General features: G+C 40.0%; 1 protein-coding gene across 2 annotated transcripts; it reads right to left on the reverse strand.

The window, feature by feature from the left end:
- Positions 1–207: 207 nt before the first annotated feature.
- Positions 208–111689, reverse strand: galnt18a (UDP-N-acetyl-alpha-D-galactosamine:polypeptide N-acetylgalactosaminyltransferase 18a). Of its 2 annotated transcripts, none has more exons than XM_028407785.1 (11): positions 111181–111689; positions 55747–55951; positions 55487–55653; positions 50980–51166; positions 41856–42053; positions 39098–39212; positions 34244–34429; positions 32142–32279; positions 21919–22014; positions 10421–10585; positions 208–3198 (listed from the first exon to the last, which is right to left on the reverse strand). In XM_028407785.1, exons 1-11 carry the CDS (start codon positions 111443–111445, stop codon positions 3052–3054), a joined length of 1869 nt encoding a protein of 622 aa, XP_028263586.1. In that variant the 5' UTR covers positions 111446–111689; the 3' UTR covers positions 208–3051. The 2 variants fall into 2 exon arrangements, with proteins under 2 accessions (XP_028263586.1, XP_028263585.1); XM_028407784.1 differs by having other exon boundaries at positions 10421–10588.
- Between the last annotated feature and the right edge of the window lie 32490 nt (positions 111690–144179).

A 144179-nucleotide genomic window follows, 5' to 3' on the forward strand; every position in this document is an offset into this window, starting at 1 on the left:
TTCTGTGAGTGTGTGTCTGGTAGAATGTCAAACATAAGCAGTACAAAGCACAAAGTTAATACTAAATAATAATCAGCAGGAGGCAACTCCAGTGAAAAGAAGTCACACAAAACAAGTTTTCTGTAGTTTTATTTATTCATTTATTTTTTACTGTGGGTACTTACAGTATAAATATCTGGTTTAAATACACTAATAAAATAGCTCGGACATTTTCATGAATCGTTATAGTAACAGCTTCCCAAAAATTGAGATACTTTTAAAAATTCAGGATGTACAAACCTGAGCCACAAAAAAGAAGATCAACAGAAAATTTGGAAATAGATGCTACACAGTAGCCGATAGAACACATACAGTTCCAGTCCTTTACACTGATTCCTCACCAGGTTAGAGGTGCTTCAGTGGGTTCTGACTGGAAATTCTCTGAATACAATAATCAGATTAATAATTAAAGCTCTTTTTTGTATTAAATTAAGAAGCTGGGGGCTTTGATTAACAGAGATTTATAAGAAAGCTTTCAATTTTTTATGACTATTATTATTATGTGTAACTTTCAGAGATCTGTAATTGTAGAGCAAATGATTTAGCAGTATTATAGGCAGGTTTCCAACCAGTCAACGCTAAATTTACTCTTAAATTAAGCACACATCCTGTGCAGATAGCACATTATAAAATGTATATATACATTTTTTTCTTTTCCCAAATGTCATGCTCAGAACTGAGTCACAATAAAAACCCATTGCTTCCACTTTGCTGAATCTACACAATCATTCTGCGCAATGAAGTAGTCACATACTACATTTCCCAGAACACCTTTCACAGGTACCCCACACAGAGATGGGTCTGATCTCCTTGGAGAGGGAGAACAGAATGTCTGACTGCTAAAAAAGATGAATCCTACAACCCAGACACCTCCTCTCACAGTGAGACTCATCATAGTGTCAATGAGAGGCATATATAGTAGAATCACTTAAAGAGAGGAAAAATAAAATAAAAAACTAAAATGACTAAACATGGAAAACTGACCTGTCCAGGGTGTTCCCCGCCTCCCACCCATAGACAGCTGGGATAGGCTCCAGCCCCCTGTGACCCTGCACTACAGGATAGAGCGGGTTCAGATGATGGATGGATGGAAAACTGAATAAAAGATCAAAGCTGGACCATGAATTGTTGCCACTTTCCATTAAGGTTACTTGATTTCATTTCAGAAGAATGATTTTTATGTTTTAACACTTTTTACATCTCTGATGTAAGATCAAATGAATGGAAATTCATATGCATTCATATCATTTATATTCCTTCTTTACACTGTAGGAGATGATGGTTCCATTCATATTTGGTGATGAACAACATGTTCAAACATCTGACAAGGACACAGCACTCAGCATTCTCATACATTTACTTTTTGCCAATGAAGTTTAAAAACTGAAAAAGAATTTGCATTTTAAAGGAGAACATCTGAGATTCTGTGTATTCATTCTACCCGACACAGCCATTGCGACATTTTAATTTATTTTGCCTGATTAGACATCCTCCACAGGAGAGCGCGGGAGCACTCCGTGGACATATATATATTGCACTGAAGTGACACCTTCCTCTGTCACTTTTTCTTATACCTCCTTTGATTATTGAGTGCTGGGTTTGGTCCCCTCTACAGATTCTTTCTCAGCTTCGCTCTGATTTAAAGACTGTATTTATCATATCAGATGTTCACGAAGGTGAGATATGAGGCTCTCACATTGCCATTCGTCTGCTTTGAGCTCAGCTCTCTGTGCGCTGAGAAGACTCTTTCCCACCTTTTCTTGTCATTTATATTCACATACATCCTGTATTGATTATTAGACTTAAAAAGAAAATAGTGTGGTGGAGATTTAATACAACATTTTGGGACATAAAGTGTACACTAAATATATTTGGACAGTTAAATTAATACTTTTTAGACAAGACGAAAATGGCAACCATACAGCAGGAGTGTTTTTCCTATGCCAAGTATAAAAACAAAAACTTAACCACGGGCAAAAACAAAACAGCTCATGGTGTCAGAGGGCTCGATCCTTGTACTCCTTAACATGACTTTTGTGGCTGTATCCATCCCATGATTGGATGATACCATGATCATATGTTCATATGATTGAGCAATACATAAATACTGCCATCACTATAAACATGTGTCATATCTGAAGGATGTATTTTTGACTAAAGGCCAAAGGTCAAAGGAGGACAAGGAGGTTAGTATTTATACTTTGGAAACCTATGACCTCTGTATTCCTCCCGCTCTTGGTGAACTTATTGATCCGATCTTTGAGGTGCATTCCATCCTCTCCAACAGATTTCGCATCACCTTCACTTTTCTGCCCAGGTGTTACAGGAGATTGCAGGAAGTGTGAACAAAAAGCTTCTTTTCTGGATGAATCTCCCGCGCTCCTGCCAACATGATCGACAGCTCTGCACCTGATCCAATTAATTCCTATATGCAGACTCTGAAACCTCCCAGGGTTAGAGTTTCTATTACAATGGCAGTTTAAATCACTCCATTACACTCTCTTCCTTTCTTGTGATACTGAGGACATCTCAAAAGGAATAATTTAAAACCTGTCTTGCCTGGCCGATAATCTGTGTGACATCAGCCACTGCATTTTGACATTGCTAGTTTTTTTCCCCCTGTCCATCTGCACTCACACACTCACACACACAATTTGTTACTGTATGATGAGAGTCGGACTGCAGGCCTGCTCCTGCAATCAGCAAGCCTACTTACATGAATTCATGAGCCTGTCCCCTGGAACACTATTTCTCATATCCATGGCAGCAGAGTATGCGATTCCATCTGTAAGTGTCTCTCCTCTCAGGTCATTTGTGTAAAATTAGGTTACTGATGGTCTGTGCCTGATTGAAGCACTTTTTTTCCTCTGTGCAAAATCTTGTTAAAAATATATCTAAACTTTGACAAGTTGGGTTTGCTGCTTAGATCAGCACGTTTCTCCATTTCTAACTTGGACTCTTTTTTTTTACCTTACACAAGAGCTTTATCTGGACTGAGAACTCATGTGAACTTTACTGTGGCAGCACAGTCAGTATGTTAGTGATGGTCCATTTCTGACCGGTGCAGTCCTGAATGGCCAGCTGGAAACTGAACTCTGACTGTCTGCTTTCCACCAGCTCCAGACAGCGCTGAGACTCAGTGTTCTGGATGGATCCACCCTGAAGAACGAAAGAGAGAGAGAGAGAGTGATAATGAAAATGACCTCATATTAGTCCATGCATTCTGTGACAATCAATGCAGGATGAATACATGCACTGATAGAATCCTAGTAGGGTAGTAGGAGATATTATAAAGCAAGAGAAATGTGTTATATGACATATATATATATATAGGCTGCAGTTCAAGGAGGAGACATAGGTGGATTTTAATTGTACCTTGTAGTGGTTTATGCATATGATTTACCTTTAACCCACCAACACCTCAAGAAGGGCACAAGGTTAACAAACCACTAACAGGAGTTCTCTTTGGTCTTTGCTAAGATCCCATACAGGCAATAGGTTTGCAGCATAAACACAATGTTTCTGATGTAAACATGATAATAAGATAAGATAAGATAAGATAAAACTTTATTAATCCCGAAGGAAATTCTTGTGCCAGAGGTATCAAGTTACAGTCAGATTGCATTTTATCACCCAACACATATTAAGTGCACCCAACTCAAAAGCACATGTCAGATTTTCATGCTAACAGGGCATCATACCCTTTTAAATCCAAAGTCAGGGTTTGTGGATCGGCCTTCAGCTGCTGGATGTGTGCAGTTAAAAATTATGAGGCAGATTACAGCAGAGCTGTCAGGCTGTGCCTGTGTGTATTTGACCTTGTATTTTGAATTTCACAGCCTGTAATCACAAATTAGATCCAGTTTAATATCACAGACATGATATTAAGCTGCTGCAAGTCCAAAGGTTCAAACCTGTACATTCACAGCATGATAAATTATATAAATGATAACTGTGCTAGCAGACCTGAATCCTATTCCATTTTTAGTACTGGTACATACAGCAGAATGCTGCTGGAGGATGTATTTTGTGTAACCTGGAAGTCCCTAAACAACCTTTGTAGTCTCATTTAGCTACTTGTTAGCATAAAAAAATCATAGCTGTTGTATTTTGCATATTTCAGGCATCAAACCAAGGACATTTTTGAACAAAGCCATCAACAGAATGAAGCTTTTATGTAATTCTCAACTAATGCCGAATGCAGAATATGCTTGTTCATATTTGACGACATCTACTATATATCAACACACTGTTCCAAACAATGTCACTGTGAATAAGAGCCTTCCTTTACTATGAGATAATACTGCTCTGTGTGTATGTGTGTGTGTGTATCTTGATTCTAGAACAAAGTGGGCCTTTGCTTATATGGCAAGAATAGTAATATGTTTTAATGAGTCTGGGCCCCATGAGAGAGGCGACTAAACCCATTTGTGTCAAACTGTGTGCACTTTAGGAAAGGCTACTTTGCTTTAAAATCAATGTGCTTTGCATCTCTGTCAGACACACACACACACACACAGGAATGATGATCAGAGGCCTGAGAGGAGTGCTGTAGCATTTTTGAACACAATAAATCTTGCTTCTAACCCTGCACTCTGTTCTCAAGTGCAAATGCAACACAAATACAAAAAAGTGAACATGTGTACAACAGTAACACAGTCACAGTGTCCTTCTCTGAAAAGATATTGATTCTCTCAGCCTGCTGCTCTGTGTGCACAGCTGCCTCTGCACAGCCCACATATCAGCTGTGGATGTGTGGGCAAACTGCTGATATGTAGGAGTGATCACAGATGTGTGTACATTTGGTGCCATACTCGCACATGTATGATCTGATATAAAAGCCTTACTTGGAGAGGGAGAAAGGAAGATAGGGAATTTACCATCTCTGAGGCTCCCATCGTGGATTTGCAACAGTTAACCTCAGCTTACATTGATCGCAGGCTAATCGCTGTAACACCAGACGACGCTGTGAGAGTTCAATCCTTTTTGATTTCTAATGACGGACATGTTAAACCTGTTTTATGTGAAACAGGGAGAATATGATGTTTTTAAAAGCCAATGATTACTTTCTTTTTAAAAGGAATGAAGTCAATGGGGAAATGTCCCAAGCTGCAGTTCTTTTAACGTCCACAAGAGGCTGGCTCTGAAAATGAACACTCACAGACCTTCACGTCTGTGGATGCTCTCATTCATCCAGGTCATAGCCATTTCCAAGGGACTGACTCAAGGTCTGTTTTCATAAACAATCCTTGAGTCCAGTTGCATCGATTCAATCTCTTGGACATAGACCTGCATCTTAAAATGACCAACAGAAACAAATATGTTTCAGCCTTCATGACAACGAGGGGTGCCATCATTCCTCTACAGGTTAAATTACTTCAGCTCTGTACAGCAATGTAAACATAACACAGCTACAAATGGGTTCATTAGGAAAGGCATGCTCTGCTACCAAAGGGAAAGCAGTCAATTTACCTGGACTGTAAAAAAGGCTAATTGAATTTAGTGAAGGAAAAGCAACATTCACATTACAAGCCACATTGTTCAATTCACATTATTTGCACAGATTATGTGTCTGTCTTCATGCCTTACATTTATAGCAGCAACTGCATTACAAAGGAACATGACAGTCAATGTCCTATAAAACACATGCACATTAATCAAGCGTCACCATATTTGTGAGACCACGCTGCTGCTACTGGTTGATGTACAGTACAGTGTTCAGTGCATGTGTATAGGCAAAATACTGCATCCGATCATGTGGCCATGTGAACCACATATATATCTGATTTAGGCCAAACCCTAAAGTAACTCAAGTCTGATACAACAATCAGGATTGACAATTGGATTTGTGTGACCTTACAGACCTGAAAGTCAGCCTGATAGTCTGAAAGAACCACTGTTTAGCATACATGTCTGCAACAGAGCTACAGGAAGATCCAGTACATAAGTACAGTAATGTGGCCTTCTATCTGTCTTTCTCTAACAACACTGGTAATGCTTTAAGACAGACTATGGACCAGACTGCACAAACTACACTGACACTCTGCAGTTCCCAGTTTTGACTTTTTCAACTTTTACACTTCCTGCTGGAGTGGGTCGCTAATGGGACATTACAGCAGGAAAAAGCAATCATAGTGGTCCTCACTTGATGACTCTTTCTGTATTATGGTAGTGTAGAGGCAGAGCTGAGATCCATTAAAGTAATCACAGTGATCTTTCTTGCCTTGGCTAAAAACCAGTCAATTGGCTTCCTGCGACCTCCTGAGTGACTTCCAACAAATGTGCTTAAAAGTCTGTGCTCCCTCTAGGCTCCCCCTGAGGAACTCAGACTGAGTGCACAGAGGCTGACTTAGTACAATCACAGACACACACACACGCACATATTTGGCATTTATCCAGCACCTTGTCCTCAAGTCTGCACTGAGCCCGCCTGCCATTCTGCACAGTGCAGTGAGTTTGGCCGCACTATTGATTCCCTACTATTAAGGCGGGAACACTAGTTAATCAGCCAGTCGGACAGCCAGTCAGCCAGAGAAGCCATCAGGCAGCCAGTCAGGTGCGAGTGGGCCGGCAAGTCAGGCAATCTGTCAGCCAGATGCTCAGTCATAAAGTCATTGGGCTCAAAAAGGATGTGATGAGTAAGAGCAAAGTGGCACCAAGCGTGACGCGCTTCATTTTAAAAGGCATCTTTTCTTGCTTAAAATTAGAGCTGCTGTACGCCCTCCTGTGGTTGTGTGAGTAAGTGCATTAAAGGTGGGACTCACAGTGAAGCATCTGATTTTAACTGAATGAAAATGAAAAATAGCTGACACCTGAAATATATAGTGTGAGTTTTTTTTTGAAATTCAAACTTCCATTCATAAGAGACGACACAAGCAGAAAGTGTTATGTGCAGCTTGAAATACATCAATACCTGCTGACTCAGTCACCTAATTAAAAAGTCTGAGATGTGATTGATTCAAACTGCGGCTAATAATAATAATCATAAACAGAACATGATCTGACGTCAGTGAAGCTTCACCGAGGTCTAGTATGACATAAAAAGCCTGAGCTCTGCACTAGAAATGAAGATTATCTAAAGGAGGGATGTAAAACAAGTGTATGATGCCACAGCTACATGTATCAAATAAGGCCGCACTGAGCTCACATGGGTTTTTTCTCAGTAAATTCTGATCAGTCTCAGAAGTGTCGTTTCTCTTCATGTCTCTCGGCTTTGATCGCATCTAAAAGCAAACAATTCTTTGCTCAGGAAGTGCTCTGCCTGATGATGCTCTCTGCCTCCGCTCATCCATTGTGCAGTGAATGTAATGATGTGCTCACCATTTACAAAAATGATACCCATAAAAGGGACACATAAAAGCAGAACAACAAAATAAAAAGGTGGATTTTTTTCTGGGGTTTCACCTTTTACTTTTTTGCTTTTTAAACACACACACACTTTCGCCTTATTGGTGGCTTTTCCCTCAGGGTCAGTTCAATATTGTAAAAGATCTACTTATCAATAATTCACGAATACCGACTGCCTGCCTCACTTAAAAGGCTGCTTCCCTCTGTCTCTCCTTTGCTTTGCTTCACTGCCAAACACTTCTTTTCCTTTATTCTCTCATCCCGTCTTTCTCCGGCGCTCCTCTCTTTCTTCCTCTCCTGCCTGTATTCCTTCAAAGTGTCTTCTTTATGCCTCCTTCTGCTGCCTCTCTGTATATGTTTGAGACCTTTGACATAAAAAAAAAAACCCCAAAAAACTCAAGAGCTGCTGTGAGCCAGCTTTTTTAACAGCAGCTTTTTCTTTATGGTCCATTTCAATGTCAATAATTATCGTTTATATTATACATATAACTTTGATTCGTTGTTTTTTTTTCTATGTAAGAATTTCTTGCTGTGAGTGTTACTTTTACTGATTCGCATAATTTATTTTGTATTTGGACAATTTCAGCTGGCTGTAACTGGTTGGCAAACCATCAGTGTTCTGTGGAACAGTGTCAACACCCTCTGGGTACAATCTATTTCTGCTGCTACAGCTGGCTCAAGTGCAGTTATTACTTTGGCATTAAATAAGATTGTGAAATCACAGGAAAAGTAGCCACACACTAATTGTTAGGTCAATGGGAAAGCTAATGTGCATTAGCACCCAGCCTGAGACGAGCATACTGTAGCATGTTTATTACACATAGGACATCACATGCTATGCTGCATGTGGTTTGTTCTCACTGGTGTTGATATATGTGTACCTTATATATGAAGGTAATGTTTGATTTATTTAGTTACATCTCTCCTATTTATATCATTTATTTGAAGTATAAACACTAAAGACTCAGTGGAAGCATCTTTTTCTGTTTTATCTTTCAGTTTTGGTTTAGCTAAGCTTTAAGTAGATATTTGTTTGTAACTAAATTGTATTTTTAAATGTTACATGTCATAAATTAGATATGAAGTTTGTTTTGTTGTTGGTTTAGTTCATCCCTTTAGCTTTATGCCAAATTTGAAGAAATTCAAACTAGGCTGCAGGCTTGTTTGTAACCAAACAAAAGTGGTTTAGATTAATCAGCAATCTGTGAGGGAGTCCAGGAGGAGGATTGGACGAGGAAGGACGACAAAACATAAGTGATCTGATTAGCTAGCTTGTGCTAAACAGGTGGTCTATTTAGTGACATTGCAGTTTTTACAGTGTCTTTACTCTTTTGTGCTTAGTTTACCCAACACATCCTCACACACTGACAGCAACATTCAGCATGCTCCAGAGAGCACAAACGGTCATGTCAATTCTCTTCATGTTTTCACTCATTTGTAGGAATGAGTATGATGTAGGAAGAGAAATGAAAAGAAAATGTCCTTCTGATATTTTTTACCACAATGATTCCCACGCTTAACAACCTGTTCTTACAAGTACTACAATGATACAAAACTACTGATGGGCACCAGGTATGAACACTTGGATCTGAAAAACCTGATAATATGAAGCTCTCTTTTCCATTTCCTGAGGGTGGACTGCATTTATGTATAAAGAGCAAAGAGGAGAGTGAGCCTTGGATTTAAATTCATCAATGATCTACAACTATTTACACTGGATGTATAGTTAGTGTGTGCTAGTGAATGGGCTACTGAGATTTTGGCTTGAATTCTCAAAAAATCACTAAAGCAAAGTAGTTTTTAAGGAACAGTTTTGCCTCATTACTGCTCAAGAACCTGTTTTATATTAGGCATAAACCTAATCAATTTTGAAATATTACACATGATTACACTGAATGAAAAGCACAAAAATATATTTGTAATATTTCACCCACAGAAATTGGATGGAATCATCTCTCTCTGGAACATTTAGGGGAAGAAGAAGAAAAAAGGAGCCATCCATAAACCAACAATATGGAAGTATTTATAAGATCCAATAATTTAACTGACAGAGAGAAACAGCGTTTGATGGTGAGCAGACACATCTGGCAAATATATTATCCGCTCTTAATGGAGTCATTACCGGAGTGCAACGTCGTTGATTCATGGAGCGTTTTAATTCAACTTGAACTTTCAATCCTTTTTCAATGACAGAAAAACATATTTGACCTTAACTTAACCCTGTTTCCGTTCCCTTTAAACATCTAAAAAAATCCATCTGCTCTTTTAAAAAACTCAGACTAGTTTAATCTCATGGCCTTATTTAACTTCTCCACCAAAGTTTTTTTTTTTTAAACCAAGAAAACGCAGTTCTTGTCTGAGAAGCCCACAGGAATGTGCCTAATGGGTTTCATCTCTTTGACTTCTGACATAAGCTGGAGTGAGATTTCTGAAGATGGCCAATGCTAATTAGAGTCAGTGTGCCCAGAAGCTGCACGTACGGGGGGAGTTAAAGAACAGCGAGGTGGTACATAGGACGACCACTGAGAAGACTTGAGTGAAGGTCAAGGGTCTTATTTAGTCTGATAATCAGTATGCACATAGAAAAAGCTTACAAATGTACACATAGACCAGAGACGCCTATAGGGCATAAATACAATGGGGTGTTCTTTCTACTAATTATCCAGCTCCTTCCACTTATCTGCCACATTTTAAGACAACACTGAAAGTGTGAAGATTAAAAATGAGGGAGGGTGGTTAAAAAGATGTGGATGTGTGAAAGCTCATTATCCTCCTGAAGTGGATGTGCTTTTAAAATGCCTATCACATAAAACAGTGAAAGAATGATCTATGCTCTGACAAAACCAGTAGAGGTGCCTCTTAAGAGCCAGAATCAAAGTGGAGGAAAAGAAGGCACCAAGCCCACTCAATTATTAAAAATAGCACATTAAAACCACAGATCTGGTCCAGCAGACAGAAACAGCGGAATGTTACAGCTGCACACAGAATAAGTAAAGACATGAGTGAGACACAGTGGGAGTGTGTGTTTGCTCACCTGAGCGAACGTCCAGGTGAGCTTCATGTGCTTGTTAGCTGCGTAGCTGCACTCCAGCAGCCTGGGTCTGCTGTTCACATCCACCAGACACTTGTTGTCGTCGTCGTCGATCGTCGGGCTCAGAACGCCCAGGTGAAGCTGCTGGGAGCTGGTGTAGTACACGTTCTGCTGGGTAACAGAGACAGAAGGGGGAAAATGTTTGACCTTCAAGAACTAGCACTGACCCTTATGCACCTTTACAACTTTTCCATTATTGATAACAGTACCGCCCACCTGGGCTTTGTGTATCGATTGATTGCTCATTGCAACATCTCACCCTGTGCAGATGTTGCTAGTATCCATCAAACTTGTTGGTGTAGCAAGCATGAAATGCCTGCAATACAATAACACCCTTGGATTCATTCCATGTTGCTGCTCTGTGTGTTTGTTGTGAGTCAAGTCTACCAGAAATCATGACATAGCACCAGTTACAAATGTACAATTGAAAGGAATATAGTATCCGGGTCATGGCACCAAGTGTAACCTGTGGATCTCTGCGTTGTGTTTAAGATATGTTAGGACCTGGTTACATAGATCACCCCATTATCTCATTTTCAGTTTAGGTCTTTAGCCAGTTATGATGATATATTGGTTAATGCATTTTAGTTTTAATAATAAAAAAATATCAATAACTTTCTCTTTTCTGTATAGATTTTCCCACCTTTATAGATGTAGGTATATCATGCTGAGTACCTGTACATTGCTGGTGTAATTGTAGGTTTAATAGTGGAATACTTTTTAAAATATTTAAAACAATATAATATAAATACATGAATAATATATAATGATTTTATATATATAATGATTAATATATATAAAATAACACTTCTGATGGATGATACACAAAACATACAAAATACACAAACTAATACAAAGCCAGTCATGTACTTCGCTATCGAATAATGCAGCTTTCTCAAGTCTATATTCACAGAGGGTTTAAGTCATTATCAAGGGGGAGATGTAAGTAGGCTAATTTTTGAATGCTAAGTGTATTTTATGTTTATTTCACCTGCAAAAAATCAGTCTCTAGGTATCTAAACAACATTTTAATGTTGCGAGGAATAAACAGACCACCTGTAACCGATCCAATTAAAAAGAAAAACAGGAAGGAAATAAAAAAGAAAGAACAAATATTCAATTTTAAAAGATGAAGGAGGTAGAAGAGAGGTCAGGGTAAACAAAAAAACAGCTAAACAGGAGGAGGAAGTTTTACATACCTGAAAAAGAAAGAAAAAAAACATATAACTACATGGTAATGAATGCAAATGTTGGCCCACTTTTGAAGCCTGTAAGAACCTACTGGTGGTGAATCAGGTATGCACCTTTAGACAGAACGGGAAGACGTGACGGAGAATCACAGACACGAGTGAAGCAAATGGGAAGGATCAAGGTCGACATGAAATCCAAACAAGCAGAAAATGTCGAGATCAAGGAGCGATGGAAGAGTAAGCAGAGACGACTCAGAACAAACAGAAACACCGGCTGTGTGCTCTGACTCTGAGCGTGATGTGTGTGTGTGTTTCTTAAAAGTGTGTGAATGCTCAGAGGAGGTAATTGATAAGAATGATGACTGTCTCTGCAGGAACAGGACATTTCTAGATAGGAGCCATTAGCAGCCAGAGAGCTTTTAAGCTGCTCTTTAAAAAAACTCTGAGACAGACAGACAGCAGGACACGTGGACGGGCAGGAGTGAGGATGCTCGTTTGTTTCTCTGTGTATGTATGTATGCACATGTATGCTAATAACAGTGATTAAACTTGCATGTGTCAATAGAATGATGACCAGCTTCCAACAGTGGGCTTAATGCTATCTCTTCTCCTGTCACGGCTACTTAATAGTGTTAATAGAAGGATTAGCACATGTGCTGTGTTAGACAGATTGCAATCTCTCCTGACAGATGTCCTAGTTAATAAGTGTGGACATAGGAAAGCCTGTGTGTTTAATATATGATGATTCAATGCAAGAAAAATCTGAGTAGTAATGTGTACTTACAGTGGTTCACTGGCAATGTACAGTACAGCGTGAATTATGTTTGAGAGGGGTGTTTTATCGGGGGGCCATGGAGACAGCAGCGGCTTTTATGTGAAAACTCAAAGAGTTTTTTCAGTGTTCAAAGACACCCTACAGTCATCCATCACATCCTAAGAACAACCACTGACGTGTTAGTTATTCATGAAGGACGTGCACCAGAGAATGTTAGGTTTTAATATTTATTCTGCACCAATGGAGAAATCGTCATCCAGTGAAAAATGACAATTGTCTAAAAAATTATGTTTATTTTCAAGGATAGTGGTTAGGAACTACAAGTGATGGATGGTGTGACAGCATGGTACCGTGTCGGTGTCTCACTGAGTTTAGCAGAGGCTGCCTACTTGTTGGTAAGGTCACCCTTTCTGTGCTTTTGCTGCTGTGGTTGCTCTACTTGACTTTGCTGTGCAGTGCAGTGATGCTCTCAGACAAACTGTGGGTTATATTCTTGGCATGCCAAGGATGGCACCAGAGACGATAACAAACAGGGCTTTGCTGACCAGTCATTTCCTGTATCTGTGTCACATGGCTCGTCTCAGCTCCACCACTTTTGGACACTAGCTGTGAGTCTATTGATTCCACCAACTGTACATGAATACACGCCATATATGTCATCTACAGGTTTACTGAAAAGCTGTTTTGAGACCCTTACCGTCGCCATGTTGGAAGCGTCACATTCTGCCTAAACACCTGGTTTATCCAAATGTAGATTAAAAAAAAGTGCAGGTAGAGCCAAGAAGGGCAGAAAGTCATGTAAACCTGAGATCTGTATTGGCACTGCCTGTCACTAAAGACAATCACATAATTATGTAAAACTGTAAAAATTACAGTTATTATATATTATATATACAGTTATTTATATTATTATATAAATATCGATCCCTATACAGTTGTCACAAAAGGGAACCTTATCAATAGAGATCAGAAAGTTTGCTTTAATATGGAGGTCTATGGGGATTAACTCACTTTTGGAGACATGTCCCTAAAGGCCACAAAGGGAACAACAATTGTTCACACTTCTGCATGGGCTTTACTTTACAGAAGTTGATTTCAATTGGATAAATGAACATTTTTTTGTCATAACATAATCAGATATTGGTTATAATGTTTTAGCAAGACATAGTCTGGGCCTCATCAGCATGAGATTTGGCATAGTTTCCTACTGTCTTCTGTACATACAGTGGGTACAGAAAGTATTCAGACCTTTAAGTAAAGTTTTTTTCTCATTAATGTAAACACAGCACAGCAAAAAAGAAAAAGTGAAATATCACATGGTCCTAAGTATTCAGAGCCTTTGCTCAGTATTTAGTAGAAGCACCCTTTGATCTAATACAGCCATGAGTCTTTTTTGGGAAAGAGGCAGCAAGTTTTGCACACCTGGATTTGGGGATCCTCTGCCATTCCTCCTTGCAGATTCTCTCCAGTTCTGTCAGGTTGGATGGTAAACGTTGGTGGACAGCCATTTTTAGGTCTCTCCAGAGATGCTCAATTGTTTTTTTTTTTTAGCAAACTTCATGTGGGCTTTCATGTGTCTTGCACTGAGGAGAGGCTTCCGACGGGTCACTCTGCCATAAAGCCCCGACTGCTGGAGGGCTGCAGTTATGGTTGACTTTCTACAACTTTCTCCCATCTCCCGACTGCATCTCTGGAGCTCAGCCACAGTGATCTTTGGGTTCTTCTTTACCTCTGAATACTTAGGACCATGTAATATTTCACCTTTTCTTTTTTCATAAAAATGCAAAAATGTCAAATTTCTGTGTTTTTCTGTCAGTATGGGGTGCTGTGTGTACATTAATGAGGGAAAAATGTACTTAAATGATTTTAGCAAATAGCTGCAATAAAGCAAAGAGTGAAACATTTAAGGAGGTCTGAATACTTTTTGTACCCACTGTAGATACTTTTTGTAGTGTCATCTGAATGCATGGTGAGATTTATTAAACCCCATATAATGTATCCAACAATGCATCACAAAAAGTAGTGAACAATACATGGGCATTATGTACAATAGTGCATTTATCTCAATATTTATTTAGCCGGCAGCGGTGCAGCATGTTTTAATTGTACGACAACAACAATGACGCAATTATGAGAAAGTGATGCAAGGAGTGTCGAAAAGTGTTCTTTATCTTTGCTGATAAACCCACCATGTAGTTGTCTACAACAAAGTAAGTAGGCAGAAGGAGTGAGTGGGCGATGTGTGCACTCTGTAGTCTCTGTGTTGGTTGAATTCCCATAAAGCAGAGCTTTTTCACCTATATCTGACCTATTTAAGCCTTTAGTTATATTTCCAGGCTTACAACAAGAGAAGAAACTGTAGAGAAAAAAAGACACTAGCAAAACCTTGTGAACTCTCTTTTCTGTCTATCCGTTAATTGGTCCTCCAAAGATAATGACACTGTTGACCCTCAGTGACACCGAGCTGACCCGTGTGTTTGCTAACAGGACATCTTCTCTCGGTGTAAAAGTGGCTCTGCTCTCTCAGGGGCTCCTGCAGTGAGCTTATTACTGACAGCTAGGGATGTAGTCAGACAGACTAATCACTGGTGTTTCCCTCAGCCATCTGCTTTGGTGGCTAAAAGACAACAGAAACACGCACACACACACACACACACACACACACACACAACAGCTGCAAAGTTGTCTCAGAATGTAATGAAGAGGTTTACGTAAACGAGTGGAGCAGGGAGAGGAAGAGGAGGGGAGCAGACAATGAGTGGAACTCTATTTATGGAGACAGATAAAAAAACACTTTTTGTTTTTACTACTATACAGCACACACACACACACACACACAGCTCATTACAGTATCGTACACCGATCAGATTGGTCCCAGTTTTAATAGGCTTACAGTCATTTTGAAAATGGATTACTTCAGTGCAACGGCAACCATTACTATATCTCCATTTTATAATGCCTGTTTATAATCGCTTTTTAATGACCTGAAAAAATAACTGCAGAGCTTTTCTGCTTGTGACACCTTTCCATTTACAATTTAAAAAAAAGAAAAAGAAAAAATCTTGTTATTCCACCTTGGATTAAGATTCTGTACAAATGAAGGTGGTGTCATATCCCGTTGGGAGAATGAGAACAATTTTTTCTGGCACTGATGAAAAGAAACAGACAAACACTTACTCACGTATTCATTTTGGCAAAGGTTAAAGTATAGAAAGTCCTGTAATTAGGTTTTTACACACACACACACGGTTTGTCAAAAGTTTGGTAATTAGTTTGAGTTTTCTTTGTATTAAACGGACTCCCTGGAGATAAATCCATCTTAAATCACAACCAACTTCCCTCAAAATGATAAATCCGTGTATTTAAAGTAATAAACATCGCTGTCTCCTCTCCCTCCCTGATAGAAAGTCTTTGTTTCAAAGTATAAACTTTGATTAAACATGTTCAGCAACTTATTTTCTCTTTTATCAATGCCTGTTTTTTTTAACAAACATCACATTCTGCTGCACAATTTCCTGCAGCGTGCTCAACTCTGCCTACACGTACAGCTTCAATATCCTTCTAATTTCCACAGTGTATTGCCCACATACACACATGGTACACACTTTCACATCGTTATACTTGAGGGTACCCATCTTCACAACATTTAATCGATAGCTGTGACATCACCAGTGTGGCTTGTCTTAACGACACAGTCAAGTCCTACAATAAGCTCATCAACAACGAGACCAGCTTAGTGTTCTCGCTTTGCACAAAAAAAAGTTACACTGGCCCTCACAAAGAAAGAAATTCAAAATTCACACACACAATCATGGCTGGCGCCCTGGTAAATAGCCTCAAAGGTCTAATTTTCAGACTTTATTGATCCAGCCACAAACCAATCTTCTTAGCAAGGCTACACCAATATTGAGGCATAGATCAGATTTCTATTACCTGCTTAATTTCCGCAGCGATTTCTCACCATTCTGTTGAATGAATATTGTCATCCGCTCTCTCACTGCTCTGACCTGGAATTAGCTCTGAATTCAACAGCTACATTTAGTTCACCAAAAGTAATAGAGAGATGGGTTTCCTGTTTATGAATGGTTATGGATGAGTCACAGTCAAGACAAGAAAAAAAGAAAAACATGCACACACACACAAACACACTCTACTTTTTAGAAGCAACACAATTTCCAAACTTGAATATGTGTGGGTTTTTCAGCAACTTGTTTATGATGTGCTGTGTGTGGAGCAGCAGCTGGTGTGTGGTAACAATAATGCAAAATTAAAGTCTCTGTAAGTTTTACCTTGACACAAGGTGTTTACCCCATTGCTGCAACATAAACTGTATGTACAAAAGTATGTGGACAGCCAGCCATCACATGTGTTTCATGGCTGCCATGTTTCCAATTATCTTTGTTTGAGCTTTTTCAACAAAAACACAAGTTGTCATCTAAACACTTATAATGCTCTAAAGCTGCAACAATTTGAAAAAAAAGAAAAAAAAGAATAGGCCTTGTCTTGTTTTGTTTTTGCACAGTGGGGTATAACAAAATTATTGGGTGTGCTGCCCAACAACAATGCACTTAGAAAGAAGTAATAAAAACAATTGTGGTGGAGGATAAGTCTTTCAAAAAAGGTCTGTTAAAAACATCTTAAAACTGTTCAAAAGTGCACAGTGGGACAGTGAGGTAGCAGCTCTGAGTACTGAGTGTGTGGTTGTTTGCTGTGTTGGTCAGTATGAAGGTGTAAGATTTGATTGACATGTAGCATGTCAATGAGTCAAGATAGCGTGACTTTCTCCATACATCAATTAATCATTCATTCATTAATACAATCAATCATCAGCTGCTTATATAGCAGACTGCAGCATTACAGCATTTATTGTACAATTACAGAACACATTGTGCCATACTGCAGCAGTGTTTGTGTTCTGTTTGTGTTGGTTTTCCTGTAACACTGTAAAGGTTTATGTCCAAAAGAAATTGGCCTTGTCTTCTGCTTGTACTCAACTCTTTGGGATCGAACACTGTGTTTGTATCTGTCACCTGCACATCATTCTTCCTTGGTTGGGTGTGTTACTATGTCTGTGGATGCTCGCATTCTTCCAGGTTATAGTCATGTCCAGGAGTTTAAATCGAGGTAACTGGACTCAAGGATTTGGAACCCCGAACTGAAGGACGCGGCAGAACTGAAGAAGCCTCTTGGAGGAGGAGGCAAAAAAAAGCAACAGTGCCATAAAGGAAATGCAAACCTAGGTGTCCCCAGTTTACATCCACCATCCCTCCTGTGTCCTAAGGTGGGCTTTTACAAATTTATATGTGGACTAAATGATTTATGTCAGTGTGCATTAATTTAAACAATAGATTAAATTACATAAGTATTCCACATAATAGCATGAGAACATGAAAGGGAAAAGGGAAATTGAGGAGTGGTATGCATCACTGACACTCAGCCATTCATCAGGTATTCAAGGCCGTATCCATCCATCCATCCATTTGGACAGACACACACACACAGACACACACACAGAGAGAGAGAAATGCAGCGATTCTGTTCAGACAGAAGAGGACTCAGAGGTAATCTAAAGGATTGGACGAATCAGGATAAAAGGTCTGAACGGGGGGAATAAGAGGGACTGGGGGGAATAACATTACAAAAGATACTCCACATGAATAAAGAATAGAGATGAGAAGTGTTGAAGGCACGATAGAAGAGCAGAGGAATATCAGAGTCTTTGATGTTGGCTATGAAACGCTTCCTGCCGCTTTTCTTTCTGCATCCTCGGGCTTCAGTATCACTGATGTCTCTTAAACGTGGCATCTTTTTGGCATTAACCATTGAGCCTTAGATCAATATACACATATCTGAGTCAGAGTGGGGTTGGTATTGTTTTACAACGTATCATGCTAAGGATGGTAGTCACTGAGGCCTGAAATTCCATTAGGCTAATGCCAGTAAGTGGTAGTGTGTATGAAAATATCCATTAACAAGAGAGATTATAGATGTATCTATTATATACTCAGATTTTTTAATCCCTCTATGATTACCATAGCAGGTACAAGATGGATAATAACTTCTTTCTCATTTTATGTGCAGGGTAATGTATGCATATGCACCTCAGATTTAAAAAAGCCAAAATATGTGCAGCCTATAAAGTGATTAGTTCCCCTTGCTGATTCTGTACTGTGTATAATGATATTCTGCTGCTATCTTGACTTATCCTAGCAAAGCCCCTAAATATCCCAGTTATCTGAAGACATGCTACAGTGCTGTGGGTAAATTATTCTTTCATTTGCCTCAAACACCTAAAACAAACAAACTCAAGCACAACTTTCAAACTTAGCAGGGTGGCGTCACTCCAACCATATCACATACTGTATATGAAGCCAAAGGTAGCACTTTTTTTCATCGTGATTTACGGAAAGACAGACCTACCAAAAGTGTAGTTGTAGGAATAGAATAAGAGACCAGTCAGCCATTGTTGTTACCGTGGTGAGTACCTGACTATAATGTTGTTCTTTCCTTTTTTTAAAGTTCTTTCCAGTCATGGTATAAACTAAATTACAGGTTTAAAATGAGGTAAAAACAACCTCAGATGAACAACGAAACAAAATCAAATATTATATGGTTCTAATACTTATTTAACAAAGATGAAGTCAATATCAAGAGTGCATGAGAGTTGAAAGTAGCAGCCAGCCATGTACTGCTAATCAAAAGCTCTCAATTATTGAATCATTAGCAAATGTGTGCACCTGTATAAAAGCACGTTTTAGAAGTTTGCAAGGCTGGAAACATTTTTTTGTGTTAATATAATGTGTGATCTTAATGCTTCCCATCAATCTAGGAAAGCTATTTTCTAACAATCTGAAGTCCATCATTCTACAGTAAAGCTGAACATAGTGCTTGTTTTCTACCGCCTCAAAGGTAATTGAGGTGCTTGTACCTAAAGCTACTTAGGGTTAAGTCTCGTGCAGGGACACATCACCAGCATGCAGCCAGTTGGACGTCCCAGCAAATTCACCTTGAAGTCAAATGGTGCAATGCTACATGTTAGACTCTACAGGAAAAAGTACAGTTGATTTGGGAAGGTTACCAGGAGAAAGACTCTTCCCTAAACAAAAAAACAGGGCAGCGCAAGTCTAGCTTAGCAAAGTTGCAACTGACTTCTGTAACAATGTCCTTTGGACAGACGAGACCAAAGAAGAGATGTTTCCCATCATGCACAGCACTGTCACAATGTGACAGACTGATAAAGTCATGCAGAAAACAGTGTATCATATGTCTAATGTTGTATATCATTTGACACCTGCTAAGGACCAGATTATTTTTATTATTATGTCCTGATATGTTAAACCTCTGCCGAGAACAAGAGCTGGTGGTGTCGACGAAAGCCCAACATGTGACAATATGGGCTCTTTTTAGTGTCCAATCATAGAGGCAAATGAATAATGCTAAATAGTTCCCTCCCCCTGGGGCGCATCATTCTGCATCCCAGAAGAAGGGAATAAAATTGGCCCACGGGCCTCAGTTTGGGGCAGTCAGTTCTGCCAGCGGCTGAATACATTTACCTGTTATCTGTCTGTGCTGTCCCCCAATTTGTTTGAAGCAGATTCATGTTGTGAATTTGGAAACTTCACTCAAAAGTATGAAACTGCCAAGCCTAATTTAAGCAGAGCTGGCATGCTCAGAATTAAGCTGTTTTATTGTGAAGAGAATAAACTTAAGACCCTGCAAGGCATCTCTATGACTTATATTTAAATAAATAAAGACAGTAAGGAAGATAAAAATAGACTAATACAACTTTATTTCTTTATCAGCACCTGCTGATGGTGCTGTCTGCAGAGAGAGAGAGAGAGAGAGAGTATGGAAGGCAAAAAGACAGGAGTGACTGGAGAACTGCAAACACAGCTGTTTGAGCAGCAGATGCTGTATTACCGAGCGCGACCCAGAAAGAAAGTTGGATGTTTTTCGACGTCAAGGCGCCGGTCAAAGCTATTAACATTACTGACAATGGAGGCGAGGCTTGAAGTGTCTTCGGAAAGCTTCCAGATGCCTTGCCGGTGCACAGAAAAGTCTGGTTCAGATTATAGCGAGCCTCTTTATATAGTGCTGACAGTTAAATATGAATTTTTAATTCTGTCAAGCTACACAGCATTTCAAAGTGGAAATACACAGTCACACTCTCTCGGTTTTTAAATTGTTTTCCTCCAGTCTCCATTAAGAGGGCAATAAGCGCAGCATTTACTGCCCTGTAGAGTTAAATGAGCTTAAATCTGCAGAGAGCTGATAGAGTTGTTGATTGGCCTCACTGACTCCAACATAACTTCCCAGATATTTCAGCTGCAAATGCTAAAAAAAGTTTTTTTTTACTCTGCAAACGACAAAGCAGCCTTATTATACTGTGGTGATGTATTAGCCTTTTTGCTCACACTCCATTCAAGATATATGCTCTAATTAGCCAGCCTCCTCATTATGGAAACACAGACCTCCATCACTCAACATTACTGATGATCCAATCTACACATCCAACTTTTCTACGTTATTAAGCTATTATTATAGCTAAAGCCCTACATTACCTCAGCTATTTAAGAAAACAGTTACCAAAGATCCATTTCCTTGAAGCAACACTATGGAAGGTCTGGAGGAATTGCTCACAGGGTCCCCCTACAGTCTGATGACTGCTATTGTCTGCTACAACTGTTTTTTTTTCTACATGCACGTTGGTTGACTAGCAGCCGAGGACACTGGCAAACTTTTTCGAATCTGAAGCTGTGTGCTCAAGCATGTCATCAGAACTATCTAGCATATTAGCCTCCAGCTAGCAATCAACTTTACTTACTGGTCCAACATTAACAGCTAAAGGTCAGCATCAGTCCCTCCTCGTCTTTCAGCTCTTACCAGTGAGTGAAAGCTGGGCTGATATTAACCCTTGTTCGAGCTCTGTTCTTCGTCTCCTCAGACATCACTTTCACCTTCTCTTTGCACTCTGTGTGGGCAACAGACACCGTACCTATAGGATGTGCTCATGCTCAGTAGTCTGTCATTCTGTTGTGTATGTCTCCCGCACAGCTTCTTTGCTTTGCTCTATGACTGTGCATTCAGTATGATTGTGGAGTGGATTTAAAGTATGGACTCACTTATTTCAACACTCTCTTCTGTTTATTTGTTACTTCAGCCATGACTTTGAACTTGGCTGCTGACTCTATTTGCAGATGTGATGTATGCTGTGAAGTAGCATCATTTTAGAATTTTTTTTGGAGGCTGAAAAACCTTGATAGTGTTTTTTCAAGTTCCACATAGCTCTAATCCTATACAGCATTTACTCTTTGTTTTGGTTTTGTGACACACATCCAGCTAAAAGAAACACAATACTGATGACATATCAGGTTCTATCATTTGGTTCTGCTGCACACAAATAGTAAATACATCAATGTGCTTAAATATTGGTGCTCATAATTTCAAAAGAGAAGATATAATGAGAAGCCACTGACCTGAGGTGTCATTCCATGGCAGAGGTACATGATGGGGATATTGTCTGTGTCAGGTCCCTGGTCCAGGCACAGATCGTCTCTCAGACTGTTCTTTAACTGGAAAAATGAAGGAGGGAGAGGGAGAGAAAGAGAGAGAATAGAATGGAAGTGGAAAAAGTGATTCAATATAATACAAATTTTAAGACACCTGTAAACCACTGAGACAGACAAATCTGGGGCCGTATTTTACAAAGATTCTTAGCACTAAGAGTTTGCCTCAGTGGTGAAATTCTGTGAAAATTCTCAGAACTATGACCTTTTTTAAGAACTTCCCCTTTAAGACTAAATCTTAGCAGTCTGTGGTCAGCACCTGCAGAACCTCTCCTTTACAGGGCTTGTCTTGATAATTGCCTCTCATTTCCACCTGTTGTCTGTTCCATTTGCACAACAGCAGTTACAATTGATTCACAATCAGTGTTGCTTCCTAACTGGACAGGCTGATTTCACAGAAGTGTGACTGACTTGGAGTTACATTGTGTTCTTTAAGTGTTCCCTTTATATTTTTTGAACAGTGTAATTTTATATATACATTTTCTTGGTACTTCTGATGACTTCAGTCAGCTGTTTTTCTGTGTCACAGCCCCACTTCTCCTTTATTGCCTCACAAATGTTGTGAGTTTATTAAACACCTGCAGCTATCAGAGCAGGCAGCAGCAGAAACCCCTTTGTGTCCCTCCAGAGTGAGTTTAATCGTGAGAAACAACAGTAGCAACTTCATCCATTATTTCATTATGTCTGACGCAGGGGGTCAGGGTATGCTCATCTGTTAGCCAATCACCTCACGGTGAAGCTTTACCACTATCATAGCTGTCAGGACACTGTGATTTGAACCGGTAGCTGTATTTTTCTACACTTTGCACACAAAACTCCCTGTCTTCCTCTCTGCATTATTAATGACACCCTTATGACAGAGTGGTGCACTACACGCCTCTACTTGTGTGGCTAAAATGAAGACAAACAGTTCCACTGTGGGCTAATTACTGCTTGCCAAGAAGAAAGTCATGCAAACACTTCAGACTAACCTTCACCTCTTATTTTGGCAGCTACAGAGTCATAATTAAAAAAAAAAAGCATCTCAGTTTGCAAGTTGCTCTTTCAGTTTGGCTCCTTTCCACTGAGAATTATAAACTAATTTTACAATATACACAAATGGATGGTGCACAATCAATACTTCAGGTTGTCCTTGTAGCTTCAGCATGTAAAAAGGGAGGGCCATTAGTGATTTGAGAGCTATTGCAAAAACCGAATCAGCCATACTACTGGTGTTTGTATAATAAATGATATAAATGAAATATAATAAATACAGACAACACCCATCTATCCATTCTTAACTTAACAAAAGTGTACTAAGAAGTAAAAGCTACCGCAGCTTGGGGAATCTTTATAATAACTCATAATTTATATGAAAAGCAGACGGAGGAGACTTCCGGGTTGGTAGGCTAGAAGATGGCAGCATAGAGAACGAGCTCCCGACATTTGAGTTAAAAATAGCCCATAATGACCCGAATTTGTAAAATAAAAACCTGAAAGAGCATGAAGGACGTTTAGGGCGTTAAGATGCCAAGAGGAAAATACAGCAAGAAGTCCAACATTGTACAGCACGAGTTACATGAGGGAGACCGAGCTGAACAGGCTTCGCCGGTTAGCAGCACCATGGAGGATAACGATGGGCTAACTGATGAAGGGGAACGCAATAATGACGCAAGCCTGGACCTTATACTCAGAGAACTAAGGGAATTCAGAAAAGACAATGGCACACAGCTGAAGGGAATCAGAGAGGAAATACTCAAAACAAACAAGAGAGTGGAAGAGGTGGAAGAACGGATAATGGAGGCTGAAACGCAGATACAAGCTAATGAGGGAGCCATGAGGGAGATGTTTAAACTGCAAACCGAAATGGAGACCAGGCTAGCGGACCTGGAGGGACGGTCAAGAAGGGAAAATATTAGAATACATGGTGTCAAAGAGGGATCGGAAGACGAAGCTCCGTCAATGGTTTGCTTTGTGGAACGCTTATTGAGAGAAAACTTAGACCTGCCCGACTCAGCTGAGCTGCGAGTTGAGAGAGCGCATCAGGCCCTTGTGCCAAGGCCACCACCAGATGCGCCGCCGCGATCCATTGTTGCCAAAATAGCCAGCTACAGAACAAAAATTAGAAGAAATACTAAAACTGACCTGGCAGAAACGTGGGTTTAAATACCTGGGAAACAAGATTAACCTAGACCACGACTACGCGCCCATGGTTCTAAAGCAATGAAGGGAATACGCAGAAGTGAAATCTGTGCTAAAAGAGAGGAAGATCAGGTTTCAGACCCCGTTCCCGGCAAAGAGGAGGGTTTTTTATTCGGAGGGGACGGTGCTGTACGGTTCGGTGGCGACAGGGGACATGGCGAGGAGGGGATTCCCGGTGACCGTCATTAAACGGCCAGAGACCCTTCTGGAGCAGATCCAACGCTTATCGTGGTGCACAGAGAAGCGGACCAGAGGACAGAGGAATAAGGATCGGACCGGGAACTACAAGGAAAGTCTTCAAGCATTCAGATGCCAAGAGCAGGAATAACTGCAGGACACTGGGAGACAGATAAGTGAAGGGGCTTGATAGAGAGACATAGATGCCACGAAATAAACTGATTAGGCTTGGCACGGGTATAATACACTTGTTGAGATATTTTTATTTTGAAAAGGTATAAGTGGCGATGAGAATAAAAAAAATATATGGTCGGGTGCGTTACCTATGTTGCCAAAAGAAGTGACATTGGCCGGTGGCAAAGGAAGGCCCTTTTTCACCCACAGGTGGGAGAGGCCCCCCCTCGAAGCCTCCTTTTCACGGGCGTTTATTTAGGGTCAGATTGGAGACCCCACAGTTGGAAGTCAATATATTTGTTCTATATAGTTCTAGGGTTCATGTGATGTTCATTTATGTATGTTCAGGGAGTGTTTTGAATACATTTAGTTATGCTGTTTTAAAAGCTTTCAAGCAATCCAAATATGGTTAGAGACAAGGTAAAAGTCTGTTCCTATAATGTGAATGGTCTGTTAAATCCAATTAAACGAAATAAGATTTTAGCTAAAATGAAGAGAGAACAAGCACAAATAGTGTACTTACAAGAAACCCATTTATACTGTAAAGAACATGAGAAATTAAAAAGAATGGGTTTCACAGATGTGTTCTTCTCTACATATAAATCTGGACGAAGGAGGGGAGTCACCATCCTTGATATGATGATATCAGAGACAGCAGGTCTTCTAATTTGTGGAGGGGATCTAAATGTACATTTACAGCCAAAACTAGACACATCTAATGGAAAAGCACAGGATGCAACGTCATTAGTTAAGAAAGTTAATATGTTACTTACGGAGGTTGGTTTAGTTGATCTATGGAGAGACTTCCATCCAAATCAAAGAGATTACACTCACTACTCTTCCCCACACGCAATATACACGAGAATAGACTATTTAATAACCTTTGGAAAAGACAAAGATAAAATAAGCTCCTGCGAAATAGGCATGATAGACTTAAGTGTCCACGCACCTGTATACCTGTCTGTCGATTTGAACCTGCAGCCAAAAACCAATAATTGGAAATTAAATTCGAGCCTACTTAATGATCCTCAATTTAAAAAAACAGATGAAAAGGGAGATTCACTTATACTTGGAATTGAATGATAAGGATGATGTGTCTCCTCCCATTTTGTGGGATGCTTTAAAAGCTGTTATAAGAGGGAAAATAATAGCAATATCCTGTTATAAAAAAAGATGAGAAACAAGAAATTAGAGGAATTACAAAATAAACTTAAAGAATTAGAGAAAAAACATAAGACGAAAATGGAACAGAAAATATTGGGGGAAATCAAAATAACAAGGAATGAGATTAATGAATTGGCTACACATGAAATTAAGAAAAATCTAATGTTCCTTAAACAGAGATACTATGAGGGCGGATCTAAATCAATGAAGGTTTTGGCCTGGAAACTAAAGAAGAAAATAGCACAAAACACAGTCCACAAAATTAAAGACCCAATGACAAAAATAATAAAAACTAAGCCAAATAAAATTCAGGAAGCCTTCGAAACATTTTCTAAGGCCCTCTACTCTAAAAAAGAGGGGGGCAACATAGCTGAAATAGACTCCTTTCTTGGCTCCTTAGAGCTACCAACATTAAATGAAGACCAGAATAGGACAATGATTAAGGACATAACAGAAAAAGAATTAAAATTGGCGATAAGTAAACTCAAATTAAACAAATCACCAGGATCAGATGGCCATACGGCAGAATGGTATAAGGAATTGAAAGAAGAATTAATACCAGTGATGCTTCCTACGATGAATTGGGTTTTAAAGAACGCACAAACACCTCCTAGTTGGAAGGAAGCAATAATCTCTGCCATTCCAAAAGAAAATAAAGATAGAGTGTGGATCATACAGGCCAATATCAGTTCTTAATATAGATTACAGGTTATTCACCTCCATCATAGCTAGACGATTGGAAAAGTTTCTGCCTAATTTAATACATAGTGATCAGACGGGTTTTATCCGAGAACGTCAAACACAAGACAATATACGACGAACATTACAAATTATTAATCACATTCAAACAAATACAGTAACAGCAATGCTAATAAGTGTTGATGCCGAAAAGGCATTTGATTCTGTGAATTGGAATTTTTTATATCAAGTTCTACATAGATTTGGCCTACACGAAACATTAATTAAAACAATTCAGGCATTATATAATCAACCCACGGCAAGAGTTAAAGTTAATGGAAGCTTATCGAATAGTTTTAATTTGGAAAGAGGTACGAGGCAGGGATGTGCGTGCTCACCACTACTATTTGCTTTATATTTAGAGCCATTTGCTCAACATATAAGACAAAATAAAGAAATAGAAGGTATAAATATCCATGGGAATGAGAATAAAATAGCATGTTATGCAGATGATATTTTGATCTTTCTTGGCCTACCAACAAAATCCCTGTCCACACTAATGCAATCATTTGAATACTATGGCAAACTATCAGGATACAGAATCAATATAAATAAAACACAACTTCTTACATACAATTATAATCCACCAGAAGAAATTAGAAGCAAATACCATCTGATGTGGCATATGGAGTGTCTTAAATATTTGGGAATAATAATACCAAAGGTACTCACTGAAATATTAGAATGCAATTACACACCAATAAAAAAGAAAATTAAAGACGATATAACAAGGTGGAACTTGATTCCATATCTCAGTTTTAGCTCAAGAATAGACTCAATTAAAATGACTATTCTACCCAAATTGTTATATTTGTTTCAAACTTTGCCAATAGAAATAAACCAAAAGGAATTCAATGAGTGGAATAAAATTCTGTCTAGATACATATGGCAGGGTAAAAGGCCTAGAATTCAAACTTTACACTTACCCAAAGAAAAGGGAGGATGGGGCCTTCCCTCCCTCAGAGACTACTATTGGGCAGCACAACTAAAGGCTGCAATATGTTGGTGTAATCCCTCATATGAAGCTCAGTGGAAAAGTATGGAAGAGAAACTGACCTCCATCCCCATACAAGCGATTTTGGCAGATAGTAACTTACAAGATTTCATTAGAAAGATAGAAAACCCATGGATCAAATTAACTCTGACAAGTTGGAAAACCGTAATTACAGAATATAAATTAGAAGAGTCCATAATAACTCTGAAGTGGTGTGCTTATGATACTTTGCTCCAAACAAATTAGATACTAGATTCAAGGATTGGACATATAAAGGTATAACGGATTTATGTAATATAATGAAGGAAGATACTTTGTTTAGTTTCGAAAAGATTAAAGAGAAATATTCACTAGAAGCACAGGATTTTTATCGCTACTTACAGATGAGACATTTTGTTAGTGATAAGATCAAAGGTGTTTCAGAATCAAGCAAACAGCTGTTAGACTTATTTAAAAGAGCATATGGTTCAAATAAAGATAGGGGTATCATTTCAGGGCTGTACAAAGGACTTACAAGCATGAAAACACACACTACCATTTATGTTAAAACAAAGTGGGAACTGGAGGGAGGAATCAATATAACAGCAGAAGAATGGAAGACAATATGGGCATATCAGTGGAAATGTAGTAGCTCACAGAGTTGGAAGGAATTTGGCTGAAAGAGCCTGATAAGATATTTTATTACACCTTGCCAAAAATCTCACTATGAAGGTAACCTCCCAACTTGAGAAATTGTGGAAATGTAAAAGCGAATCATTATCATGTTTTTTGGGATTGTGCGGTTATTAGAACGTACTGGAAGGGAATACATAAGGCAATACAGGAAATATTTGGATGCCACCTGCCTCTCGAAAGTAAAACGTTTTTATTTGGACTTGTGCCTGAAGACTGGCCGAAGAGAGACAAGTATCTGTTTAATATTCTGTTGGTGGCAGGAAAAAAAGCCCTCACAAGAAGATGGCTTTCACAAGATAGCCCAACTTTGGATCTGTGGATGGACATCAAAATAGACATATGAAGGATGGAGAAACTGACGGCAGATGTGAATTATAAGACGGACCTGTTTCAATCACATTGGAAGAAATGGATGGATTATATAAAACAACACAGACCAGATTTTGATTTTGTTCATTTCAGACTCTACAATATGTAATTACAGCAAAGAACTCAACTCACTCCCTATTTTGTTTTTATTTGTATTTGTAAATGTTTTGTTTCTCTTTTTTTGTGTGTTTTTTTGGTTTTTATTTGTTCTAAAAAAGAATATTCAGGCTCGGTGTCAATGATCAACAACAGTGATAATGTATATTGAACTTGTTCTGAATGTTAATAAGACGTTCATTATAAAAAAAAGAAAAAGAAAAGCAGACGGAGGAGGCAGGAGAAGGGTGCACACAAATATCTTTTATCTGTCTTGCCCATCTATGTTACTGTTTACAGGGTATGTTATATATGAGAAGGTCAGATGTCACAAGAGCTGCATAAGCTGATCTTTGGTAAATCAACATACAATATAAAACAAGAATTGTTCATGGAGACTTTAGGCTATTGATTCAGATTCTCAGTGACACAGGATTATGATTTCCATCCAACCCCACCAGTTAGTGTGTATCAGGTGCCCACCTGTGTTTAACTGTATAGTGCATATGAAAAATATGAAAAATATTAGCATGCTTAACATTGGAAAAGGACAGTTGTAACCAAACCGCCAACCTTTTTCTAAACCTGAGCAAATAGTTGTATTGTTGACACCTAACTGTGAGTGTAAAGCGACTAGTGTAAATGTGACCATCTGTTGTTTCTGGACTAGATGGATACTTTAACACAAACATATGGTGAGTCATCATATGTTCTGTCACAAACAAGAAAGAGGAAGACGAGCTCGTACAAACAGTCCTGACATACTGCTAGCACTGTAACCACGTATTGTAACTAAAGTTAAGTCACTGTAACCTTTAATGGTGTTTTAGCTTTGTTTTGGTCTCCACTAGCTCCTGATTAGCTGATTGGGTGAGGTGCTGACAGTTTTCTATGGCATTGACTCTCTCTCTCTCTCTCTCATAGGCAGTAAGCCATATTGTTATTCAGCATATGCTTTTTTCTGTAACCCTATGGGCACCTTTTGAGTGTTCTATACTGATCTTTCCCACATTACAGCAGTTTATTTTAATCAGTTATAAAGCAACATAAAGTCGTTTTGTTTAAAGTTAACTTAATACCAGATAGTAGTGATGTTTTTAAAGGTTGTGGTAAACATTCAAACAGTTTTTCTTCCACAACATTGTCAACAGTTGCTCAAATCTTAAGACTGTCATCCAAGTGACCTTTAAAAAGAGGCAATTTGAATAGAAACGCCTGTTTATCTATATTCTGAGCTTTGTTCTGTTTATTCCTCATAAATATAAACACAAATACATTTTTACTACAGGCCCCTTCAGGGATCTGATCTGATCTGATCTGATCTGATCTGATCTCACTCAGAGTTTATGTTCAGTAAACAAGAGCAAAGACCTTAACGAGACTGGTTGGTGTCATCCATCCCACTTGATGTTCAGAGTTCACTTACTGCCTGCCTCATCTCTTTGCTCCTCTGCAGTCACACCGCTGGGGTTTCCACATAGTTCTTTATCCACTACAAAAGGGCCGAGCCAAGCTTTCTTTTTTTATAGTATTTTAATCGGTTTTTCATTAGAGTAATTCATCTAAAACTGAATTTCTTTTTACTCTTACTCAATTTCACTGAGAGGTCAGAGGTCAGGATCAACTATTCCTGCACAGGAGCACATCAGCAGGACTTGCACATGGAGTTAAAAATAATAATATTTAACATCTCTGCTTTGTTTCATGCTAAATAAAAGATGAGTTCATAACCAGGAACCAGAGAAAAGAACACTTGTTGTACTCTCTCACAGCGCTGTCTCCTGTGAGGCGGTGTTTCTGTCAAACATACGTAAACTTCATATCTACATCTCTCGGATGTCACTTCGGCAATGCTTTCATCTCACACACTCAATCCGAGCCCCAGCACATGCTCACTGGTGTCAACAAATAACTCCCATTGTGATTGAAGTGTTTATTGAACTACAAACACAAGAGAAGACACGGAGGCCGATGTTTTAGAGCTCACTGCTGACAATACCTGCCCGTTTCACACCTACATGTTTTTTTTTCTCTGCTTGCAGTGCTGTGGTCAAGCAGAGAGTCAATAAAGCTTGAAAGAAGACCTTTTAGAGCGGAAGAGGAACAAGCTGCATTAAAACAGAATGCAGAGAAGTTAAGAGGTTAAAAAGGATAATAGGCAACACTAAAAAATATCAAAAATGAAATTAAATTGTTAGCAAGGAGAGTTGGAGCCAGAGGTAGTCATTTTTCATCCTCTATCAGCAGAAGCAGTCAGAGCGGCAGGATAATTCTGCTCTGCTTTCAACAGATTAATGTCATTTTTCAATTATGCAAAATCCTCCCACAGCCGTTAGCTGAAGAGACGAATAGCCACAGAGAAATTAAGTGGCATAAAAAGGTCCACCCTTTCAATACCTCACTCCAGTGAAGAGAAGCATGCAGTATATCACATATAGTGTGCAATTAGACTCGGCGTTAATGGAAAAGTTAACATTTTACAGCAGGAAAGTTACGTTTGTTATTCATGAGGAGGATTTTATGTATTTGTAATGCTTCTGAAATGATGATAACAAAGCCTTTTATGAATGGTTAAATATACAATGCAGTTTTTTTTGGTGAAGATATTCAGGAACCACCACAAAATAGACTCTTAGTAAAAACTCTAGACCTGGTTCTTTGGAGTTCTTGTGAGGAAAATTGCTACAGAGGAGACCTTAGTAGTAAGCAGTAAGCAGTAAAAGAGCAGAATATTCAACCTGTGGAAAACATAGACTAACATATCTCAATGTTTGTGGATGAGAAAAGGACCCAACTAAAAACTAATCATAATAAATAATAAACTAATCATCAGGTATGTTCATATATAACTAGTATTGTTGGCTAAAAAAGGAGGAAGTAATGAGCAGCCAATGGAGGAGATACACTACGCAAACTAGGAAGTGTGTTCTATGTGGAGGTGGGTGATCCAGCTTCACCCTCTAATGCACAGATACTGGGACCAAGATGCCCAAGATTCAAACATGGCTGCGCCTCTATATGAGATATTTAGGCCAAACTATGTATTTTTACATACAGTTTATGGTAAACACACAATTGCAACAAAGGTGTACATAGACATCTGTTTGCCAACAGCTTTGCTGTTGATCATGACATATTAGTTTTACCAGCTTGTTCTTCTGCAGTTAATGCAAATTTAAACAATAAGGAATATAAGGGAAAATATTTAAAGTTAGAAATATAAGTGCAAGCCACACAAATTTTGATTTTGGTAAAGAACTTTTAAGTCAAACTTTTGAAAATGTGTGCGTTTGTCTCAAAGGGAGAGAAGAGAAGAGACATTACAATAAGTTAACACATTGTTAAAAAACTCTTTGCTGCCACAACAAAGGCACATTCATTTTTGATAAAGTTAAAGAAATTTCACTGTTTCACAAGGAAATCAAAAACTTCTGAATACTTCATATTCTGTTTTGAGGAGGCTAAGGAGGAGGAGGTGCGTGCTGTGCGCTCCACACTTGTTCCAGTGAACAGCCAGATACTTCTAACAAATTTGACATGACAAAGACAGATGATGGGAACTCACCACTCCATAAGCCACTGTGTCGCTGTAGGATCGCAGCTCGGGGTAGATGTTAGAGAGGAACCAGCTGAACGGACGACACTGCAGCCTGGAGCGCAGGGCCTTCCTCTCAGAGATGTCCCCGATGTCTATTCCTGAGTTCTATTACAGGAGGTAAGCACAAACATATATGAGTTTACCTGACAACATGAGCACAATAGGCTTACAGTTTCTTATGTCTGATGTTACAATTAATAAGCGCAGAGCATTAGGATGATTTCAGAATCCAACTGCAACCTAAGAGGAATAATAAAGAAGGAGAAAAGAGAGACCCTGGACTGGCAGACCTTATTTTAAAGTAGAAAATACATCTACACAGAACCTGCATAATATACATGTACTATGTGCATATAAAATGTCTTATTTTGAAATTCAGTCAAGACAAACAGCCAGAGAAACTATGAAATCTTGAACCCTCAAGTAAAGTAATAAATATTTCAGTCAAAACCGTCCAGTTACTCTTACTGAAATTCAAGAATCGGCCTCTTTTCTCTGTGGTTTACCACCGTCTGCATACAACAAACAACAATAGACAACATATCACCTTGGGCTCATGGAAATTGTGAAGGGTATTTTCTACTGTTTGCAGAAGAAAAATAATCACCAGACTCATAAATAATGACAATATTTGTGAGCTGAAGCCCCATTTTAGGCAACAGCAGATGTGAGCAGGGTTAGAGCTAAAGAGACATCGTAGAGGAGAAAAAAGGTGGAGTTGCTCTAAGTTATTAAATTGTACATAATGACATGGCCGTGGCAATTTAAGGTACAATATACAAATCTTTATATATGTCCAGTAAGATAATGTCTCCTTGCTCCATAGAACTATGGAGGAACACTCAGGTATAGGATTCTGAATAGTCATTTTGAGTCTCTGTGGGAGGCTTCAGCTGTCACCATGCTTGTCAGTTTTATTATCCACCTGAACTCCAATACAGGCAAAGAGTTGGAGCACAAGTAGAGCTGAGGCCAGCAGGCAGACACAGAAGCTTGCAGACTGAGTTGATGACACCCACGATAATGTAAAATGTTTCTTAATAGTTTTAATATAACTGTAATGAATGAGTTCTATACAAATTTATTAGGGCTGATGATTTAACATGGAGGTCTATGGTGATAGATTCACTATTGACAGGCAGCCTCTAGTGGTCATGAGGGGACCTGCAATTTTCGACACTTTCACATGCACTTCATTTTTTAACCCTGGAGGCTGCAGCTTGATAAAAAAAAAATATGTATTTTAAAACTAATAAAAAATTGTTTTTAAAAGCACCCAACCTGAATGGTACAACAGCAGACAGACTAAAGGTGCAGACACCAGCAGATATGAGAGAAAGAGGGAGGGTCATGGCTCATCATGTGACTTGGGAAACTTTACTGCCTTTATTGATTATTGGGGGGTCCTTCAGCCTCAGACAGATCCATGGGCCAGGCATGGGGACCAGTTCCTGTGTGCAGTATTTTGCCCAGGTCTGATGTTATACTGCAGATGACCCGTCAGTATATGCTGACACACACATAAAAAGGTGGAGTTTTAAAAGGACAATAAAACTGGAAAAAAGAACCTGACCATGTTAATCTATAGTGTGGTATTACTAAAACATTTAGAATGAGAGAAATCATTAGTTTTGCACTGGGGGGCATATTACAACCTACCTCTGAGAGAAACCGCTGTTATATAAAGGAGAGAAATCTCAGACATGCCTTCACATATATGAAGTCGAAGGTAATGCTTTTCAACTACAATAGAAGTTCAATTAACTTCCATTAAAGCGCTTTAGTGGCAAGAGTAGACCCATAAGCCAGTCACATGCTGGCACAGAAGAGTTACATAATACCACGGCATGTTTTCATCATTTTAAAATCTTGTATTGCTGCTAAATCTGGAAATCCTGTTTAAAAGCACAGCATCATGGTAATTAAAATGTTACAGTCTGATCTACCTGCTGCATTCAGAGGTAGCTGACCTTCCATGACTGCACTGGTTGCTAGGAGATTTTTAAAGCATGTACACAATTACACCAACACACACCCTCCCACACACAAGCAAAAACAAAATCTCTTACCTGCAGGGGAACATTCCAGGCCATGTAGACGTGACTCTTGTACTGGTCCATCCAAACTTCGGCCACTCTCAGGGCGTTACGACGCACGTGTGCCGTCAGGTTCTCTGTGTAGGGTTTGTGGGCGCGCTCGATGTGGGCGATCCTTGAACAGGGCAGGACCTCCACGCTGCCACCACACTGCCACACCTTGGACACACACACACACACACGTTAGTGACTGCTGGGACTTTCACAATAATAGTATAAATATAGCCTATTTAAGTACATGCCAGTTAAACCTGCATCCTCTCAATAGGAGATTAAAGCTTTGCTGTGACTGAGCCTGGCTTCACAGAATTAGTATGAATAGAAGTGCAGATGCCTTCCCAGGTGCTTTCTTTTTTCCCAACTTTCACTATTCAGCACTAAGCTGTCCAATATTTCTACAGAGTTATAGCCAGCTTAATGACAGCTCATAAAACATGAAACACATGTTCCTGTTTCACCATGAATGCATCATGAGAGTGAGGCCTCACACTTTGCCAGTCGTATCTATATTAAAAATTCATTTTAGTTGCACTATATTGTACTATAGGTAGCATAGAATACATGTAACTGAGTCAGAATACAAAAACTTGAATTACTGTAAGTAAAATAGCATTAAATGTAGGACTTTTGTATGGAAACCAATGTTAATAATTACTTTGGTTGTTTAGCTGACATGAACAGGAGGCCAGATTGCTCTCATAATAGGGTTCTGCTTGAGATCTACTGGGTACACCTTGGACAGTTCTATCACAGAAAGACACCTATGATCAATAAAGTTAACATGCAGGTCTTTGGTATGTGGGAGGAGTACCCAGAGATAACCCACACACAAAGGCACTAGTTGGACTCAACCTTCTTGCTGTCATGTGACGTGCTAACTACTGAACTGTTGTTATAACCCATTAAAACATGATTAAAAAACTCTAATATTGTCACGTCATCATCTTTACGTGTTAGGGCTACAGCGCTATCAAACCCCCAATTATTCCCTCTGAACAGTGCCCCCTAATGACAGATTTAGGCAGTGTGACTTTCCACTATTTTGGACTCCTCTGGTTTTGTTCCTGTAACATTTTTCAGTGGTGGTACCCTCTGCCCCACATTTACCTTAACTGAATATTTACACACTTTTTAGTGCTTAAAATCAAAATATTCAGCTTCACTCAGCACTTAGACTCGATTTAACCTCTGCAGTGTTTTCCACCTGTTTTGTCTGCTACTATAATTTCAAAAAGTTAAAAAAGCAGTTTTTCTATCTCAATTTTAAGTCAAAACTTGAAGTCAACCTATGCTAATTTTCATGATATCAGTGCTGAAAATACCGCAGCCCAACCAAACTAACAATATACAGACTAAAGATTTGAATAGAAACCTCTGTTCTGGGTGCACTTTGTGTTTGTATTCTAATCCCTCCTGCCGGCCCAGCCTCCTCCCCTGTATCCATCCAAAGCAAAAGAGACTTACAGAACAACAACAGTGAAACTGAAGCACTGGCCTGACGCCCAGGCAGGAGCACAAACTGGAGCCAAATTCAGAGATAATACATGCTTTTTTTCCGAAATACCTCAACACTCTCTATACAGGATTTACAAGGGTTAGAGTATGAGGAGCCATTCTTCAAGTATAACAATCTACGTCTGAGCATGTGGGTGTGCAGAGTGAGATAGAGACGGAAACAAAAAACATAGAGGAGGTGAAAGGATGAAAGCGAAGAGATAAAGTGGGAAGTACAGAGAGGAGATAAAGACAGTGAAATAGAGGGGGAAGAAGAACAGCTTGTCTTCCTGAGTCATCATTTCCAAAAACCTCTCCTCTTTTTTTTTGTTTTATCTCCTCACTTGTCTTCTCCCTTGGGATAAAACAGGGTCATGCGCCAACTGTTACCCATCAGAACATCATTATGATGCTGAAGAAGTTGCAGTTTATGCGCATCCAGTGTCTGCCATGGTTTGTATGTGTGTCAGGCAAACACACACACACAAAAACAGCACATTTGCATCCCTAATTGTCTCTCAGTCACCGTCTACTTGGGTTTAAGGCGGAACAAATCTCGCTGTCGGACTTGTGCTTTTAAAAGTTTTTAATGAGAAAATGAGAGGACAAAGGCAACAACAAATGAAGTTGTGAATTATAAATCATTTTGAGGACGACCGCCTGTTGTGATAAAAAAAAAGACGCCATGAGACAATGAGTATTAAATATGCACAATATTATGCCGCTGCGCAGATGAAGCTTCATGAAAGCAATCTTTATCACAATAGGGGTGTGTGCGGGCCAGAGATACAGAGCTCTACTGCAGTAATGAGAGGAAAATATATCCCATGGCTGATAAGAATAGATGGCAGTGTTTGGAGACAGAACAAATGGGACTGGTTTTTTGACTTAAACTTTGTGTTGAACTCCACACAAGATAAGTTCAGTCAGAGCAATGCCCTTGAGATGATTCTGTCAAAACATCACAGCAGATTTACATGATGACTGATCTACTGTGCAGTTTGCTACTTACGAAAAGAAACATTCCAAAATATTGACTTTTCTTGTCATTCCTGACGAATTTAACAGCCAACTCTGCAGTCCTGTGGTGTGTTTGTGACGCCACGCAGGCTTGTCTGGGCTCCATCTGACTAACCCCGCGGCACTGGAAGCATTTGCTTAAGAAATGAAATGTCAATACTCTGGCTGATGTTTCATTGCTAACCTTTTGTTGCCTTTTAACCATTCCAAAAGGATCTGCATATAGGCCAAGAGGGAAATGAGGCAGGCTGTCCAGATCCAGTCTGCCCTAAAACCCTGAAGTGTGAACGAGCACACAACTTTGAAGCACCTCTCTGTATTTGTTAGCGTTTGCTGGGTCACGCCAGCAACAGTGAGCCCCCCCCATTGGCAGATGAGACCAGCTGTTCCCTGCCTCACTGTTGAATAAGCCATCCAAGTCTCCTCTGTGGTGATGTCAACATGTGGTGAAGCAATTTGTCCATACAGAAGGGGCTTATGCCAGACCAATTATATGCCAAAAGAGCTTTATAATAGAGAATAACCTCTCTTTTTTGAAGAGGCACTCATGGTCCCTGCTCTCAAGGAGCTATAGGAGAAAGACATTATCAGTTTGAGTGTAGAGGTGTGACATTCAAGCCTCACATGGAGAAAGTCAAATTCCTGCACAAAGAGAAAGCACATCACAGTCTGTGATCCAAACTGAGCCGAAAAAAACAGGAACATCTCAAGCCTTTCGGCAACTTTACTCATTTATATTCATGACATCATATAACGTTTACGATAGGTCATCAATATTTAAATAGAATATTTAGTGGGACATAATTCATATTATGAGAGGTATTTCCAACAGCTCTGACAGAAACACTGCTGACTCAAGCAGTGACAGTGGTGGAGGGCAAACATTCACCTTTTCCAGTACAGGAAGATACATCTGTCACCTTGGATACTGAGAGATGTTCTGCTTGTTCAGCTGTTTAGTTAAAAGGTTGTTACTTTTATAAATGACATGGAGGCGCCCCTATAAGTTGTAATTTTTCAAACAGCTGTTCATTCATTAATACGAATCATTTTATTTTTAATTCGCACAAGTTGCTGTAAAAAAAACAAATACTGCACTCCTCAATGGCAGACTGATGTCTGACCAGCAGAAAATGGATTTATTAACCTCACTTTTTCTACAGCTGAAATGCAGAGAAGAGTGAAAGCCTGGTTTGTAAATGTTGCAAGAATAAAAAAAAAAGTTTCTTCTTTTTTAATAGATTGGTAGTACACTTGAAAAAAATGTTGTACAGACTGATTAGGGTTCATTTTTTTAATTAAAAATAAGATGTTTGACTTCTCTCCTTTTAGCCACATGCAGGACTTTATATTGAGAAAATTAACCCCATCTAACGATGTGACAGCACGGCAGTACACTTTCCTGTTCATTCCACCTCTGCTCCCTTTTATGTTTGTATTCTTCATTAGAATGCAGCAGGTGTTGTGTGGCAGAGCCATCTATCACCACCTCACAACTGGACACGATAAGAGAAAAGTTAAGGACAGTGGTGCTGCATTGCAGTGTGTTCTCCTTTTCATGGACAGGGGGACACAGTATCAATATGACCTATCTATATTGCTTCATGCTTCATGTTCAGACCTGAGAGAAATACACACTTTTTAAGATCGTGATGTGTTCTTAACACAGCGGCTCGTATTAGCCGAACTTGGACTGATAATCAAACCTGCACTCCACTGACACTGTAACTCATTCAACACTGAGTCACAGCTTCTCTTTACATCCGTTCCGAACGGTGGTGTCCTCTCAGGACTGGTCTGCAGCCCCTGAGAGGACTGTGCTTTAGCAGAGCTCTGGGGATCTGATTAGAGATGAAATGACTGTTATAATGTAGTTAAGCTCCCTATAAAACCTGTTACTGCTGGGATCTGCCAGTAACAGCAGAGAAATTGAAATAATATGGAAACTATTGTCACCGAAATGTAATCATGTCAAGCAATATATAGAGAAAATAATCAAATTATATTAGGATGTTGTTTGGCAGTTGCTGATCATTGGTAATCAGCTCAGTTTGCTTGAGTCAGAATAATGTGAATGACTGATAAAGCCCCTTGTTCTGTCAAAGGGAAAGGTCAGTTTTCTTTCTCTGCTTGCTATGCAGGATATTTCAATGTACAGAGTGACACCAGCTGAAGCCTCCCTGGTATACAGGGACCCACATTACACAGATATTTTTAGTATGAAGTCCCTGTATACTGGGCTGCTGTATAGCATTGGCGTGTAGTGTCGTTGCGATGGATGTGCGAATAAGACAGGTTCTGAAAGAGTCTCACCCTGATGCCGAGCTCCACATTTTCTCCGCCATAAATTTCCATGCCTTCATCCAGCAAGCCAATCTCCTCAAAGTATTTCCTGTCCACCACGAAGCAGCCAATCAGAGCAGGGCTCCTGAAATGGAAGGTGAAAGGAGGTACAAGAGGAGATCAGGGGGGAAAAAGGGGAAGGTCAAAAACAAAAACAGAATCATACACAAACACACACACGCTCCATCCTAAACCCTCAATTAGCCCCATACTGAGCATCAAGACTCCAAACTTCTATTTCTCAAGTACGCTGCATATTTGATGCTCTAAACATAGGCTTTATCCCAACATGATAAACCTGCAGTGCATTATACTTACAAATGATCCCACTGTCAAAACGATGCCTTCGCCTCACACAACAAATTCAGGACATTTTGAGGAAATACGGGGGAAAGAGCGCACAGATCTTTCATCAACATCAAACTGAATCAACAGGAGTGAAAAATAACTCCTATTAGTATTCATGCTGTCAGTCCCACACATCTCCTCTTATCAATATGAAATACAGCAGTGCTGCAGAAACAGCTTGTTTGGGTGAATTTCTCCTCCCCGCAGATACACAGATTGGCAAACCGCCAGGAACTCTGAAACCCAAAAATGCTAATAATAAAAAAAAAACCCAGCATCCTCCCACAGCCGGTTTTCTGTACAGCCTCCAGATAACAGTACCATGAAACAGTACCATGTATACTGTAGGGACATAAATGCAGTATTTCCATAACATTTGAGGTTTGACTGTTTCTTGTTGTGGCTCAATGATTTTGTGATAGCAAGCATTATTTCTCACTGTCTCCTTCCAGGTTTTATTGTGCTCTACATTCAGGAAGGAAAGAACATTGTTAGAGATGAATATATAAGTATATACACTGCCTCAACAGTTCACATTATGTTGAGGCAGGGTGGGGGGTAAATGCTACATGTCAGATTTTCACTCAGGAGTCAGAGGTTCAAATCCCCCTGACACTGTGAGCTGTTTTGTTTTCACCTGTGGTAAAGTTTCGTTTTTGATTGTGGAGCTACATCTCAGTCCACTATGGTAGGCAGGTACCCTTTTCCCCTGTGGTCCTTCCAGGCTCTGTATGTTATAAATCATATTCCGCTTCCAAATGGCAAAAAATGTTCATGTTAAGACCTTTCTCCCTGCCCCTTAGCAAACTGCATATTCCTGAGCTTGCAGGTGGTTGGCGCAGTAGGAGTCAGGTCTACCTGCAGGCCTAACTTCAGATGTAGGTCCTGGTTTCCCTATTCTTTGACAAATGATACAATTTTGTTTTTTCACATAGGGTGTTTCCATCTCTTTGGTGTGGTGTTGCCTTAAGAGTCCCAGCTATCACTTTCCAACAACACACCTAAGGATCACAAGACCGACAAAGGCTGAATAAGCCCCCAACACAGATGGGTAAAACTAATTAAATACTTATGAAATGTTACTCGTTCTGTTTTTAGAGTTCATGCTTACAATGCATGAAAACAGCATCAGCACAGCAGCAGAGTCAAGGAACCGGGAGTTCTTTTTCAGTGGTATATTCTGTGTAGTTTAAATGAAACTAAAATGTTATAACAACCAAAATGTTTGGACCAGATTATACTATGTTTTGGACATCTAATGTAGGCCTGATAGAGGGGGTTGGTGGACTTTCTATCTCATGACTATATCAAGTGCTACTAAGTAAAATCAGTCAACAGCCTAAAATGCTGTTCCTACAGCAACTACAATATTTTGTCCATTCTTTAATATTCATTAAAAAAATAAAAACATCTTTGTGGGATGGAGTCTCTTTATGTTTTCCTTTACATTGCACGTTTTTAACATTGAAGTCTATGAGGACTGACTTTTGGTTCGAGGCTAAGAGGCCATTTGAGAAACTGCAGTTTTATTGGATCATCTGTGCTGCAGTGGTGTCTAAACATATTGAGACCGTACAGACCTGTTGAAGAGACATTGCGACAACACACAGGTTGTGTCTGTGAAAAAATGTTTACGACTTTACATTTTTTCCTTGAATATGAATGTAGTTTCTGTTTAGACTGTGTTCCTTAGTTAGTTAAAGATAAATTAAAAGTAAATACAATTGACATATTTACTTAAAAAATAAAAAATAAATCACTAACTCTCAAGAGCCTGATCAAACACAGCTGTGAATTGTACTTGAGAAAAAGTATTTAAGAAATGAACAGTTGGTGCTATTCATCTTCCTCTGTTACAGTATTGAACAGGATACATCCTCTTGTCTTTGTCCAGATCTATAAACACTGCATCATTGATTTGTTTGCCATAAAGCACAACAACAAATATATTATCCTGGTGCTGATATTAATGAGTAGGCAATTTTTGCCCTTGTTGCTGGGCTGTATTTGCAGCAGCCTCTGCAGTGAGCAATCTGTATGTGTCATATTGGCTTTATTTTTTCTGCCCACTGGTGAATATCTGAATCATTATTTCCACTCATCATCCTGTGTATCATGACATGCTCTGATGAGACATGTGATCTGCAGTTGCTCCCCTCAGGTTTATACAAGTTAGAACACTGACACTTCATTTACCAGCATTAACATGCACAATTATCCACAGGGATTAGTGTTTTAAGACATTATTATTTAAAAATAACAAGCTTAAGAGGTGATCTTATCAAACCTTCTTCAACATGCCTCAAGTCAAACATGTTAATAATTAATGCAGCACCAGCATCCTGTAACGATACTGAGATGCTACAGATCCTCTGTTTACCTGATCGGAGCTGTGTGGTTGCGTTGCGTCCACCAGGACTTTGGTGGGTTGAGGTATCGGCACCACAGCTCCCAGTCAAAGCCCTGAGCTGACAGAGGGTACTCCTCAATCTCAAAGGTGTCGTACTTGATGTTATCAAAAGAGGGAGACACCACGCGGGTCCGGTCCTCCTTTATTCGCTGCAGAATAGGCTCCGCCCTGAGGGATGACAAAGCACAGGTAGAGCGAGTAAATCCTTAAGTTATTTTATGTTAAAAATCAAGTGGCAATATGTGAATTTAATGTAATAAAGCCCATGCAGAAGTGTCTATAACTGCAGTTCCCCCCACAGCCTCTGGGGGCTGGCTCTAAAAGTGAGTCTATCCTCATTAGCCTCCATTAAAAATAAATATATTTACAGCCTGGTACAAAAACCCTTTAGGTGTCTTTTGATCAGTTTCCTGTGAGGCAGGTGAATTTTTAATGGTATTCGGACTTTAGCTCCATTCATGCACCACTTCTTTTCCTGTATTTGTATTGGCCAGGAGTTAAGGTGGACACGACACTTCCAACATGGCAATGGTCAGAGCTTCCTACAGGGACTTAAAACAGCTCCTCAAAAACCTTCAGAAAGGGTGATGTAATGAACATTTTGTCCATACTTGGCCTATGACTATATAATGACTGGTGGTAACCATGGAGTGGATTCAGGACATACAAAGTGCTTCAATGTCTTAATCAAAGATCAGGGTTTACATCTTGATCAAAGTGAGGATGTAATAGAAGACCAAGCCAGGCCACCATCTTACTATCATCACAATCATCCATCACCATCCTGACCTTACTGTAACCATACAAATGTTAACAAATCTGATACTGGTTTGTAACTAACGAACAACTTATCGACTGTTTGACCTTTTTAGTTGATTGTTTTGTTTTTTGGCACTTTAACCCTCCAACCCACAATGTTTCTGTTTTTGTTTTGTTTTTGGAAGGAAAAAAATAATAAAAAAAGACAAAGTTTGTGGTTGTAGTTAAAACTGAGAGTAATAAAAGCAAAAATAAGTTAACACTTTTTCCAAGCCGAAGAGCTGGTATCATGGTGGTGTTTATTACCTTGTTTTGATGATTGTTAACAGCAGAGAAAGTGTTCATTCCCTCTTTAGAATTACAAGGCAAACAACCGCCTGAGCATCTGAGGAGGGAATGAAATAAAAATGTGCAAAGAATTGAAAGTCCATAATGGACCCTGGGGAGCGCGTCTGCAGTCCTGACTGGATTAGGAAGGTCAATCCACCGGTGAGCAGTGAGGATGGAGCTGAAGTGAGGAGGCGAGAAAAAGGCAGAGCTGATACAGCGAGGGCAGAAAGTCCAGGAGAGTCCATCCAGCTTAAGCTTGTAAGCCTTTCCCAGGTCTCTGAATTGAATCAGGACAAGAACTGCAGAAAGTGGCTGGAAAAGTCGGTGTTGCTGAGAGCACGGTCGGCTGGCCAACAGAGAGTCCGAGGAGGAAACAACCAGAGGACTACAGAATGAACAGAGGACTTGATATGGTAATATGAGATTCAGTTGATGTTGAATACAAAGAGTGATGATGATGATGGCCCCTTGCAAGTCTGATGCCTCTTAAGATTTAAACAGTAGTGATCACCTACAGACGTGCACCCTGAAGATAAGGGAAACTGTGGTAGAAAAAAGCTGGGCAGGTGGGGAAGTATTATTCACTGTGTTCATTATCCTCAAAATATGAACTTCAAAAATTCTGAGTCATCTGCCATCTTGCTTTTTACTTCATGAGCTACACTCAGAGAAGATTTAATTAAACAACACACTATAGCAAAATAATTGTGGTTGCATTCAGAGTAAACCTTTTCTCCAAAACCCTGAATGAAAGCATCTTCATTTTCTTGGTTACCATGGTGACAAATCTCAATGGACACCCCAAGAACCTCCATCCACCTTATCTATATCAGAAAATAATGTGACAATACAGCTTCTTGTCTACTAGTAGCTGATTCATTTTATGATCTTTGTGACACATGGCTACAACTTACTTGGTCGTGGAAGAAGGTTAATACATTTTCTTATAGGGCCATTAATAAGTAAAAGTCACAATTAAATCTACATAAGAAGTTGGGTTGTAAAAAGAAAAAAAAAAGATTTATTTTTCTTTTTGAGTTTTGAATTCAATATGCAAAACAATTGTGAAGGTAATGCTCAGTGTTCTCTTTTATAATTTGTCAGTCTGAAAATGAATGAAGTTTAAGGTCAAGCCAGGGAAATGTCACTTTACTTTCCCTTTTCCTCTCTGACAGAAAATAATTTGATGTCTGTGCATGAAAATGGAATGATTCCACACTGATATTGCTATTGATGTGAAAAGGCACCACATGAAGAAATTAAACACTTTACATTCATCTGAACTGCCAAAGTCTGATGGCTCTCTTTTGACTGTCCCACAAGAGAGAAAGCAGACATGAGTGCCTCATTCATGTTGCATCAGTACAGATGGTAATAACACCTGCTTATGAAGTGTCCCATTAGAGGTGAACCTTTACTTTTCTCAGATCCACTTACACAAACATTGAAACATACTAATACAGAGAGCCCACCTAGAAGATCCTGAAATATAGCTATAGAAGGGGAAAAAAGGAAAATCAGGTATCTACCCAATTAGTGGGAGCTCCACACCAAAGAGATGGAAAAGGCTGCAGTATTCACAGAGGCTCTGTGTCAACTCAGAAGAGATTATTTTCTCACAGCTGAATACTAAAATGGGAGGGAGAGCTCAGATTAGATTAGTCCAGCTTCACTCAGTGCCAATTAATTAATACAGCTACCAACTATGGCAAAGAAATTAAATTAGTATTTTGGTATGTATTATATAGGAAGGTTTAAATAAGCAGCATATGAACTCATTGTGTTTGCTTTCTGGTTAATCTTTTTTTCAGTAGGTGATAATGAGGCAGCGAATGGCATTTATATTTACATTTTTTTCCTTCATGCTATAAGCGGAAATATCTATATCTTTAAATATTAGTTGATATTAGTGTTATTAGTGTTAATTAGTGCAGTGTTAAATACTGATTTCAGATTTGTCAATCACAGCACTGTCTCTATATAGGTGCTGTTCTGATCACCCCACCCATTACAAAGGTCTGTTTCACTTTAAATAAACATGTAGTCGGACATCATCACTTCCATAGATATAGCCAGTATACCCTCCTCTTCCTCAAGAGGCCATTCTTCTTCTGTTCTTTAACTATTCACTTGCTGTTGACTGTTTTGGCATGCTTTCCATGTTTGCTTTGGACAGATGTATCTATGTTATTTATAGGTCTGTTTGCAAAACCATCATCAAATAATATTCTCTGTAACCACGGCAACAACTCACAGCTCTTCACAAAGAGAATGTTAAAAGAGCATCACCACCAAAGAAAAATACCATGAGGTATATGTTTCCAGGTTTTTCTAGAGATGACCACCTTGTATGACCACCTTGTAGGCCCGCGCAGATGTCATGTGTTGTTGGAGACGCAACTTGTCACCATGGGAGCCGCAAAACAATTTTCAATGTAAAATGTGTTTAATTTTATGAATATGTGTTCTTTACCTAAACCTAACCCCGTTTTTTAATGCCTAACCATAGCCAGTAGTTTACCACAATCGTGAATGAAAATGAAACCAGAACTGATGTTTTTGGTGAGTGCCAGTGAGGGACACAAACCTCAGCCTCCAAGGTGAATGTCTGCTGCCAGGTTAGTGCCACCAACCCACCCTCTGCAGACTTTGCAGCTATTTCAGTGCTGTAATCAGATGACGTTGGGCCCAGCATATCTGAAAACTAGTTTGTCAATGTAGTTGTGTAATTACAATTCTTAATATTTTTCTCTCATATATTTATTTTTGTTAATTTTGCCTACTTCCTCTAAACCACATGTCATACGTGGAGGATGTAGTTATTGACTGTATGCCATATTTATTCTTAAGATATATTTGGAACACTTAAAGAACAAGTGTGCATATATGTAGCCCATGAGAGGCAGCCAGAAACAGAGCTGGAGAGAAATGAGAATTTTAAATCTGGTTCACTAAGGTCATGACCATTTTTCTAAACCTATACTTCTAATGTCCAGTGTCAGTCTGTTGTTACATTTCAGCTGCTTGACTAAGATCCTCTAGAATAATTTTTTTCTATTGTATATATAAAGTTGTCTCCTTTGTGTTCAGATCCCACACACTGACATATAGTAGCACCAATTATGTTATTTTCCACATATGAGGAGCATGCATGTATGAAATGATGGAGGATTATAGTTATAACCACCAGACATTGTCTGCAACACAAAACACCTTATAATTACTCACATTTCACCCAAAAGCAGCATTGCAGATAATTGCAATGAACAGTGAAGACAATTACATAGATCGTGCAGTCAGTGCTTTGCAGGTAATTATACAGCAATTTCTCAATTTCTATGAAAAGAAATATATAATCTGAGAGAGGGTGGGTGAGGTTCAGGGCACAGGAAAGAGAACAAGGAAGGAGGATTTGGAGGAAGGTGTTAGCAGAGGAAGACCGAGAAGAGGGATGTTAGTTCAACACTATGCGTGGAATCAGATGTGCTAACAACACAAACACAACAGCACAGAATCGTTTAAACACAGATTTCAAAAGTGTTTAAAGAGAGGAAAACAGTCGATTAAAACAGAAATAGTGCTGCTCTCTGGTGAAGCTCTTTTGTATCTTTGCCAAGAACTGTTTCATTAGTCATAGACCAATACGCTCTCTGTGGCAATATGTAGGAGGCCTGTGTGGGTGCAGCATGTGTGTGTGTGCAAAGAGAGAGGGATAGAGGAGTGGAGTGGGTAGAGGGGTTGGGAACCTTGTAAGTGTCTCTTGTTTGAACTGGAACACAGCAGCAACAAATGTTATTTTAGATCCAGCTAGACATTATAATGAAGTGTGTGTGTGTGTGTGTGTATGTGTGTGCAGTGTGAGAAAGTACACACTAATGTATCACCTGCTTGATTGTGTTGATTGATTGTGTGTGTGTGTGAAATATTTTTTCCCCGGCTGTCACAATGATAAACACGTACAAAGCACAGCGTCTGTACTCCGGTGTTTTTAAAGTGTAGACCCTGAGGTGATGAAGTGTCCACGACTTCAACAGATTGACATTAAATTTGTGCTCAAAAAGCAAACAGCACTTTCTGTCAGAAAAGCTGAAGTGTTGTGAAGGATAGTGTGTTAGAAACCTCAGCCGCCTCATCACTTTGACTGATTAAACAGTAGCTGCTATGCTAATGGGGTCGGTAATTAACTGCTGCTCCCATTACTAACAGTGCTTAATGGATTCATTAGAAAATATTTTTAATGTATGTCAACACACTTGTCTTGACATGTTTGGTATTATTGGAACTGCATCTTCTGAAAGGTTAAGTGAGAATTACTTTAAGTTAACTGAACATTTCTTCATTAAAATGCAAATGAATACAATAAGTTCAATACTGCTATCAGACTAGCAGCTGCAAACAGGTCTGGATAGAAAACATGATGTATACATGCAGCCGTACAGTCATGGTGAATGATGTAGGTGATCATTTAAACCCACAATAACAACTATATTGCTGTTCATTAAGCCCTTATCACACAATTACTTATTAATTAAAGAAACCAATAATGATACATTATTATTATTTTTTTAAAGGGCTTCTTTAGCAAATTAGATGTAATCCTTCCTGGTGGGTGATCAGGACCAAACCCATAGCAACTGTCTTCTGATTTGGAATTGACCAATCAGAATATTCGACACAGCAATGTAATAAGGAGAAATGATGTATAACAGCAGTATATGTGTGGTATACTTCATAAATTCTACTTAATTCTTTTGCCTAACAATAATAGTTAATAGTAGATATAATAATAGTTAATAATACATATCTCTAACTAACTAGGACTAGGACGGTTTCTTGCCACAATTCTGTTTCTCTCACTCTTCAGGCAGTTCCTTTGACCTCATGATCCTCATGTGCTCTAACATGCACTGTGAGCTGTAAGGTCTTATATAGACAGGTGTGTGTCTTTCCTAATCAAGTCCAATCAGTATCATCAAACACAGCTGGACTCAAATGAAGGTGTAGAACCATCTGAAGGATGATCAGAAGAAATGGACGCACCGGAGTTCAATATATGAGCGTCACAGCAAAGGCTCTGAATACTTAGGACCATGTCATATTTCACTTTTTCTTTATTAATACATCTGCACAAATGTCAACAATTCTGTGTTTTTCTGTCAATATGGGATGCTGTGTGTATATTAATGAGAAAAAAAGGACTTGATTTTAGCAAATGGCTGCAATATGAAAAAGAGTGAAACAATTAGGGAGGTCTGAATACTTTTTTGTACCCGTTGTATTAACAGCTTGTTTGAGATCTTGTGGGATCTTGTGTGTTACCATTACTGCAAACAGCAGGTTTGTGGTCACAGAATCCTCCAGTGCAGTGTTACTGAAATGAACGTTTGTGCTGCGGCACACTAGTTGGTAATGTAGCGTGGTAATTATTTAAATGTAAAATATGTGCTGAGGTTTAATACAGGTGGGGAATCACTGACCTAGTGTGTGCGTATGAATTGTTAAAAAAATGTCTGTGCTCTCCCACTATTTTAATCCCCTAGTGTGTCAGCCAGCTTTAAAGACACCACCCTTGACTCGCTCATGGACTTGCCTCTTCTGTCAAGTTGTGACATTTATACTGTAAGCATCCAGGGTTTTTAGTTAAACAGGTTAACATGTTTACATCAGATTCCTACATGAGAAGGGGATTTGTTGTTTTTAAAAAGCCCCCAAAGCTTTAAAACTTTTCTTACAGGGACTGAAGCATGATGTTTTGCAGCAGATTGAACTGTCCGGTCTCGTCTTTAAACAGCGATCGCTCCTCAGAGTGCAGTGAATTCATTAATGATGCAGGCAGCCTGTCCTGTCGGTGTTTAACACAACGTCAAGCACAGTGCAAGTTAAGGAAGCACAACACATTCCATTATGTTGAGGTAATTGGCTTTGAATGACCCATGTCATCATATTTGTAGTTCTTTCAATCACTGCATGTGAATCAAATCATTTTAATCTGTTCCTCCATGCCTGCCATAGAAATCACACAAAAACATTTCCTGCATCCAACGTGTGAGCTATTCTTCACAAATTCTAACACTGGCTATAGCAAGATCATTTAAAGTTTGGCCACTAGAAAGATAAACTTTATAATACATTTACAAGCTTCATAATGTTTACACAACACAAGGCGCTGTATGGTTCTCTCATGCTAAAGAAGTAGTCATACAAGAAGCATTAGAAAGAGATTCAACTCTGATAACAACATCAATGTGTAATATATGTTTTCACATGGTAATGTTACTGCCCAAAAAACTGCACATGTGAAATTGACTTTTGGTTTAAGCTTCCCAAGTAGCATTGTGTATAACTTTAATTGGGGTTCTGTTTACTGTCCCTTAGAGGGCACATGTTTCTCCACCTCAAGGTGCATTAGTGATAATTAGTCGATAATTATTGTGTTGAAAAAGGTTAAAAGAGTTTAGAGTAATCTTTACTCTGGGACGTTCTATAGCAAGACCTAAAGAAATCACCACACCAATTAGCAAGGTATGAGCTAAGAAAAGTCTTTTGGAGGAATGTACACTTCTAGTGCTGAGGTGCACCAGACACCAGGTAAGTTCAGTGAAAAGCTGCTTGTTTGTATTCATCACAATCATGTAACACCTCTTGATCTGATGTGAAGCATCTAAATTCCAGTGAGATCACACAACAATTCCTTACTCCAGGTTTCAAGCTACAATATGTGCTAATGCACAAAAATGCAGACCAAGTGCAACAAGTGAAACATCTAATTTTCTAAGCCTAATGACTAACCAGATCTCCATTAATGTCTTTATGTCCAGCCATCAATGAAGGTGAAAGCAGAGGACGGCAAAACGCTGTCCTACTTAACAACGCCACAGCCACTCTATAGTTTTATACACTAAGGAGACTGGAATTAAACCACTCCATTGCCAGCTGTTCACACAATCAACATCATGACCTAAAATAGTGATAAATATGTCACAGCTGCTTCTGTGGCTCAGCGGAGCAGGATGTGTACACCTGGCTGTGTGATGAATCTTCAGGAAAATGGGTTACAGATAAACTAGTAGTAAAAATAATGGAGGGATCCAATGATCCCTTCCTGAATCAGCTTTAAATAGATTGTTTCTCACTACCAAGTATGTATAGTCCTCACTGCTGCTATTTCTGATGAACTGAGAGAGACACTTTGTGATTTAATCAGTGACCTTTCAAACAAACTGCCTGCTAAACAGATGTAAACTCATTCTTTTATAGTTATAGTAAATGGGATGTTACAGCAACAAGATGAGAACAACTTGTTAATATCTTTTTCCTACATGGTGATGTTTGTGTGGACTAATCAGCAGAAAAACAATTGTGTTGCTCTAAAACACCCAAAGTAGTCTCACTGTGAGCAAGGTGTGTGAATGCATGTCCAGGGCCTGAAAGCATTAAGCCTGCAGCAGCACTTTTGAACTGCAGCTTGGGAGGCTTCAATGGAAGGTATTGGTCTTGCACTGCAGTGCATGCAAACTAAAGTGACCAGCTAATTAAGAACACATCGTAATTTGTAGTAACATGCAATGCAAATATTTACACACACACAACCGGTCGTGAAGCCAGCCATATGAGAACTGGCAGCAAATATTTACAACACAAGATATGAGACAAGATGCTAATCACAGTGGAATTCTTTCCAGGGACCCCAACTGGTGACTGACAGCTTTTGCTTTTTTCACATTTATTTTGTGTTGCTTTGTTGGCCAATGTAAGGTGACATGCTTCTTTTCAGGCAGAGAATAATACTGTGCTGTGGCAACCATGACCCAAACCATGATCTTTCCCCCTTCCAGACTAAGCAATTGTAAATACCCGTCTAATTAAATAGACTGAAAGCACTGCAAGAGCATGAGTCATTGACCCAGGCAAGCAATTAGCTGTTGTTCCAGTCAGATGGAGAAACATTAGCATTTGTCACAAAAAAACAACTTAAAAACAACAAATATATGTATCTGTTGCTCACCATCCAATGTTGAACTCCACGTGTGCGTCAAACAGAGCGACCACAGGAGCAGACGCTGCCCTCCATCCACTGACTCTGGACCTGATCAGTCCTTCCTGCTTACTGTGGTGGACCACCTTGATGAACCCTGGGCCGTGCTGAGCATTGGTCTCGTCCACGAAGCTCTGCAAGTGTTCCTTCAGCTCCACTGGAGAGAGAGAGAGAGAGAGAGAGAGAGGACACACAAACACACTCAGATGTTAAACTCACTGAAACCTGTTGCAGCATTGATCCTATTGATAAAGCTCCAGAAACTCACTCAGTCCTACTGGACTGGAGAAAAAGAGATCTAAGAAGAAGTGTCAGTGTGTGTGTGCAGACTTCTAGGTCTTTGTTTAACACTGTGCCCATTTCTATATATATATATATATATATATATATATATATATATATATATGTATATATATATTTACTATAACTTTGAATGTTTATATATATATATATATATATATATATAAACATTCAAAGTTGCTGATCTGGAAGAATTTCTATGTTTACTAGCCTTCCTATTGGCTAACAACATTTTAGTGAATCATTTATTTTCAGTGTTGAACCATTAAGTATGTACACATTCACATTTCATGGAGTTCTTGGGATTATGTTAAATGAACATACATTCATAGTGAATGGACAAACATGCTGGATTTGCATAAATCTACATGATGGGAGGCTGGCTGACTCAAACTGCTAAACAGCAGGCAGTCGTGCCGCAGAATGTGCTGAATAAGGATGAACAAGGATTTATATACAAACTGATTTACAATCTAAAGTTTTTGTTAATCTAAATCAGAGGCTGGATTACACACCTGATTTTGCCTAAAGTGCACATCAATTATGCCTGTGGGGAAGCTCTGTAACAGCACAGCACAAAATCCACAATGTGCTTCTAACTCTGCAAGGTTCTGTCAGACAAGACCCCTTTACCACTGAGAAATTGTTATCCCAGTTTGGTACAGGACTCGATAAGTGATTCAGACATCTTTTAAAGAAACATCATGCTTTTGTGGTTCAATGGGTGAAAATTCATGAAGACATTTCTAAAATCTAGTGGGAGGTTTTTAACGAATCATGACATTTTCAGCCCAGACTTTCCAACATTTTTATTTCTTCTAACAGAACTAACACACTGATGGGTGTTTTGATTTTTGCCATAGATACAGTCACCTGAAGCTCAGCGGTCAAAAGTGTTCAAGTTAAAAATAAAAACTGTCACATAATGAACCCAAATATGCACACATTCCTTGAGCAACTCTTTTTCTTCATGAGCGGCCTCATACAGGCACTGCGCAAACACACTGAGCTAGACGACACGCTGCCTGCCTGCCGTGGAACAGCCAACGTCTTCATTTCCTCATCGGGATTTCTCTGTGCTGTAATCCTGCCCGTGGGCTAACGGCTGCTGCCTTCCCCTTTTCTATTCATTATTACCATCAGCCTGGATTCTCTAGTCTCTCTGTTTTCCTTTTAATGAGCCACAGTTTGCTGCTGACCCAGAAGAAAGATGGGCTCATTTAAAACTGGGGCTGGGAGTGTCTAAAGAGCACCTTATTGTGTTACATCAATATATGAAATTCTGTTTAAATGTGATACAAAAATCAAGTCATTAAATCAGGCACACCTCCAATTTTTTAGATTTCTGGCACACAATGTAAAATATGTTTTTAACCAACAGCAGGATCCCATTTGCCATCAGGCCGCCAAAGGAAAATCTGATGAGCGACCAAAAGGGAAGTAGAGCGATGATACATCATTAAGAGCTGACAGTGAGTTAAATGAAAAACAAAATTAGGATCCAAGCTGAACATGAGAACATGAAGTAGGGCTGCAACTAAGTGGCAACAACAACTCCTGTCTGAAAAACTACTGTAACTGATAAAAAAAGAAATGTTAATTTCTAATGGTAATTTTCCTAATTCTACTAAACTCCTTGTTAATCCAAACATGGGCAAAAAGGTGAGATGGGTGTGTGACACCAGATGTGTGTGGCAACAGCAGCCTGTCAAACAAAGCAGCCTAGACTCTAATGGTGTATAAATTAAACCCTTAATGTAGGGACCTATATGTAGTGTTGGACAATTTAGCATGGGAATTTATGGTGATTGGTTAGCTCAAAAATAGTTTACTTAGGATGGACTAACATTAAATTATCATTAGAATCCCCTCCAAACTACAGAGTTGTATGATTAGAGTGTGGCTGTATCAAAATGTTATTTTCAAAATATGTAAGATTTTCTGGCATTAGGGGTAAAGAGATTGGCATGCTAATGTTCACCATACTCGGTATTTAAGATTGGTACGCTAATGTGCTGAAGTCAGCAGAAAAAAACCTGCAGGAAGACTGGTAATGTGAGACTCAGTGATATAATAGGATATTGGAAGAGGCTTAATTCACTGTTAATAGACGTTTTATAATAGACATTTATAAGACTATATTATAGCACAAATTGTTCCTAACATTCATAAATATGAATTATTTAAAGTGTTATAATGTAGAGATTTGGCTGATAAGTGGAGCGAAGCAATTCAAAGTATCGTTGTTGTTGTTATTGTGAAATTAACTGACTTCTGCATGCCTCAGCGAGCTTTGATATGCACTTAGAGGATATATGAACACAACCTCTCACGTCTCAGCTAATGAACTCTTCTGGCGGCGACGCATAATGAGCGCACCTGCATTCCAACTTTTGCCTTCATCTAGCCTCAGCTGACCCTCATTTGTCATAATTACACCACACCAATCAATAAGCTGCAATAATGGCCGTGCACTTTTACTGACTCACCTTTCATCACTGACTGAATCACCTTCTCGTAATTGCAATTCATGGCAAGGCGAAAGCTTTAAATCTGATTTCTCATCCAGTTGTTAAGCTGAAACACTTGTAATGCATTAAGAGAGAATAATTTGAGGTGATTGTTGAATGTATTTATCCCCTTGGCTGCTCCGCTCATCAGCATTCAGCCCTATGCGGCGACCGTAACTAAACCCTGATATATTGTATTATTGAACAGAGGAGCAGTGAAAGACCCATAAAATCTGCAGGCGACGGTATATAGCACAGACAGATTTCTCATAATGGTAATTATAGATTTGGCAGTAGTGAAATACTGTACAGTACGGGCCCCAATTATTAACACTGGCCATCCAACAGGCTTGTCACATCCAGGCCTCCAGTGCAACTGCTGTAATAAGTTTTAATCTGTTTTCATACACCAGTGGTGCAGCTAATGCTCGCATGTGTCCCCTCGCTGTGTGCACCGTCCAAGGCAGTATATAATGTAAGTGGCACATAAAATATAGACGGTGGAGCCTGGTGGCTCACCTGCAGGAGTCAACTTTGGATCCCTGCCCTATAATGTGAACACAAACTCTTAATCAAACAGCTGTGAATTGAATCAACTCTTTATATGCCTATTAGTCTGCAGCAGTGTCACATTAGTAAACATTAGTAAACAAGCTAGTCCATCAGACCACAGACAAAATGCTACGTGCTGCCAACATTTCACACTTTACTCCACACACGTCACATAGCTACTAATATTGCGACCATGTTATACAGCTGCTAGCTGTCTGCAGTTCCTCTATAGTCCACTTGAGGCTCTAAAAGTGGGTCCTATTACAAGACCATGTTAAAATATTCTAATGTTCACAACCTTGCATGAAGCACAGTTCACTCTCTGCAGATAAAACACACATTAAAGATGTTATTAGTTATGCATCAGTACAGCTGTGGGGGCTTTGAGTGACAGGTGCGTGTATTTGGAAATCTGGGAGTTATAGTGTTGTGAAGGTGACAGCTGAAGAAAAGTAAGTAAGTAATGATGCATATCATTCTCAATGCCACTGTGTGAGACGAGACAAACAACCTGAAAGCAGTTACTCTGTGAAAATACTGAAGGATCCGAAAAAAATCACCCGCACCTTTTACCACTTATAAAATTATTTTTCATTTGGTTAAAATTCAACCTCTCTCACTGTATACTTACCAAATATATTTTTTTCAAAATAAAACCACATGGCAATGCATGTTATATATTATTAATAGTATTATATTATGCTAAGCCTCTCTGAATAACAGTGTAAATGCAGTAGATTATCACACCCACATCAGAGTGGCCACACATCCTGAGGTGAACTCACTTTGCCACAGCACTATTTGCCATTTCTGCCAGTTCACCCCAGGGAAATTAGAGACCACGCTGTTAAAACAAGTAAGAACTCATTCTTCACTCACAGTGTAGCTCACACTCATAAAACACATGTAAAAAATCCTGTAGTCCTACTGCAGGGTAAACTCTCTGGTGGTTTGCTCTGGAACATTTCAGAACCCTTTCTGGCTTACCTTAACCAAAAAATTCTAAAAGAAGACACAACTTCTGATTGCATCCTCTAGATTGGAGTGACATTAGCTTAGATAATAGCTTGTTTATATCTGAATTAAAAAATGCAAGGAAGGTTTGACATTCTTACAGCTGTCGCTGTGGTCATCCACCAGTATGATCTCTTTGAGCAGGTGGGATGGAGTCCTCTGGATGGCCGTGTGGACGGAGCGCAACAGCACAGACAAGGCCTCGTTGACGAAAATAAAGATGACGCTGAGTTGAGGGAGGTCTGACGAATATGACATGTTTCTGCATCTGAGGGGAAAAACCGATTATCCAAAATTATCCTACTGAGTAAAAATAAAATAATCCACTCCCATGACATTTCAGAGTGAGTGACCAACTGACCCGTCTGGCCGTAGGTCAGGAATCGGTCTGGTGAGGGAGATGCGGTCACTAAGGTAGCCGTTGTAGCCGTAATAACGGAACTTCTTGAGGGCGACCCTTCGACTCTCAGGTCCCAGGTCATGACCCCAGTGTTTGAACAGTGAGGAGGCAGGGTCCGAGGCCGAGTCTGACGAGGAAGCTGCATCTTCGTCTTTTTGTGGAGCATCTGTGGATAGAAAGGAAGACATATTGGTGTATTTTGGTCAGAGAGAGAATTTTCCTTGTTTTTTGGAGAATTCCCCTTTGTGTTGATAAATACAATAACAATTAGCTTCCCTCTGCTCACTTTCCCATTTAAAAAAAAATCACTACAATCACACACTCAGCAGGTTGTGTGGATATCAAGCATAACTTGCATGCTGACAGCTTGAGGAATAATTTCATCAGCATGGGGTAAAGGAAGAAACGCAACTGGGATCGGAAGTAGGACGGATTTTCATTGTCATTACAAATAACTTGTTGTGGCAGCCATGCTGATCTGTTTTTTAGAAGTGGACACAATTCCACTATCATGCCCAAGGTAACGTTTCTTTTCCTTGAATCAGCAGTGCAGCTTCTGTGCCACACACCAGCAGCTTTAAAACAGAACAGAAAACAGAATACTAAAGGCTTGCACACCAAACAGAACAATAAAAAGCCCACTTTGTGATTTGAAATATTTATATATAATCTGAAAGACAGAGATTACCTGAAAGAATTACTCATTAACTCTGACTCATGGCCCAGGTGAAAACACAAAATGAATATAGATAGATAGAACTACAGTGTGAGACTCCACTCCCAGGTTTTCCCTGCATGCTTAAACTCAAATGTGACAGTGTTTTAGTAAGAAAATATGGGATAATAATAACAAATACAGTCCATTAAATCTTCTTTTTCAAAGGCAAAGCAAAAAGTTTTCTGACAAGTTGTGGAAGCCTTGTCATCGCTTCAGGCGTCCAGCAAGAGACAATGTCCCATGACAGTCACTGACAAGTGCACTGTCAACTTCTCTAATGTACTATTGACATTTTTACTCATTTTTAACAAGCCCACATGGTGTTAGCTGTCAGCTGGTAGCCGATTAAGATATTCAGAAGATCCCATGGTACAAAGTTTGGATTTCAAGCAGGAGTAAAGGGGTAGCAAGACAGGCTGACAAGTAAAAGACTGTAAAAGTTTTTTTTTCCATTGTTTTATGAAAACCAAAGTAATAATTTTATTCGCAGGCAGCATTCATCTTGATAATGCAACACTGATGTTGCATGGATGTCACTCATAGGTATCCATAAAGGCAAGAACTAAAAAAAGAAATAAGAAACAAACTGTACCAAATTATAAAAATGGGCATATAATCAGGGACTTTGAACTTTATGACTTTGTAATTAACCCCTTTAATAGAAACCAGAAGCCTTTAGCAGTCTGTCAATACGTCCTCTAAGAAATCCTTTGCATTTTCAACCAATATATTTTGACTGTCAATGAAGACTCAGAAAAAAAACAATAAACATAGTGATTTCTTAACAGCTCTTAGTTAAAGTTCGAGGCTCAGACCACCTTCTTTTCTTCTGGCCTGCTGAAGGACTGAAGTGCCTCCTCTCCTTATAGAGCTGAATGCTTTTTATTAGTCTGAAGAGCTGTACTTTCCCATTGGTAATAACACACTTAATGCTCTCGTGGGTGAAATGCCACTTTCCTCCCAGTTTCCTCACAGCCTCATAATAAGCATTCTGAAAGCTCTGCAAATGATTCTCTCTTCCATTTTTCTTGGCTACATATTTATCATGGAGTCCCCTAAAGTTTTGTAGAGTCTCCTTTTTTTTGGTTGACATCAGCCATTTACATTCGCGGATGCTTTTAGTTAATGGACAGTGCATTTTTAGCAGCAGAGCCAAAATGACATCACAGACTGCACCTGTGTAGGGTCCTTGATGTTCACTTTGAGAGCAGACAAGTAGAGGGTGTGTGCTGTGCTGTGTCCGACAAACTTCATTATTAATATAGGCGGACCAAGCTTCCCTTTACTGCACAGCGGAGAGGAAGAGATGGAGAGGTTGTGTGTGTGTGTGTAGACCAAACTCACTTTGATCAAAAAAAGTCTTATCTTCACCCTGAAATGGTCATTTGAGGGTAAAGACTGAGGAAGACTTGATTTTAGGGTTAAAGAATGAGATTCAGGCTAAGGTAAGGGTTACAGTTAGGCACTTAGTTGTGACTGTAAATGAATATCCAACTAAAGACAGCTGTACGAGGTTGTGTGGGCTTCCACCCACATACAAAATATGCACATGTTATCTGGGGACTTTAAATTGGCTGTAGCTGTCAATGTGACTGGTTGTTTGTCTTTTTACAATAGGCTGGGACCCATCCAGGGTGTGCCCTGCCTCTTGCCCATTTGACAGTTGAAATGGGCTTCAGCTGCCTGTGATCCTCTAGTACAGGAAAAATGGATGGATGGATGAAAATTAGTATTAGCTCCAAATGTTGGTTCTAAGCTAAAAACAAAGCCAATGAAGAGCATCAAAAAATGCACTCAAGGCTGGCTTTGACCTTCTCAGTCACTGTTTGCTCGGTTTGGGACATTTAAAGAACTTAGTAAGGTTTTAGGGGACTGACTTGCACTCTACATGGCTGAGGTGTAAAATTATGCAGTTCCTCAGACAGCCACTTGAGGTTTCCAAAAGTGAGTCAATCCTCCCAGATCTCTTTGTTAAAATGTCCAACTTTACAGCAGAAATGTTTGCAGCCTGGTCTCTGTGGATAATTTTCTTGTTTTTATGACATCTGTATGGGAATGAACTTTTATCTAGCTGCCTTGTTTAAAAGCTATGAGGAAGAAGTTGAGAGCAAGTTTTCATGCCCTTTCCTTCAATTACTGTGAGAAGAAGCTTGTTGTCTCCAGATCTGTCAGTATCTGTTATTTATCTCCTTTTCTTACAACTTAATATGTTGAACTTAATAATGTGCGATTTCTCAGTTAACCCGACAACCAACAGGTGCCATGATTACAGGCTTAATTTGAGCTGCTGCTGGCTGAAGCAGAGAGGATGGACTGTTAACCTCTCATCTTTGGCTTTATAAATCAATACTGTCCCATATAATGATTTAGTTCAGTTATGGACTCTCATACAAATATTGATTGAGGGCCTCTAAAACATGAGACTGGAAGCAAGAAACTGAGGAGGTCTGAGAATCCAAAGCAGTTCTCCCCCTCACCGGCTAAGCTACAATCACTGTTCGCACACCTTTCCTGCTCACAGTTGGACCATCTACTAGCCTCTATGTACATATCTATATATTACAACTGGAGACACAATGAGAAATAGGGCTCATTTTCTGCTGCAGTATCTCATTGACCTGCAGTTGTACCTGAGTTTTTCTTCTTTTACCCTAACCTGACAGAGCAGCTGGTAGAACACGCACACGGGTGTCAGAGGTCAGCGCAGGAACGAACGTGCTGCCAGCAGGCAGGACTGCAGCGAGGCAGCGTAAACAGCAGAACTTTGTCCAGTGATACGCTTTTTTTGGGGATAGGAACTTGGCTCTGTATCAATGTCTGCTCAGCTGTAGCCACACACAACACAAACACACACGATGCACAAATACAGAATGCATCACAGCAAGAGGGGGGATAAATATGGAAAGAAAATCCTCTAAACAAAAAGAAAATAAATATTATTTTCTCTCTGATAAAACAGCACAAAAACAGTGATAACAAAAGTAAGAAATAAATAAAAGAAAGCCTGAGGGTGACATAATAACAGTGGTGACAGGATGCTGAGTGTGGTACAAGGGAGTGATGAAGAGGAGGAGTGGCACACGGACTGATGAGGAGAACCAGGGAATAAAGGGGCTGTGACAGAAGGTATTCATTCCTAGGCATCTGTAAACTAGGCGACCCTGAGCTCTGTCACATCAGCTTGCACTGACACGCTCTTTTATTAGCTCAGACACCAGGACAGCTCCCTGTCCGCACAAACACACACACACACACACGCACACACCCTTTACACAGACCTGAAGGCATCAGGCCCAGACTCCCCACAACCTAATGGATTAGAAATGGGCCACTCCACTGGGTGACAAAATGGCTCACCTTGTCCTCCACTCACTTTATGCAGAATTGGCATGCTACTAACTCAGCAGTAGGCTGCGTGCCGCACAGTGTGGACCAACTCTCTACAACACACACGATGAGAGAGAGCCAAGATGTGGATCAATCAAGACTGAGATCACAACTATTTCTAAGCAGCATAAACAATTTCTGACAGCAACTTCTGTGTTAAGTTAATGGAGAACTAAAATACACTCTGTTTTAAAAATGGCTTCTTTTCATTAGATAGACATTAAGAGTCTTTGTTACATTAGCGGTTACAACAATAGAAGGTGGTATAAATTATACACATGCTGAACAATCATACATGAATACACAGCTCTACTTTGCAAAGGTGGGACAAGCGCACACAGACACGCACGCACGCACACACACGCACGCACGCACGCACGCACGCACGCACGCACACAGGCAGAATCAAAAGAAAAGGACCAGCAAGAGTTTAGTCTACAACAATAAGCAATTACTTAATAATTGTATTGATTTATATTTACTACAAAACATAATAAAACATTTTTTTTAAAAAACTAAAAACTGAAAGCTGCTTTGGCAACATCACCAATTCTATGACCTTCAATATTTCTGTACAGGAACAAAATTTGGTTTGATGTTAAACTTGGCTGTCCATCAACTGCTGGCTTTCCAGCCAGGCTGTCAGTCACATTTTGAGTGACAGTAGAGGCTAATAGACAGGCGGCAGACGTGAAGCATTTGATGACATGATTTTCAGGTGGGGGGATAAAAAAAAGTAATACATTTAAAGTCAAAACTGACAAATCTATGATATTCAAAGTGCTGCACAGTCTGGGTTTAGGTTATATTTTTCAGGTGGATGCGCTCCACACAAATCCTTTGACTGTCAATCTTGCAACAAATCGCTGCAATCGCCATCAACAAAGTGATGGAGATGTCTTTCGAGGACAGAGACACTATTATTAACATGCAAGTGCAGAGCCCATTGGCGTGGAGTGGAAACTGCCGGAGGGTTGCGGCGATGATTCAGCGCTGGGTAATATTTCCTGCCCTGCTGTCTGTGAGGGCCCGTTACACATGCTTCCAGCATCGACTTATTCTTCTGAGGAACCTTTTCACCTTCTTGTAATGAAGCTGCCCTCAAGTCAGCTACTTTGAGAAAAATATTTCCACACAGTAAGCAGCATTCAGGATGTGAGATCACATCCTGTTGGCTGATGGACTGACAGACTGGATGTTTACAGACATCAGCCTATGGAGTGTTTGTGTTCCCTCGCCACATTAAATTGCAGAGCAGATGTTTATTCAGCTCAATTGATTTACATGTGTTGGATGTAAAGATGCGGCTTAAACTGATTAGGACTCTAAATAGGACATGTGCCCAATTTGCAAAACACCACGTTTAGACCTCCACACAACTTGCTCATCAGCCACACATTCAAACACTTTGCTGCTTTTGCAAGGAACCTCAATCTCAGCAGGCTTTGCACTTGTAACACAAACACACACCCACCCACTCACACCCGAGGATTTGAAAGAATTTGTTTTCATGGAGAGAATCTCATTTGCTCCGCAAGCACCGCAACATTATCTCCCTCCGAAAGCTTTTTTGTGTTCCAATATTTAAAGATGCATGAGGGAAAACACAGGCAATTCATTTACCTTTTGTACTGACTCCGAGCTCCTCCAAATCACACGATGGCTTTCTTTTCATACCACGGCGAACGACATCAAAAAAAAAAAAAAAAAAACGCCTTTTCAATTGTTTAAAAGCGTCGCCACAAGTCATTTTGCAAAATGCTGCGCTGCATCTGGTGTGAAAAAACATAATAATAATAAAAAGTGAGCCCATCTGCACACCCCTGAATTAAAGGCCAACTATGTGCTGCTTATTGTACGGTGACACACACTCAGGAAGAGTGTGAGGTGTGTGACAGAAAGAGAGAAGGATGGAGGAAAAGTTCACACATGATTAATTTAATCAAGCAGCGAGCAGATGGTGATCTCTGTCTCCCTCCTCTCTCCTCAGGTATGAATAATGTGTTTAATGAATCACACCTGGATGACTCAAATCAGTACTTACAGTGTAACCACAGAGACGGACACGCATCAGTAATTTTCAGATAAAGGGACTGTAACCGATGGGTTAATCTACCTGTTTAGACGCCGCGTTTTTAGCATTCAGGCATATGTCTCACTTATGCAAAATATTGGCTCCTTGAGTGCAACAGGGAGCGGTGGTGCTGCAGGAGTGAGTCAGAAGAGAACAACAAGATGAAGAGAGAGGAGAGCCTTCTGTTCTCACACACATGCAGAAGGATGCGGATGGATTTACGATAGAGCGGTTAGACATTTTTCAAAATAACCTTTTCTTTCCTTGAGAAAGATGAGAAGATCAATCAAAATCTGAAGCTGAAGTTGTGTTATTATTACACAATATGTTTCTGCTGTGTGGCTTCACACAATGTTTGGCCAGTAGGGCTGCAACCAACGACAATTTCAATAGTCAACTAGTCATTGACTATCTTAATGACTAGTCTGCCTCCATGCTGCTGCCATGTATCTCTGCTACTGCTTCAATGTAACAATGTCTAACAGTTAATGTGCCATTACTGCATCCAAGGAAGCACAAAGGACAGGATGGTTTTGTCTTTGTCTGAGTATCCAGTCTAAAGCTGAAGGTATAATTTTTATCATATTACACATGCTTGGGCTTTAAAAAGCTGTGTCTAACACCCAACCTAAAAACTTACTCCACACCAACAGCTCATCTGAGTTTTGAACATGGGACCTCCTGCACCCAAAGCACCAATCAACCCCCTACATCACGAGCGATGACATCACTAACGACCCATTGACTACTAAATTAGTTGTCAACAAATTTTGCAGTTGACTAGTCGTTGTAGTCGTTGTTGCTAGCTGCTAGAGCTGCGTGCTCCTACTAATAGACAACCTGCACTGTAGGCGTGTGAAACCACACAAGCCCTCTGTAGTGACCAAACACATCTGAGACAATCACTCGCTCCATCTTTTCACTTTTGATGCAATTTTCTCAAAGATTCAAACCTCCTCCTGCAGCCATGATGCACTCAGATCACACACACACACCATAAACTTCACAAGGATACCGCTGCCTCTGATGTCTACTGAGTATAAACATTAATAATCCTCTTTGAAATCATAGAAAGTGGGCTTATCTTTATCTTTTATAATTGCAGAACTTGCCTGAAAATCTTCCCAATTTTACGTTTCCTTCAACGTCACAGGCAGTGACAGATGCCTTTTCATCCAACAAACAATTAAATCGTCACATTTTTATGATGCATATTTACCAAAATAAGAACAAATACACAGGCTACAAAACACCAACTTAGTCTTTACTTTACACCCAGCCTTGTTTAATGATGGAGATTCTAGTTAGAGCATGATTATCCTCCGAACTGAGTTTTTCATGGTGCATAAGCCATCATCACGGTTATTACATTCCTAAGCTGACACTTTATCCAATCATATACATTTGTGTACAGAAAAGAGGGCGTCTTTGTCTACCATGCAACGTCTCATCTCCTTCGTTATATTCCATTTTATGTGCATAAAGGGTAATGCATGAATCACAATCTGAATGTTTTAGCTGTATAATGGTGGAAAATTCACTCTTAAAACTGCAAGTGTTTTAGGTGCTTCTTCAGATGTGAGCCTGAGATTGCAGTTGAGTAAAGGTGCTATTCAGCTGTAGGGTTTGTTTTTTTAAAGTTAAGGATGATATACTACTGTGTTCACAATTCACTCTGCAATTTCCTTCTGTATGCTGACTTATCTAAATTTGTACTGCCTGGCTTTGATAACCCTCACCTTGTTGTTTACTGAGCAGAATAATGTGGTGTGTTTCTCTCTCTCTCTCACTTTCTCTCCTTTGTCTCTCAAACACAAAGTCTGACAGGCTGCAGATTAAAGATCACAGAGGCAGATTCCATTATCAAGCCATTTCCCTCCTTTACCACACTAACAACCCTTTAAAACCATCTGCCATCATTTTCTCCCCATCGCGCTGTCTTCGGAGTGTGATGGCCTACACAAATGACTGTCATTCCTTCTGCCTGCCTGTCTGTCTCCATCCGTGTGTGTGTATATATATGTGTATGTGTGTGTGGAGACAATGGATTGCTTCCTTTTTCAGTTGGGCCAAAAACATTATCCATCATGGCTCTCAGGAGATACGCACCCATTTACACACATACAGAAAAAAGTGAGTCATGTCTGCCGAACACACACACAATGGAGAGCATACATGATTGGAGGGTAATCTGTGTCTTGATCTCAGTTTGACTGCAGTCTACATTCTTCAATCGTCCACTTTCAGAAATCAATACAGACTGAGTGGGTCTTCCTGTAAGTCCATATGGCTCTTTGCTGCAGCAGACGGCTCCACTGCTCCACTAATTACATTACAGCACCACCGATAAGGTTTCATTGTCTCACACAAGCAGATGAGCAGGACTATGTGATTGCTACAAAAGGAAGTTCGTACAAAGAGAGTAACAAAAAGAGATTTCCTATCAGTCCAACGATGTAAAGTTTGCTCTATCTCATTCTGCTGAATTTGCTCATTCTACAAAGAATGAAGTAGAATCTATTTCATTGAAAGAAAGTGAGTTACTACACACACACACACACACACACAGGTGTATGGCTCAATTAAAAAGTATTATATAAAATCTTTTCCCTCCTTTAATCTACTGTAATATAGCTTGTGTTGAAACAGTTTTAACCACTTTAACCACACCACTCTATTGCTGTATTTTACAGCAGAATTCAGTCACCTTTTTACATTGTCTGTGTGTACATTACACCAGTGTCCTTGGAGGACAAAGAAGGAGATGGAAAAGGAAGCTACAGCCAAGTTGTGCACTTTTCTTCTGAAGGACCTTTTTTTTTGCTGTAGGCTATTGTTAATGTGTTACAATCAATGAAGTGAAACCACTGACTACAATCCTTTCAGGAACTGGCTGTCGCAGGCTGGAGATGGAAGATGGAGCTAGCAGTTAGAAGTTCTGATGAAGCTACTTGGATGAGCAGTGAAACATCCATCATCCGAGCTTTGTCCTGCAGTGCAGGACAATGGGGGCCCGGAGCCTATCCCAGCTATCTACAGAGGAGAGGGGGGGTACACCCTGGACAGGTCACCAGTCCATCACAGGGCAAATTACAGACAGATGAACATTAACACTCACACTCACCCAAGGCAATTTAGAGTCACCAATTAACCAGCCAGAGCCCCCAGAGAAAACCCATGCAGGCACAGGGAGAACGTGCAAACTCCACACAGAAAGGCCCCAGTCAGAATCCAACCAGGAACCTTCTTGCTGTGAGGTGAACCCCTGCACCCATGCCACCCTGAGCAGCAAAACATCTTCAAGAAAAGTCCTTTTGCCTTGCTTCAACCTTCTAAATAAAAATGACCTGAATGACTGAAAATCTTCATCAACATGTCTTTTCTTTAGAAAAAAAACTTAAATGCTAAAATTGCTAAGGTATAAACAAACAAACAACAAAAAAACGCAAGTGGTGCGTTCTCATCTGTGACCTTTTACACAACAATACTTGTGGTTGAAAGGAATAAATAAATTAGATCCAGAGAAATGTCATCTTTATGCAAATGAATCCCTTTCCCCTGAACAATGGTGTCCGGCGTCCCTCACTTGAAATATACATCAGCATTTGCAGCTATGTTGCAGTTTAAATATTCAACGAAACAGATTGGAAAGGTTTTTTTTTTTCTTCAGAACAAGACATTTGCATTTGTGGCGGTCTGTTTGCTCGAACGGCACAATATGCTTGACTTGTGGGGGTGTAATCAGAGGAACAGAAGGCCATGCATGTTGTCTAAAAGAAGAGACCCCGGAGACACAGGGAGGAAAAATCTGTTACTGGTGTTTCGGGAAGCCAATTAGCACACCGCACCAAAACAGCAGGTTCGCTGCGAGAAGTGGCGTCGCAAACTGAGAGAGGAAGAGGAGGTGAGAGGAGGGACCTTATGCTAATTTCCACTACTAAATTTTTATTTCATTAGTGTGTAGCTCATTCATCTCACACTAGCTGCTGTGCAGCCTCGATCACCCCTAGCCTGATAGCAGTCAGCATTAGCCGCTGTCTCGCTGTGACACACCAATCAAAGGTGCCCTACACTGCTGGTGCTGGTTTCATCCAATCGAAATTATTGAATTAATGGCCTGTCTGTGATTGGCTGCTCAGCTTAGTGAGAAGAGAGATGGAGCAGCAAGCTCTGCTTTATTTACAGCTGAGATACCTACAGAAGGGACGCACCGATCTGAAATCAATGTTGGATATCGGTATTGATATTGACTAAATAGCTAGACTGGGTATCAAGTCACAGCTCAGACACACAATTTTGGGATAATAAAGACAAGATGATATCTGAGGGTGCTGTGATGGCTGTGATGTTTATTTTATTATATTTTCTGTTACCTCTTCTTGTATTTATGTTAAGTTTGCATCTTGTTTTGCACACTGCAGGTCAGGGAGAAACGATAATTTGAGCAGAATAAAGCTGACTTTGACGAATACCAATACAAGGCTTTGGTACAAATTTAAATAAAACACTAAATATTACACTAATGATATTATAGAAAAAAGATGAATAAAGACACAATATTCAGCAACAATTTTATCCAGCTATTATCCAGCTCTGTATATTTAAATAAAACCTGGATACTTTTACCGTCCATTCACCTGGCTGCATGCACACATTACCTGTGTGTGTTGGCCTGACAGCGTTTTACCCAGAAACAGCCGAAACAGAGTATGATTTCCAACCCAAGTTAGCATATGAGTTTGTTTATTTATACATTTTAACCTGCTGCACCAGTGGACAACTTTCTTTTAAATTCATTGAGTCTCACGCTGAATGTTGAAAAAAAAGAGAGGAGAGATAAAACGCATAATAAACAGCTCCTGTGAAGCCGTGTTGCTCTCTCTTTCTCTCTCTCTCAAGTAATGTGGCAAAGTTTGATTTGATGTGTAATGTGTATAATCTATGACGCTATTTTCTCCCTGCGCTTACATATTGGTTGTGCCTCTCACTGTGTCACTGCTTATTATTTCCATGGACAAACAATGTAAAGGTGATGAGGGATGGAATCGGAAGGGTTGCTGATGGCAACGGCATGCAGTGCATGCTGCATGCTGGCAGACTTTAAATCACAACAAAACATAGAGCAACAACATGGAGGAAACCAAGGATTCAATTTGGAGGTATTCTTGTAATGATAAATATGGAATACTGCCACCTGCTGGTGTGGAGGGTTATGGTGGTAGGCTTTGTGGTGTGTTCAAAAGCAGTTTTTTTAGCCCTAAATGCAACATCACAGCTGCCTTTCATTGCTCATGTTAGAGTCTGACCTTTGGGCTTAAAAGAAATACTTTTATATCATTGCTTGAAACTTTGGCCGCTTTTAATATGAACATCAATCACTCGAACATAACACATTTATAAAGCCTGACAGAAAATAAGGGAAACATAACATGCTCTTCGAAAGCCACAGTAATCACACTGAGGTTTATTATTGATGGCTAATATACCCTACAGACCGGCCGAGGTTAGAAAAGATTAAAGAGGTAATTGCAGCCTGGAGATAGGAACAAAAACTCAGAGAGCAACAACAACAAAGAGAAACAGCAACAAAGATGCTGCTGGAATGAGAGGATTTAGGAAATGTTACACTGCAACAAAGCTGCAGGAATCCTCTAAAAAGCTCAACAAGCTGAGCCCCTGAAGCCATTCACACAGACAGAGCTGACCACAAAGCAGAGGCACACAGGACTGAAGCTACTACACATATACAAAAGCACTGAACCAGAGAAGAGACATAGAAAGGCTTCTTCAAAAGAAATTAACTAATTATTAACCAGTCAGATATTTTAAGACTATCCATGCAATATTTTTTCCAAGCATTGTTTAGCAAACCTACAGAGTCAAAGACAGCAGGAATTGTATAGCTATATATATATTTACTGTATATAAGTCAGACAGCGTGTAATAAATATAATACACACTGTCTGACTTAATTAGCCAATAGCAAATTATCAGTGGTGTTCAGTAGAGGCCTGCAACAGGTGGAAATTCCTGTGACCGCAGGACCTGATGCAAATCTCGCAGAATCGGGGACAGAGGCTCATTGCTTCGGGCAGGAGCGGGCGGGCATGCATAAAAGTACTGGGTCCCATCTCGCGAGGAGTATTAGGCTGTTGTAGCCAAAGTGACAGAGTGGACATGGAGGATGGTAAGGAAACAGTAGCTGTGGAATAGTTCTCTTCGTGTTCTCTTAAAAACACACACAAATAGCCCAAATAATAGCCTAACTTTTCAACTCTGCAGGTGGTCAGGTTAGGATAGGCTTCGGTATTGGGTCGGGAGCGGTCAGAGAGGCTTCGGGAGTGGGAAGGAGCGGGATTGAAAATCCAGTCACGTGCAGGTCTCTAGTGTACAGGTAAAGAAACAGTCAGGGAGACTGGACAGAGGTCATGACCAGCTTGACCTTTGAGAATATTGTCCTGATTTATTAACAGTGACCACATCCATCTAGATTAGGAGAAAAGTCCCTCAGCTTCCTTGTCAATGCACTACTGATAGAGGCTAACAGCCACTTGAGTCACATGGTCCTAACAGCCAGTCAAACACAGAGAGCCATGTAGGTTTCAAAAACCATCCACATGTCACTAACAGGGGAGTTCTCTCATTTCAGCACCCCTAGCCAATCAAACACTTGCCACATAAGAGACGAGCATAATTGTGGACAAAGTTTCCCTGGTTTGTTGACTTCAAGAAATCAATCACTTTGTCTACTGGCGATACAAGCGTGCCCTCCCTTGTATGGCTTGATAGTCATGGTTAGCTAATGCCAGCAACTGTGGGACTTCCACACCAACCAACCCAGCGGCGCCACCGTCTCTGCTAGAACAAGACAACACAGACAGTGTTAGACCCGTTTGTGAAATTTCCACAGTTTAGATGCCTGACCAAACAATGATTGAAAAAAAAGTAAAGTACTGGCCCTTACAAAATGGTCTGCCTTCACCAGCAGTCTGGGTGGAAGCCTGGAGTAGGGTTATTACCTATCTGCCCTTGTTTGTGGTCTCTGTGAGTCCATTCTGCTGTTTATGTGTGTTGGACATGCAAAGCTTTTCGAATACAATTTAGCCTCTTAGAAAGGCTTGGAGCGACTAATGACATTGTGCTGCAAGAAGAGATTGCTTCGCTTTTTTTGTTGTTCTTGAATGCTTAATTTTTTTAGGTTTTCTTTCAGCTCCAACAATTAAACTGGTGTGGTCTGCAAGCTTCTGCACACTCTAAAAGCTTCTGCAGCATGTTGTGTATTTTGCCAACTTGCCCTTTTGTCCAAAGATCCTGCCAAAATTAATTTCTGCTCTAAATGTTGGCCTGTCCCTCCAAACTACACCACATGTCCTGGTTTATTAAGCCCACAATAGGCCTATTCCTGGTTGGTTTGTTCATCATAAGGGTACTAATTTAGAAAAAAAAATTTAGTCACAGCTCCAGGTTGAGACTAAAATTCTCACACAAGAATCGCAACTAAAGGCTCTCCTGTTAAATATGTGTCCCAGAGCAGTTTTATTGATTGCTGTGTGAGTGTAACCAGTGTGGCAGCTTTTTCAGGATGAAATAAACTTCCTGTGTCATGTGTATGAGTAATTTGAGTCTATGGGATGAAATTAATACCCCCATCCCCACAAGACAAGCACACCGTATGCAAGTAAATGAAAATATTTCTCCTTTGACTTTGAAGATCAATCACATAAACATCCAGCTAGGCTCTCTCTCTTTCTCTCTCTCTCTGTGTGAGCTGCGCTGAGCTAATATCCATCACAGTCACGCTAATCACACTGATAAGGTGCCAACATGAGTCACACCCACTTTCATTTCAGCTGCCACACGCATGCAGCAAGTAAATTAAAGGTAGTATATGACATAATTCCTGGGAGCTAATAAAGGCTCAGCACAAACTATATTAAATCTATAGAGGGCTGATCAATACATGGTGGGAGTTAGTAATTACATTAGGTGCTGGAACTTCAGGACTGAGGTCCATGCTGTAAAGTTTACTCCGAATCAAATCTGCAGGAATCACAACAGATGGTTCCATCTTTAGATTTGTGTGCAACTTCACAGGTAGTCTGCGTGCTAATGTTGGCTGACAACACAAGTAAGATGGGAACGTGGCATTCATGCTGCTGAATTTTCTTTGTTTGCACTTCAAGGATCTTCCTTATTTTTTCCTTTAAAACCTTTCTGGTAGCACAGCGCCATTGTCCCATTTCAGTAACACTTATCAGGTTGTTAAGTAATTAGTTTAACCCTGCTGTTGCCTATAAAACTATAGTTTTACTACTACATGTATACAAAAGCACAGAACCAGAGAAGAGACATAAAGAGGCTTCTTCAAAAGAAATTAACTAATTATTAAACAGATATTTTAAGACTATCCATGCAATATTTTTTCCAAGCATTGTTTAGCAAACTTACAGAGTCAAAGAGGGCAGGAGTCTTTATGCCTAATAAAAGTTTTAAAAGTTCCAAAATTCTCCAGGAACAGTGGAAACAACCTCTGGTGCCCACCTATGTTGTTCAGGGTGGGATTCGTCAAAGACTGTATATGACTATGGACGTGGTGTCAGTGACATCCTATAGGTTTCTGAACATCTGTAGAATGCTCCAGCCATAGCTGTGTTAGCAGCATCATACTCTGCGCCCCCCTGAGTTCCTGTGGGCTTTCTGGCCATATTCTCCCAGGTCTATTTGATTTTTTTATTTGTCAATAGGAAGCCATTGTAGGTGAAGGTGTGTGAAGAAGAATTTCAATGTTGCTGTACGTCTTGGTGTTTGCAGACAAAGCTGGGTAAAGGTTAAAGAGCACACCGTGTCCTTCTGACATTTGCAGTGATTTTTTATTTTTATCTTTCAGAGGAAATGCCATGGTGGGATCTGGGCACAGTAACATCACAATAATCTGCACCTGCTGCGATGTGAATATCACTCCGAATCTTCTGTTTGGTGCCCCGAATACATTTTCTCATGCAGCGCTGACGGCAGCTGCTTCAGTTTTCAGTCGCACTCACTGCTGTGAAATTAGCTGCCGGGATGTTCTCAGAAGTCCTGTGAAAGGCTTCTCAACGTGCACGGCAGTGCGCAGGTCCACTTAAAATAATTTTAGCCTGTAAAAAGAAGCCCGGGCCGTGGAGGCTTTTATCAGCTGTAATACAGCAACATCTCGTACGCAGGCTGCTGCTGAATCATGGTGTTATTTCTTGGAGCTGAATGCGGAGTTCGTGAAGGACATTCTGTTTGCTCATGTTGTTTCCCTTCTGTGTTGTAAGCAGTCGCTAAAAGGGTAACAGTAGGCAGCAGTGTAATGCACATTGACAAGGTGACTGCTACTGGCCTTCGGAAAATAAAATCTGCTCATTACTGCACACATTTCATTACTTCTGTGACTGAGCAGCCCCCTCTCCCCTTTTTTCTTTCTTCTTGTCACTGCTCATCCTCCAGGCCATTCTTCAGTTTGTTGCTTTGTCCTCCGCTCTGATCAGCAGTCTGAGGTAGAAGTGCACTCCTTTAAATGTTGTTTATCACAGATGAGCTGACATATTTTCCCTCAATACCCACAGTATTTTTTGTCCTAAACATTCAAGAAAAAAAACAGTCATACACAATCACTTGTCGTTGTCCTTCCTCATTCGCTCTTGCTCTGATTCATCTGCATGAGAGACAGCAGGGAATATTTGACAGCTACTGCGGGTCAGTGGACCGGTTCTCTGCTCTGTGTGTGTTGTGACTGTGTGTTTGTGTGTGGCAGAGAGGAAGAGGAGGGAGCTGTGGGCTGGTGAGGGGTAAAAATTGCTTCGGGCAGCACAGTGTCCTTGGCTGAAACCAGCAGAAACAAACAGACGGGCTTCCTTCACAAACTCAAGAAAGTAAGACATCTTGTCCCATACGAATTAACTTTGGATGCACCGTTTCCTTGAATTTTCCAACAAAAAAAGCCTTTGAATATGTGATAAATATTATGACTGTGTTCCATTAAACTATAATAAACTAGGGAAGTTACTATGAATACTCTGATAGGCTACATAATAACTAAATGATTACCATTACATGCATTCATAATAGGATAATTTCCAAGCTAACATGCTTGCTGATGGTCATTTTGACCAAGCTAACACAATGATGTATTACATTTAATGTATTATGTGGATTTTAGCTAGCAATAAATAATGAAATGGCACACAGCAAACAAGGATTAATGGCTATAAAAGCTGGTGGGCAGGGCCAGCTAGCGGTGGCTTAGCCATGCAACATGCTCATTGTTATCGTCATCAAACAGTATCATTCAACACATCCTTATGAATAATTATTCACATATTTAGTTGATAATTACATGATCCAAATAGGACTTGTATATGTTGATGGCCACAATGGAACACATGGAGGTATGGCCAAAGATCATCTGATCATCTGACCCATATAACTGCAAAGGTCTGTGTTGGAGGGGTACTAACCATGGTGGTGGTACTAACCATGAAGCAGACTTTCATCTAGGAGTCTGGGGTTCATGTCAAACCACAGTGTTGTTTTATTTTCATTAGGTGGTGTCTGAACACCACACCACACCACGTCACGTCTGTTTCTCTTTCCTTTTTACATGCATGGTTAGGCATTAAAAACTACAAAGTTTAGGTAAGGATGGTTTGGGTTAAAAACCATTGACAGTAAAAGCTATGGACACACCTTCCGTGATCTCACCCTTTTGTTTCTGAAGAGCTGTTTTAAGGATCGCTGGGTGGCTCCAGGATGCTCTGACCACCGCCATGTTGGCAGCATCACAGTCCGCCAACGGATAAAGAGGGGGAGCACAAGCGAAGTTTAGGGGGGTGGGTGATTGTGGATGCAGGAAACTCATGTTGTGATACGGCAACCGCCAGGGAGCTTTGAGACCAGAATGGTTTTTTGTACCAGGCTGTAAACATGTTTATTTCTGCTGTGAAGCCATATTAACATGGTAGTCTATGGTAAATGACTCGCTTGAGCCAGCCCCCAGCGTTTGTGGCGTGAACTACAAGTTCTGACACTTCCGCATGGGCTTCAAGTCTGAGCCCCGGAGGTTGCCGCTTGGTTAAAACACAGCTATTCATAATCATAAATGGTTGTTTCTAAGGACTGGAATTATCAACCCCATTTTACATTTTCTACGGAATAACAGATGTAGAAAAGAGTGTTAATATTAATCTGAATAAATTGTTCTCCTGGTAAACACAAAGAGTTGTGAGAGTAGCGCAGACTTTTTTTGGTGAGGGGGATATGAATCTTTCAGTGTTTAAACAGTTACACTCTCCATTTTAATTAATTATATACCTGAGTGTGCCGACTGCTAGAAATATAGCACTTGTCCCAGTTGATTCTCTGTGACAATGAATCAATACAAAGCTGAATATAATGAATAGGAAAAGAGGAATGGGAAGACCGAGAGGATTTGCAATTGTTCCCCAGGGTCTCTGGTACACTCGTTGGCTTTGTTCCAAGAAACAGCGGAGAAAGAAATATCAGACGCTCTCTGATTTGCCTGGATTGTATTGGTCCATGCTTCCACTGTATAATAAGGGTACAATTTACACACTTAAGTAGTGCTTAATTCATGGTGAGTTATTGAATAAGTCACTGGTATCTCATTATCTGTTCCAAGTGAAATCAGAATATATTGAACAAAAGCAATAAAGGTGTTATGCAAATAAAACATTTTGTAGCATGTTAATCAACATATGAACTAATGATGAAGTTAAAGTAAAGTAATTTATTGTTAGATCATAGTGATTAATAGGCATTCATGATGTATGATTTGTAATTCATGCGTTAACTCATCAGGAATTAAGCATTACTTAATGTATATATATATATATGTATATGAATTATACTGTTACCCATTTATCAACCCTTACACAAGAGCCACTTCAGCTCTGTCATATGGCATAAACTGCTGATCTGACACATCAAACACAGAGGCGGAGTTTATGATCTGCAATAAATTATAACTTTGTTACTACAACGATGAAAAATATTACTCAGTATTCAGTATTCATCGTGCTTAGCCAGCCTGCTCTGCTACACAATGACGGGAGAGGGTCGGGTCGGCTGCAGTGATATTAAATCATTTAGATAATGTGTTGACCTGAGGGGAGCACAGACACAGATGACCTCAGCGGTACTGATAGTGGTGAGAGAGAGAGAGTATGTGATTGGACCGTCAATACACACTGCACACACACACACACCAATACACGTGCACACCCTGAGAGGGAGTCATGCAATCAGGCAGCCTCCTCACACCTCCAGAGGGATTCATATTTTATTCAGCTGTGGCGCTAGAACACGTTTACTGCTGGTCTCTGAGGGGGGTGGGGGGTAGGTTTCAGCTGGGACAGGACTGCTTTATTTAGGGAGCAAGACGGGGCCGGCTTGCTTATTTGGCCTCTTTCACAAAAATACAGATTTTGAGGTGATATATTAATGAGAGGTCACCACAAAGCACATCTACACATATAATCAATACTGTGAAATAAGTGGAGGATAAAGTCTATTTTCTACCACTTAGCATAAACAGAATAAACTTTAGTAAGCAGGATCAGGTCAAAATGTGGCACCTGCAGATTAAGCCTGGCTCTGTCCCATATTAAACATGCTCCATACTACCATCTCCACCTATATCTACAGAGCTTCACACAGCACACACACACTTTATGAATTGGCTGACATTGACATGCCCACCCCATTCTCCTTCCCACATCCCCTGACTTAATTAACAAGTGTAACTCTCATCGTAAGTGACACACAGCACAGTGAGTGTGTGGGAGCAGACGGATGGTATTACAGGCTCTGTCATGTTGCACGTTGTGCAAATGAGGCAGGGGGGGGGGCATCCAAACCTTCTGCATTTGTAAATTCAATCAGTATACATATCTGTCCCTCCTGGCCTGACAGGCCTGGTCGTACATTATCGATAACGCTCCGGAGCACCATTAACAAAACCTCCAAAAGACGACACAGCTAAGGCTCTTGATGCCCAGGATTCAATTAGAGTAAAAATCAGAATTGCCTAGAACATCAGGAAGGTTGTCCAAAAAGTTAAAAAAGATGGCACCAGGGCAGGAAGGATCCTGTGTCATTTTGCTCATTTATACTGCAGGGGACGGGGACTGCTGGCTCACAGAAGGACTATTCTGATAGTAATATAAATAATTTGAAATTATACCACAACTGCAGTTTTGATGACCATTTTAACTTGTCATTTCAGTGCACTGGAGACAGATGTCTTTACAAAAAATCATACGGCAAAATAAACGACATAACATCATTTTATTATTCAAATATTTTTATTTATTTATTCTAGCTTATTTTTACAAGTACTTTTAAGATTAGATTTGAGTTCTGTTTTGGATTTGTGATGGATTCAAGGACCACTTGAAAGAGTCCGATGATTGTTTCAGTTCTGGTGAATTAGAAAATGTACTACTCATGATGATACCTCTATCGAAGCACAGTAAATATAGTTGAGTAGTTAGTGAGTAACTGCACCAAAGTATCAATTGTACTGCTTATAAATGCAGCTTCATATTTTGATTTCGTATTTCCTTTCGACATTTAACTGAACTTTAACTGCACACTTTGTAAACTACGCATGTTGCTGATGATGTTGTGCATGCAGCTCAGGCTGGTGCTTGGATTATGACGGCCTGACTGGGCTCCTTTGCCTACAGCTGAGAGTGGCTGATGGGTAGGGTAATGTAATGGGAGATAACGCTAAGAGCTGGGCCATAAAGCAGTGTGTTATAATTAGGCATTCAAATGTCTGCAGCATGAATTCGAAACTACCAGAAGGAAAGAGACACAGAGATTTTTTTCCTAATATGATGGATATGGTGGTGCTGCAGCACAAAAAGACTGCGCTGCCATAAATCAGAGACAAGAAGCAGCATGTCAGATGCTGACAGCGATGCCAAAAACTCTAAATGTTATTGGGTCGACTCCAGGAGGGAGCTGAGCGTCCCTTTGTGGAGGATTTCCTTAGTAAAAAAAAGCCTGTTGGAAATTCATTTGGCTTCGTGAAATTGTTGTTGACAGAAGTGCTGACATTTTCTGCTATGTCAGTGGTTCCTGAGGTAACAGGGATTATATATTTTATCTGAGGGAGTTACAAAAACTCAGGCCGCATCACAGCTACAATTTTGTTTCATACAATCTGGTGACATTTTGAATTAAGGTCTGTTTCCTCAGCAGCCGCTTGTCAAACCACAGGGAGTGAAATAAATAACTAAATAAAAAGAACACACAACTTTTTTTTTCCCTAATGGTGCTTCACCTTCCCAGAATGTGACAAGTGCCCTGGTGAAGCAAAAAAAAAAAAAGAATTCAAAATGTCAGAGCAATTCTAAAGCAAAGACGAGAAGGGTTTTTGTTCAAACATAAGACAACGCTCTCCGTCAGCCTGTCCCTGGAAAATAAAGGTTAAAAAAACAAGACACAGCCTCTGGTCCTCATAATGTATGGGTCCTGTCCTGTTACATTCTGCCCAGCATCTTATAGCCCCTCAGCCCTCGCCATCCAACCATCTGTCAGCTGTGACCTACCGGTGGCATGAACATGGCAGGAAGCCAAAGACTGCGAGAAGGGGAGGGGGAGGAAGAGAAGGAGGAGGAGGAAGGGGAGAGATGATGTTGGAAACACGGGGAACGGAAACGAGAGCGAGGTGAGAAAAGAAATAATTTAATAAGCGATGAAGAGGTGAGTGGACTGTGGAAGAGAACAGAGAGGAGAGAGGAGCTAACAGAGAGCAGCTGTAATCCCTCCTGACCCATAAAGCCTCTGCCTCACACCACATCTGTTGACTCTGCAAGCTTTTACATGAAGTCGACCTGCTAAAGGCTCCGGGGATTTAAAGCATGTTCGAGAAAGACAAATACATTCCACATATGAACTGAACACTGTAATGAACAAATACACAATATTAAGTTTGTGTGTGTGTAGTATGGGATGCAGCAGCAGCCTCGAGGTCTGTAATGAAGCCAATGTCGAATAGCCAAAAATAGCCTGCATTTCTGTGAATGGCCACTAGAGGCTGGCCCCGATAACAAGGCAGTCCCCATAGAAAGCAATATTACAATATCCAACTTTATGGCAGAAATAAACATGTTTATAGCCGGGCTAAAAAAAAACTGAAGGCATGATTGAGTGATCATGCTGCTCTACGGCCCCACCCTCTTTCCTCTTTGGATAAACAGTGAGTTTAAATGTAGTTGGACTGAGAAGATGTGTCAGTCACTGTCACATATCATTCCTGCACAATCTCCTCAAAGTCTATTCTGAGAATAGTGTCAACATGAGGTCTGTTTAGTTTCCATGGAACTCAGATGAGGCATCTTTAGGCCAATATCTTCAGGGTGCTGTGTGACCTCACTGAACCTGAAAGCCTCCGTGCAGGTTTATGAAGCGGTGTGTGTGTTTACGGCAAACCTGCATCTACGCAACACAAAGGACTTTTCAGTGAAGTGGAAAATGCGATCCAGCTGTGCCTGTGTTCACCTGCAGCGACTGCTGCCTCCTCAGAGGAGAAACATGGCACTGAAAACACTCTGTCAGAGAAGATTAGCTCGTCTGTCCATAATGACATTTTGGATGATAGTGACATTCGGGCTGTTATGCAGTTATCAGCAACACTCTGAAGCAGACATCTACCTACTGCTGCTGCTCAGTGGTTGCTTACACACTGTTTGTTCGTAACAATGTGCTGACTTGCTATCTGTTATAGCCTGTTGCGTTTGCATGGAAATGAGCCAGCGAATAGTGTTGTGTTGGATTGCAGGTTGTGAAAGCAACACTGCGTGTGTGGTCTAAAAAAAAAAAGAAAAAAATGGTACTACAATGTTTGACGACCGCGATTATAAGACAGCCCTCCTTTGTTAAGAGGCTAGGATAAAAATAACCTGTAGTCTGAAAAGATCTGAAATAACAGCAGCTTCTGAAGTCGTAGTGTAAGCGCAGAGCAAGGCTTGCTCTTTTGCCATAATGTTAATCCACTATGTCGCATCATTTTTCTGCACCAACCATGGCTGGTTCTGAATTCGCTTGTAGGCATGTTCAGCTCTTTGGTGATATCTGGGACTTGAGCTGGATGATGGCTCTGGTTATGAGTAGCCCCTTAGTATTGACACACTTGTCTGTCAATTTCTTCTAAGTGGCTGCTTTTAATACTGCAGTAATGCTCTGCTGCTTTGAGTTTGCATCATAACCTCTTCTCACTAGCCTGATTTTTGAATAGGATAATCGTGCAGTCCCTGGCTGGCACTGTATACTGGTTTACCATAGTAAACATAGAGGCAGGAGAAGGATGGAGGAGAGGACCGTGCAGCAGGAACAGAAAAATGTCCAAATTTACATAGTCCTCACAGGACCATGTAATGTTTGACCTGTTTTTTAAAAGGTTTTCGGGGCAGAGCCAAGGGTGTCAAAACAACATGTTGAAAACTACTAGAAACTAAAATATGAAGATTTCTGTCCCAAAAGACGAGACACTACAAGGGACCTTCAGATCATTTGGTACTTGCCACCACTTGGGACTGGCAGATGAAGACTAGTAGGCAGCTCATGTTTTGAGATTATCACACAGTCCAAAGCTCGGGACAGATGTGGGCTTCACATCCCAAACAGCAAAAACCACATAAGTGTCCCCCCGGGTAAGACTGTATGAGGGAGAAGATAACAGTTTGTGTAGAACTACAGGCCGCATGGAGGACCCAAAGGATGGCATGCAAAATCCAATCCCTATGCAGTGCCTCCAAGCTGTTTGGCAAATCAGAATTGCACAGGAAGTGAGCCACCAGGAACTTTTGTAGTGTTGCAGAATATCCCAAGCTGTGGCCTGCTCACATTGATCCAACTGCAGGCAACTGGACAAGCTACTCTACTCACCTAAAATAATATTGTATTATACCATCTGGGGTTTAGGTGTAATCAGACTTGCTGCCTCTTTGTTTGTGTGGAACTCTGAGTGTATCTTAGGACACCCGGTTTCATACACCTGTCTAAGAGATAACCTGACACATTCATGCACGTACACACTTGCATCAACAGGCAATAGACAATGAGAAAGCTATGCAGACATACACATCACCCTGCCTGTGTTCTAGTAGCCCTCCACATCCTCCCACCCTCGTCTTCTGTTCCCCTTCAGTGACATGACACCCTGCCTTGGATAGCCAGACAAGCTCTCATTCTATCAATCAGCTGTAATGCCTTCAAGACCAGCCCTGTCTGCTCAGTGTCTCACTGGCTTCACTCTCCTCTCCACTCTCCTCTCTCTTTCTTCTTCATGCTGCCAACCCCATGTCAAAAAAAGGTTCTTTTCCTCCATGTCCTTGTTTTTCTACTTTATCAGCCTGTCTTCCTTTTTCCTTTTAGAAAAATACCTGTGCAGATAACGCACTGTGTGTGAGTCCTTGTTGCCATTTTACTTGGTAAATTATCTCAGTGCAATAAGTACCAATGTGATTCAAAAACAAGCATTTCACACACTGCAATTTCTGGGCAAAAGAATATCTAGAACTGGACTCATGCAGTGCCTGATAACGTCAGCTCCTCTATGCTTGAGGTAGCTATTATAGCTAATTAACCTTTTCTTACCCCTCCTCTCCAAAGAGGCCCTGAAGGTAGAGGAGCAGGCCCAGCAGAGAACAACCTGGTCTAGGCAGATGGCAACCCACTACTCCCCGAGGAGGGTGATAGAGGGATGGAGATTAGTGGAATAGACCGGAAAAGCACTTCTAGCATAATTTATGAAGAGATGGGGGATGGCGATTAAACATGTCTGTCACACAATAATGGCAATGGAAAAAAATACATTGGCTGAACTGAACAGGACTCCGTCCCGTCCATAATGCAGTTTATACCTGTAGCCATGTAAAAAATAAAGCTTTCTCAGTTCAGCGGCTGTTTACACGTCGCTTCTGTACACGTACCTATGAACTCCGAAGTATGACATCACTAAAGGCACTCCTTTAGCTGCACATATGGTAACAAAGTGCTTACAGTGTGTCTGTGTGTTCAATCTTATCTCTTATATTATGTATCTTGTTTAAGTATAAAACAGAAAATGAAAGAGAAGCCTACTAAAACCGAGTGTAAACAAGATCTTTCCTCTGTATCTAAGTATCTATGTATCTATGTAAGTCAGGCCTACTGGATACATTTCCATAATAGTGTAGCTGAAAACAAATGCAAGTGTGTGCGTGCTGCACAACTGTTGTGGTGATTCATTGTGGTCCTATATATAGTCTAGACAAGAACCTGAGGGCGTACACTGAGGAGAATTGTTGGAATCTGGAGAGTAACCGAGTGGTTTGTGCAACACAACAGGGACATAAAAGAGGGACATTTGAGTGGAAAGCACTGTTGGTTTAAACACAGTTTTCTTCAGATGATGCGTGTTTGTGAGTGGGGGGTCTGTAAAAAAAAAAAACAACACAGCAGAAGGAGGTAGGACTCTTGTCAGCACATTTTTCTGACCAATGAAATAAAGGAAACACACACTGGTCTTTGTGTGTGTTTGGAGGTTTTACCTATTATTACCACATTAGATTTGTCGGCACACACACTGACACACATAGAGTGTGTGATGTATTTGTGGTTAGATTAGAAAAGACAGGTGGTATATGGAGAATGCCTATTTATGCAGACTACACATGTTTGGGATCTAGCGAGTAATTGCAGCAGCAGTGTGTACAAGACTATTTTTATTCCTCTTTTGGGATGTCTGTGTGTGCTTCTGGGGATTGAATTTGCACAGGTGTGTGTGTGTACTACATGTGTATAGCAATCCAGGATTGGTTTAGCTCTTAGAGCCCCCTGCAGAAGCAGAGAGGTATGAACATTATAAAAGTGTCTTTGCTTCTTGACTTTATTTTAGGAAAGCAAAGATCGGGCATATCATTCATATTTTCTGTAAATGAAGATTGACATTTTATCCTTCTGACACAACCTTGGAGTTTGCCTTGGACGCTGAGTGGCTCCCTAAGTGCTTGCTTCACCATGCTTGACACAGTCTTCTTCCAAATTTGTCCCTCAGCAGACTCTAAAAGGCTGCAAAAACACTGAAAAAAATTCACCTATAAAGCAGCATCAGAAACACTCAAGCAGAAACAACCTTGAGAGCGTAAGGCTGTTGTTAGCACGAAAGCATTTCATCTGCAAACACCCACATCTCAGGAGCCTCAAGACAAAAAAAGCAAAAGAAGTCCAAGTCATGCATGCAAGCAGTGTAATGTCCATGCATTTTGCTTCCTTCACTATTTGGATTAGCGTAGCTTCACTCTGATCTCTGCAGCACAAATAATGTGCCCATAAACTCTGACTAAAGACTAAACATTAGGATGAAAACGAACTCTCCAAAGAACTCTAAAAGGTGATTGAACGGAATTACCTTCTGTCTGGTAATATTAGAATAAACAGCTAATCTAGCAGCGTAGTTTCTTGCTAATTAGTGCTAATGATCTCAAATTGTTGGGAGCCATCTGTCCCTTCCACTGCTCTGAAGGTAAGTGCTGCAAAACAATAAAAAACTTGGAGCACATTATTTTCAGGTTCTATCATTAGTAATTAAAAAATTGATTAGCACAAAAGTGATCAGCTTGTCGTCAGCATTTCCTCCTAATTATTTCCTGTGCTTTTAAACTATTCTGAGCAGCATCAGCTCCTTTAATACCTGGGGGAAAATGAACTTCATATTGATGAACTTTGATAAACTTTGCCTTTTTTAACCTGTTGGATGGAAAATACAAAAATAATTGTTTTTTTATAAAAATATTACATTAAACATTAGTGATTACATGATAAATTCCAGTCAGATTAAAAATATATATTATCTATTTGAGGATAGATTGATAGATTTTTATAGCATCATTTAAAAATACATACAGTACAGGTCATGTTTTTGAGGTTACACTTGTTTGCCCAAATAACTGTTTCCTGAATGGGGGATGATAAGGAGGTGATAATGTTCAAGGAGGTGGGTGTGCTCTTGCATGCTATTAGACTGAATAATAGGACTGTCAGACAGTACTGTTTGACCTCTGGAATGTGAGGATACTTAAAAATGTGTGAATCCTGTGTGTAAGTTTAGTTATCATTAATTTGCACTAAATTTATATAGCCTGAAAAATCATCAGAGTTAACCCTATCATGTGTGTGTGCTGTGTGTATGACATCACTGAGGCCATCCAAAACGGTCAGAACGTCAAAAAAAGTCCAGATTTCTTGCTTCTATTGTCTCTACGAATATGACCTGGATGAGAATCTTGGACTTCGCTTCAGCCCTTTGAATGCAAATGACCTGGATGACTGGGGATCTTCATTGACATCATATCACTCATGATGTCTCTAAACGTTCTCCGAGTCAAAAAAAAAAAACAAAAAACAAATGTACACCCACCAAGAGATGTACGCAAGGACATGATTGGACATTTCTTTGTAAAAACTAATATAGGGCAGTACAGACACTGTGCTTAAGGCTACACCAACATGCTTTGTAGCATGTGTGGTGTCCACATCTGCTTCTCAGTGGAAAAGAACCACTTTTAGGAGTATCATAACTGAATGTGGCTATAAACATATCAAAAGTTTTCATTCAGATTTCCAGGATTTGTAAATTATATCTGATTTCAGTGTTTGTAAATACCACAATGTTTGTATGAAAATGATCATTCATAAAAAAACATTACTTGTGTGTTTATCATTTTGGTTTGATTATGAGTTTACAGATACATAGTCTACTATGATGAGGTTTAAGCAGTAAAGACTGCAAATTCCAAAAGCTCTTGCTGGTTCCTTACATGTGATCATATCCGCTACCCTTTAGGCCTGGCATTGTAATATAATATTATAACATTTTCCCCAAAAAACTTACTAATATGTGAAAACTGAAAATGATTTATGCATCATAGGCCTTCTATGAAAATGTATTTATTTAGCAATTTTCTTTTATATTTGGGTCTTTGGAGGTTAAAAGCAATCATAATGTTGATGTTAACATGGACCTCTACAAATCTGCAGTAAGCTTCTGGTCTAAATCTTCCCAGTGCCACTTCATAAAGTGGATTTACCTTCACTTGAAAATCTGTTTGGGTCAGATTTTAGGACACGAGCAAACCTTGCTACTTCCTTGTGGAAAATTACATTTTTAATTCCTGTGACACTGCTGTTAAAAGTTGTTACATGTTCTGCCTGTGAGTTTGTGAGTGCTGCAGCAGCACTTACTGCAGTCTGTGGCAAAGGCAGCCCTGTGCTGATGAGGACAGGAGAGAGACAGAGACAGAAAGGGATGGAGAGATATTGGGTCGGTATTTGTTTATCTGCATGGGGATTAGGATTATGGTGAATAATCTGGACTGCACAGATGGGTGAATGGTCCAACACAGACACTCAAACATGCATTCATATTTGGATAAATGTCCTGCCGCCTGAAAGCCAAAGTTAGACATACCCATATTGTTTCAGTAGTTCATGATGAAATCATGTAAAATCACTTTTAATTCACTGTCACAAGGCGTACAGCCTGTGTGTTGCCTTCAGGTACAATAAGTGATGTGGTCTTATGGCTCCAGATTTTGTTGTTCACGCAAGCGGCAACCTCCGGGTCTCAAACTTGAAGCCCATGCGGAAGTGTCAAAACCTGTAGTTCACGCTTCAACCACTGGTGGCTGGCTCCAGATGTGAGTCATTTCCCATAGACTCCTATGTTAAAATGGCCAACATCACAGCAGAAACAAACAGGTGATGTCATGGAAGCTGTGTCCATACTTTTTGCTGTCAATGTGTTCACCACACAGAATGCCTATACTTTCTCAGTGGAGACATACAAACTTACACAGACTCATCAAAGCTGAGAAAGGTCGTCAGCATTATTTATTAGTGGGATGATAAAAATAAAAATAATCCATTAAATAGAGCTCTTCGTTAAAATGGAAACATTTAATATTATTATTTAATATAATAATGTAATTTCTTTGGGTAAATTTGGATTAAAAAATATTTTTATACCCTTTGTAATAACTATATAATTTTAATGTTTGTACAAATAACAGCTATCTTGTCAGTCAAGCTTTATGTCCATAGCTAGAAAGTACAACCAATTAGCACCGAGTATCATCTATATAGATTTGTCCCAAATCGGGTGCTGCATCCTTTGAAGGTCTGCATTAAAAGAACTAGTTGCATCACATTTTCGTGGCTCCTTTGAGTGCATCTATCATGTCCCTGCTAGCAAAGGATGCACCAGGTGCAACACAAGACTCAGTGTATCCCATAATTCAATACAAGCCAATGATGGACCCCAAATATAAAACTCAAATTTGTGTGTGTGACGCAGCACAAGCACCTCATTGTAGAGGAGTCAGATTCCTGACAGACACAAGGATTCATGTGATAGTTGGATCACCACCTGCAGGGAGACTATCACTGCTCTGATCATTCATGGCATTATCTCCAGGATGTTACAACCTCCCTCAACGCTGTAATCTGCTTACCATGTTCTTTGAGGTAAACCATTAAACTGTAATGGCTTACAGAACATTTACCAACTTCAGAGCAGATTATCTTAAATCCATTACATGTAATCTGTTATTCTCTCCACTGCCTTGGATGAAAGCTTCGCTCTGCGCTGCCTCGTCTTACCCTAATGTACTCTTGGAATGCAGTCATGTGAAAATCTCCTGACTTTCTACACACACACAATAAGTAATTAATATCGTTACAAAAGTTCATCGCACACACGGCGTTCCTTTTCACCTGTCAGCGTGTCACGTTTTTAATCTCCATCTTCGCCGTGTTTTTTTTCTACACCCCTGAAGACTGCTGATCGCACAACAAACAATCCAGGGACAATAACAAATAAAATATGGATTAGTGTCAGATATCACATCCTTCTGCTACATGATGCAGATACTGATGGAAGAATATCAAAAGATATCCCCAGAAGAGCTGAGACATAAAAGCATCCAATATCAAGAGGCTAAGTCCCTTTTCATTATCCGGTACCAGGGCAGACAACCTGTTATACTGAGTCTTTGTCTTTCTGTTGTACTTTTTTTATGATTGTTTCCCCCCAAGCCAAACAACACTTCAGCTTTTGTTCTTTGTACAAGCAATATTTCTGCTGATTTTCTTTTAAACTCAAGCCCACAAAACAATATGTATTCCTCAGTAATACCTTAAAGCTGAAATACTGTATGGTATGTAAGGTGTTTGTAGTTAAAACTTCCACTTAGCAAGCATCTTGTGGCTCACCGTGTTACGTTTGCTTATTTTGTTTTATAATATTTTCTTTTTTAGTCATATTCAACCAGTTCTCTTCCCAGTTTGACTTCAAATTTTGATTTACATTTTAACAAAATGGATTCTTAGTGTCTGATCTCAGCAGTGACCATGAAGTTGAGATGGAAGACGAAGCAATGAATTATTAACACAGCAGCACAAGTGATATATTTGTCCAGTTGCACATGCTGAGGTGTATACGTGTGTGTGTGTGTGTGTGTGTGTGTGAGACGACTTTATCGAGGTGTGCCCGCTTCATATTACAGCACTGTCCTGTTCAATTTTCCCTCTACAGTATTTCTCCTGTCATCTCTCACTAGCTCAATTTTTTCTGTCAAATCATCCTCCCACACTCTTTAAATCTCTCACCTGTCTGCCTCCTCCTCCTCCTCCTACTCACATTCTCTCTTTATCTCCAAAGAGAGCTGCAGAGCTACAGAGCTGCAGAGCCCGGTGAGGGTTCATGACCCATCAGGAACCATCTCCATTAGAGATATATGGAAGCTGAAACGCTTGACAAGCTGACAACCTGGACGTGATGCGAGAGACCAATACCAAGCACCGTCTGTCCATGTGATCCAACCATCCGTGAGATACAGCTACCGTTCTCTGCGGCAGATTCCCTACATAATGAATCAATGTCTAAATGTAGAAAAAAGTCATGTGATCGCACATTTTTACCCCTAACATGATTCAAACAAGAGAACTGAGAGAGCAGTGTATGTACAGTGTTACTCTTCTATGCATGCTGGACCAGTTATAATAGTAGCAACTGACTGTTGTGGTGTTTCAGTGATCACACCTCTAATAAAAGTGTTGGCAGCTTAACACTTAGCTGAAGTAATACATTTATTCTGGCACAGTTTCACAACTGTAAAAACCAAACTCCACAACAGTTCACTCTGTAGATCAGACATACTTTTAATATCTCTAAAAACATAGATATAAACATAATCACACTGAAAAATAGCCCTATAACCTTGATTAGCCCGTCTGACCTAGTAATATTGATTTGGGTGGTTTGCACTGTGCAGGTGTGAGCGCACAGATCCACACTGATGAGCCATAACATTATGACTGACAGGTGGTGTGAATAACACTGATTATCTGGTTACCATGGCATTACACATGGGATGCAGGAGGCATATATATATATATATATATTATATATATATAATATAGACTTTATTCCCCATCCTTCTGGAATAAAGTCTTAAGTTTTGATTATTCTATTAATTAATTACCATATATGCCGATTTGGTTATCATTCTGTTGTTTAAGACAACTTGTAAGAATATTATTATTATTCTCAGATGGTGAGAGGAGTTGAGGAGGAGTTGTTTATTAAACTGTATGAATCGCAAAAGTGATGGGTGGAAATGTTCACTATATCCCAGGAGGGATTAAACATCCCTTCCAGGACAGAGGACATAATGATAAACTGAGACGCTCCCGTTGATACAGACAGGGATTATCAAATCGATATAGGGTATGTACTGAACACAGCGAGCAGTCTCCTGTTGTGAAAGAGGTGCTATTATTCTTTAACAAAAAAAGAAGAAAGTATCAAGCAAAGTCAGCAGGGCTGTTTAAGGAAACTGTTTATCTGGCACTATAATAATCATAAAAAAAGCATATAAGCGTACGTCAGGGCCATGCTTCAGAGTGATAGCTGCCTCTTAGTCATATATCAGGGTTGACAGAGGTGGCAGACTAATGGCCTTAAATGGAAAATACATCACTGTGTATGATTTTTCAAGACTCAAAAACAGCTGGAGAATGTTTTACACATTTAAAGCCTGAAGTGCGACAGCTCTCCAAAAGCTTACATAGCAAGTATTATTCACCGTGGGCTCATTTTTCACTCTAATATGAAGCCCTGTACCTCTATGGAAACAACACAGTCATGGCAGGAAAGAGAGAAGAGGGGCATTACAACACAGATATGAACCATAAAAAGACAAAGGTTTTATCTGATGATTGATTTTGCAAAATGACATCAGCGTGTTTTTTTTTTGTTGCACATGGTGCATTCAAGGACCATCAGACAAAAGCAGTCAATACCCTAAACCTCAACATGTAGACAGTTAGGTCAATGTGATGGAGGAAGCTGTGTCAACAAATGCCTTAATCAGCATTACAACACTGACAAGTGTCAAATTACAACCCTGCACTGGAGCTGCATGAATATGATTGGACCATTCAATCACACCAACCAGCGGATGAATAAAGCAGTGATGATGAAGCGTGAATGACAGCAGCTGATGCCAGTATGATGAACATTCAACATCTGGCACCACTGAGACACTGTGTGCTTGTATTTCAGAAGCTGGAGCTCTTTATCTAGCAGATTACTCACCATAGTGAGTACGACTTGGTGTAATTTAGCTGTTTTCTCAGCAAGGTGATACCTTTAAAAATGTACAGCCAGTTTGGAACCAGCAGGGCTGTCCCCTAGCACCAGGTTTTGGGCTCTAGAGAATTAAATCTTTAGATTCTCCTCCTAGAAACCTAAATCTGAGAACTCCATGTCGAGACTATATGTGAAGTTTCATGTCAAAAAAGTTATTTTTTTTACTTTGTTACATAAAGTTGGACTGGAAAGAGATGTCATGTATTTCAATACATACAACAGGAAGATATACAGCCTGTCTGCACAGCACGACTGAGATTAAACAAAATAAATACATAAATAAAAATACAGTCCAAGTGGAGAAGCTACAGCAGCCTGAAAAGTTCCTCACTAGGTATTTTGGGGGAAAACAAACTTCTTGAAAAGTCTCAAAACACAGTGGAGCGGGCTTACAGTCTGAGATGACTGCACGTTTGATGTCGCTCCATAAATTAAAACACACAGCTGTTCATTTTATCTGTTCATTTCAGCCAGGACTGTAGTGTAGATCACAGTGCTGTTTGAACATGATGTGTCAGAGTGAATCTCAGTACGCTCACATGCCAGATCACAACCTGCTGGCAAACAAACTTACATCATCTTCATCTGTTATTGGAATTCATGTGCTTTGGTGGAATTTTTTTCCCTCCTGGACAATGTACTTCATCAACCAAATAGTACACTTCTTAGTTAGTGATGCAGACAGGAAATCATCAACTGAAAACAACATTACAACATTACAGGTTGTGGCCCCTGAGATGGGAAACAGCTTATGGCTGGCTCACTACAAACACAGTAGTTAGCAGCTTAGCGTCTGGGCACCTGCTGAAGCGTGATGCGTACTGTAGACTTGCTTGAGATGATCTCAATGACACCAAGTATTTGTTTGCATGTTAGTGTGGATGCTCTCATTCATCCAGGTCATGTTAAGTCCAAGAGTTTAAATTCATGGACTGAGTTCTGCTGCTGTTGTAGTATGGAGCCTCTGTTTTATGTGCTTAGGAATTCACATGCCTTAGCTACCTATAGTTTGATGCATTATGTTCTGTAGTTGCAGATGAGTGGATGTTGGCTAACATGTAAACTGATGATTACAGATTACACTAATTCTCTGTCTGCATCACAGAGAGTGTGTTGTGTATGTGGTTGTCACGGTGACCATCAGTCACGGTTATTTCTTACTAATACAACAAGCTCAAATTACAAGCTTTGTATATTTAGCTGTTTAGCTGAATTTAAGTGTGGCTATTTTTATCTGTTTTAAGTGGCAATTATAAAATACATAGATTCAGGTTTAAAAGGTCAATTATACTTTTAGCGAATGGCCCTCAGGTCTAAATGTGAATTTTCGCCTGTGTCTCTGTGTGTCGCCCTGTGATGGACCGGTACCCCTCCGAGGATTAGCAAGCCCAGGAAAATGGAAGTCTGGATTGATGGTGATGTTCAGATAAAGCATCGCAGGATCACTCAAAGTGATTACCACTCACCCTGAGGGTCCACTCCTTTATCAAACACACATGGATGGCTATCCAGCCCAATAACGTTTTCACTTAAAAACAGCATGGCAGCAGGATTCATCCTGAACAAACATGCCTATCCTCTGGAACTTTTTACGACTTAGTTTATCATCTTTATAAAAATCCATGCTGCCTCGAGTTTAAAGTGCAGAGACGGCACTTTCTCTATAAATCACAGCGCTTTGACACCTCTGTTTGTCACACAAGCTTGCAAAATTGCAGAAGTATTGATTTAAAAAAACAAAAAAACAAAAAGCAGATATCCCTCAACAACGTGTTACATACATTTATAAACCAGGGTTGGATGTGTCACTGCTAAAGCAAGAATCTGAATAAGGGAAAATAATAGGTGTTGAGGTGTTGAGCTAGCTGGGATCAGTCTGAATCATTGCACTCAGTCACCTCCACAGTTTTCTTTTGCTGCTTTTGTAATATATAGATAGTAGAAATATATGAATGTCATCTCACCTCATGTTACAGTTACAGTTTTTTTGTTAGACATTTTACCCAGGCCCCACAAACTCAGATCTCTGTGCAGAGATTTTGGAATACAATGTTGCCCTGGCGATAACATGTAATTTGACATAACTCATCGTGAAGCTACGTAAGATATGCCCACAGCGCTCCATTATGTTCAATTCTGCACATAAACGCCAGAAACTGAGGGGAACTGATTTGAACAATTTCATTTTTAGAAGATAAAAAAAGCCATTAAAACATATAATAGCAGTAACTGTTGCAAACTAGATACTTCAGACAGGAGCCCAGGCAGAGGAAAGGGAGACGTACATTTTTACACACACACATGCACTGTAGTGTATTTTAAAGGTGCAATAAAAGGTGTGTGCAGCTTTAACTTTAAAGCAATGAATGAATCATTGTGTGTTCAGAGGGACAGATTGGTCTGAGACTTGCTAACATGACTTGGTGAATGTGACAGATGGAGTGTCAGTAAAGCCTGTAGGGAAATATTCTCCATGCTATCACCCAGTTATACATTGTACAAAAAGTATATGGCTGCATAACACATGCAAGGACATCCCCATTTTATAAACCCTGTAAATGCAGTTTAAGACAACAGGAAGTAACTTTTTATATTTAGTAATCAAGTACTGAGATGGATTTTTCAATGAACAATGAAAAGATGCTAACATTTTTTGCCTGGCCCACCCTTACATTATGCTGTGCTCATGCTGTAGCTACTGGCCTTGATTTTTATTGCAGACTCTGACAATGTTCCCTTTACCTTTTTTTTTCCTTTACTGTAAATGATTGCAGACTGACCTTGGACTGGGCCCGGGCATTAATAATGCAGTGTGAAATGTCAAAACTTCACAGAAGAAGCATAAAAACCTCTCTCAGAACTATAAGTAAAATAAACTTTTGTCTTAGTGTCACTTTTTAAATTCAGACCTCAGAAAACTAATTATTCTATCACAACAGAGTCAAAGCAATCAGTAAAACTACAAGGCCAGCCCACAGCCATCTGACACCTCGCCTGTTTTGATAAGAAAGGAAGGGGGGGGGGGACTCATTTGTGATTACGGAGTGAATCTCATCCGAGCATGAAATCCAAAGCCTGCCGCTGACAAAGCAATATGCATTAACCAGCATGGATATTAATTTGTATGGAAACAAGATCGAGCACAAATGACACACTTCAACAGATCAAACAACATTAGCATCCTCTGTCCCGCGCTTCCCACAGCTTTATTCCAGCTGCCGTCGCGGCAAGGAACCCATTTGTGAGGCAGAGGAGCAACACGGAGATGAACCTGAGCGGTGACCCGAGTCGCCGTGTGTGACAAGAACACATTATAATCTCTGGGATACAAGCATCAAGACTCCATAATGGATGACCAACAAGGGGAATATAATCATCTCTTAAATGGTCTTGTTACATTTTAATAGAGAAAAAAGATGCAAGAAGCTGCTTTAAACCATGCAGCAGTTTATTCTGAAACACACACACAGACTTCAGTGTGGGGATCCTCCTCCTTGCTGCCTTTATTAAGTGCCACACTTGACCTCTGACCTTTTGGTTATAAAACATCACCATTTAATTCTATGAGACATTTATGTGTCATTGCGCAGTAACCTCCAGGTCTTAGAAATGAAGCCAATGCTGAGGTGTCAGAAACTGCAGTTCCATCTATGCCCTCTAGGGGCTTGATCCAACAGTGAGTCAATCCTCAAAGGCCTCCATGTTTACAGCAGGATCCGGTCTAGAAGACTTTCCTTTTAGTAGTGACTGTTAATGTGGCTCAGTTTAGAAGCATACTATTTAAGTGGTGCGACAAATAACCTTCATGGTTTAATATGTTGATTGTTCCAGATGAAATGTATTCATATTTATTATAATAACATGGTACTACATGTTTTTGTTTTGAATATTTCTTACATTATGAGCACTGAGCTTCTCAGTGTGCTCATAGCAGCGCTGGCGGTGCGCTGTGCTTCCTGCCGCCACCAGCAGCCCTGAGAGGAGACATGTCTGCTGTAATTAAACAGGAGGAGGCTTGAAACCGATTTATTGCATCACTGCTTTTTCTGTGTGCCTTAACATTTTTGCACCCTAATATAAAGACTTTTCTTAATAATAAAAATTCTTCGCAACTTAGTACTAGTTTTTTTTTCTCCACTAACTGAAAGTAACGCACAGCTGGAGGACCTGAAAGAATCAAAGCAGCAGAGACGTACAAAAGTTTCTTTTGATTTTCAGCTAAGCTACTGATGTTCTGACTCAGAGCTAACATGCGGACATTGGATTGGCCTTCTATAAGAGGAAAATCTTTAGCTATCAGCTCACAGCTTTCTTCCTGCTGCTGAAGAGTGTGAATAAATATGATATTGGTATTATGAGGTAAATAGATTAAAACAATGCAGCATGTTACATGGTCTGAGAGGTGTGTGTTTTTTCACAAAGGTTTCTGGTTGGTTCAGGTTGCTTAGTAGTGGCATGAATAGATCACGTCTCCATCTTAAACCCTCTGTGATTGATAGTGAGTGGACTTGAGTCAGATGATGAATGTGATCAGGATTGCGCTGAGGAATGCAGTATGTTGAACTCTCCCTCCCAGTCACGTCTGGCTGACACTAATCACTCTCTCCTAACCGGAGGAAATGAGAAGCTAAATCCTGCTTAGTGACAGATTTCCTTTTGTAAAGGAAACGTGATCTCCTGAATAAAATTCTCCCTGGAAACATGAATCCTCTTAATGCTCTTTTTATATCTCACACATTGATTTTAGAGTCATGCTCCTTTTATACCGGTTTCTTATTTTAAACTGTGTTTTGATCTCATATATATATAGATTGTGTTGATATTTTTAACATTATTGATGCAAAAAAACACCAATTGTGCAGTGAAGTCTTGGGATGCCTCCGATATTAGTTATGATTTGAGTTCACATAGCAGTCATTTGAGAGGTGTATCATGTTATAGGATTTCAAACGGCTCCATAACTTTAATAACCTGGCTTGCAAAAATAAACTGATAACTGCACAACTTACCTAACACAGCCCGACATCAAATAAGCTCCAAAATGTTCGACACAGAAGCTAAGCAAACAACTTATCACGTATCCAACAGCAGCAAGGCCACATAGCCATCAGTCTCGCTGGCAGTCAGTCAGTCACTCTGCTCCGAGCTCTTGCTCAGTCACTGACTCCTTTTTCTTTTCTTTTGTTTACTCAGACAAGATTACTCTTTGATTTCTTTGCTGGCTTCACCATAACCCCAGCTTAGAAGAAGCTGCATAGCTCTATCATGTAGTTTAGAGCTGGCTAACTCCACCTTTGAGTGGCTATAATGATTAACTTACGCCATAATGCAGGTCTTATAGTTCCCTGTGTGTTCCTACCAAAAACACAGAGACACATAGTGCTGGTGCAGGAGCTGAGGACCCACTCAGGCTGTGGAGGAGGCACCAGCACTGCTATGAGTTGATATGTCATGAAAATGATTTTGCAAGTATTCATTTATGGGGAAAAAAAGAAACTAGAGAAAAAAAGAGACTCTCTTCACCAAGGTCATGTTGTAAGTTTAAATTGAAGTAACTGGACTCTGAATATGATTCACCATTCCTCCCGAGTGGCTTCCTCAGCTATCTCTGCCGAAACACACCACTCCCTTATATACCTATATATATATATACACCGGTATATATATATATATATATATATATATATATATATGCGTGTGTGTATATGATTTAGCTTAATGCAAATCTATCACTTCATGCACTTAAATGCGTGCTCAGCCCCATCATCTGTGTTGATCATCCTATTTCTGACCAATTATATTCAAGAGGAGCAAAGAAAAGATGGGAAGAAAATCCTCTCTCTATGAAGTGTGTGTAGCATGTTAACATAATGTTCCGAAGCATGCTATCTCCACGGGAGCTTAACGTCTAAAAGGGATTGTGTTTTTCAGTCCCACTGAATTCCAGCTCTGATTTTTAATGTGAAGAATGAAGGATGTTGCAAAGATTTGACATGAGCCTATTATTAAGAAATTAAACAGGAAGTACACAGCTTTGCTTTTAAGTCAGACACACACATTTAGGGAAATTAAATTCTTCAATGAATAAAATACCTTTGGTTTGTTTTATTTGGATCTTTGAGCTGAATATAACACAAGCGCTCTGGATTGGCTGGTCATCTGTAAAAGATCACCACCATTTCTGCAGTTTGCACAGCTCAATCCTATGACCTAATTTTCCTCCGTTAGCACTTTATTAAATTTGAAAGACTCAAACGACCTAAATGCCCCTTTAAATCGCATTCCCAGCCATAACAGGCCAATTTCAAATGCACAGACCACTGCCGCTCTATACAACCCACTGTCTGTCAGGTGAAGAGAAATAGAGGCCAAGGCAGACACAGACAACAGGCGGACAGACTAGCATCGGGAGATTTGACCTTAGCAGCAGGCACAGCAGATGAAAAGACGGAGAGATGGATGGACTTCTCACATTGATCTCAGTCTTAAAAAGATGAGAATCTCTTCAGGGGGAAAAGCCTGCTCGACATGTGGTGATGATGGAGACGATGACTTAGCTGTCTTTCTTTTTATGAACAGTCATTCATTTCTCCCTCACTGACACATGGGATTTAACTATGCTGTTTGAGTCTGTACCGACTTTCAGTGGATATTCCAATTATTCCGCATCTGAATACTCAGAATTGTGGAATGAACACAGTTTCAGGTTCAGATTATAAAAACTACATGTACCTCAGTGTAGCTTTTATCTGCACAACACATTACAAAAACAGCTGTTCAAAGCTACAACAAAAGCCAAATGTAGTGTTTTTAACGGTAACTGACCCAATGACATCATTTTTACACATTAAATCCATCTTGATTTGTGCCAAATCTTGGAACCTCTGAGTTGAAAGAGATCCTATGTGTGGTTATACATTTCACAACTATACACTTACTGCAATATGTGAAATGGAAAGCTGACTAGGTTTGACTAGGTCCAAGTTGTTTTTGACAGCCTGAAGACCACGTTTAGCACTAAACGATAACACTGGCAAATACGTTGACATCCATGTAGGTAATTTATGATATTTCATTCAAATTCATTTTTCAGTACATCAGAACCAAAGAGTAACACAGCAAACACAAGGGTGTGCCCGACTTCCCAGGCTGTTAACTGTGTTTTATTCTGCTACAATTAAGACATTTTAACTTGATAGTGGATATTATTCAAGCCACTTCCCCTCAACTGTCCTTATCAACAAGGCATAGACATTATACGTTACATTGATGTGAATATTACATCACTGCTCATTATCCTCATAATTATTTTGACAACCTTTGAAACAACCATGAAGACATTTACATTTAATGTATCATATTTTGCATAGATTGTACAGCATCTGTACCATTTACATTGAAGTGACATTTAGATTTTCCTAATCATTTCAATATTCAAAATATTTTATATTTGAATCTAAATGTATCTGTACTTGTTGTTTTTGTGCCCTTTTCTTTTTGTGCTTGTTTTTACATACCTCATGTTATATTCTTTGTATGTGTAAACCTAAGGTGCCATGTAAATTCTTGTCAATGTGCCCAGAATTTATCTGAGCTTTCACATATTTAATTGGTTAAAAATATATATATACATACTGTGGCTGAGCCCAGACTTGACAAGAAATTTGCAGAAGCTAAAAAGCCGTGTAGAAAATTCTCTGTTGATACATCGGTACAATCGATCTAGTTTTCGCACAAATAATCATTACATATGAAGAACAATAATAAACTGCAGTGAGGTCATAAATTTGTTTATCAGGTAATAAATCTGCATATAATTTGGACTGCATGCATCTGTAGTTATTACAAGGTAAATGTATAAGGATTCAGTTAAAATTATGTTTCTTCACCATAAGCTCAGCTACATAACAAGCCCTGAATTGCAAAGTTTTAAAATAATTGCTTCAAAGAGGATTCAGGAAATAGTGTAATGTTTATCCGGTCTATTAAGACAGAGTGAAAACAAAGAGGAGGCAAGGGAACATTTCCTGAAGGCGCGTAGCCAAACATTAAAGCAACGGTGCTTCATTATTAAGCTTAAGCAATGCAGTTTTTCTAACATGGAGTAAAATACAGTGCGCGGCGGAGACCAAAGGAGTCCTCGGAATTTTGCAGCTTTTGTGTTTAAAGCCACGCACACATGACTGCATGTGGACGTTCACATACACACATGCATTACACAAAGGCAAAAAGACACCCTGCTGTTCACATCTCTTATGCAGCCAGGAGGGAAGTATGGATTGTGTGTGTGTGTGTGTGCGCAAGTTCTTCTGGGCCGAGCAGCAAGGATGGATTTGCCCCTGAAGATGACACAGATGAACTCCCGTCTCCTGTTGCTGCTTCGGACATGGTGCATACATGCATGAGTGTGCTGCAGGTGTGCACTCAGAGATCTCTTTCAAAAATCCCCCAAGGATTCTAAGAAATGAATGTGGACAAAGGGATGGAAAACAACAGTGTTTACTCTGGTTTGAAGAATAGGAGTGAGTGTGTGCATGTGTGTGTGTGTGTGTGAGAGAGAGCGAGACACACAGAGGCTTATTGTTCTGTAATCTACTCTGGTGATCCTCAGGGAAGTCGAATTGCAACACTTGATTATCTCCGAGCCTGAGCATCAACAAGAAAGGTAATTCCACAGAGACAGATTGAAAGTCTTTCTCCCTCTCCATCAGTTTTTTCATTCTCCTTTTTCCCTCCTTTATCTTCTTTCTGAATCATCACAAACACACACACACTTCAGTCTTATCTAAACCGCCTCATTTCTCCCTGCATCCAAGTTTCTCTCAATCAGTTTACCCTCTTCTTGCCCCCCTTCACTTTTCCTTTTCATTTGTCCCTGTCTCTCTTCCTCTTCTTTCATCGTTGTGTTAGAACAGCGCAGCAGTCTGACTATGATTGCTGCTAAGAATTTTACATCAAGTGAAATAATTCTGCAATCTCCGATTGCCGTTTCATTCCTGAAATAGTCAGAAACGCTCTGAACAGGTGAAATCCCCGAATGAGTGTTTTCCAGCTTTGTAAAGCAGCCAATCAGCTGGAGGTAAGCACAGCTGCTACCTATCCTGCTCCATTCACCTTCAGGAGAATTAAATTTCACTTCACTTCGGATTCAATTCGCCACTCGCACCCCGAAAAAAAGTTGCAGCGATTCTAAATTTCCACGTGCGTGTAAGAAGATTGCATTGTGTCGCTTCAGGTGAGTGACAGCTCGTCGGCGCGGAGCTGTGTAAGCAGCAGGAGCAACAATAGCCTTTACCCAGCTGCACCTCGCTTCATTTCTCTTCCATTACGTTCAATCATACCTACTGTTTGAGGGGTGCATTTTTTTTTTGTGAAAGCAGCAGCAATCTGTACGCTCAAATGGGTTCACTGAGATCATTCATAATTCAGCTGTGGGAGGAAGGATGAAAGGTTTTCTGCAGCAGAAAAAAGTCCCATGTGCTGTTTGGAAACCATCAGATGAACCTGAGTGGACAATGACATCCACCTAAATTGTTGGATGAATTTAAATCCTAGCACATCCTTGCAAATAAACACATTTGGTTGATAAAAAAATATATATAAACATATGAATGTATGGCACAGGACTACCCATTTAGTCACAAAAGTCCATGTAAAGAGGTTGGAAGGTTCGGTGGAGGCACTAAACACACATTAACCAAGCAGTCTGGGGTTAATTCTGGTCAAATAAAGACATTTGGGCCAATAAATAGTTATAGTCTGCTTTGTTTACAGGTTAATGCCCCTGCTTAAATCATGCACACTGCCTGTTGTTTAGATTAAAGTCTCCATTTACTGTTCAGGCAGTGGAGCTGTCTACTATTTCACTATAATCACCATAATGTATTGAACATAATCTGCTATGCAAATGAGGTCGTTCATTTAGCTAATTAATGCGCTAATTAGAAAATGTTTCAATGTCAGCACATAACTCACTGGTGGTATTTAGATGAGCTCCATAACCTAAAGAAATAAGGAGTTACTTTAGTTTGATGGAAATTAAGTGTTTCCTCATTAAAACCTGGTGCAGACAAAAACAAAATACACATCCAGGCCTTAGATGTGATTGGGAAACAGAGCAGGAAAAGATTTTTCTGTAGAAAGGACTGGGTACAGATATAATGTAGACTGAACTAAAAGAGTTCTCTGGCCTCCACTGTCCCAGCAGTCTGCTGTTTGTCTGGCTGAGAGGCAGCTGCTTTGTAGCACCGAATGCTCTCCACGTTGGAACAGAACAGCCCGAGGGCGAAAAGCACTTCACAGTGAGAGAGTCAACACCTGTGGGAGAGCCATGAAACACCGCTTAGCTGGAATCACATGCACGACTCTGATTACAGAAGGAGTTTAATGCCAAGAGATTCTTACCAACAGGCGTAAAATATATGAATTAACCATATGGCTTTTTACTGTTAAAAAAGAAAATAAGATAAAGTGCATAAGACCTGTCAACAAGGGTGTTTAAACTGACATCCACTGTGGAACAAGGCTTCCAGGAGTCTACCAAACACATAATTGTATCATCAATTCTTCCCCACATGCCACAAGGTAATGTGTGTGCTATTAAAGTTGCTGACAGGAGAAGTCAACACAATTTATGTTAGCAGCTATGTTAGCGACTTCCAACACGTCCCTGCAGCCACATGCTGTGTTCCTTAACGAGGCAAGCTTCCACACCGTGTCACCCAAAATACCACATTCAAAGGGGTGATGCTGACCAGCAGTTCTTTAACATATTAATGTCATTACATTCAGTAGTAGGCCTATAACCTGACCATTCACAAGCCAACTTCAATGTCCACAGCTCCTGTCCTTCATTGCAGGACATTGATTTGTTGTTGAACAATCATGTGATTAAGATTAAGAATAGGATTAGGATTAAGAAAACCTTTATTTGTCCCACAATGGGGAAATTGCCTGCTTGATTCATGATTTCATAAATCTTACTGCCTCATTAACTGCATGTTTCACATGCCTTAGGTACTTTATTCAACGTGCATGCTCCCTAGAGGATGGATCCTCCGGATCAATCACAAATGATTCCCCAAGTTGTTAGACCGTGCAAAGTTTAGACAGGTTGCTTCGACTTTTTATACATTCAGGTTGCCATAGGAGGAACTATAGCAGATATAGAGATGCCACATATTGGTAAACTGCAGTGTATTGAACCTAAAGTGTATCTGTGTTGATTCTAGGCACACACATCCCCTATACACTATTTACTTTCCGTGAAGAGCGGAGCGGTCAATAAATCCATTCTGTCAACATTTTATTGCTGTATAATATCACACAACGTCACGCCGGGGTTTAACTTAAGGCTGAAGTCGCAGTAGTTTGACTTTATAGAACAGAGCTGTTTCGATAAGAAGCACAGTGTGTCCTCCTCTAAGCGCATTTTTAAAAATCTGCGCACGTCATCCTTTGCAAAAATCCTTGGCATTCTCCAGCAGACTCAGGACTGAGACTACTATAAAGATATAAGTGGTACAGTGAAAGATTGTGATGTCAGATATCCTTCAGGCCAAAGGCATTCAATAATCAAAGAGTTCTTTGAAAGCTGATGGTACAGAGAGGCTGTGAGGATCTGAGGGTGGGAGGGGCTGCTGCTGCTGCTGCAGGCCTCAGATGGCAGAGAGCGACAGTGGGTGGCAAACTCACTCATCTTAGATAATCTTTTAAAAAAAGCAAAAGGCGACTGTCTCCAGTCTGGGTGGGGTGGAGGGGTAAGGGGGGAGTCTTCTGTGTTGGTGCCATGTTGTGCAGAGCTCTGACTCTTACAGCTCTTCTCTTTGGGGAAAGATTATCCCCACACAGAAGGGGGGGGGGGGGCTGCAGTGGAACAGCGCTGCAGGAGGAGCTCAGGTGCTCCTTCTCTTTGAATATTAGGTAAAACAATGTGCACTTTTTGGAATGCAATGGAGGACTTGATTCTGGATTGTGTACAGACTTGTCAAGTAAAACAGTGAGTTAAAAAAAGAGGTAGTCTCATTATAGTCTCATTAGGGGAACGAGGTACTATTCGAGAAAAGCCTCGGGGCAGAGATCCTACCTCATATCTTTACAGCCTGTGCTGCTGTGAGCAACAGCGGACATTGAAATGATTTAGGTGTTCTAAAATTGACCTCAATGATAACCTTGTCCCACCTGTAAGCAATCCACAGTGTGACCTGAGGCTATTTAGCTGGAGGGTACCGGTGGTACACCTCCCTGCTGTCTGCAGGAGTGCAGACAGCATGTCTCAAATTTACAGACAGCCAACATGACAGACTCAGGGGACCGGCGAATACAACAGACCGATTCATCTGCTGCTAAATCCTGCCGTCGCTACAGCAGGTCCGCTCTGTGACTGGCATGCAGGAAGACGTGTATCACAACAAATCAATCAGGCCCTATCACTCCAGCTGAGCCACAAAACAAAACGAAAGTATCAGGAAGTTGCGTCTACACACAACACAGTCGCTGCTGTGCAGCACTAAGTGACACTGACTGATGTGTTCGGGGAAGTCTTTTGACTACCACTAATTGATACTAATTGATACAAGAATGCAAGTGAAAATGCAACTTTCACCAAGTGAAAACAAAACAGCCCACTTCAGGGAGACTCAAAACCCTGACTTCTAAAAGCCTGCCATGCTGCCTGTCATTATCTGGACTGGTGACCTGTCCAGGGTGTACCCCGCCTCTCACCCACTATCTACGGGTGAGAGGCGGGGTACACCCTGGACAGGTCACCAGTCCATCACAGGGCAACACACAGAAAAACCAGGAACATTCTCGCTGTGAGGCGGCGGTGCTAACCACTGCACCACTGTGCCGCCCCACCACAGACCATTAATTTCAAATGATTAAAAATATCATGACCAAATATCAGTGATTGGTGTATAATATTGATAAAGGCCTAATATTTAGTAAATGTCTCCAAAAGCTTCCACCTGCAAATACTTCTTGAGCTGAATGCATTTTTAAACTTTGAGGGATTGCACGTTAATTTAATAAATGTAATAATTTAATAAAATGAATAACCACATAATCAACAATATACTGACCGCTTACCGTTACATTGACCTCTATGGTCTTTTGCTTTGATATACTGTATATGCACTATATGTCCCCATAATGAACATTTTTTTTCTCCTGGACTTGTGTTAAACACAAGTGCTCTGTTTTCTTAAGGAAAACACATTAAACACCCAGTTTAATGTGAATATACACAGAGCCTGAAGATCAATTTGTCACAAAACAGACACAAGCACTTTGACAGCAGAGAGTGCAAAGAAGCCACTCACAGGAAAAACATCCAAAGAATGAACTCTAAACCAAATAAAACAAAACGATTCTACACATTAGCGCTTCACCAAACAGTCCAAATGTTTTCAGTGCGAGCTTTCTGCTCTCTGAGACACCAACAGCCTAAACAAGTGCCTTAGGGGGATGCACATCAGTCTCACATTCATGCACCAGAGGTGAACAGTGACCAGAGGCTGTCTTGTGTCATGCTACATTTCATGTCCAACAGAGCAGTGTTGTTTCAGAATGATAGAACTGAAGCCATCACTTAACAACTCTTAAGGACGGCAGCAGAGAGTGTGTCCTACAGGCCAAAACCGGCGGCTGAGAGGATGCAGACACTTGTTATCCTCACAGCTCTGTGTGATCATCTCTCACTGCAGCTCAGATCCCATTTCACTCTAAAGTTTGAAGCTGCCACTGTACTTTGTATGAACTGTAAATAAAGCTACAGTTTCAACAAAGACAGTGGCAAGAATTATCATGGCTAATTTTAGTTTAATGCTTTTCACTGAGTTTTCACTGAGCTTGCTAATAGTAATATATGATAAAAAGATGTCATTTCATCACGTCAGGACAACTCGCCAAAGCTGTTTGCTGCCAAAGCTAATGGTTCCTGGAGACCATATAGTAGTCAAAAACACACTGTTCATCACCTGGACTCACTTCAGATCATGATGATTCAATATTATTCGAATGTGATTTAAGCTGCATTTTGATCTTAAATAAAAAAATATATCTTTAAAAGAAGAAGAAGAAGAACTACCATACAGAGTTTAAAGAAATCTGAGGGTTCATTTCACAAAGTTTCTATCAGCACAACTTGGACCACATTCTGAGATCAGGAAGCTGCATACATTTACTACAAGTGTGTGACGACAACATCCCAGCACGGAGGGAAAGCTGACAGCGAGTGAAGTTCCTCCCTTAGACCTGGATGCTGGTATTTAGCTGCAGGGCAGGAGAATAAAGATAAAGCCATAGCCTGAGCTACTAAAAAGTGAATCTCCAGTGATGGAAAGATGGTTTTAGAAACAGCAGGGAGCCTTGGATGAAAAAGATGAAACATAGCAATTCCAACATCTGACAAGCTGAGCACAGAGCCGAGCTTGAGACTGAAATACGAGTAATTCACAAACGTGTCATTTAATGAGGTGTGGTATCTAAACAGCAGCACGCAAACGACTCTCTGTGTGAGCAGGTTTAGTAACGTGGTGCAGAGTAGACAATAGAACACAGTTTACATGTGTTTTCCTTAATAAGACAAATACAGCTCCACTTCAGATCTTCAAGATGATTGAAGAGTGCCAATCTGAACACAAAAGCAGACGCGCAATCACACAGAATAAACACTGTAAACTGTATCCTTATTTCAACAACAGAAACAAACGACCGCAGCACTGATAAGGAGCAGCAAGCTACATGTGAATTATTATTAATCTGCTGTCACCAAGACCCAGAATGTTAGTGTAACAGCAGTATGTCAATGTAATCTTGACCTTTGACCCAATGAGATGTCATCACCAGATAACTGATTTGAATACTAGACAAAATATCTGTCTGCTGAAGAACGACCCAAAACAAAGACACTAAAACACATTTATGCTTTTCATTTCTTCATGACAACTAAGGCAGCCATATTTAGTTTCTTGAGGTCCATCCAGTGCCTGACCTCTTTGAGGCTTACAGCTTGTGATCATCCCGGAGCCCCACTGGAGGAGGACTCCGCTGCGGGGCAGTGCAGAGGAAGGCCTCCCTGTGGTGGTCATGATGCGGCCTCAGAGCAGCACTGTGAGCTCAGAGAGCTGTGAGTGACAGCAGCAACTTCTCCAAGTGTTGGATTCCATGTTGGACACGTCACGAGTGAAACGTGAACAGGTCTCTTTGTGCAGCCTGCCACTGTTAGAAAGTCACATTTAAAAGTGCACCATTTTATAAAAGCAGACACACACCGTTACACACTTATGGAATGGGACAAGTGTATGCATGAGTGGCTAAAATAGCAGCTCGCACATGGGACTTGAAAGAGGTGTGTGTATGTGTGTGTCACAGAATGTGTGTGTCTTTACAGCATAGTCCATTATGAACCTCCAGCGGGTGTGTGTGGATGTGTGTGTAAAGTGACAGGTGAATATTGACTGCCGTAAGCATCATCCTTTTTCTTTAATGAACGCGGGTCTCGCAGGAGCCGGCTCTGGCTTTCTAACCACAGTACCAGCACTTATGGACTCAATATGTATTTAACATGGATGACTGTTTAACAAAGCCGAACTGATGGGATGCCGTGACAGGTGCTGTGTGTATTTCTTATGTTATACACCAGGATTTCATTACGCTGCCAAACATGTTAATGGAAACAGAGCACTTAAATATGCACAACACACAGCAGCTTTTATTTATAATTCATAGAAGACGAGAAAGAAACAACACTGTATATTGATTACTTAATTTAAAAGATTGATTACTTTTTATTGCATCACATCTTTGTTGTCAAGCTGATGTTTTTTTTTTAAGGCCTCAGCATTCATCACTATTTTTAGTGTCTCAATATATCTGAAGAGAAACATCTGAAACGTCAAATGACATCAGTATTAAATGATTTCATCAGCAAACAGACATAAGAACACTGCCCGCTGATGAAAGTTATTAAAAGTATAAAATAAAAGTGAGGTTATTTTTAAATGTCAAATGTGATGAACTTGTGTGTTATACATTTTTAATGTATTTATTGGTTGTGCAAACTGTCCATAAGTGGACAGTGAATATATCACCATATAAATCAACTACTTATCAACAATCAACATCACTATTTGCACTACTTGCTACTCTGCTTCTTTAAACAGCCAAAATACCTCCATGTCCAAACCCAGGGAGGACCACACTGACCACCCGCTGTGTGTGTGTGTGCTCATGGTGCATAAGTCCTCCAGGCCTGATTACAAAAGCTCATGGACTGTAGCCCATATTGGCCACATGTGAGCTTTGGCGTGCTTGGGACTGGTGTGAGTTGTTCCAGGTGTAAAATCGATGATGCTCCACCTGCTCGTACTTCACACACATATTCTGCCAGCAAATTTCCATCACTTCTTATACTGATACACATTGAAGCAGTAGTACAAACATTAGCACGTGTGCTGCTGCTGGCCGCTTTGTGCTGCACGCATCCACCTAACTTGATGTGCTTCCACTCATCAAGGTTTATATTCTGAGAAAAGTTATATCATAATAATTATGTGTTGTGCTCGACCAGCTGAGAAGGACAAATGCAGATTTTGACAGAACCTTATGATGGAAGAACCAGGGCAAGCAAATTAACTTTGAAAACTTCAGTCTGATAAAAATGAGCCTGTACTTCTGCTGCCTCAAATTTAAAACCATATGAAGAGGTTAATAATAAGAGATGCCTCCTACTGTATCGATGCTGTATATTTTACAGAGATAACATTTGGTGCAGGGAAGCAAAATGTGTCTAAAGAGCCAAACTGCCAGGAGGCTGATTGTGCCTCCTACTGATAAGTGTCAGATCATTTTTCTGCCCCAGATCAAACCTCAGTGTGGTACTGTTGTTCCTCAATACAGACAATGAAAGATAAAAGACTTTTCTAAAACAATGAATATCTAATAAAAACAAAAGCTTTGGTTCTATCTGTCTAAAAAGGTTGTTTCCTATGCTCTCTGGTGAATTAATAATATCATTACTGATTAAATGTTTCCTGCATACACGTGTCCATCATCCTCCTTTGAGCCGCCTCCTGTGATGGTATAACAGGCGCTCTGACCTCATCCTCACTTCCCACACACCATTTCAGCCAGAAGTTTCTTTTCAGCACTGTGCCAAATGTTCTGAGTCCTTAGAGAACATCTATGCAAAGTCAACACTGGCTGTATTTATATTTTGTACTTGCCGCTACAGTATGGACTGCATGTTCGGTACAGCACTGAATGGTCTGCTTGTGCTTCCTTGCAGGCTTGATGCTCAAGTGTTTGATAAACAGTAGCCGTTAACATTAACCTGTTGCTGTGACTGCAACTACAGGATTGCTGACAGGTTAGTAATGAAAGCAAGTGTCAAATGTCACCAAACAACATCTTACTGGAGGTGGACAAATCAGTAAACGTCATCCGTTTCACTGGTTCTCCAGCTTTTACCATGTCACAGACATGCACTTCTAGTCGGTAATATCAAACAAACCTGAGCCGTGCTGAACTACCTCCCCTGTGTATTATTTCTGCTAATCATTCAGAATGAAGATGACTGAAGAAGTAATGGGCCATTATGGAGGTAATAGAGTTGTCCTCAGATAATTACAAACTGCTTTTATTTTCAAAAGGGTTGTCATCTCCTCATTAATGTTGGATGCAAATGTTCTTCAGATTCATTGCATTTCATTTTTTTCTCCTTTAACATTTGCTTTATAGCACGGATCAGGCCAAAAGTTAATGTGTCAGCCTGATTTTTATCCAGAATTCAAGGCAAAGTTGCTCCTGAATATTATTTCCGACAACTCCATCGTGCATTAGGAGCTGAATAAAATCAACTTGAATGCTAGTAAGCTAAATATGGTTAGATTTTGTCAATGTGGACTCTTCTCCGCATCTGCCTAACACCGCATTGTAGGAAAAAATACAAAAAATGTCTAATCATAGAACTAATGTGTGCACTGATATAATTCTCACACGGATAAAACATCACCAATTGTTGAGATTGTTCTATCTTGGTCTGACATAACAAGGTCAGCACACTGTTGTGTAGATTATAGTTATAAAACAGCAAAGAAGAAACTATTTCCTGTTTTGATACATTATCCAGAGCAGAAATCTGACAATATTCTACACTTTAAAAACAATATTTAGTTTGGAGCCGTGGCCTCTTATAAGGAAGTGTTTAAACTTTATTAATGTAACAGCAAGTCTGGTTGTAACTACACCTGAACTGTGTGGATGACATATTCAAATAGACTCTGTCCAGTTTCAACTTTTTTCTAGGTCAACAGTTCTGAGTGAGGTCAGACATGGAGTTAATTTTGGATCCGGCCTTAAAGTGACACGGGTTAACTCCCCTGCAATGTAACTTCATAATCTGCACACTGCTATCAGGTTAAAGGCGATGCAAGTTCAGGGAGGAGTGTGCAGCAAAGCTATCTGGCTTTAATGTGAAGAAAGTGACACTTCGGGGGTTGTGAGTGTCGCACCTCCTGCACCTGACATAGCGGAGAGGAACATACAGGTGTATTTGCTGCAAAATTCTCACACCCTGCATAACACCTTTCCTCTTGAACTTGCTAGGGTGTGAGGATGCGATAGAAGGGAGGTGAGGTGTTATCATTCAAAACAAGAGAAGTCAACTGTGTACTTTTAGAAATGATCCTGGTGTCTTGAAGGTTCACCTGAAAAGATCAGGGTTTGGATGATAACCTTTTACACAGCAAAACCATACCCAACTCTCCAAGACTTTTGCAACCATGGTGACAAGTTACACCCAAACCAACACTTTGAAGAAGGTCCCAAAGGTTCAACAGCCAATAAAATGGAATTCTGGCCAGCCATAATAGACACAACCACCAGTGGGCGCCACATCCCTATAATCTGCTCGATCAATGGCCTGGAAACATCTACTTCTGTTATCAGACTTCTTTCAATTTATCCTCAGTGCACCAGGCAGAAAACTCCACAGCCAAAGAAAACAGACTGATTTCTCCATACAAACATCCCACAGTGCACCTGTGTGTTACAGTGTGACAGACAGTCTGAGCCGCCTGATGTCAGGATGTTAACAGTGACGGTATTCTTCACGCAAAGATACACAGGCTCTATAGGCACGTGGTGACATCCACATCAGATCTCGCACCACTGCCATGCATCTTTGATGACATGGCAGACACACGACTTACGCTGCGATGCACACACACACACACAGCCTCAGAAGTCCAACCTCCACCCTGCTCACTCCTCCTCTTCAGCAGACTGTCAACACGGATCATCTTGCATTGACTCATAAAGAGACTACTAAAAATAAGACTTGTATTTGGCAGGATAGAAACAAACAATGCATCACAGATCAAAACACTACATCAGATGTGAGGAGACGTAAGACTAAGAGAAAGAAAGAAAGAAAGAAAGAAAGAAAGAAAGAAAGAAAGAAAGAAAGAAAGAAAGAAAGAAAGAAAGAAAGAAAGAAAGAAATAATCAATTTTCTATCTTATATATATTATAAGATAATTCTGATTATGCATATTTGACATGTAAGTCACCCCGCAGTGCAAAAATGAATGGCTGTAAACAAATGTGTTAAAATATGCACTGTTTCGTGACCTGAATCTCTCCCTCACAGAGTCTCTGCCTCAGCAAAGCCAGCAATGTAACATGGCACCAGCCGGAGGGGCCACCTGATATTCCCCAGCAGAGCTCAGGGTATCTCATTTCTGCTTAGCTTATGAAATGGAAAATCCACCCTAAAATTGAAACGTATTGCTCCATCTAATAAAGAAACTAAATTTTCAATTACACTTTAATTACGATGTCATGTCAAAAACACCAACACCAGTCTCTTAACATGTACTCCAGCTAGATTAACACTGGACAAGCTACAACAAAATAAAAAAAAAATATATTTTTTTTTGTTGCTAAGCTAATAGGTTTTATTAAGGCTTTAAAGTGCCTCGGGTAAAATGTTTTAGAAAACACAACCTAGGTAAAAAAACAGCAACAAGAAATTGTCTTCCTATGACCTCACTTTAATGACATGAAATGACAAAGCGCACACAATTCCTGACATTAAAGATGATTATAGCCTCAAACAGAAAGTCTTAAAAAATGCTAAGAGCCAGAGAAAATCACTCTGACCTTTTCCAAGAGTCTGACAGGAGAGAGTGATTGACAAGCTGCAGAAATATGAGATTTAAAAGATCCATTGTGTGTTGTAAAACCTTGCTAACATGCTAACTGGTTATTGGTAAATGGTAAATTGGCATTTTCTATTGTACAGAATATACATTCTTGTAGTCAACAGGAGCAAGTTAGTTAGCTGAAAGTTGCTATACTCATTGAGACTGATCAACTATTGATTACATTAGGGTTCAGGTCCAGTCCTCTGTTTCCTGTTGTTGTCTGCATTCCCCAAACACCTTTTCATACTTTAGAACCAAATATACAGGTCATGATGTGAACCCAACATGGAGGTAATCTTTTATATCGTGACCTGCACGGTTGGGAACATCTAGTGCTCATGTAACACTCATTCAAACCTACAATCCCTCTGACTCAGCCTCCAGTTCAATGCCAGTGAAAGCAAGTACATTCTCTCAGCTCCATACCTAACAATGCATCATGTGTATTCAGACCTGCACATTAGCACACTCTGCAGTCTGGTCTTTTCGTATCAGTGACAAAGCATAAGCACATAAACACATAAACACATCAGCCACCCCCAGCTGATAATGTAATCTGGCACCAGGCTCTGAGGGCCAAGCAGAGTTGAGGAAAGGAGTGTGCCAAGCACTCCGGAGGCTAAATTTACTCACCCGCTCTAACCCCGGAGCCTATGCAGATTCTGTTAGCACTTCTGAACAGTTCGCTAAGCCATCAGTCAGCCATTCTCCATGTTAATGATGAATGTGCTCTTATCAGAGCAGCATCACTCTGCACACTGAGCAGCTGCACTTTACACAGCCAAGAGGATCCAAAGTGCTGCATTACACAGCACTGAATCTGATCACACAGGAGCATTTAGAAGTGTGTCTCTGCTTCCATTGTGTTCTGTTTTACAAACTATACTGTTTAGAAAAACATTCATTCCGAGGTCCACTAAAAACTTCACGTTATAGCAAGATGCCATCTGAAATTGGTACAAAACTGGTGCATCTTATGCATCTTAATGGAAAAACTCCCTGCAGTGTAAAAGTGATAGTTGGCTATCTTTGTCTGTGTGTGTGTGTGTGTGTATGGGCATTTTTGTATCTCTGCATGAGAAATGATGTTTTCAACCGTATTAATTCGGCCTCTCTGATTAGGTGTGTGTTCTCAACAAGCTTATCTGAAACGGAAAATAAATTTTGGATCAACAGTAGATGTGTGATAAATTACAGCCCTTATCTTTCTAAGGGACAGCGTTCACCAGCTGATTACCAGGCGAGCGCGCTTCAGCATTAATCATCACACAGAGTATATTCTTCCAAAATCCTGCACTCCAATAGTGGATCATGTACTGTCCCATTTAGCGGGAGATGCAGGAAGAGTTTGTCCCACTTCTTAATTTGTGTTGACTCATTGATGTACAGCTCTGAGGAGGATAATTAAAATATGGAGGACCCAGGGGAATACTTGCAATCCTGGATATGTGTGTGTGTGTGTGTGTGTGTGCATCATTTTATCAATGAGTCCTCTCCCAATGATAGTAAACAGACTGCAGTCCTAGTCTTAATGAAAACATCTGCACAGGTGATAGCGACCCCTCAATGCTGTTACTGCAGATTTAATCAGAAATCTGAATGTAGGCTGTAAAGATGGCCGGAGGGGTGATAAATGGGACAATGATAAAGTGGGACACTAACTGTCAATGGATTTGATGTTCTACTCAGTTTGGACACGGCTCAAAAAAATCATAATTGAGTCATATCAATGATTAATTAGAACTGAATATGATCTCAGACAACAGCAGCTGCAGGAACACATCGATAAACAGCACGGACTTCTGACAAAAAAAATAAAAAATTCAAATCTAAAGAGGGCTCAGAAATGAAACCTAACACTGCAGTTCCTCAAATGGCCACTTGAGGATGGTTTATCATCATCATCATCATCACAGACCTTTATTTTAAAAAGTCCACTTTTAACAGAAATATACATGTTTACAGGCTGAAAACTGTACTGGTTTCCTTTGTTTCTCAACACTTGTTGCAAGTTCTTTTAAATAATTATGTGTATGATGTTAATGTGATTATTTTACTGCTCCTGATTGATTATTTACAAGTCTTGGACAGACTGGAAGCGTCACCAACCAGATGCTTTTGCAGCTCACATGCATAAAACAACCAAACCAAACACACACATAAAGAAAGACAAATATGGAGGACACACAACATTGTCAGCTGCCTGTTGTGTGTCCTCCATATTTGTCTTTCTTCTATACTTCTTCTGTGGACTTTTCCACAGAAGTAATTACTGCAAACAGCGGGTGTGTGGTTGGTGTCACAGTATGGCTGAATCTTGCAGTGTGTATCGGAGGACTATAATGTCTGTAAAAATGTCTGTGCTTCTTAAAAATCAGTAAAGATTGAAAATGGTCTAGCGTGTATAGCCAGCCTTACAGCCTTACTCACAGCACTGAGCTGATGAAACCAATGAACACTTTTTTTTTTGTTCCACTCATCTTTCTTGTACAACATGACCCCCGACAGCTCAGATGGAGATCTAAGAGTGGCTAAAGCAGCCTCGAGCCATTATCTTGTGTAGAGGGCTACAGATGTCCGGCAGGCTCACTTCACCTGATTTTCAAACTTCCTGTATCCCCGACCTACACACACACAGAGCTAACATGACCTGAGGGTATTCACCAGAATTCACACGGATCCCTCTGCAGCAAGAAGACTCACGTATTTCCTCACACTGGTGGTTGATGTTTGCTAAAGATTTTGTTTGTCTGGCAGCAATTTACTTAAACATAGGTTATTGATATTTGAGTTGGATGGCCACAGATGTCCAGAGGTCTGTTACTTAAACCGAAATGTAACATATAATAGGCTTAATTCTATAGATATTCACAGACTCAAAATTTGAGGCACCGTTTTTGTGTGGGGAAAAAGCACATAAAGTCTGAGAAGACGTGTGAAGAAGTGAAGGATTTTAACTCTCAAATGTTATTATTTATCATTAAGTGAATAAAATGATACCAGGACATTGATGGTGCACAAATATGACCATTTCATCATTCATTTTGTTGTGATATAAAAAGAAAATGCAAACTTTTTTCTTTCTTTTTTTTTACTGGACATCCTGATTGTTACAAATCCTGCTGTAATATTTTTATTTTAACTTTGTCTGTAAATTGAAATCGATCCCGCCTGTCTCTCTCTCTCTGTCTCTGTAGTCTGCTTCACAGCCAACAGATTATCACTCCCAAACTTTCACAGGACACCACCACGCTGCGCTCACCTTTGATGTGCTCGTTCACGACGCTCTCCAGCCGGTCCAGCCTCTCGATAATCCTCAGGGTTTCACCTTTGCTGTCCTCCTCCAACTTTCTTTCCGCCTCGCCGCCGCCACCGCCTCCGCCTCCGCCGCTCTCAGCAACTTTGGGACCGCTGTTGGCCACGTAGTTGGTGATCCATCCGACGTACAGGAGGCAAACAATGTTGGTCATACCGCTCAGGATCACGCATGTTGACACCAAAGTTTTAGTTCTCCTTGTGCACAGCATCGCGACATCCCTCCATGGGCTCCCTGTTTCTCCGTGGCGCGCGCAGGCAGGTGGATTGAGAGGAAGACGCGCACTCGTGTGCAAAATGTGTAACTAAAGCGATACGATGCTGTGGACTCAGTCCGTCTCTGCGCTCTCCGGTCCCGGCTGAGGCATTGCTAAAAAGCTTTCCACTGCCGTGATAATAATATTCTGCTGCTAACACTAAGAAGGAGAGTCCCCCGCTGAGCAGCCGGCGTGTCAAGCTGCGCTCAGCCGCTGCAAAGCCGTGAGACGCAGCGCTGCCCCTCCACCCCCCCCCCTTTCCCTGTAGCCCTCCTACAGCCCAATGAAAGAGGAGGAGGCGGGGTCTGATCGCCACCGCCGGCCCCCTCACAGCTGGAGTACACACCGGAGCGCGGAAGGGAGGAGGGAATGTGAGGAGGATGTGAAGTAGATTGACCCAAACGGAGATGGATCGGAGTGATGAGGTGAACCAAACAGGTGCGCCGGAGCAAAGACTCTATGGGTGGGCGTGCGCGCCTGCGTAAATGCATGTTTTTAATGCTCCAACCACGTGTACAGGTTTGCATGTGTTTAGTTAGTTGGTATGGCACGGCACATGGAAAATATAATATACTTCCATATTCTTATAAATCCCTGCAACAAGTTCCATAATCCAACTCACAATTGGAGACCAATCTAAGATCTGCTCTTTGCACATCTGTTTAACAATGATTTTGGACAATTGGACTAAATATATTGTTGAGAAATAGTTATTTACATGTTTTATAAAAGTTCATGAAATAATTTCTGAAATCTGGATCTTTCTTTTTAGCCTTTTTTGGCCACCCTAGACACACCCACACCTTAACACCCTGTATAAACGTGCATCTAAAAATCTTTTTGTTAGGTGCCTTAACAAAACTTTTTTAGATGCTGCTCATATGACCACAGTGAAACCTCAGCATTGATCAAAGTTATTATATCCCCAACAGATGCATTAACTCCTCCAATCATCCAACACACACACACACCTATACACACCAAGTAATGCCAATAATCTGGAGAAAATATAAAATCTTTCTTTTACATCATATCATAGGTAATTATTAGATGAGTCTTATTATATCACTTTAGAAAAAAACACATTGGAACCTGGAAGCCACAACCATGCACCTGACATACACCTCTACAGCAGTCACAGTGAATGCAGTAATTGTGATTGGTCCATTAAAGTGTACCATGTTTGAAGCCACTAACCAACTACCCAACATCCAAAAATGTTTCAAAATACATTTCCTCCTTCTGCATCAGTCAATCAATGGTCATGCACACAATCTCCTCCAGTGTATCTCATCTCTATGTGGTGGTAATTTCAGTGAAGTCAACTGTTCCACAGTCACTATTATGTTATATTAGTCATGAATCAAGCTTTGCACTAGCACACTTATAAGAATGTAAATTAATGTAAATAAAATGTTAAAACCTGTCAATGCAATTGATCAGATCAAACTGTCTAATTAACTATTTTTTTTAATGGCAGGCTTAAATCTATAAAACAAGATGCTTAATGATGGTCTGTAACATTTACTCTTAATATCTGATTGTCTGTATACAGACAGAAGTGTCAGGCCAAGGCTGGTTGTCTGCTGCCTCAAGCTAGAACATTTATCTCCAGATACAAGTGGATCACTGTCTGAGAGCAAAGAGTGGGATCTATTTAAAACATTCAGGTGGAAGAGATAAGGAAGGCTTCTTTCTTTGTTTCACACAATCTATATGATCAGTACTTTCTTCACACAGAGATTACCAAACAAGCAGATTATGGGACGAGACAACATTGAGTGTAATTATAAAATAAGCCCTTGTAAATTATACAGTCTGTTTACCTTGCGCAGCAGCTAGATTCTTGAGAGATTTGTGAGAATCTATCTTGCCATGCTACAAGCTAATAGGGATTTCTGCTGCAACTCGGCTGGTATACGGACTTTCCAGTCTCTTGAGTGGATCTTCTGTTGTTGTATCACAGAATGTATTGTTAAGATGCTTTCAGCATGCCTCCCCCTGCTCTATGATCGTGCAGTCAGCGGTTCAGCTATGCGCCTGGGAACAGCCTACACCCGGCAAGTCCTGCTGGCATGTAGCTGTTAAATGAGATGTACATACATCACCTTGTGCATATTTAACAGGCAGTGGTAGGTCTCAAGAGTTTGAATCTATTAATAGATTTGACATGAATACATTTTATCTTGATGTTGAATATGAGATGGTAACTGGAGGCTGCAGGCTCAACAGTGGGCTCCGATTTCAGTTTGTTTTTGCTTTTGACTTTTTTTTTAACAGACATAACGTAACACAGCCCTGTGATGGACTGGTGACATGTCCAGGGTGTACCCCGCCTCTCACCTGTAGATAGCTGGGATAGGCTAGCCCCCTCTGACCCTGCACACCCTCCATCATCTGAAGCGGGTTCAGACCATGGATGGATGACATTATACATAATCTGTTGGAGCTTGAATTATTAGGCTGCCACCTTGTTATATTTTCACAACAATATGTTTTCAAGCAGTTGTCAGACAGCCCGTTTTTTTCTCCTCTGGTAAAGTTTTATTCCAACAAATCCACTTTCTTTTGTGTCTTTTTTTATTCAAACTTGACACCTGCGGAGTATACAAGGTTACAGTGTTTAAATTGCTTAATAAATAAGTACTCTGTGTGTATATTAATATTAGTATTATGCTCATTTTCATAGCCGTTAGCCGATGCTAACCTTTAAAAAATGATGGAACTGGAAATACATTGACTAAATGGGCTTATTCTCCATATGACTCTAACATGCAGTTTGTAGTAGGTGGCTTAGAATACAGTCTCTGTTTTATCAGCATGCTTAGTAATAGCAGTTGTTGTTCATTGTAACTCAGTTTGTTGTTCACGCTGCAGTGCATACTATTTATAAAGTTGGTAAAATTACGTGGTGACAGCGTTGATTTTAAAGCACTATGGTTATGTGTAATAAACCATCTGGCGATTCAGAAAAAAACCCACTGTGTTGGGCATACCTGGCACAGTCCTGTGGTCATATGGAGGAACTCCATTTCAGACGTGTAAATTGGGTTGGAACTTGTTGCCATAGCAACTTCAAAAATGGCAGAGAAGTTTGATGCAGATGGGACAATTGCCTGTCAAAATATAAACCATTCATCCATCCATTTTCAACCACGGGGGCCAGGTTGTGGGGGCAGCAGTCTTAGCAGAGACACCCAGACTTCCCTCTCACCGGACACTCATTCCAGCTCTTCTGGGGGTTTTGATGGTTTTAGTTTTCATAGAAAAATGCCAGAGAAATCAAAAGCACAGTGTGAACACATGATGCACACCACCTTCTGATATGGCGTGTAGCATCACTTCAGGCACGTCAGGAAGTCATGTTTTTCTTTCACACATCTCATTGGACAAACCTGTCAGGGCACTCTGTTGAAACTGCTCTAGCCAGCCCACCCTGCCTCAGCAGGCTGCTCCACGCCAACTCCTCTTTCTGATTTGTGCAACATCATATCTGTTCCTCACTGATGCCTGCAATGCTCTATTCTGAACCTAGAGGGAGTCTTTCTATGTATGCACAGTGACGGTCAGGGAGGTCCTAAAACAGAACCATACTGTGAAATATATTTAACTGCAGATAGAAATCATACTTTTTCTATGAGTACAGTGATGATGATGATGATAATGAATACAGTCAATTACAATTATCACAGCTGTTAAAAAATCATCGGGAACAAGCGCGTGTCAGTTCATTTTCCGGACGTCTTAGAATTAGATTCAATCCATATTTTATGATCTCAGAGTTTTTCACCTGTATCAGGTCTGCTCAGTGACAGCGGTTTAGTATTTTAGTAACATCGAGCCACTGACTGAGTGTTCCATTAACATATGGAAGACATGTAAAATTCCTGATCTATGTTTAGTCTAAAAGGAAGAGTAAAACATGAGCTTTAGCATCTGAAGAATTCTTGTACACTTCCTGAGTGTGTGTGTGCATATTGTATAATCAGTATGAGCTATGACCTTACGACTTTGCTGCTAGCAGGAGATCTGTCCAAAACCTCTCATCTGCATCACTTCCCCGCCTTCTTGGTCTTTTACGAACATGTACGTTCGCGTGTCTGATCGCCGGGGCCACCTAGGGCACCTACCTCAGAACTTAAGTATCTTCAGAGCTTCATACAACCAACAGATGAATCTTACAGGTAGGGCCTCTGGGCTGCTGCTTTCATCTTTGTCTTTCATCCACTGTTTTGTCAATGGCACACACACACATTTTCAGATTCATATACACACACGTGGCGCAGAATCGAAATCTCGCCATTCACCCAAGAGCGCTCTGGCAGATTCAGCCAACTCGCCTTCAGTATAAATAATGCATTAGATCTGAAATATTAAGGCTCTCTGCTCTATGCTGCTTTCAATCTTGTCTGACTGGCTGGCTGTCTGTCAGTCTGTCACGTGTCTCTTCTATCTTTCTCCTCTCTTTGGCCAAAAAAAAGAAGAAGAAGAGGCAAAGCTGTCATTGATTTTCTAACTCAGTCGCTGGGGTAAAACGTTGCCATTGTACATTTCTGAAACAACAAATATGTAGAATCTCAATGTTTAGAAGCCTAAAATATATGTCATATCAGCACTTTCCTAGAAAGCAACGAATCATGGTTATATCAATGTATCAAATCTGTAACAACACAATGCATGCGGATAATAATAACCCTTTAAGCAGATAAGGATCCAGCACTTCACAAGATAAAGACCACAGGTGCAGGCCTCAAAGGTCACACCAATGGCCCTCTAGTGTTTGAAGACTCCTGTAGTGTACGCGCCTGCCACGCCTGATGAATCTTGGGGTATGTCGGGCAGTGAAGGATCCACCTGATGCATCCTTCAATCCCAGGACAAAGAAGAACACACACATTTGAAGGAGTTTTTGAAAGGGAACAGCCTTGTTGCATGAAGTCAGGCTTTTTAACCTGAATATCTACAAATAAATACGCATCTTTATGAAAATGCGTTTCTTTGTATTCCATTCATCAATTCTCTTAACCCACTGTATCTATATATAGGGTCACGGTGGGAAAGAAAAGAATACATTTTTCTTCTATGTTATGAGCTCACAGCTGCCAGTCTCTGACCCCATTATATTCATCCTACATTCTCACTTACATCCCATCCTTCTTCTCGTGGTTACGGTATGTTATATCCTATAAGGCCAAATAGCATAATTACTCCCTGAAGTGAGCTGTACATGGATTTTAAATTTCTCTATAATTTTTTGGAGGTTGCTTTTAATTTAACCTTAGGAAAGGCCTGAGATCAATAACTTGACTTCTGATCTGTAGCAGCATCTTTTTTTCAGTAGACCAGGTCATGATTAGCAGATCTTCATCTAAGGAAAAACCCTGTATTTTAATACCTCCTGAAGAGGCTTGGTCACTATACATATATATATATATATATATATATATATATATATATATATATATATATATATATATATATATATATATATATACATATATACATATATATATATATACATATATATATATATATACATATATATATATATATATATATATATACATATATATATATACATAACATACCATAAAGTTTTGCTTCTCTTGCTCTATCTCATAACCTTATAAGTGTCAGAATAGAGACAGACTGAACATTATCAGTCATTTCAGCTATAACAGAGTGACAGGCATTTTTATCCTGAGAGGGTCACACAGGGAGGTCGACCTGTCCTAGCCGGTACACCCTGAGGCGTTTTACTGCAGTGATAAAGCTGTTTGATGAAATTAAATGTCTGAGCAAGGAGTGCCTTCAGTAAGACCTCATTGAGAAATTTGAAATATATCACCACTTGACAGATTTATGTCCAGCAAAAAGATATTTAGTTCTTGAAATATTTGAAGGAATTTTGTCAGAATCCTTAAAACCTATATTGTAACAAATATGTCTATTGCTTCAGGGATACCTACTGATGTTAGTATGCTAACCAGCTAGCCACACAACTGCTTAGGACCAGTGAGTCAATATTTCATATATATATACACAAGTAGAGAACAACAAGAAGAACAACATCTTGTCATATCATAGAAATCGTCCAACAGCCAACCTGTCTGGGAGTCCATGTCTGAGGACCTCTCCTATAAGTCCAACATGACTGCAAATGTAAAACAAAGACTGCACTCTGTCAGAGTGCTCAAGCAGAGCCACATGGATAGGAAGTTATAAGTGATGTGTTACTGGGCAACCATAGAGAGTGTCCTGTGTGTCTCTGTGTGGTATGCATGGAGAGGAGTTATCAAAGCTGCAAAGAAGATAACTGGATGCTCCCTGCCTCCCATTAAAGATCTGGCTATAGCATGTAACATCAGCAGAGCACAAAACATGAGAAACACTTCCCACCCTGCCCAGCAGCTTTTTGATCTGCTGCCCTCTGGCAGGCAGCACAATGTTGCAGAAAAGCTTCAGATTCAGAGTTTCTTTCCTACTGCTGTCAGGACACTCAACAAACTACTATACTATACTATACTATACTATACTATACTATACTATACTATAGGAGATTTAGTTTTAAATGTATTTTTACTGCTTCTATCTGGAGTGATATTGTGAGTGTTTGAAGTTAAATATATGTTTGCTTGTATTAAAAAATGTCAATTTCTGACATGTGAAATAAAAACTGTGGCAAGTTTAGAACTACTGCTACAAACACCACCTTGATTCACAACAAGCAAGCAAAAAAACAAATAAACAAAAAACTGGTAAAAAGTGGCTGGTGCAGTGGTAGAGTAGTGTATTAGCTCCTCAGGTCATGATTCCACTTGGTATCACCCTGTGTATTAGCACCCACAGCTCTTGCCATCAGCAGATGTTTCGTCAGCCACACTAGGATACTTTCCATTTCACTATGGCAAACAACACACTGGGCATGGAATACAAAAAAGATTCTCCTAATGTTTAAGATGATTTAGTTTAACAGTAGTTCCAGACTTTTTTTAAGCTGCAATTTGTCATGAGAATTTATTTATTATACAGCGTTTTCTCTCTAAAGACATCTCTCTTCAAAGCTACCAAACTCCATTTACAAAAAGAGCAATTTCACATTTACATTTTAAGTTACTCTTAGAAGGAAATAAACTTGTGATCGCAACTCCAGTATTGTGTGAGGTTAAATTATCATTTTAGTCTATGGAGTCTGGAGGCTTTAAAGAATGCAACACAAAGGCTTCAGTTCCCTGTTGTAAGAAGGCAAAGCAAATCCTCTCCATATTATAGTATGCACATAAAGTGATATTAAAAGTTTAAGTGGGCTTATATGTTGTACAGCTGCCGTGGATGGCTGTCTGGGAATACTCCCAAAACATCCTTTCATTTAGCCGTCTCACTTTAGATATTAGAGGACACCGTCTCTCCGAGTTGTTCCAACAATATAGAACTGATTATGTGAGGCCATGCCTGGCTGCAACAGGGGCTTAATTAAATCAGTTTGCGAGTGGATCAATTGAAAAGCCCTCTGTGTTGACAAGTGTTTGCTCTGACAGAAGGATGAGAGCGGAGGGCCCCCTGCACTGCAAGCTAATATCACAATCAGCTCACACCAAGGCGCAAAGGAGAGCAGTGCAGCAGAGGTCGGACTGTCGTCTGACAGGGCGATACTTATTTGAAGTACCATATGTGACCTCGACCTATCCACCTAAAGTCCATGGAAGGACATGGAGAGATGGATGGTGGCTGTATTTTTTGACCCATCATAAACTTTTCTTCATAGTCATAGCTGGGGATTCAGAAAAGAAAACAGACCATTTCACCCAATCCGGCCCATCTCCATCCAACATTTTTGGCTGCCATGGTGATGATTACTGTCCTTTTGGCATCACTTCTGACAGCCAACCACAGTAAGGTGTTTGAATGAGCATGCCTCTCCGTAGAATTTCAGTGTTTACCTCCTTTCAGGACATGCTGTGACTTTAAATTTATTTTGTTGTGGGCTTTAAAGAAAATAAAGGCATGAATACTTTGGATAGCACTGGTATGTCTGTGTACTCAGGAGAAACTGCTGTGAGATAAAAGGTCTTTCATCCCAACCTGAAGCATGGATGCCCTGATAAGATGTTGTTCTTTGTAACCTGCTGCACTTTAGATTTAGGCTAGATAAAAGGCCTTTACTTCCAAATGGCAGGTCGGCTGCCTGAAGAGGATGCTCTTTACAGAAGATATTGGGGATGAAAGTGGAGGTTCTGTTGGGTGTCATGGTGTCCTTAATCAGACAGTTTTTACCCGACCTCGCACACCCACACACTAACCCATTTTTACATTTGCTCCACAGTGCTGACGCTGAAATTTCACTTCCCAAACCCTGCCTGCTGGCTTTGCTTCTTGCAGTTCCCCTTCAATAAAGTGAACCGTTTGAACTTTTATTCCGCTGTGCAGTTGTGTGCACTGTGTGTTTATAGAGCTATGACGGGCCTGGCACAGATGTTTATTGAGGCTGTCTGTACAAGTAAAGAAGATGAAAACAGCCTCTAACATTATGTACTAAAAGTCAAGGTGAATAAGAAGATGTGATGTTTCAGATACTGACTGTTAACGAAGCTCTGTGTCATTTTTCTAAAGAGAACAGATCACTGACCCTCCATTATGGATACAAACAACTATTTACCACACACAGATTCAATGTGTGGTTGCCTAATTACTGGTTAATATAATGCATTCTTCTTCATTTATCAGTCTTAAAATGACAACCCATGCCAAAAAGTATTAAACACCTCATCCATCTTTGCTTGTGTAAATATAGTTAGCGAGTTATGCATAATCAAGCATCTGTTATCATTTATTCACAATGAAGAGACAACACACACACTAGAACTGGTCAGTGTTTGAACACTCCCAATATTTCATTATTTTGAGCTCACTGTGCTTAAACTAAAAGCCATCAGCCATTTTCAAGGACATAAAAGACATTTTTATTTTCTGCAGGCATGAAAGTCTGGCTTTGAGTTAGGTGCACTGCAATTTAAATTTGATCTAAACATGGGCAGGAAGGTGGAGCAGAGAACGGAGATGATTTTTTTGTCTCACTGTATAAATGTGCTATAGTGTGTTCACATGTTGTCCAAATGTGTACTAAGAATCATTAAAACTTATGTAGTGGACTCAGTGTATCCCACAATGCATCATGAAATGCAGTGTTCAACAGACTACATTAGCATTACATATCATAATGTATTGCACTTAGTATTCAAGAGCTTTAGGGAAGGCATCTGGAATTGTAGAGCTTTCTTGAAGACGTTTCGCTGCTCCTCCAAGCAGCTTCATCAGTTTTAACTGCTTGGTGGGGGAACAGGGGTGGGTGGGTGGGTCTGTGTGAAACTCACAAACAATAGCTCTAAATGTCTCCATACACTGTGTTAGTATTCTGACTGTTGTGGTGGTGGGACTGGCTGAAAACCTGTTGTTCTTACTGGACACATGAGTGGGTGATTTGGGACACAGCCTTGTCATGTATTCTGGTCTTGAAACACTGCATGCTGGTTAGAACACTTGTTCCACTTGAGTGTTGCAGACCATCATCATGTCAAAACTTTGTGACACTTATGTCTATGTGAAACACCATGCAATGCATTCTGGCTGTGTTGTGCTGTGCAGTACTTCAACGGTCAGATATTCAAGCTCTGCCTGTTCCTGGATGCACAGACTGCAAGTCTGTGACACCTCTGTGATGTTACAACTTCCTGACATCCTGATTGGCTGAGGTCTTCACTAAAAGGCAAGCCATGTGCTACATTTTTATTCTAAGAGCTACAGAGGAGTTTTCTCCTGGTGATTTCTCCTAGAGGGATGTATTTTATGGCAGCTCATTGTTAAAAACATGTGTGTTGCAGATTTTTTTTTCTTTTACAGTTGTCAGAACAGGCTAATTAATTTGCCTGAGACCAAAACAGGCTGTTTATTTCTGTTGTGAAGTTGGATATTGTAACACCCCAGTCTATGGAGATTGACTCATTTTTGCAACCAGCCTCAATTCAAAAACTTGTGGTACTTTGATATTGGCTGCATTTTCCAGTCTCTGAGGTTTACCCCTTTTAATGCCACTGGATTCTCACAAGATTTATGGGATCACAACCTCACACAAATCCAGTGCCAGGCTTCAAGCTATGTGACCAATCAGTGTATTATGAGAAAGTACTGGCAGTTGGGAAATGTTGAGAACAGATGTCAGAAAGAAGTATAAAGAACTGTTTACCTTGTTTTTTAACAATAGCAAATAGAATCCTGTTGCTAATTCATTGTGGATTACAAAGTAAATTTGTGACCGGAACGTGGAATGCATAGTGCAGTTCTGAAAAAAAAACACACAAGTTGTAGATCTTTATATTTTTGTCGTCTCTATCATCTGCAATAGTGGAAAAAGGTACACATGTAAAAGTAGAGAGTTGTGTTTTCATGTAGTTTTGACTTCATAACAGTTCATTTGAGCTTCACTTGTTCCCCCTTTTGTTAATAAATGAGACAAGAGCACTATGATTTGCCTTGGCATTGCTTCTTAGCCCAGAGCAAAGGAAAGAGTTGTTACAAACAGGAACAGCCAGGCTGCATAAAATAGCTGTCAGTAATCCAAAACTGACTGCCTAAGGCTACTGGACCAGCAGATCGAGTCCTTTGTGCATGTTAGAGGTTAATAAGATTATTACAATGCTGCATATTCAAAGCAATGTTCTCTGTCAATAGGAATTTGCCTTAAAAATATAGCATATGTAAATAACTGTATCCAAATACAAGAGAAGTAAGACAGGTAAAGCAGAGAACAAGAGAAACAACAAGACAAAAACAGGGGGAAAAAATTAGAAAAATTAGAAATTAGAATTTAGAAAAATTAGAAAATTAGAAAACTAGAACAATCTAACAAGAAGAAAACTGGTAAAAGCTCCAAAACAGTATTTGCAGGAGAAAAGTAGTTTGCTACAAGGGAAGAGAAGTTCACATTAAGTGTAATGATTTTGGGATGATAGCTTATACTGTGACCCTGCTATCTTCAACTGGTAGTGAAAAGTAGAGTTCTTTACCAAATAAAGTTCTTTGTTGGATGGATCTGCTGCTTTTTGTTCTGGTTGTGTTACTAGTTTTTGTGTTATTTATTGTTATTGTTATAACAATATAAATTGTTATTTATTGTTATTTTGAACACAACATGTCCAGCACATAGGACAACATGATTCTAATGATTGCTAGTACATAGATTGTTGTATTAGCCTAACATCCCCCTTTGGACCTCCCTGCCATGTGAGGTGCGATTGGAGGAAGACTGAGGGAGGATAGACTATAGACTATACTTCTTTAGTAAATACATAGCCGAACAAATAGATAAGCTTTTAACCCTCATTAAAAAAGCAGACATGCTGACCTGAACTAATGAATGTCATTCAGTCCCACAGCACAAGGGTAAGAAGTCTATGAGCGTATGGTCCGAAGTTTATTGTTAATAATTAATCAGTCTTTTTCATCTCAGTATGTCTTTGCCTGTGCTTAGTGAGAGATAAGACCCAGTTCTTTCATTAATCTCCTAAATGCTTACTGTTTGATGTTAAATACATCAAATGAAACATTCTGACTCTGGTTTGAGTGATTAATTACCCTCATATTAATCTCAGTTTGGAAATAATCAGCATATTTTTTACAACTTCAAATTGAAAAATCATTCAATAAATCGAAGAGATTTGCAGGGGGCTTTTATCAAATGTGATGGCAGTGGTACTTTTTTTTCATGCGCAGGCCTTTTCGAAAATTGGACCCTGGGGAATTGCAGGGAACTTTTGTTTTATAAGCGCTGAGTCGCTGCCAGACACTGTAGAGTAATTTGTGGAGCTGAAAGTTCCTCAATCAGTCAAGAGGTCTAATGAAATGGAGAGCTCCTGATTTGTATTAGAGCTGAATGATGTTGTTTTTGTGCTAAATTTAACTTCCTGGCACAGATTTATCATAGAAGTAGCAGCAATGTGTTTCACTTTCAAGAGTTTGCTATGTATTCTGTCTGAAATATGGACTATTTAAATCACTGAATAAATAATAACTTAGAAAGGTAGGTAGACAGAAATGTCATGTAGTATCAGGAGATCACCATCATACTACTAATAATAATAATACATCGAACTTATGTAGTGCTTTTCTAGGACGCTCAAAGACGCTTTACAGATGCATTATTCATTCACACCACATTCACACAAAGTGGCAGTGGTACACTGCAGATATAGCCACAGCTCCCCAGGGGGAGACTGATGGAGACATGGCTGCCAAGGTACGCCTACGGCCTCTCCGACCACTTCATTCATACAAATTCATACACCAGTGAGTGCACTGTGGGTAAAGTGCCTTGCCCAAGGACACACAACAATGACTAGGGCAGAGCTGGGATCGAACCGCCAACCTTCCGATTATTGGACAACCCTGCTCTACCACTGAGCCACTGCTACCAGAACCATTAACATAGAGTGCTCAAAAAAATAAAGGGAACACTTAAAGAACACAATGTAACTCCAAGTCAGTCACTCTTCTGTGAAATCAGCCTGTCCAGTTAGGAAGCAACACTGATTGTGAATCAATTTCAGCTGCTGTTGTGCAAATGGAACAGACAACAGGTGGAAATGAGAGGCACTCATTAAGACAAGCCCTATAAAGGAGAGGTTCTCCAGGTGCTGACCACAGACCATTTCTCTGTTCTCATCCTTTCTGCCTGATGTTTGATCACTTTTGCATTTTGTCAGTGCTCTCACCCCTAGAGGTAGCATGAGGCGGTGTCTACAACCCACACAAGTTGCTCAGGTAGAGCAGCTCATTCAGCATGGCACATCAATGAGAGCTGTGGCAAGAAGGTTTGCTGTGTCTGTCAGCACAGTGTCCAGAGCATGGAGGAGATACCAGGAGACAGGCCAGTACACATGCTGGTGCAGTGGGCCCTGGGTTCCTTCTGATGCATGACAATGCTAGGCCTCATGTCGCTGAAGTGTGTCAGCACCTCCTGCATGATGAAGGCATTGATGCTATAATAATAATAATAATAATGCATTGGTCTTATATTGCGCTTTTCTGCTCTGTTGGGCAGGCACTCAAAGCGCTTACATTGAGATGCATTATTCTTTCACACCACATTCACACAGTGGCAGTGGTAAGCACACACTATGGACTGGCCTGCCCGTTCCCCAGACCTGAATCCAATCAAGCACATCTGGGACATCATGTCTAACTCATACACCAACATTTGTATGGGGCAACATTAGACATGTGGGGATGGGATCACTAACCATGTGATAAGTGGATGACCCAAGCCAACACAAGTTATACACAGAATGAGGTCAAATCAGTAACCTTCTTCAACCTTCTCTAACCATGACCTAAGAATCCTCCACCTTTTCCTCACATCCAAACTATTGGATTTCTCAAATAATTAATTACTTATAAAACTACACAGTGTAAATGGATGATCTGAGTCTCTCGGATATATAAAACTGTGCTGCAATAATCATCCAGTATTTGTCAAATATCAGACTAAACTGCAGGTCTAACCACTTGCTAGTGCTGGTTAAAAGCTGCTTGTATTTTAATTTTGTATACCCAGAAATTCCCCAAGATACAACCCTTGGTTTTGTTATTCTTCAGAATCTTCCTTACCGGGTCTCTTTCCGTTTCCCCCCTTCTGGCACTGTTGCGCAAAAGGTTTATTCCACTAGAACCCATTAGGAGCAGACAGCTGGCTTTCACGCCTGTCACACCATGAATGTGTATGTGTCTACATGGTTCTCTGTGTGTGTGGTGATGCTGGAGGAAAAGGCACAGCATTACGGCTTTGTGAATGTGCATTAGTATGTGTGTGTCATCCTCCAATGCTTTTTCCCCACTAAAGCCGCAGCCTGCTTACCTGCACTCGTCCTCTGCCCGTTCATCCTCCCTTCCAAATCTCCCCTGATGGTGCCGGTTACAGTGGATGTAATGCGACAAGCTGCACAGCAGTGGCCTTTCACCTACTATGAATCGGGGCTCCATTAGTCACGCTGTCGTCACTACTTTCTCTCAAATATTGTACAGACAAGTCTGTAAGATAAGCCTCGTAGCTCTCCATTAACTGGTTAGCAAATCATATCAGCACTCTTTGACAGCTGAGAGAAAGAAAAAAAAAGTTCCTAAAATAAAACGCTTCAGGGCAGAGCACCACAGGGACCACACTTCCAGCTTCTATTTCCAGTACGTTCCAAACCCTGAGACTCTAAAATCTACTACACCGATACTACTACTACTACTTACAGTCTTGTTATTTATCATTGTCTACATCTACTCTTAAAACAAAACTACCAACAATCATCAAATCATCACATGCATAATTACAACTATTTCTAACCGAACCCCTAGAACTGAACCTTTCTCTAAAAAGCCATAGATTTCAATATATTAAATGCAGCTCTATATTGAGCTTCTATTCCTTTTTTCCCCGCTCCACATCAACAGTGCGTAAAATTGCTTGGGGCAGTAGCACTCTCTCGGGCCACGACTAGATTTTTCCCAACCATAAAGTAAACTATTTTACCTTCAGCCTGACTCCAAACATGATCCAGACTTCAGGTGACACTAATGTGTTTAAAGTCTCAGCTGGGTAGTCATAGTCATAGTCTTAGGTATTTATATTTAAAATAGTTATGGGTCTACAATATAGCCTTGTGGCATGCCACAAAGAATATGAGTGTCCATTGACTACCCACAACTTCCCTTCCAACTACCCATCTGTGTCCCATCCATACAAATCTCATATGAATATTTTTTTTCATGTCTTATCATTCCCACATACATGACGGATTGTTGTAGTCAATTCATAGGACACAGCACTGAAAAGCAAAAAGGCAGACTCATCTGTTGCCGGTGGGCGATGATAAGATTTTCTTTAAAGGGTTTACATGCAAAATCCCAGACCTGCCTCTAACAGGCGCGTCATAAAAGCAGCAGCATCTTCCATCAAAATTTGATTCCAGCATGTTGTCTGCACCACGGAGCAGGTGATTGAAGCCAGTGACTGGCAGGACTGCTGTCACTCCAGCACACCTAGAAAAACCTGCTCTCCCTCTGGGAGATGCTGAAGAACCAAATCTACTTTCTCCCAAGAGCTGTCAACCTTTGCAAGTAGTCCTGCTAAGACTCTATTGCTATCCCAGTCTGTGAGTGTACTCATACCTGCTGGACTCCTGCCAGTCAGACAGTCAGTCAGTTGGTTAAGTTTGCTGTGAATGCATTCGTTTCACTAAACCACTGACATGGAAATGATTCACAGTAGCTCTGCTTAAACATACATACTATACGACACACACTATACGTTGGTGTATTGTGTCTGTTCTATTTATAGTGACTTTCTCCTTTTGTTCACTGTGACAATGCCACCCTGTGAGATTTACTATTTACCTATATTTTCTACACACTTCTTATTTCTGACTTGGCAGATAAAAGAAATCATCCTGTGAATCAGAGAAGCTTTTCGTGCCTGTCAAACTATGTCGGCTGCTTCTAAAGATGGATCTACATATGCAGACAAATCTGTGGGAATAGAAAGCATTTCAAAATACATAAATCAAAAAAAAAATCTTAATCTTGTTCACATTCAGCTGTCAAAACACAGAAGAACATATCTAGTGAAGCAACAGAGAGGCTTGTGTTAGTGCACGGCTTAATTCCCACAGAGAATAAAAAGCATGAATCAACGTCTCTTTCTACTGTATGTCATTTTAATTAGTTAAGGAGACATATGCTCCCACACCCTGCAGATCTTACAGACGCTACATGTTCTAGGAAAAAAAAAAACATGCACAATGGATTGTCTCTTCCATCTATTCCACTGTGGTTAAGTAGTTGCTGTAAAGCATAGGTAACTGAAAGAACTGTCTGTCAGCTGTCTATCACAGGCTTCCATCAACCAATCAGATCAACAAATCACCGGAGCAAGCAAGTGACATTATTCAAAAAGTTACAAGTAGCAGTTAGCATACACTGTAAAGAGTGTGAGCCATAGTTACTTAAAAAAATTATGGCAACAAAGTGACAAGTAATATAATTGAGTAGATTTTAATTGTGTAAAAATTGATTAAAATATGCTGAACTGTTCAATTAAATGGAAACAAAAAAATTGAGTTGATATTAATTAAAACAATGCTCTAAATGTGTTAGATTTAGTAATAGCATGTAAAATCATGAGTTAATACAACTCAAGTATATCTTGTTGGTACAAATCAATCTTGTGGCAAAAAAGGTCCACTACATAAGCCTCACACCTTCTAGCACATCTCTTAGGCCATCAATCTTTGTATTGTAGATTTTCATCCTTTCATCCTTCTGCCTAATCAAGCATCAACTAACCTTTTCAACCTCAGCTCTGGAGGTTGCCCTCAAAGAAAGTTCCACATGAGTTAGATATAAACAATATTAGTTCTGCAAATTTCATATTAAAGTAGTTTTAAACGACAAATAAAATAAATAATATAATATAATATAATAAAGAAATATTAACTACAAATAAACTTAAAACAAACAAGCACACCGAATAATACCTTGAGGGAGAGCAGCCTGCAACTTCAGCCCAACATTTCCACCCTTGGAAGAGAGACAGGAAGCTGGGAGTGTATTCATCTAGCTTTGACATGAACTTTGGTTCCAGGAGCACCTTGGTGATTCCGTGAAACTTGTCCTGAAGCTGAAAGACAACAAAATGAAAACAACACAAGACCAAAATAATACAAGTAGACTTATAGTTCTTACATTTTTAAAAGGGAAAACATTTTGATCTGTCTTTGTAGTATGACCATTACTGAAGCCCATATGGCCTTACACTTTCAAGCACTATTGAACATGAATCCTGTTAAACTGTATAATCTCAAAATTAATCTGAATATTTAGGAAAAGGTTGACAGTCTATAAATTAATCAATCCAGTTTTCATTTATTTATTTTAACAAACGCGTTAAAATAAAACCTGTAGGATTAATGTTGCGACTGTATTCGAGCCATAAGCACTGCAACACAAACTGAGGTGAAGTTAGAGCGAGTTGGCTGACCGAGGCGAGGAGCGAACCAGTGGGGACATGCATGCTGTTAACCTGCGTAGACAAACGGGTTCAGTTTGTTGACATTGGCATAAACGTGTCCGAGTTATCAAAGCACTCACTCCTCCCACATACACAACAAACGCGAACAAGCACATGACACATACTAAAGTGGAGCATCTTATGCATAACACAAGCATCACGCTCCTTAATGTGGATTTCACTCATGCTCCAATCCCTCTCAAACATTGTAAGTACATACACACGTAACGTAGTTACACTGTGTAGTGATAGCTACGCTAACATGCTAACGCTATTTTAAATAGGCTACTTGGTCGCAAAATAACACTCTCGTGCCACGCCATGCTAGCTACAGGGCTCACCCAAGCGTTTGACTGGTGCATTACTATACAGCTACATTCAAACTTACAGCGCGGTGAAAAAAGTAGGTACGTTGTACAGCAAAACAGCCACCTGCTGCATGAAGTGGCTAAGAAACGTTTTGTTCTACAACAATAAAGTGGTCTTACCTGTCGAAAGCTGGATGACTGCAGCTCTTGCAGAGTGAGGATGGCCGCGCAAAATGCAGGGGCAGCAAACAGGTGGAAGTTAAAGTGATTGAAACCAAATAGCTCGGAATGAGTAAAATCCATCAATTTTCTGCATCTTTTGCATTCCTGATCAGATCTAATTAACCTCTACTCAGTGTATCAGAGCTAATTTTACTCGATCAAAACCTGAGTAGAATAAATTAATAAAGCATACAAATGTATTGAATTTAACTTAGCCTGATTTCAAACAGCACACACTCTTTTTTATTATGTATAGGTTACTAATAGTTATTTATTAAATACTACTCAATCCTAATCCCCCTTTTTACAGTGTACACTATAGGCCTGCACATAGGCCTAAACCTGGCAAAATGGATTTAAGTAAATTTGTGACCAAAGGAGCTGTTCTTCAGCACCTCTAAAGTGAGTGCCAAAACATCTTGATTGCCCCCTGGTGGCTGGCTGCAGTATAGCTCATAAATTCGGTCTTCCCCATGTTGGTGGATGGAACATGGACCATCAAAAAACTTGAAGTAGTAAAAGTTTTTTCCAGAGATGGTTTATGTCTTGTTGGCTAGTTCTTATATCACTCATGCATCGTTGACAAATTAATATTACACAAACATACAGGCTGCAGCTGGTTGTTTAGCATGCACGTTTGAGGGAATATCTCTGGAAGACATCTTTGATAGAATGTCAAATTGTCCTTCACATTCCTTATGTTTTAACATATTTTTTCAACTAAATATACTGCATATTTCACCATTTGGAGACTTTGTCATGAAGGCTACATTTGATGACCACAGCAGCTTGGTATAGCTGTACCACTTTGACGGCTCCTTCAAATCCAGCCTTCTTTTACCTGGTAATGAAGGATGCACTAGGTGCAATCTTCATGACTCAACATACAGTCTCCCAAGATTATTAGCACGTTGGTGACAGTTGGATATTTTATTCCTAGGAAGCACATGCACCAACAAGTCACTTTAGGGGACTTGTTGGTATGTTATGTAGTCAGAGTGAACAGTGCGAGGACATGTGGTCACAGCTCCCTGTTAACATACACTTCAGCAAATTATACCCAGAGCACACCCATCGGGAATGTCAAGTCACATCTCTCGAGTGCAGAATCTCAAATGTATTCTGCCAAGAGCCCCGGCTGACCTGTCCTTCATTTGCATGACGTTATTCAATATAATGAATTTCATTCCGAATGTGTCACAACTGGCTGAGCTCAGTGGAAGTCCCACTGGCTTTCCCCTTCCTCTGCTCGCACTCTCCTAACACACGGACCGTCTCATCCCAACTCAGCCTCCTCCCCGCAGTGCTCAAGCTCTGTGAGAAATGCTGCACATGGGACCCCTTTTTCTTTCTCTATTTCTCCATCACCATCTCTCACACACACACACACAAATGCACAGCTCGTTTCTTTTTCCATCTTCATTCTCAGGCAGACACCTGAGAGTCCTTTGTTTGGTTCCCTAGGCTCTGACACAGGCAGCCATTATGAGTCAGAGGAGATGCACTTTAGAGCCTCGTGGAAAAGGTTGACTGAGTTAACTATAAAACTCTCTCTCTCATCCCATCTGTCTTCTTCCACCCTTGTCACTCTTAAAACTCCTCTCTGCCTGTTTTACTGCTGTTTTCTCAAATGATCAAATCAAATCATTCAGCTATCATACACACATACACATACAGTGATGTGATGCAGGTCTTACAACTGAAAGATTAAAGTACATTCAAAATTAACAGAAATCTTAATAATTCATCTATGCTGTATACTGATTCATAGATCCATTATAAACATGCGATGCATTCCAATAATAGTGCCAGATGTGGAATATTCTTGTGGGGAAGCTGGAGGCACAAAGAGGGAGCCTCCAGCTGACCCTTTATTACCAAGAACTACCAAATTAGACATTTAACATAAATACAATACAAAACGTAGTACTGTAATTAGTACACTTGTCTTTTGCTGAGGGAGAATATCAATCAAATCTAAAAACTCACATGTAAAACTACAACACACTAACCATATTCTTCAGTGAAACACTGTGTTACTGAATTTGTGTGTGTTCAATTCGACACAAAAAAGTTATAAGTTAATCAGTTAAATATAATATAAATATAAATAGTTAAAATCTTTGGTCTTGTACCACGGTGAACGGCTGGTCATTGGAGGCGGCCAACTGCTGTTTTATTGAACAGCCTATTGAATAGGCACCACTTTCATTTTAGGCACGACAGGTTTGTTTACAGTGCATTTTGTTGGCAGAACTCTTCACATGTCTTAGATAAAAGTCTCAGATGTCGCATGTGCAGCAACATGTTTCGAAAGAAAACAAATGTACGCTCAATAGAAGCATAAAGGCTGTGAGGGGAAGCTGTGGAGCATGCACATAAAGCATTTCCCTCTTAGCCAATCAATCTTAAATCTCATCATGTGTTTTGAAAACAGCAGTCACTTCAAAAACACTACATTTATGGGCTACCTCTGTCCAGTCTCTCTGCCTGTCTATCATGAGATGCAGCAGAAATTAAGTTTTTCTGAGTGTTGATAAGTGGAACTTCTGTATAACAGGGACCTGTTTGAGGAGACTGAAGGCAATCAGCCCTTCTTGCTGGCTATTCCAGTCAAGCATTACATTCACACAGTGAGAGGGGGGAAAAATGTGCAATTACTTTCACATCATCTCATCGGAGAGGAAAATTGGTGCTGCCAAAGTGTAAAGGGAAAATCCAGTCCTCATCTAGTCGGAAACTGGGACTGAAAGGAGATGTCGCAACGGTGAGGCAGACAATCAATCAACGAACAGATATATGAAAGGAAGAAGAAGAAGCAGAAATATCTGATTTAGAAAAATGGCACAAATGAAAAAAGAAAGCAGAGACTAAATGAATTTGAGAGTGCCAGCAGGATGGAGTGTGCTAATGTGGAAATGTAATGTAGCACAATCCTGATAGCCTGGCTGTGTGTTAGCAGCATTATCCCCCAGATGACTTCTTCTCTGGTTATTTGTTTGGTTGTAATTTGTTTTTTAAAACATTATAAACATCAAGAATTCTTATGTTCCCATTTTGGCAGTGTGCAGCTGAGATTTGACTCAGGTGTGCCATGTAAGAGCTGTGAATGTGTGTTTACTTTGGTGCAGTGACAACTAAATAAAATAGTTTTTAAAGCTGCCATATGTGAATTTAAAAGGATAATGCCAACAAATATAAAGGGTGGATACCTCTGATGGCAGCTACAACAAATGGAATTTATTTTTTATGCTATTTTAAAATGTGACGATGTAACATAAGAAACATTAGGACTAATCGCTGATTTTCAAGAATTTAATATGTTGGTTAAAGTGCCTGTGTAGTAAACAGAAGATCCTGCGTTCGAATCCCAGCAGTGCCTTGCCCGAATTTCCCTGAGAGACCTTCCCAAAGGGATTAATAAAGTATATTCTATTCTAAATCTAACCAGAGGCTTATTCAGTACCACCTGTGTAATTTGTTCTCTAGGTAAACAAACACCATCAGCTGTACTGAATAAGCCTCTGAATTAGTACAATTCTTATACCCCCATAATACATACTCGGACAGACCCCTGCAGAGTCACAGGAAGACACCATTGTCTGATAGGTAACATACTGATAATATACTGGCAACACTCCAGATCCTCAAATCTATCAACACATATACACACACTCCAAATAAAACCTGAAGGTCACTGATCTTATCGACTGAAATTGTCAGCTGTGTGTGAGTGTGTGTGTGTTGTAACCCAGTGGTAAATTTTGACAATGCATGCAGTTACACTAAGTGGGAACATCTGTGTGTCACACTCATGCACATGGGATCATAACCGCTGATTGTGTAATTAAAAGATGACTAATTAATTATGAAAGGGAGAAAAGAGAGGAAGATTTTGACTTACTCAAACATACACACACACGAGTGTGTATATTTGAGTTTGAGTTATGATGTTGGACTTGACCTGTCCTGGAGGGGTTGCAGACTCTCTCAGTGCATGCTGGGAAAGGTTTCAGCCTTCCTGCATGTGTTTAATCAAAAGCCTGTAATGACATTTTTGTTATTATTAATTGAAAGTAATGAAGAACTAGTCAAACTCTTTGCTAGCAGCTATGTCTTGGTAACACGTTTTGACTTGTGTGTTAATAATTCAGATGGTATGCACCACACTATCTCTAATTAGTGTTGTGCTTAAATCATGCAATATGCTTGTCATTGCTTATTACCTACGTATAAAACTAAACTTGCAATTGTTTTGACATGTCATAATGTTATTAGTCCTCATATGGTTATTATTTTAATTGTGTTTTATAACAAACTGAATTTAGACCTCATTGAATCACATCTATATTTCAAGAGCTTGTGTGTCAGCCACTGTCACAACACTTTACAAACTTAATGTGAGTATATTTGGCCGGAAAAGTTTCCTATTATACTGTATGTTTAGATTTTAGTAATAATCATCGCCATGCTTCACTTCACAAAGGGGTGAACATTTATTGTGGTTGGTCTTAATTTCCTCGACTTTAAATACATACAATCATCTAAATAAACAAATTCACTAAAAGACAGACCTAAACTTAAACAGCCAAAACATACAAGTTCCAAGAGACTTTATCTCTCTGCACTCATTTATTTTCTATTCTTCATGTTGACAAAGAACGCCAACATGTTTCCTTCACTTTAAAGTCATTTTAAAATCAACATTCCAAACACACCATTTCCTCCATGGACTTCTCAGAATCCATTTGGTACCAAACAGAGACAGATCTTGCTGTAGAGCCAATCAGACTGATCACAGTTGAAAACTGGGGGCCATCCCTGTTTGCCTGGTTTACTTCTTCTTTGCTCCTAACAGCATTCATGAGATTTAAATGGTGGAGCAGATGACTCTGCACAAACACTGCTCATCCCCCCCGGGTTCCATAAAGCCTGCACATAGATTGATTGTATTTTCTTGCTAAATTGCTGTGAGAAAAGCTTATCTAAATACTCCCCTCCATCTCAGTCTTGTGAATTTGTGGTTGAAAATTACTGCAGAATCATCTTAACGGCTTGTGTTTTCACTACATTTAAAAACTACATTCATTATACATGTATTACAGAATCTGCTTACTACCTGAAATAAAGCTTTATGATTCTTCTTCATCAAGTGATGCCCGATGCACGTTCATTATAATTCTGGTTCCATTTACCTGTGAATAACCATTGAAAGGAACAAAAGGTAGAATATGGTGTCACAGTTGCCATGCAGCTGCTAATGGGCTCTGAATAGGTGACAGTCTCTTGAAGTTGAAATTCTCTCAGCCTTGCATCAGCAGTGTGTCAGCGCCATGTCATCCCCACTGTAAACACAAAGCCAAACAGCCAGCAGATTGAAACGGGACTGCGGGGGACAACTAAGCCGATGAGATGATCCAGTTGGACATATTGACTACTTGTCATAGACATTCTACTGGAGCTAGGAGCCTAGAGGGGGATACCTCGATTTTTTTAAAAGCCCAGAGCTAAACAGGAACCATGGGGTTCAAGCTGTGTGAATCTTTACATGAGCTGCAGTAAGGAGTCCTGCAAATTTCATGTACAGGCCCATATGTTTTTGAACATCATCTGAGTTTCAACTGTGTCTCATTTTCTGATAATGAGTTGACAGACATGATCCTGAAAACCTCTATGAGCTCATTCAGTCTTTGCAGTACTGTGACTTACAGGACAGATGCAGCCACAGGTTCTCCCAAGGGTGGCGTCTCCCAGAAGCAGATGGCTTCCCCCTGCAGCCACACGATGAATCGTTGTCTGTGAGAAAACAGAAGAAACAAAGCTTTCAACAACTCAAAGAAAATTCTTTCTCTGAAGTTAAATTGACTTCCTAACTGTGTAAATATAGCATTTGGATTTACATATTTTAAAAAAATAATGTTTACAGTTAGGGCTATAGAAGAAGACTTAACAGGATTGCAGACAGCAAATCTAATTTTCCTGGTCTAAAGAAAATCTGTACCTACATAAAAGCTTTTCATTTTAATCACCAACAAAGAGTTAAAAATACCCAATCTTTAAGCAAAGTTGTAAAATGCTACAATTCTAAACTAATATTAAGGATTTAAAGTGTGAAAAAAAAGATAAAACTATAAAATATATTTTTTAAAAATACCCCTGACCTCCTGAAATTCTAAAGCAGGCTATGAAAAAAACAATCAAAGCAGGCATCACTGACACCAGAGGAGGAGGAGAGAAATATATTTCAGGAGAAAGAGCCACTGATCTCATCCTGTGCTGAAATTTACAGGAGCAAGTGGACCAGAAGAGAGATTGATGAAATGTCGAGCAATAACATCTCCAATTCCAAAGCAGGGCTACAGATACAGATCCTCTCCATGAGCAAACTCTGTGAAATTGCACTTAAGCACTGCTGAGATGATATATTTTCCCAGCAGCTGCTGCGCCAGATAGTAATATTCAAATTGCATATAAATTAGATGAGCAAGTGTCAATAATCATTTGAATAGCAGGAACTGTTTCAAAGCTTCACCTGCCTGATATTTAACATGACAGAGTACACATAAGCATGAGACTCAATAATGATATCATTAGCAAGCGTTTCCGTGTCAGCATGCTTGTCTGCATACAGTGTAACATATTGGTGATAACAGGTCAGATGTGATCGGCATAGTAAATTGATCCACCAAGGGAAGAAGAAGAATTTATTCACCCCTTTGCCTTCAGCCTTCTTGAAAACCAAACTTTTTAAAACCAACTTAATCGAGCATGCAACTAGTCAGTAGTGGTACCTCAGTACCACCATAGTTAATACAGTTAGGGAAAAAATAATTTGAACCCCTGCTGACTTTGTAAGTTTGCCCATCATCAGGTTAGTGAATCTAATGTGTTATTACCCTAACCATTAGCCTTAACAATAAATCCTCAGTCCCATCAGTATTAATTCTGCATTAAGCACATCATGCGCGTCAGGTTTTCCTCAAAGATGTCATCTAACCTACAAAGTTAGTGTAAGCTTTACAAAGGGTCAAGCATGGCAGACTGTTAACCAATGAAGGGGAAGGTCCCTCTGTAACAACCTCGGGTCGACCTAAGACAGGTGCAGCCATGAGTGCTTGAAACTGGAGGCTGCTGTGAGCAGGCACAGTGAGCAGACACAGTGAGTGATGCTGTGTTGTTGTACACTATGCATAAGTGCGGCTGTAGATGATAATATGGAAACAGGTTTGGGTTGCATGAGCAGGCACGTATGGAAGACTAGTTGGCCTATGACAGGTAAGACCTGTCATAGGCCAACTAGTATGACCTAAGTATGACCTAAGGCAGGCACAGTCAGTATCAGAGTGTCCTACTCTAGCAGCTAAGCCCAGTCCACCCTGTAGAAATTCTAAAGACTGCTGCATTGCCAAGTCAAGGTTCTGGGTGCCACCATTCAGCTGAAGCAGCTTACCTTATTTTCATGACCACAGTCTGCTCTGTGTTGCACTGTGGCTGCTGTGTAGGTAGCGACTGGTCAGCCTTGCTGCAGTGTGGTAAGACTCTCAGTGGTTGCTGATTCGGCCACAGTGCAATGAGTGCACAGGCACACATAGGATTACTACACACATTTTTATTTCACTGCCACACACACACACTGCATAGTGTTAGAATACACTCATATATCGCTGCTTTCATTAAACACACACAACACCAAGATGTGACAAGCAGCACCCTCAGTTGGCAGCGATAAATCGACATCTTTCTTGGAGTCGATTTGGAGCGTCTTGGTTCACATCATGGTTTAGAGCAGGGGTCACCAACCTTTTTGAAACCGTGAGCTACTTCATGGGTATCGAGTCATATAAAGGGCAACCACTCCTATGAAATAACAAATCTGCTCTCTTTGCCTTTAGTTTTATAGAATTTTTAACGATACCTATGTGAAGACACTGATCACATTAATGATTTCTTATAATAATGATCAACAATGACAACAAGGGGGGAAAATACCAGATATATTCAATACTTTAATTCTATTATCTCAGCATTTTCTTTTACATTTTCAGTTGATCACTTCTACAATATTTTATAGAAGAAATGTGCCATTTTCCTTAGCCACAGACACACCCTTAATAATATTAACAAATCATGAACAATGCTGCACCATGTTTCAAAAAAATATAAATTTTGGAATGTTTACAAAACAAAACTATATCTCTTACATTCCATGAACAAAATTTTTTCAATATTTTAATTCACCTTTGCCATGTCACTGCCATGTTGCCACTGACAACATCTGATATATGTTTCTTTGTTAGTGGGAAGACTGGCATTGCATGCTGTTCACCAGTGTATTGTAATCTGGTGTGTAACTTGACACTGCAACTCTGAGTGAGTCTTGCAGGTGTGCATCAGTGAGGCGTGTTCTATGTTTGTTCTTGATGAAGTTCATGTCAGAAAATGCAGATTCACAGAGATATGTTGAACAAACAGACTGGCAACCTTCATGGCTGCTGTGCATACTCCACTGTACTTTTCTTTGTCAACAAGGCACCAAAAGTTTGGTGCAGTCTGGTAGGCTTTGAGGTGGAGGTCATTTTGCAAGGTTATGATTTCAATCTCAACCTGTCCAGCATCTAAGCTGAATGTTTCACTTAGTTGCTCAGCAATACATGTTATGTCCACGTTCAGGAAAGGATTGGAAATGAATGATACACATGGCTCAAGCTGATCAAGGTCACAAAACCTATTCTCAAACTCTTGCCCAAGTCTGTGTATGACTTGACAATACTTTTCTGCAGCTTTGTCAAATGTCTCAGATGCAGAAGCATTGTCTTGCAACACAGACTGCACAGAGGGAAAGTGCAGCACCTTTTTTGTCTGCAAATGCACAGAGAAAATGTTCATCTTAGCTTTAAATGCATTTAAAGCACTTATCATATCAACAACAGTCTTATCTTTGCCTTGCAGCTCGAGGTTCAGGTGGTTTAGTTTCCTAGTAATGCCCGTTAAAAATGCAAGGTCAAGTGTCCACTCTGTGTCCTCCAGCAGGGAGGCATCTTCACCTCTGGACTGCATGAACTCTTTGATTTCACTCAAAAGTGACAAAAAACGAAGTAAAACTCGTCCTCTGCTGAGCCATCGGATTTCTGTGTGTAGCAGCAGGTCACCATATTCAGCTGACATCTCCTCCAATAGCAGCTTGAATGTTCTGTGTTGTTTCGCTTTGGAGCGGATGCTGTTTATGATTTTCACAACGGGAGTCATTACGTGATCAAAGCCGATCACTTTGGCACAGATCGCCTGCTGGTGAATGATGCAGTGGTAATGCAGAAATTTGGGGAAGTCTGGGTCACCTTTACAGTGAGCAATGAAACCTGTATGTCGGCCGATCATAGCAGGAGCCCCGTCTGTAGTTACTGCTACCAGCTTTTCCAGTGGTACCTTTTTCTGCACGAAAAACTCCTTCACCGCGTTATAAATGTCAGCTCCCCTCGTAGTTGTCTTTAGGGGCAGTAGTGTGAGGAGTTCTTCTTTTGTGGAGAAAAGACCAACAGCTGTGCTGTGCTGCTGCTATCCACAGACTCGTCGCACTGTATGCTAAACCACCTGCACTTCGCCAGATCCCGGTCCAACTGATCGGCCAAGTTACCGGACATAGCTGACAGTCGTCTAGCCATCGTAGATGCCCCCAGTTGGACATCGGAGAGAGTGGAGATTAAATCAGTTCCATTTTTCTCGTCTTTAAGTACAGTGTTAGCAATTATCATCATTGCTTCTTTGAAAACTTCTCCGTCTGAAAACCACTTTTTCTTCTTGATCAGAAAATGTGTAGCTCTAAACGAGGCTTCGGTTGCTTTTTGGGATTTTTTCGCCGGTCTCGTGAAAAAAGACTGCTGCTTACCCAAAGACGCCTTTAGCTCACGGGCTTTTTCTGCCCGTAGCGCGCTTCCCGGTGGGTAGTTAGCATGATAGCTCCTGTGACATGTAGTGAAGTGTCTCTTGACATTGTGCCGCTTTGCTGTCGCCACAGTCGCTCCACAAATGAGACACACACACGTTTCTTTTACAGTAGTAAAAAAGAACTCTTCCTCCCATTCACTGTGAAAGTGATACGTTTTCTTTCTTTTTTCTGCCATGTATGTTTTTGGGGTTAGAAACTGCCTTCAGCTCTCCATCTTCGCTGCGCCTACTAGCTTACTCGCCACAAGGGCTAAAGTTTTGACATGCGCACTATCTAACCTTTGAACTAAATAGGTCAGAGTTCGCCTAAGCTACATATATAATACATTTTTTAGTATTTATTTCAAAGATGGTCATTTTCACATCTATCTAAATACAAGTGTAATTAAAAAAGAATAACAACAGAATAAAATTAAATTTTAGACGCAGCTCACTGATAAGTTGTGCTATTTTTAGAACAGGCCAGCGGGCGACTCTTGTGGTCCTTGGGGGCGACCTGGTGCCCGTGGTCACCGTGTTGGTGACCCCTGGTTTAGAGTCATGGGTGTCAAAGACCTATATATAGAGATTATCAAGGAAATCAAACACATTTAGATGTGTTCCAGATAACAAATATATAGATTTATTTTGTTGCTATTTTGTTGCTTTTTTAACGATGGTTAAAAACTAGTCCCTTTTGTTTTACAGTTAGCTGGATTATTGGCTTTCTTGTGCAAGTTTAGTTGTGGAATGGAAAGCTAAGGATTTATCAGGCAGGTCTCCTTTGGGTTTAAGATAGATAGTGCCGTGGTTGTTCTGAGAACACTTTTATCGTGACATGTTTATGTGTTTAGTGTTTAAGTGCAGTAGCAGAGAAAGGAGCAGTTATAGATCACCATAACAAAATTAGTGTTGATTTAACAATGCAGCCACCTGGACCCTCACTGAATGGAAACGCAGCTCTGTCTCTGTCTTATCAGATGGAGTTTCCATCGGGAGGGGATGGCGGGGCATTGTTGTACTCTAACGGGTCCCTGGTCCTTCAAATGTTGGCATACATTTTGTCCATCACTGCAATAAAAACATGACATTCAGAGTTCAGTTTTTCACAATTGCTATATAGGAAAACAAGCCATTGCCAAAATCCTGCAGTCCCACGAATGACCACTTGAGTCAATCATTATAGACCGTCACAGTAAAATGTCCAACTTCACAGCAGCAAAAAAACATCCTTTCACTCAACCTGATGAAAAGTCAAATAAGGAAAGTGCAAACACAAAGACTGATCAAATTCAGTGTAGACCCACAAATGTACAATGATATTTTTGTGTTATGTGGTCTTCAAAAAAAAATGTTTGGGTCATATCACATTTAAGGACTTGTTTACAACATGGTATATCCTTTGTGAATGCAGGCTTCAGAGCAAATAACATTACTATTAGTAAAATGGCTTTTGATGCTGATTCAGCAGACAGGGTCAGAGCTGTTTGTTCAGCCATTGTTAGTGTGGGTTGTCACTGAAATATTCATCAGCCTCATGCAGGCTGGTAAAGACTTTATATCTCAGGCGCTCGACCCCCATTTTAAGGACATCGCTGCTTTTCTCTGCTGCCTGTTTTTTTTCAGAGAACATCACTCTTTAGTTCTAATAGCTCAGTGGCAACGCTTAGAAAATACATATGAGCTGTGGAGCTTCAGAAATGATGACAATATGTCGAAAAAATTACCCTACAGAACAAAACACCGTAAAACAGTGTGAAGGATTTTCAGCCGCTGCAGCAGCCCACCTCTGGCATTGAGCTTTGAGTGTTTATTCTTCATATGTCATATTTTACGACGATCAATTCATCCTCACACATTATTTATGTGACAGCTCTTATTTTGAAAAGCGCGCAGGCTCTCTAGATTTTCCACGCACATTTCCAATCTCTGTGTTAATTACAGCGCTGTCCTTGACTGGAGCATGGATTTATGGTCGGGCCGTGATCCTGAGCAGAGAGAGAGAGGGGCAGCACTCCATCTGAATCCACCCAGCTCTGGAGCACTTCCAGGTGTCAGAAATATATTTTAGCTTTTAAAGGAAGGACATGTCCTGTGTTCTAAAGAAGAAATGGAAAAAAGATAACTGAGTTAAAGCTCCATTGTGTTGCGGCTGCGGCAATCGCTACCTGCAGGCTTTCAAGAATTTCAGGGCAATCAATTAACCTTTTACATCACAGTGCTGCTAAAGTTTGGTCCCCTTGTGCGTTTATTGTTTGTCATTTATCCTTTGGCTTCACTTCAGCCCACAGTCGATAAAAGCCTGCATGTCATGCTGATTTGGACTGATTGTGTAAGATTTCACACAGTTTTTTACACAATCAGTAAAGAATAGTGGCAAAGAGTTGTGTTTGTTGTTTTTTTGTAAAAAGAACGATTCAGAGATAAACCAATTACAATTAGTTGTTGTCATGTCGAAGGTCAAAGCCAATATAAACTGACTTTTGTTGCCATAATTCAAGCATGCCTTGAATTTGTCTAGAACTGCCATAATAAATCACTTGGTCCTACAGATTGACTGAGATTAAAAAGGTTAAAGGTCATGGTCACTGTGACCTTTGAAAACACATCGTTGTCTTGTACTTTACAGCATGTTACAATGACCAACACAGGAGCCTAAAGTAACAGTAAGGAAATTCATTTGTTGGAAATCATTCACTATTATAGTCCATTCATCAGACTTTACAAATGAAATTGACAGGGAACCAAAAAAATGATGTCCAGGAAGCACATATATGGTGGCTGGCTGTCCACATACTGAATCTCTCTACCTCCTTCGTGTCGTGTGTGTGCTGAGTATTGATTGAGTATTCTTTTTCCTATTTTGGGCTTCTACCTGCATGTGCTTTAAATGAATCAGCACAAAAACCGAGAGCTAGCAGAGATTACGCACTCTTGTGGTTACATCGTTTAGAAACAAGACAAGTTATCCTGCAGTGCCCTGCGTATAACACGACAGAAATACCTGCATCAATTCAACCGCCAGCACAGGATTCAACTTGGGCGCAGCACTCTAGTTTACAGAAGATCAGGCAGGGGTAAATTGGCTTCTTTAATTGCATGCTGTGTTTGCTGACAAGTGAGTCAACCTGAGGCTCACACAAGGTGGGGGAGAGTGCAACAGCTTGTTATGAGGGAAGCCACTTATGTTAAGCCACTGATAGGATAAGGGCGAACTTGACAGAAAACCATATGACTCATAAAGAAGTATATGTGTAAACAATGTCTACAAACAGAAATCATATAGATGTTTTTTTCCAAAGAATACAGACATGCATCAACAGAACAATCAGCATAATTACTTATTCACATGACTCACTGTCACTCTTCTGTCTGACAGTAAAAACATAAAGTGCATTTTGTGCTAGCAAGGTCGAGAGGTCAGACCAAACTTTGAAAGCCACACCTCCATGCAGAGGTGTTTCACACAGCAAATAAAGAATATTTATGTTATATTTAGCGGTTTAACAATAAGAAAACGTCATATCGTAGTTGTCATATTAGCATTACGCAGGTGTACTGCTAACAGATATGCGGACAAGGTAAAGAAAGTCAACAAAGTCTGGCGTTTGCAGTACATGGTGGTGCACAGCAAGAGTAGAATATGTGCGAGGGAGAGATCCATGTTACTAGTTTTGGTTGCCAACCAATTAATTTCAAGTGGTCTGCTTGGCAACAATTACAATCCTTCAGAGCCCATATGTTATTATGATTATTTATTTATTTTTTTTGCTATTGGGGCAGAAAGACAATTTCAAAGAATATAACAAATAGTGGCTATTGGATAAGTCTGTTGCATAACCTAAAAACAATGACCTCTCACTATTTTTGTGTGGGAACAGGCTGAAAATCTCATTATAATCTCATTATAATACCAGTGTCTGTTTAATCTAAATCATGATCTTTACCTGGATTTACAGTATACTGCTATAAAAATGGATGAAAAAAAGGCTGACATACATTTGGTCTTAGAGGCTGATGATTGTTACAAAGACATCAGACTGAATCCTTTATCAGATGAAAGTAGAAGGAGAATGGACAGCAGCAGCAGCAGGATGTTCATCTATCAGCTGTACCTGCTGCAGAGATAATGGATCTAAACCATCTCTCTGAAATGGCCACTTCAGCCAGGCCTAATGGATTGAGACTAAAAAAACAGACCACAGTTAAAAGCTAATGTCCAGGAGTCAACAAGAAAGGTTTAACCCCACTATCGTCCTCTATGCTGAAAATCATGTATCCATGGAATAAAATAATCTAAAGGCTCATGCTTGCTCTATGCGACTTTCAGAAAAAAAGAGAGAAATGCATTATGTCTGCTGTCTGTCTGCAGTCAGTAAAATATTTAATGTGATGTTAAACCTCACATTATTAATTCATAACACATTAAATAATGAAGATGGGCAAATTTGTCCATTTGTCCATTGAAGATAGTGACTTCAGGTGAAGTGCCAGGAGCTGATGTTTAATAAAGTGACTGTTAGCAATGAGATCTAGTTAGTAAACTAAAGTAAAATAAGAAACTTGTGTTTCATGCTTTTTTTTTCTTGTAATACAACAATACAATATATTAGCATTTATTCAGCATTTAACACAGCCTGCAACATCAGACCTCAATGTTGCTAATAAATCTAGCATTTGGAAGGTAATTGTTAAACTGTGAGGGTAATGGTGATGTTACACATTCAGTAAAAAACCAGTAACACAATCTGCTGTAAATCTGTTCATAATTATTAAATGTTTTGATTTGCATTCCGGATCATTTCTACTTTGAACATGTGAAAAAATCTCATTTGTCAGTATTATAGCTGCAATTTCTCCATGACCTTGTACAGTCAGTGTCAATTTAAATCTATTAGAAATAATTGATAGTGTCAGCAGTGTATGATGTTCACCCTGTTCATAATAATGTTGTGTTTTAGTGTGCTAACGTTACTAATTAGAGCAAAACAATCCAACTGAAGCTGGTGGAAATGTGATAGACGGTTTGTTATACAGACCTATGTGAAAAATGACCGTGAGAACTGGCTTGAAAAGGACAGATGCCTTCATAAGGATACTAGACAGGTGGTTGGATGGACCACATATCAATATT

The sequence above is a fragment of the Parambassis ranga genome, chromosome 6 (assembly GCF_900634625.1).
Source record: "Parambassis ranga chromosome 6, fParRan2.1, whole genome shotgun sequence".
In the NCBI taxonomy this organism is placed as follows: domain Eukaryota; kingdom Metazoa; phylum Chordata; class Actinopteri; family Ambassidae; genus Parambassis; species Parambassis ranga.

Bases quoted from the DNA above. Each gene is read 5' to 3' on its own strand.
- galnt18a (XM_028407784.1), bottom strand. From the start codon at position 111,445: ATGCTGTGCACAAGGAGAACTAAAACTTTGGTGTCAACATGCGTGATC. The intron at 51,167-55,486 runs GTAAGAATGTCA...CTCTCTCTCCAG, and splicing joins GGATGACCACAGCGACAGCT to TGGAGCTGAAGGAACACTTG. The intron at 42,054-50,979 runs GTGAGCAACAGA...GTCATCCCTCAG, and splicing joins GTGGAGTTCAACATTGGATG to GGCGGAGCCTATTCTGCAGC.